At 41.5% G+C, this 119,219-nt stretch overlaps 4 protein-coding genes across 6 annotated transcripts; 1 reads left to right on the forward strand and 3 right to left on the reverse strand.

The window, feature by feature from the left end:
• Window positions 1-4,889: 4,889 nt before the first annotated feature.
• tmem231 (transmembrane protein 231) lies at window positions 4,890-14,036 on the reverse strand. The gene is made up of 8 exons (XM_087844541.1): window positions 13,638-14,036; window positions 12,633-12,799; window positions 11,329-11,457; window positions 8,984-9,127; window positions 8,217-8,298; window positions 8,023-8,128; window positions 5,691-5,855; window positions 4,890-5,316 (listed from the first exon to the last, which is right to left on the reverse strand). The coding sequence occupies exons 1-7, from the start codon at window positions 13,774-13,776 to the stop codon at window positions 5,693-5,695; spliced, it is 930 nt and encodes a 309-aa protein (XP_087700667.1). The 5' UTR covers window positions 13,777-14,036; the 3' UTR covers window positions 4,890-5,316; window positions 5,691-5,692.
• A 1,141-nt stretch (window positions 14,037-15,177) lies between these two features.
• Window positions 15,178-27,299, forward strand: gabarapl2 (GABA(A) receptor-associated protein like 2). Its single transcript, XM_006809096.3, has 4 exons — window positions 15,178-15,402; window positions 16,566-16,621; window positions 17,465-17,637; window positions 24,066-27,299. The coding sequence occupies exons 1-4, from the start codon at window positions 15,369-15,371 to the stop codon at window positions 24,178-24,180; spliced, it is 378 nt and encodes a 125-aa protein (XP_006809159.1). The 5' UTR covers window positions 15,178-15,368; the 3' UTR covers window positions 24,181-27,299.
• Window positions 27,300-30,263: 2,964 nt separating this feature from the next.
• On the reverse strand, window positions 30,264-42,181 carry adat1 (adenosine deaminase tRNA specific 1). The gene is made up of 9 exons (XM_006809097.3): window positions 41,900-42,181; window positions 41,589-41,657; window positions 41,451-41,505; window positions 41,235-41,365; window positions 39,102-39,690; window positions 34,008-34,153; window positions 33,063-33,162; window positions 32,896-32,982; window positions 30,264-31,423 (listed from the first exon to the last, which is right to left on the reverse strand). The coding sequence occupies exons 1-9, from the start codon at window positions 42,081-42,083 to the stop codon at window positions 31,291-31,293; spliced, it is 1,494 nt and encodes a 497-aa protein (XP_006809160.2). The 5' UTR covers window positions 42,084-42,181; the 3' UTR covers window positions 30,264-31,290.
• A 691-nt stretch (window positions 42,182-42,872) lies between these two features.
• On the reverse strand, window positions 42,873-118,818 carry wwp2 (WW domain containing E3 ubiquitin protein ligase 2). 3 transcript variants are annotated; one of them, XM_087844131.1, is made up of 25 exons: window positions 118,760-118,818; window positions 114,988-115,069; window positions 109,510-109,666; window positions 109,073-109,194; window positions 105,717-105,854; window positions 90,744-90,822; window positions 88,801-88,958; window positions 86,399-86,642; window positions 84,523-84,612; window positions 78,183-78,357; window positions 61,451-61,505; window positions 60,059-60,140; window positions 58,137-58,265; window positions 57,015-57,093; window positions 54,959-55,030; window positions 54,578-54,666; window positions 52,687-52,846; window positions 51,115-51,248; window positions 49,588-49,728; window positions 49,364-49,484; window positions 47,436-47,540; window positions 47,263-47,359; window positions 46,838-46,910; window positions 44,505-44,610; window positions 42,873-44,419 (listed from the first exon to the last, which is right to left on the reverse strand). In XM_087844131.1, exons 2-24 carry the CDS (start codon window positions 115,055-115,057, stop codon window positions 44,511-44,513), a joined length of 2,670 nt encoding a protein of 889 aa, XP_087700257.1. In that variant the 5' UTR covers window positions 115,058-115,069; window positions 118,760-118,818; the 3' UTR covers window positions 42,873-44,419; window positions 44,505-44,510. The 3 variants fall into 3 exon arrangements, with proteins under 3 accessions (XP_087700257.1, XP_087700256.1, XP_087700258.1); XM_087844130.1 differs by having other exon boundaries at window positions 42,873-44,610; XM_087844132.1 differs by lacking the exon at window positions 58,137-58,265 and having other exon boundaries at window positions 42,873-44,610.
• Between the last annotated feature and the right edge of the window lie 401 nt (window positions 118,819-119,219).

Here is a 119,219-nt window from a genome sequence, read left to right on the forward strand (position 1 = left end):
TGCTTTTATTTCTTCTCGTTTAGACTATTGTAACGGCCTTTTTACTTGTTTTAACAAATCAGCCTTAAATCGTCTTCAGACTGTGCAGAATGCTGCAGCACGACTCTTAACATTTTAGTTCTAACCTTTAGGGCCCTACATGGTCAGGCTCCTCAATATTTATCTGACCTGCTGAAACCACATACATCTTCTCGGGCTTTAAGGTCATTAGATCAGAGACTGCTGGTGGTACCGCGCACTCGTTTTAAAACTCGTGGTGATCGGGCCTTTCAGACTGTGGCACCACGGTTGTGGTGTCTCTTCGCTGCACGGACTCCATTGATTCTTTTAAGAAACAGCTGAAGACATTTTTATTTAGAAAAGCATTTGATTAATTTCTTCTTATGCTGTTTTTATAGTTTTACATTGTTTTATTTACTGTTATATTGTTTTTATATTCCCATTTCCTGTGTTGTAAAGCACTTTGTGATTTTTATCTGTGAAAAGCGCTATATAAATAAATTTTACTTACTTATGATCTCTATCCTAAACCACCCTAACTCAGTACACACCCTTTCCAGCTCAATCTCTGTGCCGAGTCCTTTCCTTAGTGCCCAGCCTCACTTGCAATGCCCATAAGCCTTTATCCTTTGGCACCCTCTCTCTTTGCCGTACACCTACCCTCTCAGCACTCCTGCCAACTGTCTTCATCTCCTTGACTATCCCACTTTTCTTTGCTAACGTCTTCCTTTAAATATGTTCCTGTACTTTGTCGGTGCATAGAAAGTCACAAATCATCAGCATAATGAATGAAATAATAAAAAGCAAAAATTGTGAGGCTGTGAGGACAGCAGTCCAGTTAAGCTGCCCTCTTCTGGGACCTAAACAGGCATCCTAGTCAGAAAAACGCACCCATTTGATTTTTTTTAAGGCTTTAAGTTAGGAATGTGGCCTCTTTGATCGTCAGGTATAATATTCCAGTCACATATTCTACTTCATGTTTGTGGTGTTGTGGTGATGCAAAAACATCCTTATAATAATGAATCTAATTGACTCTCTACTTTTAAGATTAGGCTTAAAACTTTCCTTTTTGCTAAAGCATATAGTTAGGGCTGGACCAGGTGAAACTGAATCCTCCCTTAGTTATGCTGCAATAGATGTAGGCTGCCGGGGGATTCCCATGATGCATTGAGTTTTTCCTTTCCAGTCACCTTTCTCACTCACTATGTGTTAATAGACCTCTCTGTATTGAATCATATCTGTTATTAATCTCTGTCTCTCTTCCACAGCATGTCTTTATCCTGTCTTCCTTCTCTCACCCCAACCCGTCGCAGCAGATGGCCCCGCCCCTCCCTGAGCCTGGTTCTGCCGGAGGTTTCTTCCTGTTAAAAGGGAGTTTTTCCTTCCCACTGTCGCCAAAGTGCTTGCTCATAGGGGGTCATATGATTGTTGGGTTTTTCTCTGTATCTATGAAGCGCCTTGAGGTGACTTTTGTTGTGATTTGGCGCTATATAAATAAAATTGAATTGAATTGAATTGAACTAATATGAAACATTAACCAAATATAGCAGCAGCGTGTCCTTTCTGTGTCTCTTGGGTAAAGTTTCGTTGATAATAAAACACCTTTTCTTTTCTTGGTTAAGAGCACGCAGCACGTTCATGATAAAGATAATGACATCAACAGGAAGTGAGCCAAGACTTTATATGTTCAGATAATCTGACCTTGAGAACGAATAAAAGGTAGTACCCACTGTTATGATCCAATGTTGTCAGTGTTTGTTTTATGTGTGACTCCTCCCACCAGAGGATGGCTGTGGGTTTTTTCCCTTTTCTCTCTTAGGAGGTGGACACCTGGGCGTGCCTGCTGAGTAGTTGGGTGGAGTCTCTTCCTGTCCTTGGATTGGATAATTGGCTAATCACCTCCAGTACTTAACTACCGGATGAAAGCCACCTGGTTCCCTCTCTCCTAACCGCCACCATCCAACAAAGAGCATGTGTTTGTGATTCGTTGCTGTGTAGAGTGTCTGTGCCCAGTGATTTGCAAGTATAACCCTGTGTGTGTGTCTGGTGTTAGTATCTGAGAAGCCATTTTTGTTGATTAAGTTTTCTCCTGTTTTTCATTTAGAAGGTTAGGTAAGTGAATTGTCTTTTGTTTGGTTTTCATTTTGTGTAGGAAAGCGTAGGGACCATTAGGGAGTTTTGTTTGTTATTTTTGGCACTGCTCACTGCTGAAGAAAATAAATGGCTGCTTAGCACTTTAAAAAGATATTGTTGTTGGTGTTCTTGCTTGGGTGGTGTGTGAGTGGGCCAATGTCTTGTTGCGTTCAATACTCGCCTAGACTAAGAACGACAGAACGGTTAAGACATGATCTTTCTGAGATGACGTTGCTGAGCTGCTTGGGCGTTACTAAATCGTTTTGTCCAGCACAAACTTTGACTGATCGGTTTCAATGAGCTAATGCTCTGGTACAGGCACAGAACCACATGAACACACATGCACACACATTAAAAAACTTCTCCCTGGAGGATGAGTCACAGGGAGGAAGAGAGTGCAGGCTATACGCCCAAAGTCAAAATGAAGTAACTACAGAGCCTGCTAATAGTGTGAAAGATACAGTACTGTGCAAATGTCTCGAGCCGCCCTTTGTTTCTGCGTATTTTCTTTCCAATGGGCCAGATTTTCTTGTAATGTGTAAAAGTGTTCTTAAGCATTCAGGAAATACTTTTTTAAATCCACTGAACACCGATCTGTAAATCATTCAACCATCAAAAGCCTCCTAGCTCAGTCTCTTGATGTGTGGAAACCAGGTGGTTTCCAGTGTGTAGAAATCAGTGTGTGTAGAAACCAGTGTGTGTAGAAACCAGTGTGGTTACTACACATAACAGACAACTTAGCAAAGAACCAATTTTAAATTGTATCTTTAGGAATTTTGTTACTAGCAGTGTATCTCAGAAAACATCATTTGTTGCCTTTTATATGAAAAATACCCAAAATAAAACAGTTTGATGGACATGAAACGGTGTCTCTGCACCTGTATCATTAAAAGTTTTAAGGAACCTGGACAAGTGCACAAGGGTTATCTGAAAATGTTGTCCTTAAAAAAAAATGGGGGTGACAGACATCAGAGACAGAGGTAATCAGAGGTCAATTGATCCAATTCATCTACTGTTTACTGAAGCCTGATCAGGAAGACTTCTCTGCATTGAATCATATCTGTTATTAACCTCTGTCTCTCTTCCACAGCATGTCTTTTATCCTGTCTTCCTTCTCTCACCCCAACCAATCACAGCAGATGGCCCCGCCCCTCCCTGAGCCTGGTTCTGCCGGAGGTTTCTTCCTGTTAAAAGGGAGTTTTTCCTTCCCACTGTCGCCAAAGTGCTGCTCATAGGGGGTCATATGATTGTTGGGTTTTTCTCTGTATCTATGAAGCGCCTTGAGGCGACTTTTGTTGTGATTTGGCGCTATATAAATAAAATTGAATTGAATTCTCTCAATGCTGTCAAGAAGCCAAACTATCTATATAATATGTTTAAAAAGTTGTCATACTAAATATTGATTTTCAAACTTAGATTTATACAGACTCTATTTTTGCCTCATAATCTGTATTTCCATGTATGTTTGCAGATGTATCAATAAATCGCTGCTCCAATTTCCCATTTTCTTATCAACAAATAAAGAAATGCAGGGTGTTTCATGAATTTTGCAATTAACAGTGAGAACTTGGTGACATATTAAAAGGCTTGAAAGTGAAGTTGGCCATTCTAAACCACTCTGCTCACAGCCTGCTGGCTGTCCATGTTGTACGCACACTGAATAAAAACATCTGCTGTTTGTGCAAAGCCCTGAATGGCCAAAAGGGGAAAGACACAGAGGAGCTTGGACTGCTACAAAAACATCGGTCAAGCCAACCAGCAACACACACACTGCTCCTCCTCCTCCTCCTCCAAGCACCAAAGCTTAAAGGACGTGTAATGAAACATGAAATGCTTGTCACCTTTTTATTTCCAAGAGTAAATGTTAATGAGAAACTGGTTTGTGCACCACCAGGAATGCTTCCTAACACACAAAGAAAAATTCTTCTGTCCTAATCTTGAGGATTAGGGCTGTGTCCTGACTGGACAACTCCAAGACAGGGAGAGAATCATCCTTCAGCCAGTTCGAGCTGTGTTGGCTATTTGCTCTGCCTAAATATTCTGATGATAGGATAGGTCAGGGGTCTGCAACCTTTTACACCCAAAGTGCCATTTGGAGCCGGTTTCCACACAAAAGAAAACACTGGGAGCCGCAAATACTTTTTGACATCTAAAATGAAGATAACACTGTATATATTGTTTTTTACTTTTATGCTTTGTGTGAACAACTAAGGTGTGTTACTTATGAAATCCATGAAGTGCTACAGAGAAAATTACATTTTATTTATGTAATCAACACATTTTGAACTCTTAAAGAAATATAACAAAAGGAAAGACACCCAGCTGAACTAAAATGATCCATGTAGCAAACAAAAACTGTTGCCGCAGGTTGCCGACCCCTGGGATAGGTTAACCATTAATTCTTTTGAACCTCATGATTAACATTATCTCATTTTCTCACACTTAGTTCCTTCTGGTATTTCACATGCTAGGATTGCACATTAATGATCTCTGGTTACTGGCAGGCCTCCATTAGCTCGGTTGTTGTGAACTCCTTTGAAGTGCTTTCACAATTAGATCATTGGTTATTAACCCTATGATATAAAGTGTCTTAAGATGAATATTGTTGTGAGTTGGGGTTATGGCTTCGTGAAAAGTCTGAATACTTTAAATAAAAAACAGGTTTTAGTTTTCATTTCTTAGGAAATCATCACACACATGTTATGGTTAAAGCAGACACACATAGTTAAAACTGTAAAAAATATTTATTATCCATTATGTCACAACACAAAAGGCTGATTCTGCCACATACACTCACACGATAGCACAAACTCTTCTCATATCTCCTAAACAGTTGCTAGAAAACAGCAGCAGAAAGAAAAAGATCCACTTTTCAGAGAAACAACTATTCAGCTTTATTAGAGGTTGCTCCATTGCTCCTCAGGTGGTAAAGAAAAAAGAAAAAAAAGTTTAAAATCTTCAAGATTTGCTACATGGGATTTCATTCATACAGAAACTCCTCACAAAAAATATCTCCAAACTCCTAACTACAACAGACAGTTTGTTTTTAACGCTGCCACGCCCATGGATGTTCGAGATAACAGGACATCTGTGAGTCGTACACCTTCAGTGCGCTTTATCGTATAGAGGCAGCTGTTGAGTTGTGCCAGCACAGGTCAATCATCGTTACGTGCACTGTTGTCTCTGCACAAAAGAAGGAACCTTGAATGAGTCTAACCTTTCAGACACTACTTTTTGTGTTTTAAGTTCCTGCGTGCAACAAAAGACAGACTGATTCTGCTTTCTAGCAAATATCAAAGCAGTTTTAAAATGTAATGTGCAGCAGTGTGACAAACATGGATGCTGGCTGTACTGGTGTTGCGAGGATGCTGCCTGGTCCTAATGTGTGAATGTGTTTCAGATCACCAAAGCAGGTTTTCTGGACGATGATGGGGCAGCACTTACTGCTAACTGTAAACCTGAGTTAACACACGCGAGGCAACAGCAGCAGGAAGTTTAAAGAGGAACAAGGAAAAAGAAGATTGTGGGCAGGCTGCATGAGGAGTTCGAAGCATTACCATCACGACATGTGGGGTTTTCCCACTGGGACTGGGACAGTTGTCAGAACCTGGTTCTGGAAAACAAATCTCTGGATGCGTTCAAAGACCCAGAGGAAGATGAGGAGGATGCTGACATATTGAATCCAGGCAAATTTGATGGTTTCCCAGAAGCCGGGGCGATAGGTGGAGTGAGAAGTCAAGGCAGAAACAATGACAAAAATTAGACACCACACCCCAAAATCAGGGGTGTCAAACATTAGAATCAGAATCAGCCCAACAAAGACTCCAGTCTGGGCCTCTGGACTGCTTTGGCAGATGTGAATGCAACGGCACACATTTTTAATTTTTAACTGTATTTTGGCATGGTTTACAGCTTCTGCTACTACTAATGACCTTTTTAAGGTCATTCACACTACACCAAATGCCATCCATCCATCCACTTCCGCTTATCCTTTTCAGGGTCGCGGGGGGCGCTGGAGCCTATCCCAGCTGTCATAGGGCGAGAGGCGGGGTACACCCTGGACAGGTCGCCAGTCTGTCGCAGGGCCAACACACAGGGACAGACAACCATTCGCACTCACATTCACTCGCACATTCACACCTAGTGGCAATTTGGATTATCCAATTAACCTATCCCCACAAGTTGCATGTCTTTGGACAGCATTTGGACATTTAATACACCAAATGAATTAAATAAAATACACAAACAATTAAATGACAGAATTTTTTTTCAGGATAATTACATGTTAGAACAATGAACTACCAGAACTTTTTCTTTTAACTTTTACACATCTGTTTCTCTACTGTGCAGAAAAATGACGTAAATGTAATGTTGTAATTGCACTTCTTATTCTTATATTAAGACATCTCCAGGATTAAATGTGCAGTTAAACCTCTGTACAGTGACAGAAAGGGGAGTCTAACACCTCTGGCCCACTTAACGTTGGAGCGTGGGCTGTATGTGGCCCACTGTATAATGTGACTGTATTATGTTACTATGCTGTTTCTTGTTTTTTTGCTGCTGGCCTCTGTGAGCTACCAAACAAATTTTGTTGTATAACTACAACGACAAAAAAGTTCTTTAAGTCACTTAAGTCACTTTAATGAGTTTAAGTCACTTAAGTCACTTTAATGAGTTTAGGTCACTTAAGTCACTTTAATGAGTTTAACATCCGTGCTCTAAATTTTCTTTACTCGTGTTTTACAAGTTTCTGAATTTTAACTGACTTTTCTTTCACCCAAAGCCTCATAGCAAAGTTTAGCATGTGAATAAGTAAAGCACTGAATGGGACAAAGAAAATTACATCCCAGTCTCCTGACATAAAATGTTAACATCATGCAAACGGAGCTGAATTACCAACTAAATTAAAGCACTTAGTTAATTAAGCTCCTGCATGTTATTCTAACTCACCACATTCATTTTACTTACTTTTTCTGACGCAGTGATTTTGCAGAATTATTTTACAGTGCTTTGAACAACAAAGCTATGTGACGCCTGATTGAGTAAAGAGGAAATAATATTAGATTTTCCAGAGAATAAACATTCAGAGGTTTGCTGCTACAGCCTCCCTTTACCTCGAATGACTAACTTTCATGTCATGATGTTAGTTAATGTTTTCCAGTTTTATGCATGTACAGTACTGCTGTGGAAAACATGTCCAATAAAAGTCTACTTACATGAGATAAAGTTTACTCATAAACCTCTTTTTTATTATGAAATGTTTCTGGGCTTCTGGAGACATGGAGCTAACATATACTGACAGAAAGTTTACTTAAATTATTTATAATCATTTTTTACATTACGAGGTTTCACAAATGTCCAAATGAAGGATCGCCCCCAAATGAGTTCAAGGTTTTTATAGAGGTAGTGTTTGAGATCTCTCTTTATCGCTTCATGAATCAGAAAATACACAATGAAATCCATATTCTAAAGCCAAAAAGACCATGCGAATCATCACGATACAGGCAGGAATAAAACAGGAAACTCTGGTGTATGCAAATGATGAGTATGTCGGAGTGTAAGAAAACAACTGTTAAAGCTTTGTATTGGAAAATGACAGTAATTTACATACATGTGCATCACCAGAGGTGTAAAACAAGCACCTCAGTGTGTGTTCTGGACATTTCCTTTGTATTACCATCTCAAAAGCATGTCAGAGGACTGACAAGACTATATAAAATACCTCGGAAGCTCAAAATTGAGCAGTGCATGAAAAAAAACATGCTTTGCCTGCAGCGTCCCACCTTAAATAAACCTTATCCATAGAAAGTATTCAAAGATATATTTTTTTGAAGGTTACTCTATGTGAAAACAAACATGTCCATTTTAATGTATTTATCAAAAGGATATCTGATGACCTCCACAGGGTAGCGGATTTCAGCTTTAAGCTCAAAGGGAGCAGCAGCAGCTCGTCCTATAGTCCACACGGGGATCGGGCAGGACAGCACTGTGGTCACTGTGGCAGGAAAAAAACATATACACATTTGCAAAATTTGACTAAATTTACATCAAACCGAACAAGAGCAGCGCCTTTGTCAACTCACAGTTTCTGTTCTGGTAGCTCCTGATTATGTTCTCGAGGTCATACGCGCTCGCAAAAGGGCTGGAGCCATCGATCGCCGACACCTTAGCATCAACGCGGAGGAAGAGAAAACATAGCACATTAACATATAATCATCCCCCATAGCGTGTATTAACACTGACACTGCAAAGATACATGGTGTACTGCAAATATATTTTTATACGGGGTTATTTCGATGGCTAAAATCACTAGCTGAATTACTCTGATATTGAAGTAAACTTTAGATAAATACTTCAGGAGTATTTTATGCAGATTTGTTTTGTTTTATGTGGAGTTACATTTGCTGTGGATGTCTAAGTCACACATATTCTAAAAAATGACACCATATGGATACAAATTTGAGCAGGTGCTTCTCTGACACCATGTATACACCCAGTTTAAAAGCGCGTTCAGTCGGCCGTTACAGTGGTAGTGAGTGCTTAACAAACACACGCCTTTACAGAAGACAGAAAAGATAAGAAGCTACTGTTCTGCTGTGAATGACCCTTCTTGTAAAGCACGACACTTGGGATGTGGTTGGTGTGTTTAATTTAACATTAGCAAACATTGTTAGCAAACCAAACACATGCATACGACAATGACACTAACCACTGAAGCACGAACCTTTTGGATATCAGATCTTAAAGGTGCCTTTCTGCTCCGCTCCAGGCTCAGAATGTGGTAGCAAAGCACTCATCTACTCTAAAGGGTGTAGCGAGAGAAAAAGGTGGTGATCCCGTGTCCTCTTACATTATAAATATTGTAGAGCCCCCTGTGAGGCAAAGGCGTTCTCTGCTGCAGCCTCAGGTCTCCGCTGATGAACAGCTTCGCTCCGGGGACAGAAGAGGAGTGCTGCATGTATGCCAGACTCTGCATCACCACGGTGGACATCCGCTGGGAAAACAACAACAACAACAAATATTACGCTCTGCTTTAGCTGAACCACCAGCCATAGACGGTCCTGAAGGCCCTGCTTTGGTGCTGTCACACTGAAGGCCACATTTGATTATTTACAGCACTTTGAAATACCTGTTATTAAACAGGTAACATTTATTACCTGTCTGGAAAAATGTGTTTACACATGTAATAATTGGGGCCCGAGCACTAAAAGTATGAAGTTATTGTATCTGCTCTGTTGTTTATCAATATTCAGGCAAATGAATCGCCTATTTGAGGCTCAAAAACTCGTGAAATTGTGCATACGCCTCAGATCTGCTGAAAATTTACATAAAATTTACATATTTTACAGATTTAGCGTTTCAAAATGGCTCTAGAGCGCCACCGATGCTGGCTATTAAGAAGTACTACAGACACATAGCTGAGCTACATGAGTCAAATTTGGTAAACATGTATAAGATGAAAAAAACAAAAAGTCCAGGTGCCCATTGACCTAAACCTAACAGGAAGTCAGCCATTTTTAATTTAAAGTGGAATTTTGCAGCAATTTCGTCCATTTTCAGGCCTCGTATGTTAGCTAACTCCTCCCAGGGTTTTTGTCATATCTACATGAGCTTTGGTGAGTACAATCTAAAGGCTTCAGTGATGTTAAATTGCGAAGCTTTTGAATTTTCATGAAAAGGCGTGGTCCTGGCGGCACGCTAATTTTCACTCATTCGCCACAGGACGTGACATTGTCAAATCTCAGCTAAACATCGCCCAGTATGTCCCAAACTTCACAGCCTCGATCCGAGTCTAGAGACATCTGTGTGCCAATATTAGGTCACACTTATGGCGCCACCTAGTGGAGACAGGAAATACACAGTAGGTTATTTCCTGTCTTCACTTGTGGTTCAACGGCTGTATCCCAAATCAGGGTGTACAGCCATAAAGGCCGCATTTTAAGGCCGATTACGTCACCGCGACGCGACGAAGGCTGTCCCAATTCGAAGGCTGCTCGAAATGCGGCCCTCAAATGCGTCCTTCATTTCCCTGAAGTTTAAGGATGTGGCGGTGTAGACTTCGTGGCCCAACATATCCCAGAATGCATAGCGCGGCGGTGGGTGTGGATAATTTTGCCGAAAAAAAAAACGGCAGATGAGGGGCGGCCGAAGAGTAAACTTTAAGTAAGTACTGAATATGATGTCACTTATTTATGTGCAAATGTTTAATAACGAAGAACATTAAAACATTCCTGTTGGCCACATGTCGGCAAAGTTATGTGACATTAGTGACGTTTGTACTAACTTGGTTTTAAAGCCTTTACTTTAAAATGTACGCCGTTCAATAGCTGAGCTTAATCTTACAGATAATGATCAAAGCTCATGTAGAAACAAACAAACAAATGAACAAAAGATTTTCTCCTTCATTTCTGTCAAACAAAGCTGTATGAAACATTTCCAGCTGTTAGTATCATGGTTGCTAGGCAACCTGGGCAGCGCGACGGAGGCTAGACCGTCCCATTTCACAAGCCTCGCACTTCCGGCCTTAGCGGTCTTTAAGTACGCGGCCCTTGAAGATTGTTGAGGCTGCGTACTTTAAGGCTACAGACCCTGAATTGGGATACAGCTAACGTCTGATATGCTTCAGAGATCATTAGATGGTATTCTCCATCGCCACCTAGTGGGCATAGGTGTCCAGCATGGCTCAACCGCAGCGCACCTGGATATATGCCAGGGTGCGGGGGCCCTCTCATCGCTGCTTGCAGCTTTAATTCTATTTTTAGCAGGCAGAGTGAGAGAAATATTGACATTTAAAACTGCTTAAAAGGCTTTTAAAAAATCCCCAAAGCTACTAAAACTGATAAAAATCACGTGGTGATCCGTGCGTCTTAGCTCCAGCCCCACCATTACCTCACAAGTTTTATCACGTTTCATAACATTAGTTTCGTAAGTGAAAGAAATAAACTTTTTATGGCTCCTTCTCAGGTTTAAAGTTAGTAGAAAGCCTTGTCTGATTAAAAGGTGTGTCCAGAGGAAAGGTCAAACCTAAACTATCTAAACCTCTTGGCCATCTTATTGCTGTTGGTGCCTTTTTGGAGCATCTTTAGTGGTGAACCATGTTATTTATGGCCCAATGTGCAACCTTTAATTTGCACTAACTAGCTTAACAGATTCATGGAGTGTCTGTGCGAGTGGGTAATGCTGTGGGATACATACAAAGAGCTGGTAGCTGAAGGTGAGCAGCAGCTGAATGCTGTACACCTGCTCATTGGGTTTCAGAGGAAGCTGCAGCTGAAAGACCAGGAGGTCCAGTTTCCCATCCTGGTTCTGGTCCTCTTCTCTCACCTGCAAAGTGCAGTCACAGAAGAACAAAGCAGACTCTACTGTTATTAAAAGTAAAAAAAATCATATCTGTCCACTGTTCAGTATAAACAGTAACAAACATGATGTTTATTATGCAGGAACGGACACTTTTTTAAACCAGGGCTTGCTACTTAATACGTTTTCCAGCTTTTCAATGACAGTAAACTCAAACTGCTCACTGAGCAACTGGACTACAAGGAAAAATAACATAATTGACATTTCTAATGTATCACACACAGTGAAATCATTAATTATTGTATGAAATAAGAAAATCAAAGTAATTGCCATGTGAGGCCTTTCAGTACAATGCAGACTTACCTAATGTTTTTGTACATTTATTACAAGTTCGTATTGGAGCTGAAAAATGTTAAACCAATACATAAATGCCAAAATCTGCAGCTATTCTATAGTGACTGATTTTGTGAGGTAGTTTTGTATCAACATGGGGACACCAAATATTGATATTGCATTAAATAAATTTAATAATTACTAAAAACAAGAACAAGAAGCTGCATCTCATGCACCACCATCCTGAGATAAACGAGCAAAATTTACATTTAACTGGCCCACCTGAAAAACATTGCTTCACTGGACACACTCGCCTTAACAAAGCTGCCTCCTAATTCAAAGCAAGCTAACGGCTCAGTCACATAAATGAAATTCAACAACAACCTTGTGACATTGACAAAAACTCCCCACAGCACTAAATGGGAGTCTATGGAGACTCTCTTACTCTTTGAGAAGGCCCCAAAAGGGAATCAGGGGAACTGCATGTTTTGGCCTTAACTTAATTTCTCAGCCCCGTAAGTTGCTACTTGGGTCCTACTGATGAAAAACACTGATGCACTCACTAACAGCCACTTTGGTCACAAGCGCCATTCACAAATACACAGAATGAGCACGAAAATGAAGCTTACACGCCGGCCAAGTTTCTTACTTCTAAATTCTGATTTCAGCATAAACTCTAATCACCTGTCTAATCTCATCTAATCCAATCCAGTCATCTGCTCAAAAAAATCAACTGTGAACACAGTGCTTTAGTTCATTACTTAAATATCATGTCTTCTATTAAAACAGGATCGATTCTGCTGTAGTTTGTTACCAGAGAACTTAAGCATCGTGCTGATTTGAGTGGCGTGTTGTGAACACATTCTTACAGTGACAGCAGGAATCCGGAGGTTGGCTCCTAGCATGTTGTTAAGTTGGGGGAAGGTGCTCCAGGCGACATATTCTCCCCTAGTACTGGTTGCTGCAACAAGCAGAGTCTGATACTGGAATCTCACAACTGGCTGTTCCTCATAAGTGCTCCTTTTTATCCAAAAACCTAAAATTAAAAACAAGTATGAGAACAAGGAGCAATTACAAACATATGCAAAATAAATCAGACTAACACCCATTTGAAATAAATAAATTGCTGGACCACTCCTTGGAGGTCAAGAGACTGGAGCTGAGATATTTGTGTGGGGAAATCCCAGTAAATTCCGGTAAATCAGCAGTTTCTGAAAGACTCAAATCAGCCGGTCTGGCTCCAACAACCATGCTGTATTCAAAGTCAGTGACAATAATACTAAATTTCCTTTCTTAAATGATTCTCATTTAGAAAACAGAAGCAGCTTGATGATGTCACTGAAGGCTTCTGTTTTCAACTCTGTTGTCATTTTACACATGGACACCACCAACCACTCGATTATCAGTTGTAATAATAAACGTGAAAAATAATTACAACCTGTGATGCAATCAAACAACCACGTACAATGCTTTCTACGTGTTTTCTGTTTAAAGCAGACATGAATTAAGCGTTTTAACATGTGTTTCACAGTCATACGAGAGCAATAAGAGAAACAGGGAGCCTGTGATTCCAGACAGAGATAAATGAAGTCTGATAGTGCAAAATGAATCTTAATAGGTGTATAAAAGCTTCAATCGGGAGTTTTGCCATGCTTTGATACCTAGCAGACTTGGGAGAATAGAGGAAGTGCCACTGGATTTTGCTTTACCAGCTAACATTATTATCTATGAAAATTCCATGGCGTGGCGCAACCCGGGTATTTTTCCACGAGTGACGTGCAAACAAATATTTTGCTTCTATTAGCGTGGCATGTGTGGCTGTTAAAGGGTGTAGTTTTTAGAGCGCATGTAGAGTTTCTGGACCGTAAATGTACCTTGGCTCCTGTAAGCAACCAGCAGAGGCGGGATGTAGGTGAGGCACAGAACCACAACCAGGAACAGCGTGGCTTTCGTGCACACGCTCGTTTTGTACCGAATCAAAGCCGGGTGAGAGTACACCTCATAGAAAGCCATAAGTGTGCTGGAGGTATGAACAGCTCAGTCTTCCAGATAGCAAAGATGCTAAACCGACGGAAAGCCCTCGGAGGATCAGCGTGGGCAAACCGACAATAAAATGCTAAGCAAGCACAAATTATCCCTTAGTCATCTAACCGCTTCCGTAATGAAGTGACTCTAGTAGGGCACTGGTCAAAAACACAGTGAATTAACATGCTATTTATGTTAGCACCAAGTACCGCGCCATGTTCCTTCCTAGCTTAGCGTCTGGCGGTTACCATGGCTGCCAGTGTTCGCGTTTGTGCTGCATTCACGCGATACCAGCACGGTGAGGAGCACCTGGGGCAGAGGTTTTTTTTTTCAATCTTTTTGAGGCTACGGGGATCTCTGATTATTTTTTAGTTTCTCTTTGAGGCAGTTTTGTGTCTCTTACTTTGTGCCTTGGTCATTTTGCATCTTGTCAATTTGCACCCGTTTCAGGCCACTTCCTGTATTTGCCTATGTTTTCAGTTGGGTATGTCTGCGAACACATGTCTGTTGGGTTTTTTCTATCACTTTCTGTTCATTTTGCATTTTCCCTTTACATGCCAATCTAAATATACTTTATTTTTCACTATGACGTCACATAATGAAGTTCTGTGTGGTAGTTTTCATCTTAAAATAAGACATTAATTGCTACATAATATATAATTGTACACAATAGAAAATAAATAATCATTAAAGATAATTTTGTGTTTATTATTATTATTATTATTATTATTATTATTATTATTATGGATGGTTGGATGGGTTCATTATGCATTAACACCAATGTCAAATTCATTTTACATTGTGGCCCACATGCAGACCACTTTGATCTTAAGTGGGCCAGATGAGTGAAACTCTGTTTATTGTCATTGACCAGAGGTTTAACTGCACATTTAAAGTCCAAATCGGTTTTTCTACATGATAACGTTTTTTTTTACTGTAGTTAGTAAAAAAGTAACACCAGCCTTAATGATTCTGGGCTTATATTGTAAAAAAAAAAAAATACATGTGTAAAATTAGAGAAGCAATTCTGCTATCTCATTGCCCAGGCTGTTCTATAATTATATAACAGAAAGTTTTAGTTGTTAATTTTTTATTTTATTTTTTGTCTGTGAACTTTTTGCAAATCAATAAATTGCTCTAGTAGAGCATCGTTTAATTGCTTATTTGTTACTTAATTACTTTGTTATGAAGGGCTATGAGGTGGGAAAAGCTGTAAAAGGTATGAAAATACAGTTAAAAGTCCAATATTTGTCATCTTTCACATTTTCCAAAACCCCCCAATGTGCCTGATTACACTCTTTGCCCGGCCGAAGATGGCCCCCGGACCTTATGGTTGACACCCTGCCATTCGTAGCTGGACTGAGAGCACTTGAAGGCAGCACCAAAACCATCAGCACCTCCCCTGTGTCAGACAGTGACGTCACCTCCCTGATAGACGGACAGCTGAAAGCTCCTGGCTCAGCGGGGTTGTTGACGTTTTGTTTTGACCGCTTTTGTCTGGATTTTTGGACATTATCCGCAGATTCAGAAGCCCGCCTTTCGACCCTGCCGTCACGCGTCAGTGCGGGGATCCAGCAAAGATGAAATGGATGTTTAAAGAGGACCATTCCCTCGGTAAAGGGGTTTGGATTGTTATGAAACGAGAGATCTTGTCATGTCACGCACCCTCCGTTCTGTGTCTTTCTCTCCGCATCCATTGTTGCCATCTCATCCCATATAGGTGTAGAAATGTATTGCTTGCCTCAGCATATAAATCCATGATGGCTGATGCTGCATGGCTAGCAACTAATGCTAAGATTATTCTTGCAAGTGTTATGACCGCTGTCAAAATCCGGCTCACCTTTCAATATCCCTGATGCATCCAATCAATCCTACCCTGAAATGTGTTTTTCCACTGCATGCATGTTCTTAACCAAAGTGCATTTAAAAATCCCACAATTTAATGTTGCTTTGCCTATATGTAATCACTACTTAAAACCCTGTGGTAATGACACGATTAAAAGCTGTCAGGGACTGTTGTGGCAAATTCGGCTGTATGCAGTAGGGCTACAACTTTTTGTGTTGCTGCTGCTGGGTAACCCCCTCCAGGGTCTATTTAACTAGGCCTTATAACTTAAATGGGTACTGAAGAGGGCTTCCTCAGTGATTCAGAGCTGGTAACACCTAACACAAACAGTGTAAGTGTTATTATGTTTATTAATAATGTGCCAGAATTTGGAACTGAGTTTGGTGTAAAGTTCTCTCCAAATTTAGATTGCTGGAACGGCTTTGCTCCTCAGCCTCTGTCTCCATACTCTCTTCAGATAACCTCGAGGTTCCTTTTTAAAGAAACGCACAGCAAAAGTAGGCCTCTTAACTGGGCTAATGAAAGTGTGCACCTAAATGAAGCACACATCTTCTCACCCATCACCTCATCCTCTCTGACCTCTGTTCATCGTTTTCCCTGCTGCACGCACTCTTTCCTCCAATAGATGCTCTTTTCTCCTCCTGATATAATAATCACTTAATAAAAGCTGCTGATGTGACTTACTACTGATCTGTGACAGTAATGCCTTTAAGTGTCCACTTTAACACACATGATCACACTGTGAGTTGATGTTAGAAGGCATCCGCCGCTCTGTCTGCGTAAACTGCAGTCAACCTTAATGCTGTGCTTGAATGTGCATTTGAGCCGATAGATCTGACTAGCCTTGGCTTGAAAGGCCAGAGGAATCCCAAGAGGCCTCGCTCAGCCCTTTAATCTCTGACTTCCTGTTTGTTTCCTGTCTCTCCTTCAGAGCACCGATGTGTGGAGTCAGCCAAAATACGCAACAAATATCCTGACAGAGTACCGGTGAGTTGTGGGGGAGGGCAGTTACCCAAATCCTGCTAAAATCACATCAGGATTGGGTAAATGTGCAGTCCTCTGACATTGTTTAAATAAGCAGAACTGTAGGCCCGTCCCTCTCATCTTTAGCCTGGAGGATGCAACATTCATGGTTTCCATAAAGAATTTGAGATTCTGATTGACCAGACCACCATCCATTTTCTTCTGCCTATCCGGGCAGAAAATGACCACAGGACAACTTTCCATTTCTCCTCAGTCTGTCTTAATTAAGTTAGGCCCCAGCAGAGTGCCTATCTGTTCAGTTTGTCTATTTTTTCCATTGACCATGGTTTACTAATGTATTCCTAAGCCCATGCAGTGATTACTAGTCATGTCTGTCTCTAATGCAGTAGAACACGAGGACCCCAGAGATCAAAATTTAAAATTAGTTTTCAGCCTTGTCCCTTGTGCAGTGGGATTTTCCCTCCTTTGTCTGAATCCTTTAAAGATGTTGTGCGTCACAGCCTGGGCACACTCTACCTCTCGGCAGCTGGGATGGGCCACAGTTATGGCTCTGTGATGGTTTAGTGTTGCATTCAGCCAGTGAAAATTGCAAATGCAATAAAAACATGCGTGGATTGTGACACACATTAAAACCTTACAAGTACCTTGCTGCTGAGGGCTTACTGGTGACACATGTTCTTACAACTTCACTCACAGACATTATTGTAAGGCTAAGCTTAATGGTCATCCAGAAGCTTTCTGATAGGGAGTGCAGGTGTTTGCTACAGTATTGGGAGATTTGTGGCCCACACAGAGCATGACCACAGTGTGTAAGAATGCATTTGTCTGTTAATGTGTGCACTCCAGGTGATAGTGGAGAAGGTTTCTGGCTCTCAGATAGTGGACATAGATAAGAGGAAGTACCTGGTGCCCTCTGACATCACTGTGGCCCAGTTCATGTGGATCATCAGGAAACGCATCCAGCTGCCTTCAGAGAAAGCCATCTTCCTCTTCGTTGACAAAACGGTCCCCCAGTCCAGGTGAGAGTGCGCTGCGTTCTATTCAATTCAATTCAATTCAATTCAATTTTATTTATATAGCGCCAAATCACAACAAAAGTCACCTCAAGGCGCTTCATAGATACAGAGAAAAACCCAACAATCATATGACCCCCTATGAGCAGCACTTTGGCGACAGTGGGAAGGAAAAACTCCCTTTTAACAGGAAGAAACCTCCGGCAGAACCAGGCTCAGGGAGGGGCGGGGCCATCTGCTGTGATTGGTTGGGGTGAGAGAAGGAAGACAGGATAAAGACATGCTGTGGAAGAGAAACAGAGGTTAATAACAGATATGATTCAATGCAGAGACGTCTGTTAATACATAGTGAGTGAGAAAGGTGACTGGAAAGGAAAAACAGCAGTAACTTGCTTTAGTAACTTGCTGCAGTTCTGCAGCAAGTTACTAAATTTAAAGGCCAAACTCATGAGCGTGCACCACAGAGACCAAAAAACCTTGTGCCAACACATTCTTCTCAATAATTTTATTGAATGTAAATGTGTTAGATGATTTGAACTTTTTTTGAGTTTAACAATACCTTTGAAATAAATATTTACTTTGAATTGCATGAATTGTGCTCTGTAGTTGTAGCTTAAGAAAGAAATGTGAGTTACGTTGATTTTTTTAGCATTTGTTCTCCTCACTCAGATGTCTCCTGGGAACCAAGAATGAACTGATTCGAGTTTAGTGGTTTTTGGCCGTATTGCCAGAATTCATTACATAGTTACAGCAAAATTTCTGCAATAAATATATAAAAATAAATATGTTTAAAATCTGTTAGTCACATTTTACCCTGGATCAACAGCCTGACGTTATCAAAGCTGTAATGTGCACACTGTGTGTTACCTAAAATTTGTTTAACCGTTCATCTTGTGTAACTGATGAGCAGGATCGTATGTAGAAGTATTTCTTAAGCTTCATGGTTGTTGTAAGGTTAAGTAAACAAAGAAACTGGAAGCACAGCTGAACTTGGTGTATACAGACAAACATGAACAAGAATAAAAGAGTAATATATCATCATAATTAAAAACACCAAGTACATAGAGGTTAATCCTAATGTTAACAGCTTTATCAATGGTATGGGTAAACAGTGGAATAGATGGAAATAATAGAGGTAGGTGAATATTATAGAAGGTTCGGTGGCGTCAAGGGTGGATCGATCCAAATATCGGTAGTATCGATACCAGCGCTGGTATTGGTATTGGAGCGATACTAGTGCGATAGCGTCGATACTTTGTTTCTCTCCTCTAAGTTTTGTGCGTTGCTCCCATTCACCAGAAAGAAGTCATGTCTGTGTAAACACTGCTCCTCTTTGGACACTTTGCTGTCCTGTGTTTAGTTGCCCTTGGGTCACATGTCCTACCGGCGCTAAACAGCTGTAAATACTAAAAACAGTGATACTGTATGTACAGTGTTGGGAAGGTTACTTTTAAAATGTATTCCATTACAGAATACAGAATACATGTCCCAAAATGTATTCTGTAACGTATTCCGTTACGTTACTCAATGAGAGTAACGTATTCTGAATACTTTGGATTACTTAATATATTATCATGCTGTTTACAGCTACATGAATGTACTATTGCTGTGATTTATTACTGTTACTGAAGGTCCGCAGCTCCGAACCGTAGTAAAGGGACCTCTGGCTAATACGGTGGGTTCTGTGTCGGCTCGTAGCCGAAAACTAGCTTTACTTTGTTGTCTGGGTCAACTTTGCTAGCGAGAGACAGAGAGAGGCGTTGAAAGGCTGCTCCAACAGAACTTATTGTTTTTGGAGGAAAACACGAACACGGTGTACAGTCGAGTCTTAATAGCTTACTTACAACTGGGTTCGTCAGGCTCTCTTCTTGGCTGCAGTGGTTATTATTATATTTACATGCTTCCAGCTCCCGTTTTTGCTCGATGACAGCTCGTACTTTTCCTTTTTCTCCCTCCCTCGCTCACAGACACATAACGGGTATGGCAGTCCATTCTCCCTGCAGCACGGACTACACTGCCCATGATGCTACATTCTTTAGAGCTATACCTGTAGCATTCTGCCTATTAGCTTAGCACAACAACAACAAAAAGGCCTCTCTCACCCAGGAAACACGCAGAGAGAGAGAGAGCGTCACCCTGTAACCATGGCAACCGCAACGCTGCCGCCTGGAACAACAGAACGTAGCTGTCAAACAAAACCCAAACAGTCCTGACCCGCCACAATATGAAACAGGGAAGTACCGCCGTGTAATCCATTTATTTCAACAAAGTAACTGTATTCTAAATACCACCTTTTTAAACGGTAACTGTAACGGAATACAGTTACTCATATTTTGTATTTTAAATACGTAACGGCGGTACATGTATTCCGTTACTCCCCAACACTGTGTATGTATTCGAAGAAAATTCTCTTCTGTGGCTACACCATCAACCATAAAAGACCATGAAAAAGCACAAGAAATGAAGAGAGGAGGTAATGTGTATGTAAATTCCTCAAATTGACCCAGACAGACAGAGCTCGCTGTCACAGTCCTTTCAGAGAGGCAACAAATATCCAGGTAGCTCACGTAGTGGTGAAGCTAATGTTAAATAATTCAGTTCATCAGCGCAACTTAACGTGGAAGTGTTATTGTCCACCGTAACTGTTAGTGGTCATTGAATTATGTTCACGATGATTCGTCTTATAAATCATGACACATCACTCTCCACCATATATTATTTTTACTATAGTGCTTTGCACTTAAGGTAGATATTGCACAGGGATCAGCAGTTTTCTGATGGTCGATGGGAAGAAGCTGTTTTAAGCTCTTTATGCTCCTGTACTTTCTTTCATAAGGCAGCGTGAAAGTCTCTCATCTATTCGTAGTTTATTCAATGAAATCCAGTTTTACTTATATAGCACCAATTTCTAACAAAAGTCACTTCATTGTGCTTCATATTGTGAGGTTAAGACCCTGCATTATTAGAAAGAAACCCCAGCAATCACAAAGCCCCCTATCAGGAAGCACTTGACAAAAGTGGGGAGGACAAACTCCCTGTTAACAGGAAGACATATGCCACCTCTTCACTAACAAAGCAATAATGCTGGAGCCAAATCTAGAACCAGTTCCACAAAAAAGACTGGGGCTCTGGGACAACGTTTTTTGGCATCGTCTCTACTGATGTGGTTGCTCCAAGTAGTTGTTTAGCAAGAGGATGTCAAAGATGTTTCAGCAGCACAGCTCCTACAGTCCACAGCTTTGATAAATGGAACCAGAAGGAAGAACCACTAGCGGCTCTTTTTTATTTTTAAAACTCAAACATTTGCAAATAAAAAAAACATTAAGCATTAAATACAAAACACCAAATGTAAGAAAGAGTAGAGGGTCTGGCTTCAGTCTGGCTCAAAGGGATGTATTTCTTACCAAGTGTCCTTGCTTTCTTTGTGAGCCGCCTACAACAGCATGTTGTTGTTGGGTATTTGTGTCACAGCGAGTGCTGACGTGAGGCTGTGGAGCTACACCAGGCACTGATTTTACAACCAGTAAATCAGAAACATTTATTAAGGAATTTAATGTATTCTGGGCCAGTGTTGGTGTGAAATGCTCCTGGAGTTTGATGTACAATCACTGAAGTGGATCTATTTCAGCGCTGACCCCTAACAAATATATGATTCCCTGTTTTGCAACTCATCAGCTGCGTTTAGAATAATTTTTTATGAGGAATTTATTCCACACGTAAATCAGCTGTTGTGAGGAACGTTCATGTTCATGACCTCTCAACCTCACGCTCCCATTGACGCTATTATACAGACGACGTGTAGTTTTTATCAGATTTGACAGCGAGTCTAATGAAATTTAGACACACCGGCACAGTAGGGCTTAACATTGCTCAAGTCTTTGTCATATTTGACATGATATAACCACTGGTTGCTAGGGAAACGTGTAATGCTAGACTGGTTGGCAGATGTCCCAGGTAATTCTCAGTAATTACTAGTTGTTGTTGTTGTAAAATCGACACAGTTCCCACCTTTAAAGCAAACGCTGCAGCTAACTTTTACTTTAAAGGCACACGGTGTGCAGTTCTGCTTTTGCAGTTTTACTTTGAACAGTGTGAAAAGTGCAGGTTTTCTGCAGGCAAACCCATCATTGGTTCCCCACAGAAAACCACGATCTGGGCCTTGAGGGTTAAACTAGGCTAGCCCATAGCAGGTTTGCCCTTTTGGGTGGGCAGTGGGTCTATCCACAGATCTCCCGTATGAACCCTGAGGAGGAACATTTGCTAGAATGATTGTCAAACGCCCAAAACCACAGACAAGTTAACATCACATATCAACTCGTGTCTACAAAAGCTCGGTACATGCAGTTAAATCCTGGTACTTAGATTACAGTTTCAAATTACTTTTATATCTGTTCCTCCATTTAAAGGGTGGAGCTGCCCAAATAACTGCTGGGTGGAATTACCAAGGTCACTATAGAGTGGTGACAGTTGCTTCAAGAAGGATTTTGATATATCTGTGCACTGTATATAAAGAATGCACATATTGGGCCACACCTCAGGCTCAGCTTCTGAATCCGGTTTTCAGTCTCATTGAATTTCAGTCCTGTGGCATCAGCACATTAACTGTGCACCAGGAGCTTAATGATACGGGTTTCCATGGCCGAGGAGTTTCTGTTTGTTGCCAGGCCTTTTTTTATACGGTGTTGGCCTAAAAGTGAATCTATTCCACAATATGCATTTGTTTTAATTGCCAGCAGGGGGCGACTCCTGAGGTTATTTACTCTGCGACTTCACGTTCCTGATTACTTACTGGGCTAACTCAAAGTAGTTTGAAATGATACTGAGTAAAACATAAAGTTGATTTAATAATTATGGTCATGATTAGAGTCAGAAACCAGGATATCCGACAGCCGTCTTCCAGCATGTTATTCAGAAGCTCACACTCATGACCTCTCAAAACAAAAAGATGAAGGTGGCATAAACACTCGGCGCAGTAATGCAATGGTGTCGAATCTGTCTTTAGGTAAAGCCTGTAGACATGACTGACTCTGTTTTGTGTAGAGATGGACCAATCCGATATTACGTATCGGTATCGGTCCGATACTGACCCAAATTACTGGATCGGATATCGGTGAGAAATAAAAAATGTAATCCGATCCATTAAATATCAAAAAAGCACCTCACAAAACTTGCTACAAGGCATAACTCGGCTCGTAACCGTAGCACGTTGCTGCAGTATGCATCATGTGATAGAGTGGCTGTGTGTGTTTGTAGCCTTGCTAGCAAACCAGCATTTCATCTCCGAGGAAGTTTTCCCAGAGAGAAGTAAAGCAAGTGTGTAAGTTCATCTCTGAAAGTCTGTAAAGCATTCCCACGTTGAGCTTAACAACAGATATTAGGAGCGACTGCCTCTCTCTCTCTCTCTCCTGCTGCTACTTCAATCATGAAACTGATCAATGATCAGCTGATCGGCTTTTCTGTTGCAAGTCCGTCTCTCTTCTTAGTTTTTGGCCCACTTCTCACCAGAAAGAGGAAACCAGCGGCTGAACAACAGCAGCACTATTAAGCTTGATAAGCTGTTGTTAGAATTTATTTAATATTATTTCTACACAGGATCTTTTTCTACGCAGCTGACGGCTGGTAACTGTGCAGGGGTGGATCTAGCAAAGTTTAGCCAGGGGGGCCGATAGGGCACGAACAGGGAAAAGGGGGCACAAAGACATACTTTTCTTTCTTATTTTCATTTAAAATGTCGAGCTTTTAATAAATAATTATCTGACTCTTACACCCAAAGTTTTAATCTGATGTAAAATATATAGAAGTCCATTACTGTATATAGTAACTGTTAAGTCTAATATACCCTAGTAAGCTATAGTACTTTTTCCTTTGGGAAGATACCATCTGTGCAGTCTGCAATTCTGTTGAAGAAAGATGTTGAATCTATTTAATTATTCTTGAAAAATAATTTATTTCTGTGCATTTTTCCCCTGCATCAAATTAAATTTGAATACATCGATTAAGCATCATGAGGTGGAGGGTGGTTTGTTTGTTTTTTGCTGGGAGTTTGCAACCCTATTAGTTAGGTTGCTTAATATTTCTGCTAAGTACTCTTTAAAATACCAGAATAGGGAGGATGGAGCAGGTTTAAGTTTATTAGATTGATCAGTTGCTGAACTATGAAATAATTTGGGTGCAGTGTATTTTTTACATACAGGTATAACAGAATAGCTTTAGTGTTGTTATTTATTTAAACTTGAGTATAAACTTATACAAAATGCAGCAAGATATTAAAAAAATGTTTTATTGATTAAAAAACACACTATATCGGATTCATATCGGTATCGGCAGATATCCAAATTTATGATATCGGTATCGGTATCGGACATAAAAAAGTGGTATCGTGCCATCTCTAGTTTTGTGCATTATCTAACTATTCGGTTTTTACTGTGTTTCAGTCTGACGATGGGCCAGCTGTACGACAAGGAGAAGGACGAGGACGGCTTTCTGTACGTGGCCTACAGCGGAGAAAACACCTTTGGTTACAAGGCCTTTTATACAGCACAGGGTTAATGCATAACTGATTACTAGTTTCTCTCTCACACGCTTGCACACACACACACACACACACAAAACTCCAAACACACCGACACATTAGGGCTTAACATATACTGGTGCATAGTGCTTCAGAAATTGGCCTTTACATGTGTTACACAGGTAACGCACCTACACATTTGGCACTCGCATTTCTGATCAGCTTTTGATACAAATCTGCTCATTTATGATGCGAGTTTGCTACAATAAACAAACTTTTTTCCCCAGATGCTTGGATGATGTAAAAAACAAACAAACAAACAAAAAAAACGCTTAACTTTATCATGATCTCCGTTTCAAGGCCATTTACTGAGAGAATTATCTTTAACACTGCCGCGAATCTGAATAACAGTCATGTACATTAAAGCCACTTCAGATACCATTCATCATCCTGGCACTGTTAATAAAAACACACACACACACATGCACAAACCAATCATTATGTGACACAGTTATGCTCCATTTTATTTGTTGTCACGGATATTTATGTTCAGTGGACGTGAGAAAGAGACGCAGTAATCCTGTGACTAGAATACTTACCCGCATTCTTTGTATTGCTCATCATATCATGTATGAAATGTTCACCACAAGTCAAAAGATACGCTGTAGAAGGCCCAGGATAGGCTTGAAGGTTGATCATAAGCACGTGAATGTTAGCCGGCGCCACTCCTCGGGATGTTACCGAGTCCGCCCCACGGTAGTCTCTCTGCACAGGATGTTGTGCTGGATAAACACGAATTCATTGAACTGCTTCAAAAAATCCAACACTTTGCTTGAAGTTTTAAAATACCGTCAGAAAAAACAAACAAAATACAATTAATGACAAAACAACCTTATAATTAATAAAACCTTAATGAATATTTCCTCAATTTAGAGACACAAACAACCAAAGCCTCGTTATTTATTATTATTAATTCACTGAACTTTTAAAAATGTAACATTTCTGTTCAAACCCATTGTTGTGTGCCCACCTTATTACTGAATTAGGCTGAGCACTCTGAATTAAATCAGGACATAAAGCACGGTCTTTATCTTGCTTTATTGAATACTGTCGATCTGACAACTAGTCACTTAACGGGGCCTCCTTCGGACAACAACATCCGGTTCAAAAGTTATCACATTAAGACCGGGGCTGTATCCCAATTCAGAGTCTGCAGCCTTAAAGCAGTGTTGCCAACTCCTCAGTAAGGAAAATCGCTATTGGTTGTCCTAAAAGTCGCTAGAAGTCGCTAAATGACGTCATCACCTAATTTGCATAATTGGTCATGCTAATGTCATTGTAACCTACGCTGCTGGAGAGAGAAATAACATCGTGGACGAGACATAAAGTGAGCAAAAAACGTCCTAAATGCAGTTAGAATTTATTTAGAACTACAAATTAAATTTCTTTTAGCAATTATTGTTTTTTTAATGTCACAATTCCAACTCTGCTCCTTTATCTGGGCTTGGACCGGCAAAAGTGACCCGAAATAGGCACTCTGGTGGAGTTACTTTGTGTGTGTGTGTTTATAAGTAGTTTTAAACCTGATCCACAAAACAGCATAAGAGTAAAAGAAGAACTGACTGCGTTACAGCACCCGCTGCTTGTTGAGAGTAAAAGCGATATGCGCTTTCACGTCTTTTTTTAGCGACTTTTCTTGGAAAAAAAGTCGCTAGGGGGTCTGAAAACTCGCTAAATATAGCGACAAAGTCGCTAAGTTGGCAACACTGCCTTAAAGGCCGCATTTTAAGGCCGATTACGTCACCGCGACGCGACGAAGGCTGTCCCAATTCGAAGGCTGCTCGAAATGCGGCCCTCAAATGCGTCCTTCATTTCCCTGAATTTTAAGGACGTGGCGGTGTAGACTTCGTGGCCCAACATATCCCAGAATGCATAGCGCAGCGGTGGGTGTGGATAATTTTGCCGAAAAAAACGGCGGATGAGGGGCGCCTGAAGAGTAAACTTTAAGTAAGTACTGAATATTATGTCACTTATTTATGTGCAAATGTTTAATAACGAAGAACATTAAAACATTACTGTTGGCCACATGTCGGCAAAGTTATGACATTAGTGACGTTTGTACTAACTTGGTTTTAAAGCCTTTACTTTAAAATATACGCCGTTCAATAGCTGAGCTTAATCTTACGGAGAATGATCAAAGCTCATGTAGAAACAAACAAACAAATGAACAAAAGATTTTCTCCTTCATTTCTGTCAAACAAAGCTGTATGAAACGTTTCCAGCTGTTAGTATCATGGTTGCTAGGCAACCTGGGCAGCGCAACGGAGGCTAGACCGTCCCATTTCACAAGCCTCGCACTTCCGGCCTTAGCGGTCTTTAAGTACGAGGCCCTTGAGGATCGTTGAGGCTGCGTACTTTAAGGCTGCAGACCCTGAATTGGGATACAGTCATAGCCATATATCAATACATGACACCCATTAAGTTCTGAAATGTTCAGTGGGAGTTATTCTATGAATATTACACTGACAGCACTAATAAAATATTCCAACAGTCTTCTGATTCCCCCTGATTCATAAAAACCTGTGAATGAGTTTAGCTAAATATAAATGATGTAATGGTACAAGTCAAACCGCAGTGTGAGCAACTCAGCTATGCGGTGTATATTTAGCACTGAGAGTTTCATGTTCCTGCCAACTTTGTTGTCACTGCACACTCAGATTTGCACATGTGCTGGTCTGTCACCGTGCAGCATGGATGACCGGAGTGTCGGGTTACCGTCTTAGCCAGCGTGCGCAAGCATGAGCGGCCGGGAGGTGACTGCAGTTCACAGCTGTGGGTGAACTTCTCTCCTTTTTCTTTTTCTAATCCAATATTTAAATTTTAGCATTCAGTGTTTTATTTTTGCTACCTGTGTCTTGGGGTGCAGTCGAGTCCTTGTGTGACATTTAATTAAAAAGTAAAGCTATTTGAATTGTATTAAACTCGTGTGAACGTTTATGTTTAAATCCTGTTTAACGTTTAATTATGGGCTCATTAACCACAATAATAAAGAGCTCGCTATTTATTTGCGATTTTTATTTCTGGGAAACCTCATTCCTCATGAAATGTGACTGGGAATTGAATATTCACAGATCTGTAATTAAATTGTTTTGCGCGAGTCCTGCTGTGTCTTTTGTGTTATTAATGAGCTGTGATAACTGGGATTTACACTTCAGTGCACCATTGCACCATTTCACTTTAGGGAGCTCAAAAAAATGGACAGTAAAGAGCCGAAAGGATGAAATCGTCATTAAAACGGAAACTTCTTGGCTACTCAGAAAACACACTTAAAACCAGGGCTGAAGGATGTATTCACTCTTTACTTTACTTAAAAAAAGTAATTAAGTAAGTAAAACTATATTTATAGGGGCAAGGATAAAAAAAAAAAAAAAACAGCATTAAAAACTGAAAAATGTGACAAAAAATCACCATAAAGTGATTGGAAAAACTTACAATTCAACAGAATCTTTTCTGAACGTGTCATGAGATTTAAATATGAATTTTAAAACAATGGGAGAACTATCGGGTCAATAAACACGGAGGTCCCACTCTATTTTTAGCTTTATTTAGGCTCGCAAACATGGCTGGAGCGAAACCTGCGTTTAGAAATAACGCGCCGTGCTTTGTCATTAACTTCAAGTAAAGTGTTGTTTGTCTGCAAATATTCACAGCCTGATCTCTCAGCTCTCACGTTGCATTCAATATGACTTCAAGTTTGTAACTGAGATAATAAACTTGTATTTAAAAAGTTTAACAAATTCAAAGACCAATGGAGCCAAAGGATGATGTTTCTATAGACCTTATACATACAGGCTACGTACAGGGGTATTTTTGAAAACGGAGATTTTCCGTTTAATAAAAAAAATGAAAATAATCCCGTCCACACGTAAAGGCAGAAATGAAGGAAAACGCTGCTAGGAACATGCCAAAGCAGCAGGTGGCGCTATATTCCTAACCGTGCAGAAATGTTGGCCAATCAGAAGTCTAGAAGCCTCGGTGGGAAAAAGTAAACAAAGCTGGGGCATAGAAGCAGAACCGAGTTGTATGTGTGGAGGGACAGTAACTGTGTGTGTATATGTAAGCATTTAAACACTGCAGAGAGAACAATTAACAGTAACAGTATTGTAGAAATTCATTTCACCGAAACAATAACGTGGCGCACAGTGTGACGTCAAAAAAATGCGCACACCTTTGACGCTGCGTTTTCTCCATTTTCTCGTCCACACGTAAATGTAAAAACAGAGTTTTCAAAAATATCCACCCTGGCCGGAGTTTTTAAAAATCTCCGTTTTCAAAAATCTCCGTTTTCAGTGACCAAAAACGCCGTTTACGTGTGGACGTATGGCCGGAGGAGATGCCTCCTGCTGGCAGGTTCAAGACTCGCACTGGCTTCATTTTGCACACCTGAAAGTTATGCCTGTCCGTCCACTGCGGAGCGTCTATGGATAACTCTGAGGCTGAACTTTTAGTTGCACCTGTAGTTTCTGGTGCTGGTTCCCACCCATCATTTGACCTCGTTGCAGTTTTCATGTCTGCGCTCCACAAAGCTGGTTCACTGTCTGATGTTGTGTAATATGCATTGGTAATTCTTATTTCATCAGTGTTGTATGAATATAAAACATATCTTAAAGACATAAATAAATTTTAGATATCTGATAAAGGGAAGGTAGCAGGAAGACCTGACCAATAAAAACTAATGGAAAATTTGCAGTGTGGTCTTTGACTTGGTGGTTGCACTGTAGAGTTTCACAGCTGTGTCCCTATTTTTGATGCATCATACACATAAACACTACATGATCATGTAAGGGGGTCCGAGGAAGAAGCGCACAATTAAAGGCAGAATCGTCCACTTTAATAAAAACCTAGAGATTTAATGATGAGCACTGATCCTGTTGACAGGCTTGTAAAAAGATGTAAAACAAAAATGCTCCATGCAGCAAAAGCTGACATTTCCTAGTTTTTTTTATACTTTATGTCTTATAATGCATCAACATAGATTAACTTCATTAGCTCTCACCTTTCAGACTTTATCTACTGGAAAAGCATGAAGTTTTCAATCCGACGTCTTTACAGCGGAGTTCAAGCTCACTTGTTTTTAAAGGGGACAGTTTTAAATACTGTTGCTCTTGTGAGCCCCTGGTCTTTCTAATAAATCCATAGTCTTTGCTGATAACACGAGTTATTCTCTTGAAATCCTTTGGAGCATCTCTGGAAGTCGAAGCTCCAACTGGGAAACATCACAGTGGAATAGATTCACACATAGATACACAGAAGTGATCATTAATCTACTGAGTCAGAGTTTATAAATAAATTATCCTAATATTTGTCAAATACCATGTGCCACATTATCTGTGACAGATATTCATATGTTCTTCAGGTTCAGTGATATCGAAGTCGACCGTGGCCATGGACCCTTTAAAGTCTAAATACTGCAAAATACATTTACTGGCTTAATCAGCCACTCACGTGGCAGAAACTGTGTATTTAGGGTCAAGATGACCCGTTGAAGTTCAAACTGGGCATCAGAATGGGTGATTCAAGTGACTGTGAGTGGTTTTCTTCAGGAAATGTTTCCAGCACCTTGTCGAATTAATGCCACACAGAATTAAGGCACCTCTGAAGGCAAAAGGGGGTCAAGGTGTGTCTAAAGAAGTGAGTGTTTGCCCCTGGTTCAGTTTTCCTGTAAGGTCTGTTTAATCAGACCTCCTGGGCTGAATCAACACTTCAAATACAAAACTTCTGTATTAATCCAACGCTCACAGACTAAAATTATAAAGCTGTTAAAAGATTCTCTTGAAACTAAAATATAATTGATATTGTTTTCCCTTGACATGTAGTGCTTTTATTCATCTGATTATTGAATTGTGCAGTTCTGGAAACATCAGCTTTCTCTCTAATGGAAAAGAACTACAATGAATCCCCTCATGCCAAGGAAAAAAAACAACTGAAAACTTGCATTAACCTCAGGTTTATTTATGCAACTATCCATATATTTAAAAAAACAATATAAAGAATTTAATTCAATTTTATTAATACAGCACACAAAACACAATGAGGTGCTTTATATTGAAAGGTAAAGACAGAGAAAACACACAGCTTTCTATGAGCAAGCACTTGGTGACAGTGGGAAGGAAAAACTCCCTTTTACCAGGAAGAAACCAGGTGCAGGGAGAGGCAGCCATATGCCACGACCTGTGGTTATTTTTTCCCTGAGCTACAGGCGAGCTTGCACTTGATGTAAGCAGATGTCTGCAGCCCAGTTTTCTACATCTCTACGATGGATGTGAGGAAAACAGCTCAAAATCGCTGAAGAATGAGAATGAGAAAATTGAAGGCATCCTGGACATAAGCCGCCATGTGCTGTTTGTCATTAGCAGAGAGGAAATAGCAGGAATCAGCTGAGCCACATCACCAACTGAACTGATCCTCTGTCCCTGCACCGTGGTCCTGAATGAACGACCAGTTTGTGCAGAAATGTGCAGCTTTACCTTTTTCTCCACAACAATGTGTCCTACACAGGCCGAGTTAACAAACTGGTGCCAAAACGTTTTTGCAGGGTTCAAACCACTGCCAGAAAGTAACTGCTGGTCATTTCCTTACGATGATATTAGAAAGCTTTTCCCAGTTTGCCAGTTCAACCTGATAAACCAACTAATGCAATTCCTTTGATTCCAAATTTCTTCAGGAGTATCTTCATGTTTTTAGTGCAGGACGCATTCAGACTGGAGGCTGTGTTTTCCTGTGCAGGTATACATGGCTGTGCGTTTTTAAGAACAGCTGGAGCCACGACGTGCACTGTGAAAATAAGCCATCGCGCGTGCTGCATTACCAACAGTTTCAAACAGCGTGACAGCGCGGAGCGTCCCGCTGAGGCAAACCTGCGCTGCAGACCAGCTGAGCCAACACGCACACAGGAAGAGAGGAAAAAGACAGCGCAAATTAAAGAAGCCGAGCTTGTCCTTTCATTAAAAGGGTGCCGCGATCCTTTCTGTTCTCTGCAGCATGTTTGAAATCCGAGTTTCACAAGGTCGAACCTTAGGCGACCCCTGACCTCTGAGCTTCTCCTACAACAAAGCTGCTTTGTCATCGAGCCTGTCGAGAGTGAGTTTTCAGTGGAAGAGGAGGAGGTTTCTGTCACTGCGCGGCCACAGAGGGAATGCCTGACTGCGCAGCTGCTGCCAGGCCTGCTGGTACGACTGGGAGGCCTGCTTGTAGTCCCAGTAAGTCTGCAGCTCTGCTTTCCTGGACACATGTAAGAAAAGAAAATCCTCGATGTAACGCAAGAAGCAAAAATCTTGGACTCTTATTACTCTAAGTTACTTTTAAACCACCACAGAAGTACAAAAAAAAAAAACATTGGCTGAAACAACCTGTTAGCACGTAAAATGAGCTGAAGCTTAAGTTCTGTAATAAAGATTCAAGATACATCATTCAAAGGGAGAAAGTGGATTACTGTGTGTTAGATAGGAGAAACAGATTGTTCAAATATCTGCTGGTTACCGTGGTTACTTGAGCCACTGTAGTAAATGATTTCCCTCAGCTGCAACTTCCTCCTTCGTCTGCCGTTTCTCCTCCTCAGACGTACCTTTGTCATTAAGTCCTGTCATTGTGCCGAGCCGAGTGTGAGTGTTTACAATACGTCTGTTGTGCGTGGGCCGTATCAGGTTTTCTGACAAACACAAGGACCTTTGTCCTCCATTGTTAGTCATCAGATTCATTTTCAGGAGATCTACTGTCATCCTGAAGCCAGTCTTCCACATAAATGTAGCACAGCACACTATGTGACAGGATCTCCAAAAACAAAGACGATGCAAACAAAGTAGCCGCGTGACAGACTTAATATAAGTACACAGCCAGGGATTCAACTGCAAGGACCAATTTTCACATAAAAAAACCTTACAGATTCCTGTCGAGTGCAACATGAAACCGCAGCAGCCTTGGACAGTCCTTTATTTGGCAACAGCCTGGCATGATTGAACTGCGGTGGTGGTTTTATCCATAGTTTAACAGGTAACGAAATGAGAGCAGAACAAAGGCGTTCCATACACCAGCCGAGAGAAACAGTACCTCCAGCATGTCCTGGATTGGCCCTTTGATCACCTCACAGCTGGACACCACATCCTCAGCTCATCTCTAAAGGAGAGCCTGCAGAAGTCCAGCCGCTACCCAGAACTCATGGCCAAAAGTGAGGTAAGGAACAGAACACAGCACCCTTCTCCACCTAACCTGGTGCATGTTGGAGAAGGTGCTAACTCTGAGCTCAGTCATTTCAGACTCGATTACAAACTTGCTCCATTTCAAGCTAAAGGTCACTGCTTGATGAAGCCTTAATGCGAAAAATCAAAAATCACCTGATAACTTCATAGAGTGATCAGTAAACATGAAGCCAATCAGCAGCAGCAAAGCACACAAGTCTGAAAAAGTGCACACGCAACATTTTTAACCCACAGCAGGCTGGAAATCTAAGACTGAGGAATTCAACCCAACCCCACCCGTTTAATACGAGCGTAACAGTCAGATTGCATGACATGATTTCCAGTAAAGAACATTTCACAGCGATGTGAACATTTCCTTATTGATTGGTGCGCGTAGTTTTATGTGAATGAGAGTTGCACAAACTGAGAGAAGCTGCACTGTTCTTCAAATATTGCAGCTCTCGTCGGAGCGTTTTCAAGAGCTGCAGTGAGTTTCTGAAAGAGCCGATTGTTTGTTACCTGAGAGAGTCGGGGAGAGCCGAGGGATCGGTGGCCGACACCAAAGACAAGAAGGAATGAAAAAGCTCTGATTTGCACAGAAGAGACCTGAAATCAGAGAAGCACGCCGGGATGTTTGAGAACACAGCAAACTCACATGGTACTCATGTATGATGAATTGGTTCTACCTGGCTTTTGCTGTTCCCAGGGCCTTCTTGGTGACTCCGTGTTTGTAGCCGTTAGCGGTGACATCTAGTGGCTGCTCTGTTACATTACACCAGCTGATGGCTGAAACAGGGAGCAAACCTCAGACACACACCGAGATTGCAGACTGCAGCTCAGTGCTGGAGCAGTTTAAACACAATTCAAACTTTAATTGAAACCATAAAAACTGCTTCACTGAGTGAATGGGTTAAATGCAGAGAAGAATTTTCCCACAGGGATCAATAAAGTTCTCCCCGTGTTTGTTCCCTCCGGGTACTCCGGCTTCCTCCCACCGTCCAAAGACATCCAGCTTGTGCGGATAGGTTAATTGGATAATCCAAATTGCCATTAGGTGTGAATGTGCGAATGAATGTGAGTGTGAATGGTTGTCTGTCCCTGTGTGTTAGCCCTGCGACAGACTGGCGACCTGTCCAGGGTGTACCCCGCCTCTCGCCCTATGACAGCTGGGATAGGCTCCAGCGCCCCCCGCGACCCTGAAAAGGATAAGCAGAAGCGAATGGATGGATGGATGGATGAATAAAGTATATATTATTATTATTATTATTAAAAAACTGAGCAGATACTCTTGATCTGAAATCCTTTCTTATCTCATGCTCAGTTCCTCCACTAAAGCAAGCCGTTTTAGTTCCCTTCCCCCTGTCTTTAAGCCAAATTTCCTGATTGGGTGATCCTCGCAAACAGAAGGTCTAAGCTGCAGGTGGGTGTGGCTTCTTCGAGATGACTATATTAGGGATAGTGGATGGTTGATGTCAAGTGTTGACATCTAGTTTTTTTGGCACTTACAAATAATTTGCAGAATTTTTCTGAAAGCTCTGAATGTGAAAGCTGTAAACAGACAGGAAATGAGTATTCATTCAAAACATTTCTTCTCATTCATAATTATTTTAACTTCATGTGGACAGTCCTACCTGCCCCGCAGGGGGAGATGCGGCCCTGGCCGGCCTGGTGTTGGAGCTCAGTTTGGGCTTGGCTGAAAGGAAACTCCAACGTGGCCTGGAGCAGCTCGGGAGGACGTACGGCAAAACCGGCAGGGAGGTCCGATACACAGGCGCACCTGACAGCACAGAAGCACTGCATTTAATTGAGTGTGGTCTGATTTGATGAAGACTGCAGTGCTGCAGGTATTCCACTAGAAAATTCCCACATGATTAAAGTGATATCAAAGCAGTTCTTTATTGTTGCATACTGAGGCGTCAAAATGCATTATCTTCATGGGTGAAAGAGTTCATTGTCTGTGTGAATAAGTGATAATCACACAAACTGACAGCTACCTTGATGTAACCACTTAGCCCGATTACAGATGTTAGGCTGTCAGGAGGCAGATAAAGGAAAGATATCCTGGTTTACGGCCCAAGGAAGTGGTTTTTAAACCAGCACCAGTTGGCGCCTGTCCAACATACACACTGCAACAAGAACACTATGCTGTCTTAAGTATTTGCTCGTCTGCTTTCACGTGCGTATGAACTTGAGTGACATCCCATTCTTAATCCATGGGGCTTAATATGATGCCGGTCCACCCTTTGCAACTATACCAGCTTCAACATTTCTAGGAACGTAGGAGTGTGTTAATGGGAATTTTTGACCAGGAATCCCAAATACAGGAAGGTCTGGAACTGGCTCTGTTTAAAAGTCCTAATCTCTGAATCCCATGAGCATTACCCAGTAGGCAAACACAGCTTAGATGGAGCCAGGGAGGCGACTCACCCAGCTCAAACTGGTACTCAGCCCTCCGGATGCTGATCCTGAAGGCGTGCTTGCCGGGGTGGCTAAGCCCGCTTCCTCTTCAGCCACACCCATTACCAGCAGCTCTCCTCTAAATCTGTGTACTTGGTAACTGACTGGTTTAAATGCAGTAGCTTGGAAAATTAAGCCCCAAGGATCTGTTCGTTTTTAAGGTTAAAGTAACATGTAAGAACCCACTGAGTGACGTTCTAATTAAATGCAGGTTTTTACCTTTGAGGTTTCACACAAGGTTAAAAAGGAAGTGTCCACTGTTAAAAACGGTTCTTTTGATTCTTAGGGCCAAAAAGACACGGCTCAAAAGTGGTCTTTTACTTTAAAAAATGATCTTTTATCTTACATATCCCGGGATATGGAGACTGAGCACACACAGAAACGCCTGCTCACATCAGCAGAAAACAGGAAGCCAGGTTATTTATGCACCTCTCGACGTCACACACAGTTTCATTACACACAAAACGTCTTCTATTCAGTTCCTCTTTTCTGTGTCTGATTTATTAATATGCCTGTGCACTAAAACTTCCTGTGCAGCTTGCAATGACTTCCCCTTTCTAAGGTCTGTTGCCAGGGCAACCTCGTCTAGACTTAGTCTCACTCTGTCGGTTCCTCATATTCTACAAAAAACATGCAGTTTCTGGTCAGCCTGTAACCTAGTTTTACACTGAAGTCTGGGCCTCTCTTATATAAACCAATAATAATCAGCATATAAGCATTTAAGAATATATATTTATTACCTAACACCACATTTTAGACTTTTTGAATGCAGGATGTTTTACCAAAGCAATTTAGCAGGAGCGAACTAGAGCCAAAAAAATCTCTTGAATAGGGATGGGTATCGTTTAGGTTTTATCCGATACCGGTGCCAAACCGGTACTTTTGAAACGGTGCCGGTGCTTAAAGAATGGAGAACACAAAATTGGTCCAAAAACCTCTCATGTTCAGCTGTTTTTTTTGTAAAAAGATAACAATGTTAGTCTTTTCTGCAGCTATAGGGCATATATGGTATCACTCTTGGCTGGAAGCAGTGCTTAATCAATGGAAAAAACACAAACTTTGTCCAAAAACCTCTCACGTTTAACTATTTTCCACTTTTTCTTTGGTCATTTTAGCCTTTTTGGCCAGGGTGAAGGGAGTATCTGCCATCAAACAAGAAGACAGCTGCATGTAGCTATGATGATGTTTGCTAGTTCACCTTACATGCATTAATGTAATAACGTGGTTAGCCTACTCAACGTAAATTACACACGAACAACATTAAGCTACTCACGCAGAGAAGAACGGCTGCTGCTGCATCATCATCCATCATCATTTCTGCTACACTGGCAGGGCTAGGGGCCAGGACTCTCCTCTTCAGGTTTTTGGGGGATGTTGCTAACTCCGGGTCGATAACAGGCACCACACCCGCAGTAGATGTGCTCGGTGTGAGGTCTCGCAGCAAGCTATCAAATACGGCGCATTTCTCGGCTTTTAAAAAAAACGCTATGCGTCGCCAGGTGTTTCATCGGATTTGAGGAGTTACCTCCTTTGACAGTATCACAGTATCAGCTTAAAGCACTTGTTGCAGGCTGCTGAGTTTGCATCTTTTGCTGTGAAGTACAGCCAGACTTTTGACCGCTTCGCCTTGGGCATTTTTAATCTGTAGCTCTGCTCTAAAAGAACGTACGTACCTGGACCCGCCTACTATCCTCGGAAACGTAAAATGATTGGCTAGAATCTAAAGTCATCACAGCTCAGGAAAAAAAAAGCACCGAAATAAAGCACTGAAATGTGCGCTGCTTTTCGGTCTGGTTACTACCGTTTATGTCAGAACCGGTACCCATCCCTACTCTTGAATCATACGTATCCAATAAAACTCTCTAAGCTAGTGCTGGTTTTGTTTGATTTTGAGAGAGATTGACCAAATAATGAGCACATCCAGGTGAGACGATGCACTTATCTCTTGTGTTGTGTTTTGTGTTGACATAAATAATCCCAGAGGAATACAGGGGGAATCCAAATCTGCTCAAAGTTATCAGCTGCAGGACATCAGTGGAATTCTTTGGAAGCTGTAATCTAGCAGAAAAACAACAGAAATCCAAATCCTCTTCAATTTATAATCAAACATAACAAAATGAGCAGAGAAAAACGCAAAAAATAAAAAAAAATAAAATCAAACAAACTGTAAGTCAACAGTTGATTCCTCTGTGACTCGGTGGGAATTTCCAAATGTGAACTCGTTGATCCAATCTTCTGTAAGGCTCGTCTCCCAGGAGACAAAAGGATGAACAGCTCGTCTCTTCTGCTTAAAACAACAAGGCTTCGCTCACGGTCTCCACTCTAATTCGCTCCAAAGGGGTTCTGTCAGACTGAGGTCAGGATTCTGTGCAGGCCAGTCAAGTTCTTCCACACCAAACTAGCTCATCCATGTCTCTCTGCACGTTGCTTTGTGCACTGGTGCGCAGCCATGTTGGAGAAGGAAGAGGCCATCCCCAAACAGGAACAGTCTTGGTGTGCTGAGGCATTCAGGGGCCGAGCCCAATTCCTCCAGAACAACTCCACACCATAACCGCCGCCCTCCACCAAACTTTACATTTGGCACAATTCAGTCAGACAGGTACCGTTGTCCTGGCAACCGCCAAACCCAGACTTGTCTGCAGAGATGGGCAGTAACGCGTTACTGTAATCCGATTACTTTTTTCAAGTAACGAGTAAAGTAAGGGATTACTATTGCAAAAACGGTAATTAGATTACCGTTACTTTCCCGTAGGAACGCTGCGTTACTGCGTTACTAAAACCGTGATTTTTTGCGAGAATGTCTCATGACAGTGATGTAAGCGAGTGCGACGTTCGTGACAACAGCTGTGTGCAGATCAACAATGGATCATATATCGAGTGCAGAGAGAGTATGAGCGTGCAGCGTTTAAAGCGTGGAAGTACTGACCTTACTTTGAGTTTGATTCCATAAAAAGTGACAAAAACATTAGTGTCCGTTGTGCGTGGGAAGAAAACTTCTTTTTACACTGAAAAAAACCCCTAAACTTCCAAACAAGCACCGAGTAGCTACGACGTAATGGGAAACTCACAGAGAAACTCGCGGATTCTTCCACTGACCGCTGCACACCTGCACCAGGGTAAACCTCCGCCTACCACACTCCTGCTTTACAGGTGAAAATAGAGCAACAGGACCGCTAGTCTTTGACTTTATTTATTTTCTGCTGTGTTTTACTTGCATCTATTTGAAAGACTGAGTGTAAACACAAAAAAAATAATAATTATTTTATGTGCTGGAATGTGCAGAAAATAGGTTTCAATATTAAACAAATTTCTTCCAGTCAGTGAATGTCGCATATAATTAAATTTTTGCTTGATGCATAAAGTTAAAAGATTAAAACTAATAAAACAAGTTTTAAAAAGAGACTTTTCCATTTGATTACATTTTGTATGATGATTATGCAGAAAAAGTAGAATTGGGCTGAAAGATCTATCACTTTATCACCTATTCAGGTTGTAAATTGTGTTTTTAAAAAGTAACTAAGTAACTAAGTAATTAATTACTTTTGAAAATAAGTAATCAGTAAAGTAACAGGATTACTTTTTGGGGGAAGTAATCAGTAATTAGTTACTGATTACTTTTTTCAAGTAACTTGACCAACACTGCTTGTCTGTCGCATTCACAGACAGGGTAGCATGAACATGCAACACTGTTCTAGAGTCCAGTGGCCTCATGCTTTACAGCACCGTTGCTTTGCATTGCACTTGGTGACGTAAGGCTTGGATGCAGCTACTCCACCATAGATACCCACTCCATGAAGCTCTCTACAAACTGTTCTTGAGCTAATCTGAAGGCCACATGTAGTGACTAGAACACCTGAATTCAATGATTTAGATAGTTGGCAAAATAGTGTAGCTGAAGAATTAAGATCACCATTTAGCAGTTTTTTCTCTCAGGAGTTGGTGGAGAGGACGTGTCTTCGTTAACTGAAAGGCAACTGTTTGCAAACAGGTAGAAATCAAACTGAACTGTGAAGTCATTGCACTCGTTTCACTTTCATTAATATCTGCTGCATTTAGCTCTCTCTAATTGAACCTAACGTTGTTTTACATCAAGGAGGATCCTTGACATGCTGGTCATGACTGGAACTGTTTCATAAATCTTCAACATCTCTATTTGGTGTTTATTATTATCACGACTCGTAAGAGTGATTACTGGCTCTGTATCTGTTTAGGTGAAGTTTTCACAGCGCATGACTAATAAAAATATAAAGCAGCCGGTTCAGCATTACCTTGTGACCAAAGCTCTCTGCGTGACTTCTTGGTCATATGGACACTTTCCCACCACCACGGTGCTGAAGTACAGCGCCTCCTGTAGGTAATGGGACAGCAGTGCACCCTGGAAGCCCAGCACCCCCCAGCGGGCCATCTTGTCGCTGCAGGAGAGGGAGAGAGTTGGCTCTCCTCTGCCGGGCTTTACCCGGAGAACGCCCGGACTGTGATACCCCACCCCAGGCTGCAGAGGGTCAGCTGGGCCACCCGGTACACACTTAGCTCCTGTCCTGTGAATGTCTGAGAGCTGATGCAGGCCAGCGCCATCAGTTTGAGCCAAGACTGCAGAGCTGCTGGTTTGTGAGGATGTTTCCGATGTTTTGTTAAAGTTCAGCGATCCACACTGTTCTGTGTCTCCTCTGTCCTCTTCCTTTGTCTCTGCCGTCTCCTCCAGATGAGGCTGCTTAGAGATTCGCTCCTCGCCGGATTCCTCTGCTTTCCTTTTCAGGTCTCCTCCTCCATCAGTCTGTTCAAGGCCCTTTACTGATGTGACAGGAGGGCAGGGCTGAGGCTGGCTGTCAGTCATGGGGATGATGGAGGCGTCGCCACCTGGTTTCAGATCGGACAAACAAATGGCATGAGGGCACACTTCTGCATGATTAAAGCCAAGACAGATAAAGGTATGGTTAAAGGTAGAATGCACATAGTCTGAAAGGCAACAAAAAAGAAAGCGCCTGCAAACGCCTCACAGCTAATAACAAATACTACAGTGTAAGGCTACGTCCACACTAATGCGCTTTAGTTTGAAAATTTTCTCTCCGTTTTGGCCTCCCGTCCACACTGAGACGGCGTTCTCGCTCTCGAAAACGCGTAATTTGAAAATGGTGCTTACCTGTCGCAGCGTGGACAGCGAAAACTGAGACTTTCGAAAACGATGGCGCATGTTAGTCATGTGACCAATTAAACAAAGATAGCGGAGGGCGTTATACAGCAGTTGTTTTGTTTGCTCTCAGTTTTGACGGCCCTATTAAAGATTAATATCAGTTTGTACATGCTGCAGAGAGCTTTTCTTCAAATTCTTTAATTCTCACTCGCTTTTGCAACTTTGTACTTTTGCGTTACTCGCAGCAACAACTCCACCTCATTGTGAGTCCATTTAAAAAACTCGATGCTTTCTCAACGTTTTGCCGCAACGTTTTTCCCATTTTCCTCCATAAACCACTGTGCAATACTAAATTCTATGTGCAATAAACCAAACTGTATATAGAAAAGACACTATTTATTTTATTTTATTTATTTATTTACTTTTGTCTTCTTACACCAGATTGTATATTTGTACTTTTTTTCTGTTAATACTGTTTATATGTATATAGTGCTGCAGTTTTAAAATGATATATATATTGTGAAGTTTTTGATATATAAAGCTGAAATTTCACAGCAATCATTACACGTGTCCAAACTTTGGACCATAAAAGTTTCGTGTAAATCAGAGATGATTAAGCAGGTGAGCGACGATGATTTGAGAATTACTTTCTCTCTTTGTTCCCACAGAACTGCGCCGGTCTCAGTTATAGCGCAATGTGCTTTATCACAAATGATCCCTGTTCTCTGCATGAAAAGGCTGGACTGACTTCCTTCACAAACAAGAATAATCATGTCAAGTCCTCAATTATTCATCATCTCATGGAATTAATTTTTACCATAAAGAGGTTGGAGAGTTAAACATTAACGATCCTTATCAGAAATGCATCTTTATTATTTATCGGCTAACAATGCCGCTGCTGACTAATAATTAGGTTTACTGCTTAATAAGCGGATATTAGTGGTGAATATTTAACTGTTGCCATATCAACTCTGCATCAAAGCTCAAGAGCTGAAAGACTTTTAAGGCTATTTGTTTGCATCTCTGGCACAAACAGAGGTTATTACATGTTATCCTTCATTACAGAATGGGTCATATAATCAAAAAACAGAATAAATCTAAACTGGTTAAGTTACCAAACTACCTCACATTAACTCACAGTAACTACAGCTGATAACCTAGCCACTCTCTGTGTGAGAGCAACACAGATCTGGTTTGATTTCTTTCCATCTACTTTCTGCTGTGTGTATCTGTACTCGTTATTGTCGCTGTCCTGTGTGCTGACACTCACAGGGAGTGTGGCTGGTAAAAAGGAGGAAGGAAACTCTGGGCCGAAGCTTCCACTTTCCTCGCTCATCTGCTGCACAAAACACAGAGCTGCCCCGACCGCTCACAGCCCCGTGCAGCTCCTGGATCAGGTACCTACAAATAAAAACACATACATATACATAAAGCGATGAGCACAGTCAAACAGCCTGCAGTGACACAGGTGGGTTCATACACGCACCGGATACATCCCCTCCTGGCAATGACCTCTGCGTGGCTGTCGTTAAGTACATCACCTGAATTAAAACGGAAAACAAAATTTGGTTTGCACAATCGACACCTTCAGCATCTGAGACACACAACGTCCATCTGCACACACCTGTGGGACTCATGGCGGTCTGTCCAATACATTTGGTCCCAGTTCCCAGGGAAACAACCTCCATAGCAACTGTGATGGAAAAAGAAAAATATCGCATCACTATACCTCACTGTTTTACGCATTTTCATATCAGTGTCTACAGGTCCGCTGAAATATACATTATGGACATAATTTAGAACAATTTAAAGCCTTTTTCCCATCTTCAGAAAACTTTAAATGTCTTTTTTAGCAGTGACGTTTGGTAGAAATGGGGAAAAAATGAATGAAACTGGGGTTTCAGAACAGTGGACTGGTCCATCCTGCCGAACAACCTGAATGAGAGTCAGCTCCGCGGGTGATCTGGAGCACAGCGGCCAGCAGGGTCCACTCTCTGCCCGGCTCAGGCTTCCCTCTGCGGGGAAGCTGACTGAAACGCTCGTAACACAACTTGGCGACTTCATCCGCGCTCACCACATTAAAGCGACGGGGAAGGCGGGTGTGAGCACCAGTAGGCATTTCAGATATGATTAAATTCACCGTTAATGTCCCGGTGCCATCCGAACACTACAAAAGTAGCATTTTCATTTAGAACTGCGACCAAATCCGGTGCACTTCCGGCGAATGAGAACGAGAAGAAGCTACTTCCGGGCCCAGCAAAGGAACAGGTACTTTCACAATAAAAGTCCTCTCTTCAGCACCCTATGTCAATACATCCACCAACCCTCTTCTACACATCACCAAACCACCTCATCCTTACCTCTTGCCTGTGTCCAGTGGGCTGATTAAGTAAACCTCTCCAGCGTACTCACTAAATTTATTGTCTTTCCACCGCTGTAGACATAATCTGTTGTGCCCAGAGCCGCAAACTGGACGGCCAATGGGAGACTGAGAGTGAAGATTCACTCAAAGTTTGTTTGCATGGTTACATCCAAACATGCATTTTCAATTATTGTGACCCAGTCGGCCAAACCTCAAACTGCTTCGGGCTGAGCTCTAACTGGGGGGCCCAGGCAGCGTGTAATCCCACTACAAAAACAGTGAAATAACATATGTCAACATTCCTCAAGTCGTCTCAGGAAACTTGTCAGTAAAAAGGTGACACCGCTAACCTTGATAATCAGTGTAAAACACCTTTAAAATATTATTTTTATTATTCGATTTTTTTAAAAAACAAAAACCACAAACAAAGCTACAGAGATGGTTCGTTTTTTAAATTTTCCCTAAACATTTCAATAATATCGTTGATTTTTTTTTTTTAAACACAGTAATGATGGCAATCACGACAGCAATTGTGACATGGTGAATTTTTCTATGTAAAGCATGTTTTTATAAATATTCTATTTTGGGTAATTAATCATAAACCACACATAAAAATACATTTTGAGTAAGGTTATCATTTCGTCTTTCTTCAACAGTACAGTATTGTTATTGTGAAGTTCAAATCTGACATCTGGACATTGCTAACCTCCATCATCATTTGAATTTTCCTCTGCAAAGCAGTTATATACACTTTAATGATTGTAAGTCATTATGTAATTTCTGTGCAAAAGTCTCGAGCCGCCCCTCATGGGTGCAAACATATTTACAACTGGAAATACAGTATATAAGGCAAAAACAGTACAATTCTAAGGAGCCTGAAAGTCAATATTTGGGATGACCACCTTTACACTTCACCATAGATTGAACTCTGAGGCTGCTTTCATGTTATTTCACTCTTCAGAAGTAGCTCTCTGAGCTCCTTGAAGGACATTTAAAGCTCCTGTTTGAAAGTCGGCTGCCTTTTTGTTCCGTCCTCTGTCAGAATGATCTCACACTGCTTCAATAATATTGAGATCCGAGCTCTGGAGAGGCCACTCCATGACTGATAGTGTGGGAGGTTTGCTTGTGTTTGTCAAACTGTGTTATTGTTGATATTTTTCATAAATTCAACAAAAGAAATGGGAACAAATTATGTGTCTTTGCGACATGCTCCTAGTACCAAAGTGCCTAAAGATACCATTTAAAATGTTTCTTTGCCAAGTTGTCTTGTACTGGTTGAGTTAGCTGCTTTTTTATTCTTGAATGACTCAGAGTTCGGTGTCAAGTAGCTTAACAAACCAAAGAAATGATCAGGTTCAAGTGAAAAAGCCGCCAGTGTCCAAAGAAAAGCTGTGAAAAGCCTGCAGAACGATTGCTCAAGAGCACTTTAAAAAAGACAGTCTGATAATAAAGAAACAAAGTGTGGCTCGAATTGTTTGCACGGCACAGTAAACCAATTAACGCCGAACCTACGTCACTCACACTGGATTAAGCATTTTAAAAAGAGAGCCTCACCCAAACATCTTATGACTGAAATCTCATTTATTTGAGTTATATACAGGAGAAATCGACTGAATTTCACAATTAACAGAAAAAATAAAAAATAAAATCGCATCTCATCTCTCTGACCTCTGTAACAGAGGCGCGCTAGTTCACGATAACAGCTTCCTCTCACACGCTGCCGTCTCGCTGCTTTAATATGCTTAAAATGTACGTCTCTCTGGTAGATATGTTATACTGCATTTGCGGGTAGCTGTGCTGTCGCTGTGAGTCGCTGCTGACATTACAACTATCATGTCGTCTGGGTTTGGTGCGGTTCTAAGCGGTGAGTAAGGGGGGGGGGAGTGGTCATCCTGTTTAATCCACACACATACACACCATTTATATGCAAATACACAATGGCATTAACATGAGCAACCACACACACACCCACACACACGTAAGCATTCACTCGTCTGTGTTTCTGTGCCTCAAGCCTGATCCCATGATTCAGCTCGCTAACATGATCCTCGCCCAGGTGAGGGCTTGTTTAGCTGACAGGTGACTCCTCAGCCCTGTGATGAACAAACAAACGCAAAATAAGACCAATAACAAAAAACGATTCGTCGATTTAAGTGTCGTCCGTCTCTGCCGCCTCGCCTCGCCTCACTCCTGTCCAAATCCCTCCGTCTCCTCGATGGCGAACAGGAGCTTCTCTCTGAGCTGTTCCAGGCTTCGGTAGGGAGGCAGATCCAGACGATTGAAGCTGAGGAGGAGACAGAGTTACACCTCAGCGTGGATTTACAGATGGAACATCAGGGTGACATTTATCTATTTTTTAAACGCTCCCAGGCTGCTCACAGCTCAAACTGAGGAAGTGAAATCCTGATTTTTATTTTCCCCCCTGTCGGGACAGTTTTAATCCGACCTGCCCTGCTCAGTGGCTTTAATTCATTTTAGACCATGTGGATTTTGAGCTGAAATTAGTCCACATCCTTAAATTTCAACTGTCTTTTTCTTTCTCCTTTAAAACAAGAATTCCCTTCGAAATGTAGCAGAAGCGTTACCACTAAGATACAAGCGTCTTCTCCTGATACTAATCCAGGAGGTGAAGGTGACAGAGGGGCGGTGCCGAGATGGTAAAACATGCATAAAAAATGTGACTCTTGTCAGTGAGGTTCTGAATGCTGTGTGACTTTAAAAAAGTGAATTAATCAGGAATAGCTGCTTGTTTCAGACGGACGATGACCTCTCTGCACAGAGACCATCTACAACATGAAGAAGGATTCGAAATTATGCAAAGCTGCTCTAGTAGAGTCCCAGAATAAAAACCTGGAGCTGGAAGTCGAGTGAAATGAGTCCACTTTAAGACGTTTAGTTAAATCTGCTGATCTGTCTATCAGATGTCTTTTTGTACATTCATTTTAGCCTCAGAGCGGCAGCTCTCTGTACTGTGAAAAGACTCTGTAATCTAAGGAAAGTGATTTAACCCTTTAAGACCTACCATAGAACCAAGTCCGCCAGAGCTGATATTATATTTTTACATGCTGTGGAGCCATTTTTGGGAGCATTTCAAGCTGCTATACATCAATACAACCATTATAACCCAGATTTTAATAATATGTCTGCATTAAGTGCATAGTAATTACATAACTTGCAAAAAAGTGCAATAAACTACAAAAAATTTGAAAATCATTTTTGTTTTTTTAACATATATTTCTAGTTAGAGAAATTTAAGAGGCTTATCCCTCAAAACTGTAAATATAAAAAAGTTGCACAAAATAGTTTCCCACCACAGGAAATTTATTTTGAGTGTCTTCATAGTTTTATTTTTGAAATACACCAATTTTTATATACTGCAGGAAAAACAAAAATAAATATTATAATGCAAATTTGCAAAAAAAGCAGCATATGCATCAAAATAAACTATTTCCAGCAGTGCAATATGAGTCCTAAGCATCCCAGAAACAACACAGAAAGTCATAAAGTCAAAGATAACTTCTAAAAACACCAGTATAGGCTCATGAGGCCCTGATGGTAAAAAACTACATTTCCGCAAAAATGACATCACTTCCGGTTTCGGGCAGGTCATGGCGGACATGCGAAAGTTCACGCTGACGTCTATTCTAACGTAGGAAGTGTTACAAACAGCTGATCGGATCGGCAAAGCGTGTTTCTGGAATATTATGTTTGTGTTGCTGCAAGTGCTTTTTATGCAGTTTTTGCAAAGCTATATGTGGAAGGAAACTGTGACCGAGGACAAGCTGATGGCATAAGATGTAAGTACAACTCCTCTGGTTTCATATGCAAAAAAAATTATTGCGCTAGCTCACGTGGTTGCAGAGCTACCAGGATTTAAAAATAGTTACGCAAAAAAGAGCGTGCCCGCTCCGACCGGCTTTAAAGGGTTAAGTAGAGAGAAAGTGCAGGCAGGGTGGAGATGGGTGTTGGGTGATTTATGACAGAAGGATAGGTTCATAAGATCGTTGTGAGAGCTGCTATGATGACAAAATAACAGGAGGCCGAGCTGAATATGTTCAGAATTTCATTGGGAGTGAGCTAAGTGGACGGGATTAGAAACGAGTACATCAGAGGAAAAGCTCAGGCTGAGACAAAGTTAGAGAGACGAGTGCAGAGGATGGATAGTGGATATACTGAAGACAGGATGTGGAAGAGGAAGCTGCCAGGCGGGAGGGAAAGAGGACATGCAGGGGCTGATGTGACAGACGTTGGGATAGGGTGATGGAGGCAGGTGATCCGCTGTGAGGGTTGTAAAGCTGCACCTTTTCTCACATCTGCCAGTCCTTCTCGTTTGTAACCTTGCTAGTCTTAGGCTATTTTTAAGTTTTTCAGAGGAGCGCTTCAATAAACACCTTGCTTTTTACCCTATAACAGCTTGAACAGGCTCCGCCCCCTTGACCCTAAATAAGATCAGCAGGAGACGATGAATAAATGGATGATTTGGAGAAGCAGAACATGAAGCAGCATCTTACCATGTGTGGCTTCTTGGAAGCCAAGTCTCCTTCCCCACTTTGTCTATGCAGAACTTCTGGGGACCATTACTTCCTGCAGGACACACACACACACAAACAAAAGTCAAACCCTGAACAGGAAGCTGAATGCTGCCGACTCACATAGCAGAAACTCAAACCGAAGATGATTAAGAAAGTGAGTCATTTTATTATATCTTATGAAAATGCTCTGGGATTTCCAGGTCCCAGAGCAGCATTGAAAAGCTTTTGTTTTCAGCACTTTGGTTTGGAGCTAAATGTCTGCTCAATCCCTCCATGCAACAAAGATACCAGCTTTACTAACATCTTTGAGGCCGTGCAGAGGCAGAGATCTATTTACAACAGTATTAAAACCAGGAGAATCCTCATAACCAGGACGCTCCTGTCCCTGTAAACGCAGTCGGTACCTATGAGCTCGGAGAAGCCTCCGACGGGCAGCCGACAGGTTCCTGTTACAAACTGAAGCAGACGGATTCTCTTCTCATTGTCCATCTCTTTCACCACCTGCAGAAAAAACGCTCAGGTCAGCGCTTTCCTAGGAGCATCAGCGTGGCAGGTGTGTGTGTTTACCGGCCCATACCTGCCAGAACCAGTGGATCTGCTTGCTGTTCTTGGTGTAATGTCTGTAGATGGTGTTCTTCTGCCAGTCGGCCAAATCGATCTCCTGCATCCCACAAAGCATCAGCTGCAAAAAGGACAAAGACGGGGGGGGGTTACTTTAAAATTTAGAGTTTCAACTACTCACATGTGACTTCACTCTGTGCTCAGAGACATTTTTGCATGTGGTGGTACAGAACCCTGACGTCCTTTATAAGACTTTACTGATTACAGCCCAAATTCTCAAATTTCCTCCTGATAAACGGGGATCCTGCAGCTCAAGTCGGATGAGATTTCAGACTTTTCCAAAAAAAAAAAAAAAAAAAAAAAAGTCCAAGCTTACCCCCCACCAGCTTGTTTTGGGGTTTTTTCTCTTGGCTCATGAACTCTTTCCCTTCTGTTCCTCTTTTCTGAGTTCTGTCGTTTTAGGTCCAGAACAAAATGTTTGCATATGAAGTCAGTGAGGGTCTGTGCCTATACAGCTCACTAGTAGGGATGCAACGATACCAATTTTTACAAACCGATACGATACCGATACTTGGATCTGAGTACTTGCCGATACAGAGTACAAAAACCGATACTTCTACCACACACACACAAATGCAATGAATTGGAAGACAGGTTTTATTTTATTCTCTGCCGATAAAAAATAAAATCTTAATAAAAATGACCACAAAAAATTTTCAAGTGAAAAATAAGCACTTCTGTTAAATTATTGCAGAGTCTCCACATTGTAATTTAACAAAATATCACTGAACTATTGGCACTGTCTCGAGCTTTCAGAATAATAAATAAACACTTCTGTTTGGAATAAAATAAACTTTTAAATTATTGCAGTGTCCATATTGTAAACAAACAAACAAAATAACGAAAGTATTCGGCATTGATGAACTTCCCATCTGCCCGTGGATCATCAGTCCACTTAAACCAAGGACTGACATCGCGCACACACTGCTTGTCTTTACCTCTTCAGAAAGTTTTGGCACCATTATCTCCCTGATGTGTGGGCGGTTGGGAATTTCATATCGCAGCTCGAGTATGCTGAGAAGACGGTGCAATCCTATGTTTTCCACGACCGGCATTGGCTGGTCATCCAGAGCAATAAAATGAGTCAGAGCCTCTGTTATTTTAACTGCCTGTGGATTTTCTCTTGACATTTTTCATCGCTTTTCCAAAACCTGAGTTAAAGTTGGCTGTTCCGGTCCACACTGCTGACATTTTGTTTAGCCTAGCTACAGCAGCCTCCAGTTTCTCTTTTTTATCTGGAGCTGCCAGTCTGACTCGTCTAACCCTGTGCCTGTTTAGCGCGGGATGTCCCCCTAGTGGCCAATCTAAAAAACTACAATAGAAATGACAAGCCACCCTCTGATTAATGAAATAAGTTAGTATCGGTTCATGGTATCGGTTAACTTTTACGAGTATGAGTACGCACACATTTTACAGTATCGGTGCATCCCTACTCACTAGAGCTATGATTGGGGAAAACCCAGGAAACTATTCTGATGGTCGTCACACCACGTCTTTACTGATCTCTACTGAGGTGTCAAAACAGCTCAATAAGGGTGCAGGGAGGTCCATCCCTCAAAGAAAAGCAAACGGGGTAAAAGGTTGAGACATTTACACTCAAATAACTTTATTTGAGTACATGGTGTGAGATTAAACTGCCTCAGGCTTTCACTGAATTCACAAAAACATGAGTGTCACTGGGATCCTGATCCGTGTGACTTTAAATCCTCAGAGGAACCCTGGGGCGCAAATCAGTGGCACTATGGTGCGATCAGGCAAAACACGAAGCATCGTTTTCACGTGGTGTGATTTTTGCTGGGAGACACACACAAGTAAAACAAGCTGCTAACAGCTGGATTCATGACATTTTAAGCCTAAATACCAATAAATACAAGTCTTCCTCACCTCCAGCTCCTTCTCGTCAAAGTAGCGAAGCCACTCCAGAGGCACCACCTCGTTGAAGCCGTCCAGGAAGGCTTTGGTTTGCTCCTCCACCCCGCGGGTGAACCTCCAGTCTGTCAGCAGGCTGCATGAACAAAGAGAGGCAGCTTTTTATGGTTTGCTCTCCACCGCAGACCTTGTTTCTCCTACGCTCATCAGCCCAACTGTCCCCATTTCTGCTTACTGACCTGATGTACTCCTCCTTGTTCTCCTCGGTGACCAGCTCGTTCTCCCCGTCGTCCTTCAGCTGGTGAGTGGAAACCTTCCCGAGGATCTCCATGTCCTGTGCAAAATAGAGCTCCACACCGCACTCCTCCAGGTTGTTCTCTCTGAAAACACAGACGCACACGTAATGAAACTAAAAACATTGGCACCTCGTCCTCTCTGTGCCGCCTGCGAGACTGACCTAAACCCAGCAGCCTTCTTGGAACAAACTGCGACACCAACTCCTTTATGTGACAGTTCATATATAAAATATCAGAAATATTAAAAAATGTTTATGTATTTACTAATACTGTTAATTTAGAGAAGGGGTGTCAAACATAAGGCCCGGAGGCCAAAATTGGCCTGGCAAAAACTGCAATTTGGCCCACTGGATACCTTTGGAAAATGTAAAGGCGGGCATAAATGTTGCTGATAGTCATTATCACTCAAAGTAGCAACAGATAAACATGCTTCTGTTCACCATGTTTAGAAATGTATAGAATAGAATAGAATAGAATAGAATAGAATAGAATAGAATTCAACTTTATTGTCATTGCACATGCGCAGGTACAGGGCAACGAATTGCAGTTTGCATCCATCCAGAAGTGCTTTAGCCATGATATAGATATATTACAATATATATTAGCAATAATATAGATATGTAAGTATATTACAGAAATGGGTCTATTATGGTATGTTATAATGTACACGGTATGAAGTATGTTATGAATAGTCTATAACTAAAAGTATGTACAGGCTGTAGTGAGTACAAGCTATGAACAGGATATAAATATGAAATAAAAAACGATACAGAAATCTGAGATATACAGTTAGGGTTATCTTAATAAAATGAAATAAAAGTGGCTGTGAATCAACAAAAACTTCATGTTTTACAGATACGGGACAGGCTGGGCAGCTGCCAGAACCTTTTCTGTAACTTTACACATTTATCGTGTAGAGAAACTGAGGCGTATTGTTGAAATTGCACTTCCTAATCTTATATTAAGACATCTCAGGGACACTGACAGAGTTTCACTTGTTCAGTCAACTTCAGATCAAAGTGGGCTGTATGTGGCCCTCGATGTAAAATGACCTCGACATCCCTAATTTAGAGTAAAACCTCACATTAGGCGGTGGTCTGATAAATTTTATAGTCTGTCCAGCTGAGGGCGCTCCAGCTCCACTGTTTGTGATCAGCACTGTCAGCAGCACATGCAACAGAGCAGCATCTCAGAGTCTTATCAGCTAAGCTTTTAGCTGCTTTGTCAACTAAAAGTCATTTAACAATTACTTGATATATCAATATGGTTTGGGAGGCAGACTTTCAGACTTCCTGCATCCAGGTTTCTGTTGTTTGGATATAACTAGCTTAGTATGACCTATTCACCTGGACTCCTATTGTTCATTTCTTTTATTAGTTAAAACACTACCTCACATGCCAACCTCTACCCTTGTGAGCATAAGGTGGCCAGAGCGCACAGATTCAGAGGAATCATAACTGCATTACTTACTTGACCCACATGATGGAGTTATAAAACTCCGGGTCTATGGACTCCAGGTCTTTGAGAGTGGGTTTCTTGTCCAGCATTCGCTTGTAGAAAGGCAGCGTGAAGCCGGTGTCGATGAACTTTCCATGATACAAAGCCTGCAGGAAGGATTTATTACATTAGAAACCACAATAAGAGACGCCACCTGGTGTTCACCGCTCACATTTCATAAAATGTAATTGGGTTAGGCTGATGATAAAGCAAGTTTGAGTTCCTGGATGTAATAAAGCAGAGACGGAGGGAGGTTATTTTTGGCCTGCTGTAATTCTGCGATATTAGTGTTTTTTTATGGACTCTGGTTGCACATGTTTCAAATTAACGGCCGACAAATTGCACATATTTTCATTTCAGACGCGCGCCGTGCTGATGATTCACACGGGGGCCGTTTTGAGCTCATTCAAGTGTTAGAAACACTTTAACGGCCAACCGCGCTTGCAGAAAAAATGAATGGGGCTTTTATTTCTGAAATCACTGCAGCCACAAGAACAATGCAAATCATTAAGGCTCAGACGTGGACGTAAACATGTGCAGCGACCACAAACGGCTCCAAACCACATCTTAATCTTTCCTTTGTGTGTGTTCAGAGAGAGCACACTCAGTCAGACGGAGCTGTTTAATGTTAAAAACCCTGTGAGAGTTCAGAGCTACGATGAGCCAAGAACAACACAGACGCTCACTGACTCAGTCACAGACTATCCTGTCCTGCTGACCCACCGCATCTGTGGAGGCAGAGCAGAGGGTGGCCGACGTGAGAGCAAAGCAGGTAAGGAAAAGACACGAGAAATAAAGTCAGAGAGGCTTTGGGAGCTGCGAGTGGGTAGAGACAACGATCTTTGCGAGGAAAGTCAGCAATGTGCAGTTTAGCTAAATATAGGCAGCTGCCGGGTGTGGGCTGGGTGCGGCAGTGAAGTCATAGTGTGGGTGAGGGGTGGGGTAGCAGATGAGGGGAAGGTGGAGGCTGTCGGCTTTGGGACCTACAAATTTTTTTGAGTTGACGCCAGAATGCCGTGCATGAATGCTTCAAACTACTTCAAAACGAAACCTGCTCTGAGCGAGAGCTTTCCCAACTTCCTCGGTCGCGGCTGACGGCCCGTGGAATGACTTTTACATGACGCACTTTCAGGAAAAATCCAAAATATGTGATATCTGTTTAAACAGTGAGCAAAACTAGCTAACCAAAGATTAGAAACGCAGCCCTCTAATCACAAAGGTTAGTTAAACACACAAAGCCTACATACGTGCGGTGAAATCCATTTTCTAATTATTTTTGCTGCTAAAGTAACAATATTACGATCTATCGTGTTGTAATATTGCAACATGATGTATAGATAGATAGAAGAATGTCTCGACTGCATCACATCTGCATTTTGGCTTTTCCAACGTGAGCGTCGCTTCAGTTTATTAAACTGAGGTTTCACTTTAAAAGAAACACATCTGGATACAATGTTGCCGTTTGTGGCGATCAAGAGAAAAAAATGGCTCAGATGTAACAAAAGAACTGTTTTGTTTTTTTTGTGCGATTTCAATACAGCTCACCATAGCGATGAAGCGACCGATGAAGCGAAAGTACGTGAGGTGGTCGGGGTTTATGGAGGACGCTGGGTTGATCTGCAGACAGTAGTTGTTCTTGCCAGCATACTCAAACAGGCAGTACATGGGATTCAGGACTTCATGGGACAGCAGGAAGAACCACTCCCTGTGGAAGAAGAGAAGAGGACGTGAATGCACGAGAGGAAGACACGAGGCTGTCATCCTGCAGGGACCTAACAGCAACATACAACACTGAAATTGAACACCTCAAAACTATAATTTTATTTAAAAAAAAAAACCCAAACACATTCTATACTAGCTGTACGGTCAACAGAAGAGCACATGATCACAGGGAGTTTATAAGAAAAGCAGGAAAATGAAAAAGCATTTCTCCCACACGAGAACGAGGTGCTTTTTTCCATTGGCAGCATATAATTACGACATTTATCATCCTAAACTTCCAGCGTCTTCATTTTTCACTCATTTGCTGCTTTTAATCTTCTTGTCAGAAAGACAGGAACCAATTACAAGGTGTTGCCGAGCTCAACTCGAAAATTACTGCCAAACATAAAGTCCACTGGCTTAATATTGATGTCCTGTAGACACGATGATTTCTTTAAGCTCATCGATGCCTCTTGTAAATCAAATAGAAGACCAAATAAGGTTTAATTCTGTTTATTCTGCTGATCCTTAACATGATGTTCATTTCTGATAATGGATCTCGCTGACCACTTATTAATCGAAATCAATTCTTTTAGCTGAAAAAGATTTTTCTTATGACTGAAGTGGTTTAGATGGGAATAGAAAGAACATTTATAGTTATAAACACATCCTACAAGCCAAATCTGACACATGAATTACATGGAGACAAAACATAGAACATTTAGGATAAATACAGCCAGGTAGAACTAAATAAAAAGACACAAACAGACTGTGGAAGGATGCACGTTAGAGAGAATGAGGGCCCCCTCCACCAGCTGCAGCACCAGAACCAAGCACTCCCAAGGCCCCTGCCCTCTCCCCTTTGGGAATATTAGGGAGGAGGGTGTATGGACTGACGGACGCAGACACCTCCCAACATCCCGTCCGTGGTTCTACCCTGTGGTAGAACAGCATGATGTCACCTACCATAGGGTAAAACCACTGACGTGACACCGGAGACAGAGACACAATGCAAAACCAAAGAGAACAAAATGAGGAAAAATAACAACATGTACAGAGAGGAAGACCTGAGTGACAGCAGACGCAGCGGGCAGCATGGACACGTGTGATGGACGGATGGAGAGATGGAGGAGGACAGCAATGTTGTGAGAGGGTGAGAGAGAGAGCAACATGTAACCCAACACTATCACACACGTCTGCACTTCTAAAGGGCAGAAAAGGCAGTTTTATATCAAAATGATGTTGCTGTAACAGTTTCAGACAAAAACAACAGATTAAAATCTGCGACCATTGTGTTACTGCATCTACAGGCTGGAAAGACACACATCGGTATCACTGTGTCTAGGTTTAGGCATCATAACGGTGACAACGCTACCACCATCAGGTCGGGATGGAAACTGTAACGATGCTCAAAAACAATTTTTTTCTCACTTTACTTACAAAAAGATTGTAGAGGACAATTTTTAAAATAAAACAACAAAGCTGGGGGAAGAACAATGCAGAAAACAAAGATTTTCAGAGAATCGCAAGTTTTGAAAACACTGGTTTTTCCGTTGGTTTTTTACCCAACAGGAAGCTGGTGCAAAGATTGAGAAGCAGCAGGAACAGATGAAATACGCCATCACCAACGTTAAAAACCCCTGGATTACATAACAAGCTTAACAAACCCATATAAAATGACAGAATTTGAAGATGTAAAGAGAAGCTGCGGGAAAGAGTTTTAGGCTGCTCTCACCTGGCGATGCCACCGTAGTCCAGCCCCTCCTCCCCTCTCATAATGATGTAGAGCCGGCGACGAAGATCGTATGGCTTCACGTTCATGATCTGATGACAAAGCGCGTCATTTAGACGTTGACGGTGTCCAAGAAGTGGCCTCACTTTCAGCCATTCCTAGACTCGCTTCTAAAGTAACTAAATGATTCTCCTGAACAAGAAACTCTTTCAAATTAAAAGCCCTCAAAAAATTACTATTTATTATTCCTTATCACAGTGTTTTCCTATATAACATAAAGCACCAATGCAAAGCAGAGATAAGATAAGTTGAGTTGTAAATGTTACCATTATGTAAACTAGAAGAACAAAGGAAAATAACAAGTGTGTTTCATCCGTCTCTGACCTGCTGAAACGAGTCTTCAAACAGCGTCTGTCTGGACACGGAGATCTTCACGTGGCTGGGTAAGGCATTAGACTGCACATTACAAAAAGAAAGACAGAACACCACCATCAAGGCGAGAAGAAAACCTCGGGACATTTCTGTAATCCCAATCCTAATCCCTTTCTACAACTCACACGTGTCAGCATTTAAAACAGGTACAGAGTTTACAGAGCACGACACTGCTTCATCTGAACCATCTCATTACTGATGTTTCTCTTTTTAGTCTCAGGCTGCTGGGTGTGAAGTATACGGAGGATAAAAAGCGGCAAAAAGTGAAGAACACTATGGCTCACAGACACACATAGTTCAACTTTTAAAGATTTTTAACAAAATGGCAAATACATTTAAAATAAAGCTATGGCATCTTCATCAAATCTTCTTGAGTATGAATCAGAACACTGGGATTAAATGAAGACTGACAGGACAGATGGGAAGAGCTTGATGCTGGAGGATATCAACTAACTCCAGTTCATCCAGAGGGCTTAAATAGAAGCTAGTAATAAGATTTTTCCAGACACCATAAGTATAAACAAACTGGTAACGATGCCTACATATGCAACCTGAGATTTTCTATTTTTTCGAGACGGAAGCTCTCTGTGGATCCATGGATGTCTCCCCCTCTAAGACCTCCCCGTAACCACAATGACATCATGTGGCTTAGCTTAGCCTGAGTTCAGTCACAGTGGAAATGTCACTTGACAGATATAAAGCGCTTGCCAATCAGTTTGGTTTGGTTCACATGCCGCTAACATGTGAATGCTCCTAAAGTCGTGTCTACTACAAAATAAAAGCCTCCTGAAAGTCCAACGTTGCGTTGTGAACGTCAAAGACTCGAAGATTTCATATGAGGCTAAAACCAAAAAAATCTTTTTTGAAATACTCTCTAATTCTGAACGTGCACTCTGTTCTCCTGTTTAAAGGCTTACAGCTGCGCTTCTATGACGGTAATGACTGAATGTGGCAGCACTCTAACGGCACAAACTGACATTTTTCTCTTATTATCAGGATCTCACAGGTTTTCTTTCTACAGTTTTAGAATGTGCACAAGCGGATGTAGCCTTCAACTCCCAATTAGTCTAATCGGTCTATGCAATAATGCTTGTGATGTGTAAAACGATAGAGTTTCTCTCTAGTTTGGCCCTATACTGCTTAGGGGTGGGGGAAAAAATCGATACTGTGTAGTATCGTGATATTTTGTTTGCTAATAACGTATCGATACAGGGACAGCAGAAATCGATATTTTGTTACAAAAAAGGTTTTTGTGCTCTGACTTCAGAGCATGTTGATCCTTTTTCTGAGCAAGAATCCTGACATTCCTTCACTGTCCAAATGTGTTTAACTTTTTTTATGGCAGCAATAAACATGACAGTTTACTTATTTTAATTTAAGACATGTTTTATTTTAATTAAGTTTAAAACTTTTTTATTTAATGTAAAATTATATTTTGTTTTAATTTACTTTCAAATTCTTCAGTTGCTGAAGGGGCTGCATAGTTTTCATAAACTGCATAGTTCAGAATAGCTATAATTGTACCAGATGGTTGCGTTCAGTTAAGTTGGACTAGACTGTAATACAAACCGTTCAGTTTATCAACAATAAAACTGAAATGAGAGAAAGACTGAGTGTGAGACTTTGATATTAGATAAAATGAATATTGATAAAGTTTACCTTTATGTACAGAATCTGAATATCACAAAATATTTATAAAAATTGCAATAATATCGTATCGTGGGATGTATGGTGATTCCCACCTCTAATACTGCTGTAGCTCTTGAGGAAAGGTGTGCAGTTTTAATAAAGAAAATGTTTTGTCTTGAGTTTATGTAGAGAGGAAATAACTGCCTGAAAACCAAGTCGTCCAGAAAACTGAAAATATATTTTTTGGCCACACTTTTCCAGTCTTAAAGTGAATTATGCTTTTTTTTTCCTTCTCTGGGTGAACAGATCCAGACTGCAATAATCAAGGTGAGCAAAGTGGGGAGTTTTATTGTGGCTACAGACTCTATTTAACACTTACATGGCACAGGAAACGGAACTGGTGGTATTTCCACCTGAAGCTGCGGTCGTAAGCGCCTGGTGAACCGCCCTGCCGTGACCTGCACGCGCACACACACAGAAAACAGAGAAAGTTGGTCAATTTTACAAGTTTCAACAGAACTCTAAAGGTCAGCTGACCAACAGAAACTTGGCGTCCTCTTTTGAGGAATACTTCATTTGCATCAGCTCTACAGCCCTCGAGTGTCTGAGTCGCAAAGACAGAGGTGAGCCTGGCCCCGCAGCTGTGTTAGTATAAGCTCCACCAACCCACTGTATGCGCACGCACACACACACACACACTGGATATCTGCCTTGTCAGCAGCACAGAGGCTGAGAAGCAGAAGTAGAGTTAGACAGATGATTTGGGGGGGAGTGAAGAAGAAGGAGGCCTCTAATGCGTCGGGTCTGTGCTTGCCGAGCTGCCAGGCACATCTCGGTTTGGGTTAGGAAATGGCGACCGCAGCAGCAGAGCGCCGGCCGTGGACGCACACTCCTGCAGGATCCAGTGTAAGAAAACAGTGAAGGAGGCCTCTGTGAAATAGCAGCCTAAAAATACGTGCAAATATCTGCATGAAAAGCAGCTCGCCGATGCACACACACACACGTCTTCAGCACTGACCACACAAGCAAATACACACTTGCATGCAGAAACACAGAAAAGCACAAACACCCACACAGATGCCAGCGCAGTCTGCAGTGGATGTGTTGTCGCACATCTGCACATTCGGGGATTTGAGACTGCTTCAAGGCAAAGCAAACACTCACAGGCTGAGGGGAAGAGCAGTGTGTGTGTGTGTGTTTTCTGAGATCATCTGTGACACTGATTCTCTCTGACTCAAAGAAATATTCAAAACAGGAGAGAAAGGAAAGGTAATGGATCAAAAGGAACAGCAAAGATGATGGGAGTTTAGAAAAAAAGATTATTTTCAGGTTTTCACCAAACGAGCGGCTTGTGTGACTTAATATTTTCAATGCACTTATGTCAGGCCGAGGCAAAAATCACTTAAATGTTTTGGAGAAAGTGTCGAATGATCCTTTAATTAGGAAGTCTTTGCCTCGGCCTGTGACAGCTTTGGGAGGAAAGGGCTGAGAGAATATTTACCCTGACTCAAACCCAGGTCGAGGGTCTTTAAAGGTGGTGGTGCGCGAGTTGTGGTCCACGAAATATCGGACTCCCTCGGCGGTGTACTTCATCTCCCAGCCCGGGGGCAGGGGGTGCTCCTTGATCATCCTGCAACAGGGGAGAGGGCAGTGAGCGCGGTCCCGGCTCGAGGGGCCCCGTCTCGGGGGATGAAACTGACATACCTTCCCCTGCCAACTCGTGCTAAAACCAGAAAGCCTGCGCCGGTGTGCCACAGTGGAGTTTACCTCCTGTGAGCGTGGCAATGGTAGGTTTGATTATTCAGGTGGCTTCAAACCACAAGAACGCTTAGAGGACACAGAAGCAGCATGTTTGGCTTGAAGGTGAAAAGCAGTTTTCTTTCCCTGATGCTTTAGACCATAGGTGTCAAACTCTGGCCCGCGGACCAAATTTGGCCCGCGGCCTAATTACATTTGGCCCACGAAGCCATACCAAATTACTATTAGAGCTGGCCTACTGGTATTATACAGCTAATATATATATTGTTTAGTTTTCCAGCAAAACTTATTTGAGTCCATAAGAAAAGATTCATTCTTAAATCTGGAGGAAGATTTTTTTTTTTCAATAAATATTAACGTTAGCCCGCGACTTTGTTCCAGTTTTGAATTTTGGCCCACTGTGTGTTTGAGTTTGACACCCCTGCTTTAGACTCTCTATTTAAACCTACTGAGCAACTCTGTGTTGATCCGAGGTCTAAAACTCGAAACTTTTGTCACGGTCAAGGTTGTGTTTAAGTTAAAGTTTAGCACCCCGTGTTTAAAAAATACAAAGTGTATTTTTATATTTGTTCAATACGATATTTGATTGATCTTTTATTTAGTTGTGAAATGGTTTCAACTTTACAGACACACACACACACACACTTATTAAGGAGTGCAACATTACTGACAGAAAACATGATAATTTAAAATTAAATATGGATGTATAAATGGTGCACTGCATGTGATGTGCACTCCAGCGCATTATCGCCACTTTTTTTTCTTACATGCTCTATATTTTTTATCACAATAAATTTCATAGCAGTCGCCCTGATCTACGTGTGAATCTGTTTCCTTTCTATCGTGCTCCCGGATGCTAGGCTAACACAGTGGCATCACCACCTCACAGTAAGAGGTGACGATGCTAATACAGCTTTGTAATAGTCTTAAAAAGTGCTATATAAATAAACTTTGCTTACTTACTAGGAAGTGCCTGCTTTTAAATCTGTCTGATGTCCGAGGAATTTGCAGAAATGCAGAGGAGGAACAGCATTTTCACTTTTCAAACCAATTTGGATGAAAATTAAGAAGAAGAACGCAACTTTTCACCTTTTCGTAAACGTCAGAGGGTCTTTTTAACATGTTTTTGCTGAGCGTGTATTGGCTAGCCTGAAAATTTGAATCAAAGACTCTATAAAAGGGTAAGGGGAAAATAATCAGTTGGCTGCATGCTAAAAAAATGAATCATTTACAAGAAGAAAATCATGCTTTTAGGATTCTAGAAAAGATCTAGAAAACAACAAAGGTTTATCTAACACACTGAGGAGAGCAACTGCATCTCCAGAAGAAGATGCAAAGAAGGCTCGAACTCTGAAATGTCAGCGGGTCAACTAGCGTGGGTGAGACGAGAGGAAAATCAGGAAAGTGAGCGAGATGACCGACGGCGCATCAGACCTGTGTCCAACATAATGTGAGGCTTATGTCAGGCTGTGAAATAAATGTTCCTCTCGGGGATAATACTCTACTCGTGTTTATATCATAATGTAGATGAGTCACTGTGTTGTCATACTAAACTGTGCATGACTACCACGTCTTGAGTATGAGCAAACACCCAAAGCGGCACGCCACCTAACAAGCAGGCCAACACATGCACGCACACAGATATTTTCCAGCTCGCTGTCTCACCCTTGGGTCCGAGGATCATCCCACTGCGTCGTCCGTGTGTTGTGGTTGACGAAATACACCCTGCCATTGTCCTGACGCTTCTCTGTGGAGACAAACGGGGCAGAAGGAGCATGCTCAGTGGGCTCGGAGGTTCTTGGAAAACTCCACGCTCGACGGGATCAGAGGGATCACCTGACCGAGAGGAGAAGAAGAAAAAAATCTCGCCGCTATGAGAGAAAAGCAGCGAGTCTTTGTGGCATTTCGCTGTGGCGTGATCCAAATACCTCACCGGGGTAAAGCAAAATATGTGTGTGTGTGTGTGTGTGTGTCAGAGTGACCACAGACATACAGCAGAGAGTGTACACTGGTGCCCCATCCTCCTCCTCCTCCCGCCGCTGGTCTGACATCTTTTTCTCATTAACAGGAGTGTGTGGAGGGTTCAGAAACAGTAGTGCTCGCATTGCAACTCCTACTCACTCCACCCCCCACTTTACTATAACCACCCCACTTGCCACTTTCCCTTCTTTTCTCCTCCATCTCCCATCTTTCTCTTTTTCAAATCAGAGAAACCGCAGATGAGAGAAAAAAACAAAAAAGCGCACCCGAGAAGCAAATCAGAGCCAGCGATGTAATTGAGGTTTTGAGGTACCGCAACATGTTGAAAAGGCATCACGGGCAGAAAGCGGGGGATTTTTTATTTTTTATTTTTGGAGAGACTTCATCACGGCTGTGATGAAGTCTGAAAATGTTGGCGGACCGGGAGCCGCCAGCAGCGTTCGTTTATGAATGAATGTGCGGGAAACGATTCGCCGTGGCTCCGGTTACATTGCTCTTTTGGGGCAGCGGTGGATGATGAAGAGCCCCATCAATAACGCAGCCCTCTGTAATTTGTGGATTTCAGAGCAAAAGGAAAGCGTACAGTGATAAATGAGTAGAGCGCTGAAAAGAAACCATGAGACACTTTATCCAGCTTTTCTACACTTGAATGAAAATCACCATCAGTGGAGGGATTTATCAATCAATTAACAGTTGGCTGGCTCACAGCTCAGTGTTTCAGGACAAATGTAATAGCCACAGAACCAGAAGAAAGGTTTAAAATCTCCAAAAATGTGCTTTGAGATCTGTAAAAGGGAGGGAAAATTTCACCGTGCAGCAACTGTTTTCCAACACCTCCACCTAACAGCTGCAAGCACATAAGGAAAGCGCATTTTGAACCGTTAAATCACGGTTCACGTCAGGTAGTTTGAGTGTCGCCAAACCTACCTGCAGGACCGGTGAGGGAGGCAGAATCGATCTTTTCAAACAGGCTGTAAATCTAGCACACCTGGAGACGATTTTAGAATATTCTCGTCTTTGCCTGGAGTTTGTTAACAGTCGCAGAAGTGTGTGCATGTGTGCGTGCGATAAACTCACCCCATCCAGGAGGCAGCGGGCCCAGAGGGTCATTTTCCACCGGAGCACCGGATGGCTGAGGGGGGGGGAACACAGAGAGAAAACAAATCCGGTTAGGACACCTTTAAGTGTCTCCTCTCATAGCTTGCTTTTGCTCCGGTTTTCTCTCGATCCTCGTCGGCACCATCGCAAAAAAGTCGTGGAAAACAAAAACACACAACATGTCGTGAATAAACCAATCAGAGCTCAGGTGGGTGAAGAAAAACGGAGAAAAACTCATACAGGTGCTCCTAACCGCCGCGACCGAGTCTCTGCTCGACCTCCCTCCCTCAGCGATATCTGTGGCTAAGTGAGGGTGTATGTGGGGAGAACGATGAGGACGGGGTAGTGGGGTAGCTCCTCTCTGCCTCAGCACTGAGGGGCGACTGAGAGAGCTGGCCGGCCGGCGGCTCGTATGCCTTCCAAAAACTACACGCTCGGTAGGAGGATAAAACAACAACGCTGTTCCAATGAGCTCACTGGCTGGATGCAAGCCCCACCCCCCCACCAGCTTCCCGCTCACCTCCTCCCTACCCCACCCAGAGGTCCTCCTCCTCCACCACCACCGCCTCCTTTCTCTCGCTCTCTTCTAGCGCTGCTGTGAAAGTAGGCAGGGAAGTGCGATGTCTGAGGGAACTGAGGGAACATTCATGCTTGTTCCAGACTGGACACCACCCACCTCCCTGGCCCCCACCCACCCCACGCCTGACAAAAGGCACCTTTATTCACCCTGGGCCTGGAAACCACTGTGGGGTTTACTCAGCCTGTACTCACACACACACATACACACTGAAAATGAGAAAAAAAAAACATGTGTGCGCCATGGTGTGGAAAGTTTGTCCATGGCAAACAGTCAGTCAGTGTATGTTCTTATGGGGGAACACACACACACACACACACACACAAACATACAGGAATATATTAGCATGAGTGGAAAAGCAGCTGAAAAGATGCTTGTTAGGAGTTAGCAGAAGATTTTTATCAAAAGGGACGATTTAGGTGTGTCGCAAGCAGCTTCAACAACATTCCCTGCACCACCAAGCAGAGTGCTCCTCATTCTCATGACAACATGTTGTGGTGCTGCTGTAAATAAAAATGCTGCTATTTAGCCATAAAAAGCTCCGCTTGGGAGAAACCCCCGAAATCAATTAGAAAAACTTTTAGGCGGATTCACGACCTTTCTGATTGGACAGCTGATCGACACTCTGCCAAACTTGCTGGGTGTGTTGCTGAGGACATGAGTATGTGCAGTGCAGAGGTCCACTGTCATATTTTGGGTAAAAACACTTTGTGTTTCTGCTCCAACATGTGTGGAGAGATGACACACAAACCAGGGACTGTATATAAAAGATGGACGCGGCGACTTTATACAGGTTGAAGCCTTAACCCTTTAAGACCTACCATAGAACCAAGTCCGCCAGAGCTTATATTATATTTTTACATGCTGTGGAGCCATTTTTGGGAGCATTTCAAGTTGCTATACATCAATACAACCATTACAGCCTAGGTTTTAATAATATGTATGAATTAAGTGCATAGTGATTACATACACTGCAAAAAAGTGCAATAAACTACAAAAAAATTGAAAATCTTTTTTTTTTTTAACATATATTTCTAGTTAGAGAAATTTAAGAGGCTTATCCCTCAAAACTGTAAATACAAAAAAGTTGCACAAAATAGTTTCCCACCACAGGAAATTTATTTTGAGTGTCTTCATAGTTTTATTTTTGAAATACACCAATTTTTATACACTGCAGGAAAAACGAAAATAAATATTATAGTGCAAATATGCAAAAAAGCAGATTATGCATCAAAACAAACTATTTCCAGCAGTGCAATATGAGTCCTAAGCATCCCAGAAACGACACAGAAAGTCATAAAGTCAAAGATAACTTTAAAAAACACCAGTATAGGCTCATTGAGGCCCGGACGGTAAAAAACTACATTTCTGCGAAAATGACGTCACTTCCGGTTTCGGGCAGGTCATGGCGGACATGCGATAGTTCGCGCTGACGTCTAATCCAATGTAGGAAGTGTTATGAACAGCTGATCGGATCGGCAAAGCGTGTTTCTGGAATATTATGTTTTTGTTGCTGCAAGTGCTTTTTATGCAGTTTTTGCAAAGCTATATGTGGAAGGAAACTGTGACCGAGGACAAGCTGATGGCATAAGATGTAAGTACAACTCCTCCGGTTTCATATGCAAAAAAAATTATTGCGCTAGCTCACGTGGTTGCAGAGCTACCGGGATTTAAAAATAGTTACGCAAAACGGAGCGTGCCCGCTCCGACCAGTTTTAAAGGGTTAATGTTAGCATTTTGTTTGCTCCTTTGGAGCCAGAAGTTGTTGCATTTGGATGATTCTAAGTTAACTGTGTGGGTGCTAATAAATGAACTACCACAAAAACAGAAGCACAAACCTCTTTAAGGTCTGTGCCAACTAGCAAGCCACCTAAACAAATGCTCCAGTTCCAATTATTGCAGTTGGGCAGCCCACCAGTTAATTACAGCCGCCACACCACTAACTTTACATCATCCCAGCACACAATAGTTATGAAGGGGACAAACTATCAATGATTTGGATTGTTTGGATTCAACCTCTTACCCCTAAGTTTAGTGATTATAATAGTGTGTCTTTTCTCTCAGTTCCCTGAACTTCAACTGGTCGCAGCAGATGGCCCCGCCCCTCCCTGAGTCTGCTCCTGTCAGAGGTTCTTCCTGTTAAAAGGGAGTTTTTTATTCCTGCTGCCGCCAACTGCAAATCAAACCGAATTAAATGTGGAGCCCGAGCCTACACGAACACGAAACCTCTCAACTCAAACATGATATTGCATTATGTCTTTGGTTTCCTGTGTCAAATGATTCAAATCACTCATTCATGTTTGGATGAGCAGTACCTTGTCTTCCTTCTCTCACCCCAACCGGTCGCAGCAGATGGCCCCGCCCCTCCCTGAGCCTGGTTCTGCTGGAGGTTTCTTCCTGTTAAAAGGGAGTTTTTCCTTCCCACTGTCACCAAAGTGCTTGCTCATAGGGGGTCGTATGATTGTTGGGTTTTTCTCTGTATCTATGAAGCGCCTTGAAGCAACTTTTGTTGTGATTTGGCGCTATATAAATAAAATTGAATTGAATTCCTCAAAAACCTGCAACTGGACAGTTGTAGCTGCAATAAATAACCTAATTTACACTCTTACAAAACAGGCTGAGCACTGGTTTATTAAGGGGCGGGTTTAGACAGCACAGGTAGTCTTTGTTGTCTTCTGTTGGCTATGAAGGGAAGGTGGCAAACCAGCATTTTCCGAAATGAAAGCTGGTGAACCTTCAAAGATTTTTTTCCACATAGACATACTGCACCACACAAGCAATGATTATTTCCTGAGTAACCATAAAGTGGAGTACTATCCACCGAATGTCAGCATCACCTAAACACCATCCCGTCCCCCTCCCTCCAAAAAATGTGACTGTGCCCATTTAAAGAAGCTCTGTCATGGAAACAGTGAGGGAACTGGGATGGAAAGGACTGGGCCTGCTGGAGGAGCAAGAGTGGGCACATAGCAGGGTTAAAGGGTGTGTGTGTGTGTGTGTGTTGTTCCCATCGACAGCCAATCTGTGCCCCGGCGCCCCACCCTTATGGGTTTTCTGTGACTAAAAAAGGTAAAAGGAGAATATAATGATATAAAGACATGATGACTTCATCTTGGCTCTGACCATTCAGCTCTTCAGCAGCTTCCAGACGCAGTGAGGCTGGAGGGAAGAAAAGAAAAGGAGGCTGAGAAAACAAGGGAGGGGAGAGGAAGCGAGGGAAAAGCGGCGTGCTGGCACAAACGTGTGAAATAAAGGTTGGGTATTATGGACCTGGAAGAAATACGCCACAAAGGCCTCGTTCAAGGCCAGGCACCACAGGTGAAAATGGCAATTTCAGCTGGTTGCTTTTAACACTTCAGAGGCAAGTTTAAAAAAACAAAAAACAAAACAAAACTGAAATGCTTTTGCACTGTGAAATCCTTCGTCACATTTTGGTTGCAAAGAGGACTTGTTGGTGGCTTTCCACATCTGCAGAGAGCAGAGAGGATGGTGTGTGCACAGCTGGAGACGGGAAAATCTGAGGTCAGGGAGTTCATGAGCCAGTCAACACTTTATCTGTGTGGGTCTTTGAAACTAACACATTCAAACATATTAATGGCTCATAATTGTCCATAATTGTGCTGTGTGACTTTACAGCTGCACACCTATATGAGATTTTTAAAGATACTTTTACAACCTTAAACTAAAAGTGATGATTAACCACTCTTTTTCTTGATGTACTGAAAGACTTTCGGATTGATTATAATGTCATTTTCTGTGTTATGTGATGTATTAACAATATGCTAAAGAACATCTGACAGTGAAGTTAAAATGCTTAAAAAGAACTACAACATTTGAAGAACTACAACTGAACTTGACTGACTTGGTTAGGTGTAATAATGGGGCCAAACTGCCATGTTATCAATAACCTACTGCTGGATATTGATATTTTTCAGACTCTATGACTCTGACCACACTCACTCCTCCATCACTCTTGGTATTTATCAAATGAACAGAACCGTATTGAAACAGGAAAAGACTCACTGGGAGACAGCGAGGGAAAGCTTATCAGGAAACCTTAATAACTGAATTATAAACAAAATGGAATTATAAACAAACAAATAAACAAAGACATGTGAAACATGTCCCAGGAGACGGTTTTAAGCCCTCCTTTCACTACCTCCTGATCCACACTGCAGCTGAACAATCCATGGGAGGGCTGGCCTATGTGGCTCATTCAGGCTGAGGGCCGGAGAGGCTCGCCAACCAGCACCTGCCCCACGCATGGATCCAGGGTAGGCCTCTGATAAACATGGTCCATTGCTTCAGAGGTCACTTTGACTCTAAATCAACCTTAGGCCAGCCCCTCACCCGGGACCAATCTGCCTTGGGAGACGCTACCAGGGGCAAAGTGACACCTTCTGGCATCACCAAAGCTCCTTTAACACGATAAAGGCGTGATTCTTGGAGGGATTCTCAGAGGTTCACAGTAGAGGGTTCTACTCCTCCACATGGAAAAGAGCAAATTAAGCTGTTTTGGGTATGACCAAATAGAAGACCTCAAAGTAGAGCCAGGACCCAGGCTTGGGAGAGTGGTGCTCCTGAAGAAGAGCTGAAGAAGGTGGCTAGGGACAGGGAGGTCTGGTAGTTTAGGTAGCTTAAACTGCTACTGCCCCGTGAAGCAGCCAAAAATGGACAAACATTTATATTTACTTGCTGCTTTTTTCCTTCTAAAGGGCAGTCTTCGGTTCAATTCAGCTCGATTCTTATCGCACCAAATCACAGCACCAGTTGTCTCAAGGCACTTTATATTGTATGGTAAAGACGCTACAATAATAAACTGATACTGTGATGTATGGCAGACATGTAGGGCTGACTTGAGGTGTTGTCGTTATTATAGGTAACACGTTGTTGTCACTCTGTGATTTTAAATGGTGTGCATAGTGTGGAAACTAATTATTTTCAATTTTCCCAAAAATATTTGAATGATTTTCTCAATTAATTGACTTTTAACTTGACTTAAATTCCCAAAATTATGAAGCACATTACACACTAACCTACTATAATGTCACATCTATTTGTGTTGTCTAGTCAAGTCTACAACCACACGTTAACTTCACAAATGATGAAGGAAAGCAGCAAAACAAGAAAGTTTCTGCTTGAAAGTGAAACACTGTTGCTGATGAACAAGTGATGTGAATAAGTGAAGAAGTGAATTACTTTATTACTTTTTATTAGGGGTGCAACGATACTCGTATTGACATTGAACCGTTCGATACAGTGCTTTCGGTTCGGTACGCATATGTATCAAACAATACAAAATTTTGAATTTATTTTATCAACTTTCCTTCTGACGATGCTGTCTGTGTTGAGCGCTCAGTGGATCTGCGCTCGACAGTGCAGCCTAGGCGGAGTAGTCGAACGCAGATTCACTGAGCGCAGCGCAAGCTAGCGAGACAGAAGTTAAGCTCTCCTTGCAACATGGCAAATTGAACCTCCCCCACCCTCATTCAGATCTGGCGTTTGGAACTATTTTGGTTTTCATGTGAAGTATGACCCTGAAGGTAAGCGCGTCATGGACAAAAGTAAAACAGTATGTTGGATGTGCCACGCAATGCTCAATTACATTGGTGGGAACTAGTGTGTTAGCGCAGTTAGCTCGTTAACGTGTTGGCCGTCCAGCCCCACACACGGGGCAATCCGCGGTAGCCCGTTAACGGAGATTTGCCGTGTTGTGGCGTTAACGTCATTTCTACGAGATTAACGCTGACAGCACTAGTGGGAACACGACGAATATGACTGCACATTTACTCCGACATCATCCTAGTGCAAAGACAAGTGGAAGCAGACAAAAACAACAAGCACGCATGCTACAAACTTTACCCGAGTCATTTAGACAGCCGTTAGCACATGATTCTCCTTATGGGGACCTGATATGTTTAATATGCTGCTGAGAATATAGCCCAGAAGAAGCGTATAGTATAGCTTTTATTTTGGAAAGAGACATTTCTCTGTAATAAACTCTCTTTTCCAAAGATGAGGGATTTCTCAATCAGATAGATTTTTTTTATTACTTTGTTGTTTCAGCAACATTAAATTTAAAAACTGCATTTTTGAGTTAAAATATATATTTATAAATGACAAATTAAAAAAGCATGAACATTTTCTTGTATCAAAAAAGTATCGAACCGAACCGAGAATTTTGTGTATCGTTGCACCCCTACTTTTTATTACTAGTTCTAAACAATGTTGTCAAGCTGAGAAGACTTCTTTTTCTGAACGAGATTATTGGCCAAAATGTCTTTGGAAATTGAAAGGATACAGCACTAGCTCTTATGAAAACTGCCATGAGGGCTTAAAGACTCGATTTGACAGCACACAGTAAGTTCCTAATTGGTTTAAATCTTCTAATTTCCATGAATAAATTCACAATGATATAAAGACCAGCATGAGTGCAGTTTTATAGGCTCTGTTCATTGTTCCTTTCCTGTTATAAAAGTGCTCTATGACGAACTGAGTGTAAACAGAAGTCGACGTCACATCCAGCCATGTGGACTGTGTGAGTTTTCTGTTCAAGTGATAAAACACAGGGCTGATTCAGGTGAAGCTGTTAAAGAGTCCTTGTTGCAGCCAGAAAGGGCCAAAAGTTAGAGGGCAAGGGGGAAACGAGGGAGGGAGGAAGGCCTCTGAGGGAAGGTGAGGGGGAGCGAGTGAATGAGTGATGTGAGAGCTGAGAATGAAGAGGGTAAGAAAGGGGGAGGTTATCTGAAACGAGTCGAGATAAAACTACAGATATTTTTGAGGCGAAGCAGAAAACGGGGATTTTGGAGAGGGAAACGGGAGATTGGGGGGGATTCTGGAGAGGCGACAGAAAGATCGGGGAGGGGTTAAAGGAAAGGGTAGAGGTAAATAAAAAGGAAAGGCAGAAATGGGGGAGGGCCGGAAAACAGCAGTTAATGACTGCGAGCCTACTCTCACTGGGGCTTCTAACGAGCAGCAATTACTCGCCAAACACACATTTGGAACTTCTATCGCTGCGAGGACTGCAGCTGCAATCATTATTTTCATTCCACATTAATGTGACAGTTATTTTCCCTCCTAACTGCTTTGTGGCTAAAATATAACGAAGGTAAAATCTGCTCGAAGAGATATACAATCTTTTTTTTAACAGTCATGCGATAACAAAAAGTGCACAAAATATTCACATTCGAGTTAAAAAACTGACAAAGCTATTTTTTAAAATATCTTTTTGCATTTGTAGCAGACTCTTGGGGCAAAGTTGGTTGGGATGAATCCTCTTGTACCACCGAGTCAAAACTTTTTGCCGTTTGAACGATGTTAAGATCTCACTGAAAACTGAAAGTTTAAAAGCTGTTGAACCGCTTCCTCGTCAACTCTTCTACTACAGAACTGCGCTGCCCTGGCATGTGGGGACAGTGACATCTGATTTCTTCCGTGTGTTCAAAAACATCTGTAAAGATCAGTGTCATGGATTGGGGCTGCGTTGAACCCAGCGGTGTTGGAGATGTTGTGAAAATTGGTGGAATTGTGAACACAGAAAGGTACAGTCAGATTTTGACCCGCCATGCTATATCATTTAGAAAAGCTTCAGATTAATATCACCTTCATTTTATAGCATGAAAATAATCCCAAACACACTGTCAATGCTGTTAAAGCAAACCTCGGTAGAAAGACACACAGTGGCACACTCAGTCATGGGCTGGCCTCCCCAGAGCCCGGACCTCAATGTTACTGAAGCAGTGTGGGATCATGCTCACAGAGAATTTAAGAAAAAAAGTCAGCCAACATCCAAATAAGAAATTTCAATGTCCTTCAAGAACCTTGGAGCACTATTCCTGAAGACTACTTTAAGAAATTAGAAGAAAGATGCCTCAGAGAGGTCAGACTGTTCAAGGATAAAGAGGGTCACACCTAGGGATGGGTACCAGTGTCCGGTGCCATAATGGCACCGGTTCTGACATAAACGGTAGTAACCAGACCGAAAAGCAGCGGACATTTCGGTGCTTTATTTCGGTGCTTTTTTTTTTTTCCTAAGCTGTGATACACTTTAGATTCTAGCCAATCATTTTACGTTTCCGAGGATAGTAGGCGGGTCCAGGTACGTACGTTCTTTTAGAGCAGAGCTACAGATTAAAATGCCCAAGGTGAAGCTGTCAAAGTCTGGCTGTACTTCACAGCAAAATATGCAAACTCAGCAGCCTGCAACAAGTGCTTTAAGCTGATACTGTGACACCCAAAGGAGGTAACACCTCAAATCCGATGAAACACCTGGCGACGCATAGCGTTTTTTTTAAAGCCGAGAAATGCGCCGTATTTGATAGCTCGCTGCGAGACCTCACACCGAGCACATCTACTGCAGGTGTGGTGCCTGTTATCGGACCCGGAGCCCTGCGTGAGTAGCTTCATGTTGTTCGTGTGTAATTTACGTTGAGTAGGCTAACCACATTATTAAATTAATGCATGTAAGGTGAACTAGCAAACATCATCATAGCTACATGCGGCTGTCTTCTTGTTTGATGGCAGATACTCCCTTCACCCTGGCCAAAAAGGCTAAAATGACCAAAGAAAAAGTGGAAAACAGTTAAACATGAGAAGTTTTTGGATAAAGTTTGTGTTTTTTCCATTGTTTAAGCACTGCTTCCAGCCAAGAGTGATACCATATATGCCCCATAGCTGCAGAAAAGGCTAACATTGTTATCTTTTTACAAAAAAAAAACAGCTGAACATGAGAGGTTTTTGGACCAATTTTGTGTTCTCCATTCTTTAAGCACCGGTTTGAGCACCGTTTAAGCACCGGCACCGTTTCAAAAGTACCGGTTTGGCACCGGGATCGGATAAAACCTAAACGATACCCATCCCTAGTCACACCAAATATTGACTTTGAAACTTGTTACAGTTGTACAGGCTTTATTTTTCACACATATATATTGTAGCTCCATGTATGTTTGCAGCGGTGAGAAGTCGAAGATTATGTGAGTTGGTTACGCCACACCATCAAACACAGCGGTTACTGTGAAGCAGCAGCTAGAAGAGGTGGACAGGTTCATGTACCTGGGTTGCACTTTTAGCAGTGACGGGGACGCGGAGCATGACGTTAAGTGCAGAATTGGGAAAGCATGGGCGGCCTTTCAACGATTACGACCTATATGGATGACCACCGTACTGCCTTTATCAACCAAGTTGCGGCTCCTGAAGACCATCGTTATACCGACGGCACTGTATGCAGCGGAGACTTGGAAATCAACTGCAAAGATCAACGCCGATCGGCGCGGGAGGGTCTAAGTCTAAGTCTGTATGTTTGCAGATGTTAAATCGTTGTACCTATTTTCCATGTTCTCAACACTTTTGCACAATACTGTGCAGTAATGTGATGTTAAAAAGTGCCCAAGTGGCAGATACCACAAAAGCAGCTAACCTTCAAATCTCAAGCATTCTGTTCAAAGTGTGTCCTATAGTCACTGCCAACAAAATCGTCTCCCTTCCCACTCTAAAAACAAAAACAAAAAAAGGCAGACACACAAAACCATCAGTAAGCAGCTGAAAAGTTTCAGTACTCGAGTGTCCAACTCCTTTACAACACTCAGCGCATGATTGCTTTGGTGCCTGTGTTTATGGAGCTTTAGACAGTCCATGTTTTTGAGTGTGCGTGCACAGCCTCATTGCAGCGGCATGGTCCATTTACGAGGGCGACTGGCCCCTTGGCTCTCTTTAGTTGTCATGTGCTTCAGAGGAGAAATGTGGCACCTGACCTCAACATTACAGCCCTGTGAACACATCTGCACCAACACACAGAGGAGGAGCACATGACTGCATGGCAAGGTCATATAGCTCCATATCACAATATCATCACCAATATTGCAAACTTGACTAATGGGACTTTACAGGTTTACCAGTAAAGTTCCACCACAAACAAAAAATGTAATTTGGGGGAAAAAATGGAAGAAACCTTTGGAGGAGTCATGGTGAGAGTGTGAGCCAGGCAGCAGAACATGTGGCTGTGTTCACAGGAAAACTATGAAGAGTTTGTGTGTGTGTTCCTTGTTCACACACAGTGGGACCATAAATAGTCGCTGCTATCAGCAGTGTGGGCATTCCAAGACAGAGCGGTGTACTATCAACACGGAGGGCAGACCTGACTCTTGGGTTTTCTCACACACTCGGAAGGAGAGAGGGAGGAAGGGAGGGGCGAGGAAAGAAAAAGTTTCCAGCTCGAACTGAACCTTTCTGTGCGGACGTTAAAAACCTGAATGAATAGTGACGCCGCTTATAACGTTGTTTTTGTTTGTTCAACTATTTTTTACGTTACTTATACAATCTGACATCACTGGAAATGTTTACATATGGGCTAAGTTGGCCGTTAGTCAGCCTCTGCTTAGTCTGCTCAAGGACCCGATTGAAAATATTCTTCACATCATCGAGTATCGGGGCCAAGCTCGGGCGAAGAAGTGGCGTCTGTTCTCAGACGATGCCTCGTTGAAGATGCTGATTGTGTTGACACAGACATACGCTTTGCTGGGAAATTCAAATGTCACAACAAGACAAAGGTCAGGGAGAAAAAGTGAATTTGAGGTTTATTAGGAAAATTAAATAAAATAAATTAAAAAGCCAAAACACTGCACTGTTGCACTGATTAGCTAAGACGAAGAGGACGTCTGTGCTGAAGATAACAGGTGACGCAGACGCCATCAAATAATCAGCAGACCACAAATCCACCTTTAAATTCACTAGTTTGCGTGAACAACACTGCTCATTTCCTCCTTTATATATTTATTCTTGAACTCTACCTGGGCAGATAATAATCTTTGATAATGTTCATTTATCGTACACTGGAGCTTCAAACTATTCTAGCTGCATTTCCCCCTCCCTTTAACCCTTTCTTCTGATTGGCCGTCCCTCGCAATTGAAAAGTATGAAGAGCAGGTGGGTGGGGCTTCTGTCCCCATAGCTACAACTGATACAGATGACAAAACTATTACCCCCTGTATGAAAATTTGATTTCCCAAGTACTGCTAAACAGAGCAAGGATTTTTAATGTAGCTTTTCCAAACACTGCTTTCATTATTTTACTTTATTTTACATAAAAATAAAATTATTTCACAAAATCAAAAAAACTAAATTAATCAAATTAAACTAAATTATTAGCCTCCCTGATGCTAAATAGTCAGATGTGTATCCTCTTTGCTGGATAACAGCTTGAAGTCGTTTGTTGTAGTCTTACACACGCCCCCTGTTTTGTTTATGGCAGGATGTGCTCGAGTGACAGCTCAAAGGTTTTTATACTGTGTGTAAAATAGGTGTCAGGCTTTAACTTGAACAGCAGTGATTTGTGCTGTGGTTCAATAAAAATGTAGTTGTGTAGTTGTAGTTGTGGTTGCTCGTTTTCCTTTTGTTTTGCTTTGTTCATTTGTCTCTTTTAATTCTATGTTGTTGTACTTTTTCAACATGTTCAAAATAAAGATTCAATCAATCAAAAAAATGTCTAATAATCCTGGTCATTTTTGTTTTCTCCCAAAATAATTCTGTTGTTGTGTGCAAATTTAAATAATGTATGGTTATTTTTAATTTTTTTTTAATTAATTTATTTATTTTTTAATTGTATTTATTTGTATGGTTTGCTATCTTAATTTATTTAACTATGCATTTATTTGGAATCTTTTAGGATTAACACTTCAATTATCGTTATTACTATTAATATTATTATTATTATTATTATTATTATTATTATTATTATTAGTGTTGTTATTATTATTATTTTAATGACTGCCATACGTTCATTTTATGTTGGTGTTGATACTGTTGAAAAACAAATAAACATACGTTTAAAAAAAAATAAAATTAATAATGTATGGTTTCTAAAGAAAAATAAGATATTTAGAAACAGTATGTTAAAATCCACTGCTCTGTTTAAAAAAAAATAATTAAAAAATTTGGTCCTCATCTGTCTTAGGGATATCCTCTTTCTAAAGTCACGGCTTTCAGACAAAGGGATTACTTTCACATAGACTTTGATCATGCATAATACAGCCATCCACCATTGTAACAGGATTGTGGAGAATAAATCTGACAGCATTCAGTATCAGATCGAGATAACAAACACTGATATAGCTTTCATCTTATATGAGAATGTGAAAAAAAGTCAAATAAAAGGAAAGACTGGTGATGTAATCAAAAGAGGACTGTTTCCATTTGATACGGACACCCTGTCTATGCATGTCTGCTGATAGAGAACATCAATCCAATATCAGTGTTAAATGAATTAAATTAAAATTAAATTAGCACCTGAGAACAGGACCAAATAAACAATAATTTGCCTTCTTTATAAGCACTTCTCTCATTTCAGCTCAGTGTTACTACACAGGCTGTAATGTATGATCATGCTAATTTCTCCTCTCTCTGCTCTCATTCCGAGTGCACACCTGATAACAACATTATGCTATGTAATCGTAAGAAGCCGACAGATGAAGGATCAATTTTGAGATGATCAATCGTGCAGGTTCACTTGGCTGCTGTTTTCAGTTTAGTTGAAAACCTTTGCAAACATAGAAACAAAGAAAAACTGCTGACGCAGCAGCTAGAAAGTATCTCCAACCTACCTACTGTTTGCTGTTGCTTCGTCTATGCCAGGAGTGGGCGACTCCAGGCCTCGAGGGCCGGTGTCCCTGCAGGTTTTAGATGTGTCCTTGAACCAACACAGCTGATTTAAATGGCTAAATTAGCTCCTCAACATGTCCTGCAGTTCTCCAGAGGCCTGGTAACGAACTAATCATGTGATTCAGGTGTGTTGACCCAAGGTGAGATCTAAAACCTGCAGGACACCGGCCCTCGGGGCCTGGAATTGCCCACCCCTGGTCTATGCTATGTATAAAAGTCAAATGAGGAGATCGTGCCATTCTTTTTGGAGATTTCAGAGTGATCTGATCAACATAAAACATCAATGCATCCCTAACAACTGCAGCAGTCCAAAGTAATTAATGTGTGTAGACAACAAGTCAGGAAAAATACAAGCCACAATGAAGACCAAAGCTAACTTTGACAGTGTTTTCCATTAAATGTTTTGCCTTCAAGTTCAAACTCAGATCATGTCAAACAGATACTGTCCATCGTGAAATCAACAATGAGTGAAACAAGTATAAAAAGGGAGGGATTCACTGATGGATAAAAGAGCTGAAAGATGATGAGAACATTTTAAAAATGACTGGAGCAAAAGGACAAGCTGATAAAAACACAAGTGAAGGTTGTTTCAAAGACGACAAACATGACAAAGGAATCAGGCAGCTGGAAGCATATAAAATAAGCCGCCACAAGCAGACAGAGTAAAACAGAAAGACTGAGACGAACACAGATTTCATAAAAACTGAAACACCAGCACGGGGAGTGCAGGGCGGGGTGTTTTTATAGAAGCCTATAAGAGTTTTAAGGCGTTTTTTTTACTAATGGTCCATTGAGAAGGCTCTGTTGTTTTAGCCCCATAAGTTTTTACTGTCTGGCTGCAATCTGACCTTGGCTGCTTCATGGAGAAGATTGTGATTGTCAGAAGCGCGGCCAAACATCAACTGGCTGCGCTGGAAAAATACTATAAACAAGTCTCAAATATCATCTCTAACCCCCCGCAGACGACGCCTTCGGACTGCTCGACTTACTCAAATCATACAGACATTAGTCTCGTGGTGGCTGCGTGACAGTGATGTCCAAATCTAAACAAAGCAAACGTTTTGTGCCAAATTCAAGAATTTCACCGTCTTCTCAGTCTAAATGAAGGACGGCTTTTCCAAAACATGGAATCTTCAGCCTCAAAAGTCTGGTGTTTTTAACCAACTTTATTTTCCTCTATTTCAAACCCGCCAGAATGGGGGAGGATAGCTGTGTCTAAATGACACAAAGAGACAGCTTTACTGAGACTAGGTGGCTATTACATTAATGTTCCTTATAGCTTTATTCAGACATACCAAGATACAGTACCGCGTTCCCTCTCGTCTCAGCACTTGACCGATTTATAGCCACTTTCCAATTCATTTCAGTTGTATTTATATAATGCAAATTTACAACAGCATTTGCCTCAAGGTGGTTTATGCTGTAAAGTAAAGGCCCTACAATGAAACAGAGAAAACTCTAATAACCAAATGACCTCCTTGGATTTTGCACTCAGCAACAGCGGGAAGGAAAAACTCCCTTTTAACAGGAAGAATCGGGCTCAGCGAGGTGCAAAACACACTGTGGAAGAGACCCAGAGATTTTTGCAACCTCACTAGTGTAGTGCATAAATAAAGAATTTAACCTGCTGAGGCGGCTGAGGTCATTTGGAGTCCAGGGAGTGCTTTTAAAGACCTTCTATGACTCTGTGGTGGCATCTGTCATTTTTTACAGTGTTGTATGTTGGAGCAGCAGTTTATCGGCAGCTGAGAGGAAGAGGTTGGATAAACTCATCAGGAAGGCCAGCTCTGTTCTGGGATGCACCCTGGACCCAGTGCAGGTGGTGGGAGACAGAAGGACTCTGGCCAAAATAACATCTCTGATGGACAGAGTCTCCCACCCCATGCATGTAGATGTTGCTGAACTGCAGAGCTCCTTCAGTGACAGACTGCTGCATCCTCGATGCATGAAGGAGCGTTTCTGCAGGTCCTTCCTCCCTGCAGCTGTCAGACAGATCTGAACTGCTCCCAACAAACATAGATGTTTACATCAATGCTGTAACTGCAATAAGTTAGTTAATTAACCAATTCGCACTACAACCTGGTTTGCCTCTTACCTGTAATTATTTTTATTTAATTTAATAACTGTACAGTACTCTCTGTTTATAGTAACCATTGTCCTTAATGTAAATATGTAAGAAAAATTGTGTATGTTTCTGTTCCGTGTCCTGTGTACTGTTTGTAGTATATTTGTCTTTTTGGCTGCTGTTACAACCAAATTTCCCCTTGTGGGACAATTAAAGGATTATTCTAACCCTGGGTATCTTTAGTTGCAACAATTCACATAATAAGAAATAATAAAGTTCCAGGTTTAAAAAGGGGATATGTATTTACACATGCCTGCAAAGCCCTAAATACTGTGTAAATTTAGGGTTATGAAATCTGGGAATACGGTAAACTGTGTGCGTGTGGACCCTGTCCCGCGGACACTCATAGCAGGAAAAAAACTTTTAGCCAAAACATGAGAACTGCTCACCACTGCACTTCGTTTAAGTCCTAAACAGTTTAACCAGCAAGTTTAAAGGCAGATGATCAGCTGTTGAGATAGATTCATGAGGAGTTGGATGGACAGACACACGTTTATGGTTTGGCTCAAAGCATTGACCAACACTGCCAGAAAAATAACCCAGAATATGTAAGTAGATGCTTGGCGTTATCTGGAAATGCTGTCACCACATAGGTTTATGCATCAGAGAGATAACAAGAGTCTGTTGTAAACATTTAAGGGCTTTAACCACCAAGGTTATTTGTCCTCAACTGCAACACTGTAGCTTAAATGGATATATGCTACCAGTGGGGTTATTTTCCAATTGTTCCAACTAGGAACAATTTTTTCAAACCGATACGATACCGATACTTGGATCTGAGTACTTGCCGATACAGAGTACAAAAACCGATACTTCTACCACACACAAATGTAATGAATTGGAAGACAGGTTTTATTTTATTCGCTGCCGATAAAAAATAAAATCTTAATAAAAATGACCACAAAAAATTTTCAAGTGAAAAATAAGCACTTCTGTTAAATTATTGCAGAGTCTCCACATTGTAATTTAACAAAATATCACTGAACTATTGGCACTGTCCCGAGCTTTCGGAATAATAAATAAACACTTTTTTATCTGGAGCCGCCAGTCTGACTCGTCTAACCCTGTGCCTGTTTAGCGCGGGATGTCCCCCTAGTGGCCAATCTAAAAAACTACAACAGAAATGACAATCCACCCTCTGATTAATGAAATAAGTTGGTATCGGTTCATGGTATCGGTTAACTTTTACGAGTATGAGTACACACACATTTTACAGTATCGGCCCCGATACCCGATACCAGTATCGGTATCGGTGCATCCCTAGTTCCAACATTTTTAAAGTATTCAAAAACATCTTTGACCGAACTCTTTAAAGGCCAGTGTACTGCATGCTGGAAACCACTAAAACCCTGTGGTACCTGGTAGAGGAAGCGCTGGCTGAACTGGTGCATGGCGCCCTGCAGCTGGCTGCGCTGGCTCTGCCACTGCTGGTAGTTTCGCACAGACTCGGCTGTAGGCCTCTGCCACGTGGTGGTTCTGGTGTTGTGGTCCACATAGTAGAACCTGCCCCGCTGGTCCACTCGTTTCTCCCAGCTGCAAGGGGGAGACGCAGAAAGGGTTAGTCGGGGCAGCGACGGGCGCTGTGCCTTTCAACAAGATTTTATTAATCGCTTCAAGAGTGGGTGGTTGCATCGAAAAGCTGCTGATAGCAACGGTACTTATTTATGGAGACGAGGAAAGAGAAACAGACGAGAAAAGGAAGGAAAACACAGCGAGGAGGCAGATAGAGAGTAGGATTCAGGAAAGGAGAAGAGGGAGGCATAAGGAATGTTTCCGATGGAAAACTGTTTAATGCTTCCTTTTTAAGGAAGTCTCAATCTTGTTTTGGATTAGTGCTCCAGTAAATCACCTAAAAATCAGCTGTAAGAGACAGAGACTGAAGCTAGCTGAATTTTGTTTCAGTACGTTATCACTTTAGCTTAGCCTGAAATATCAAGTCGTTTATTCTCCTTAAGCCGACGCCTGGCGTTACGCATGATGAGTAAAAACAATGGAGTATGTCAGGTTTCTGACTGAGACTAACCATGTCCTTCATGCGAAGGCTCAGTTGTTTATGTACATGCTATTCTTTCCCTGAGACAGGAGGTCTGGACTTGGACTGAGATAGTGACAGTCTACTTAAAGACAAACACACAAAGAATAGACCCACAGAGGACAAACACACGAACAAAGCCCCCCTCCCCAACACACCAGGACCGACTGCTGCTCTGCTGCTATTCTTGTATCTCTGACTTAAGTTCAACAGAATTTGGTAAAGAGAAAACAGCATCGACTTCCGAAGGCTAAAAACACTCACTGCAGATACAGACTAGCTTTAAAAAATCCAAATGCACACAGACAGCCTCAGATAGAAAATAAATAGTCGTGCACAGCAGCACCACACCTCCACTCTTGTCTTGCTACATTTTTTCTTTTTACCTTTCATATATTTGGAGAACAGCACAACTGCTACTTAACGACTGATTGAAATCAGCATAATACAAGCAGTGTACTCACACAGAATCAGTATGACTGGAGCCGCTGCCTTTCAGTTTGTCTAAAGTCCAGGACCACTCGCTCCAAACTCTCTAAACAGGCTCAGTTTTGTTGCACTGAAGCATATATGCAAACTCACATTCAGGCTGCAGGAGAAGAACTGCGTGGAAGATTTAGTTTACCAACCGAGGCTAAGAGTTTACTTGCTGCATCATGTTTTATTGGATGCCTGCATATTTATATAACACAAAACGGTAATAATTTTCATCTGTTGGGTATTTAAGCCTTTAGTGCCCAGCAGAACAAGCTCACAGTGAGATGGAAGAAAATAAAAGATATGCAACAGAAGATGCTGGACTTGGTTGCATCTTAGGACAAAGACACACATTACACATTTCTCAGGACAAACAATCTTCTTGAAAAGTAACATGCATAGTTAGATCAAGGTAAGTGGAAATAATTCGTTTTAATGCCAGAAATAATAATTTTTTATCTACTTGTTAAATTGTTAATGATGGGGGAAAAAGTACAGTTCAAATTATTTTTTAAGTCGGGCTTTTTGGTTCTAATAACCAGACAGCAGCCCTATGTTCAAAAGTTAGTAACTAAAAAATGGTAACAAATACAATGAAAGTAAGCGATCCAATAATTTAATTAGATAAATTACTATTACATATATAATATTTAATAACACTCCCAACACTGCTGAGCTCTCTAAGAACTTGATATGATATTTTATATGATACTAATGGGTGACGCAGAGCATGAATGTAAACACAGACAAACCAGGAGGATCATGTGACAGCCCTGGCAGAAAAGTCTCTTTCTCAAGGACACTTCAGTAACACGGATGACTGCAAACACAGCGAGTTATTTGGTGGAGGGACAGTCTGTCTGACCACGATGCCTCTGAGCTTTCTTTAAAATGCACAAGAAAACTCTGCCCCCTCTCTGATATTAGCGCTGGCTTGTTATTTACTGGAGCCGAGGAAAATCCCAGAGCCCACAGAGGCCCGTCTGAGTCTCTCTTCTGTTGGGCTATCTGTCTCTGACGCTCTGTACCAGTTATGGTACCATGTCATTAACCATCTACTCCGTGTATTTCTTGGAATTTGTAGACTACAGTCCCATCACCATGTTCAGATCATACAGTACAGTGTTGAGCTTCGTTTGAACAGTTCAATCATTATTTAGAACTGTGTCGATCAAAAGCAACACTTATTAGCTCTGAAAAAAAGGTAATAATGTCGATTCCATTTTGGGTTATACTCCAAGCAGAAAGAGTTAGTTGCATCTTCAAGCGGCTGAGATGATTTGTTCTGTAGAGTGGACTCAGAGTTAGTGTGAGGAGTGCAGACAGCTTGGAGCCGCTGCTCCTTATATCAAAAGGCCAAAGCTGGTGGTTCAGGCATTGGGATGGGACTGGGATGCCACCTTGATTTCAATTCAATTCAATTCAATTTTATTTATATAGCGCCAAATCACAACAAAAGTCGCCTCAAGGCGCTTCATAGATACAGAGAAAAACCCAACAATCATATGACCCCCTATGAGCAAGCACTTTGGCGACAGTGGGAAGGAAAAACTCCCTTTTAACAGGAAGAAACCTCCAGCAGAACCAGGCTCAGGGAGGGGCGGGGCCATCTGCAGCGACCGGTTGGGGTGAGAGAAGGAAGACAGGATAAAGACATGCTGTGGAAGAGAGACAGAGGTTAATAACAGATATGATTCAATGCAGAGAGGTCTATTAACACATAGTGAGTGAGAAAGGTGACTGGAAAGGAAAAACTCAATGCATCATGGGAATCCCCTGGCAGCCTACATCTATTGCAGCATAACTAAGGGAGGATTCAGGGTCACCTGGTCCAGCCCTAACTATATGCTTTAGCAAAAAGGAAAGTTTGAAGCCTAATCTTAAAAGTAGAGATAGTGTCTGTCTCCCGAATCCAAACTGGAAGCTGGTTCCACAGAAGAGGGGCCTGAAAACTGAAGGCTCTGCCTCCCATTCTACTTTTAAATACTCTAGGAACAACAAGTAGGCCTGCAGAGCGAGAGCGAAGTGCTCTAATAGGGTGATATGGTACTACAAGGTCATTAAGATAAGATGGGGCCTGATTATTTAAGACCTTGTATGTGAGGAGCAGGATTTTGAATTCAATTCTGGATTTAACAGGAAGCCAATGAAGGGAAGCCAAAACTCTTGCTGCAGCATTTTGGATTAGCTGAAGGTTTTTCAGTGAGTTTTTTGGACATCCTGATAATAATGAATTGCAGTCGTCCAGCCTGGAAGTAATAAATGCATGAACTAGTTTTGATGCATCCTCTTTTGGAAGTTTTTTTGTGAACACACTGCAGAGATTATGTAGCTCATCTGGCCTTTAAAGCAAGTCTAGAATATCCTCTTTAGTCATAATTTCTCCAGAATATCTTAATAGTTTTCAGTTTTAAAACTTAAAGTTAAGAGAGACCTTATTTCTCCCATATTCGATTCTCTTCATTGGCTCCCTGTTAAATCCAGAACCAAATTGAGGTGATGACTAATCAGGCTGTGTCATATCTCAAAGACCTTATAGTACCGTATCAATCAATTAGAGCACTTTGCTCTCAGACTGCAGGCTTACTTGTGATTTTTAGGATATTTAAAAACAAACATCTGGAGAACCAGCTTCCAGTATAGATCTGGAAGACAGACATCCTCTCTACTTTTAAGATTAGGCTTCAAAGTTTACATTTTGCTAAAGCATATAGTTAGGGCTGGACCAGGTGACCCCTGAATCCTCCCTTAGTTATGCCAAAATACGTCTAAGCTACTGGGGGCTTCCCATGATGCACTGTGTTTCTTCTTCACTCACAATGTGTTTATATACCTCTTTGTATTGAATCATTAGTTATTATTAATCATCTGTCTCTCGTCCACAGCGTGGCTTCGTTCCTTCTTCCTCACCTCACCCCCAAACGGTCACAACAGACGGCCGCCCCTCCCTGCTGGAGGTTTCTTCTAAAAGAGAGTTTTTCTTTCCCATTGTCGCCAAGCGCTTGCTTATAGGGGGATGTAGCACTTTAAGATGACTGTTGTTGTGATTTTGTACATTATAAATACAATTTAATTCAAAAGAAGTAAACTGAACAGAATTAAAATGCAGGAATTTATACCTTTAGGTGTATCGTTAAGTCATAAAAACAGGACAGAAAAGGTAATCTCACACAGGTTTCCCGTGGAGGGCAGAATGAGATTAAAGCTTCAGGCCGGGCTCGGTCATGATAGCTTCAATCTGAACTCTGGTTTGTTTAGCATCAAAGAAAAAATACTGTTGCTCAGTAACTCAGCCACAGATCTGACTACTGCTTAAGGCTTTGTTAAGTTTTTCAGACTGACTTTTTAAAGTGGAAATCACGGCTACACTTTGGTCTGGCATGCTGTACTTCTTCTCAACTCTAACCATTTTAGTCAAGATGTAATCATTTGATGTTTTGAAATGCTATACTGGATATAAACAAAAGCTTTTCAGTTTAGTCTGTTTGGTCTAAAGAAATCTTTGAGCTTGTGACGTGTTACCGCTCACAAACCCTGCAAATGATATGATGAAGAACGATGTGAGAAGCTCTCCTCAGTCTGGCTTTGGATTGCTTTCTTTAAAAAACACTATTGCCTAACTACCCCACCCCCTTCATCCTCTAAACAGCTCCTGATGTGTACATCTGGAGCGTTAGCGCGGTATTAGCTTGCTAATTGATCCTCTGAAGGGCCACAACGGCCATCTGCCAGCACAGTGGTGGATGGAAGTACATGTGGCATGAAGAAAGGACTTTTGTTCTCTGGGCCCCCACGCTCTCGTTCCTTGTATGGAAAATCTGAGATGGAGGTGGAGGTTTGGGGGGGCAACCTTTTCCTAAAAACAGCCTCTCTTTCTCTCTGTCACCCAGTCAAACGCTCTGAAAATCAATCAATACTCACTCCAAGTAAAAATGTCGTAAATGGGCTGAACTCTGGCAGAACGCTGTACTCCAGAAGAGGGAGAAACAGCGTTCGTTACGATGCCTCAGCACACAAACGCTACGATCAAGCTGCAGCGTTAAGCACAGTTACAGTGCAATGTGTGTGTTTATGCCAGAGAACATATAACGTGCTCTTAATAAAACACGAAGCTTTGATGGGGCAGAAACCAAGACTGCGAGGGAACTTTATATGTTCAGCTTTAATTTTAAAGTCACAGTCCACCCAGAACTGAAATTCTTGTGGCAAGTTCACTTCAATGGAATTGCTCCAATCAGAGCTCACAGGGGTCAGATGCCCCTCCCACCAACTCAGAGGCTGTTTTGGCTCGTTTCAACAGAACGCTGTCAACTTTAGCGGCCAGTCAGCTGATGTGCTTCACAAGGGCCTCAGAACAATAAAGCGTCTCTCATTTCCTTCTGTCCCACGACACCTCTGCTTGCTTTTCCATCGTCGACACTGCTGACTCACACACTCCACTGCTGTTTAGTCATAATAAACTCCATTCTCTTTTGGCCAGTTTTGCTTTTTTCTTTGATAAAACATTCTCTTTTTTTGTCATTTTGACTTTGATGTTTCAGGAATGATTTAGGCATCGGCCTAAATCGTTGTGGCATTTCAACCAAGTCCAGTTTGAACCTAATGTCCTCAACCGTTCGGTGCCGGGGAAAGAGATCAAACTGCGCCTTTATTGTCTACCTATGCTGACGTGCGAGCCTGGAACAGAAACAGTACGGCGTGATTTCAACCTGGAACAGAACTCCACTTGTTTATCTTCGGCGGGGGTTTTTTTGTCTACATGCTGAACTCCGCTGTTGTTCCTTTTCCCGAACAAGCCAACTTTTTACACAATCAGCTCTCAACCTACGCAAAGTGTCATTACCACTGGGCAAGGACGGCACACAAGTGAGCCTCTGTATCTTCTGTAATTACCATAATCCTCCTCTCTATGTAGCCAAATAGACACAAATGTCAGACCATTAATCTGGCATAAATGGTTATTTAAGGACAGATCCTGCTTTTCCCAGTTACGTTACTGTCAGATGGTGAAGCTAAAAAAAAGTGGCCACAGATATCAGAGGAAAACGGTTATTTTCAGACAGGTGATGAGTGAATGCCCTTTAGTTTACAGAAAGGAATGTTGACACATGCATTAGCCTAACTTTACGTAACCCTAAACAACCAGTGCACTGATGGAGAAAACACATTTAAAAGTGCTACGGGCGCACCCCGGTGGCAGTGGTCTCTCCCACGTTGTGGTTTTGGTGTTGTGGTCAACGTAGTACACTCTGCCATGAGGCAACACCCTCTGCTCCCAGCTGCACAAAGAGAGAAGAGACAAGCACGCACAAATATTCATTTACTATCACACCGAATACATTCCAGCAACGAGATATCCAAGATTTTCTTAGACTGCAAAATACATCTTAGGTTTTTTTGTTTTGTTTTTAAAGTAGTCAGGGAGTGTCCCTTAATGTAATAAACCTCTAAATGCATCTCGCTCACCTGCGGCCATCCACACACTTAACCCTTTAAGTCCGCCAGAGCTTATATTATATTTTTACATGCTGTGGAGCCATTTTTGGGAGCATTTCAAGTTGCTATACATCAATACAACCATTACAGCCCAGATTTTAATAATATGTATGCATTAAGTGCATAGTAATTACATAAATTGCAAAAAAGTGCAATAAACTACAAAAAAATTGAAAATCGTTTTGGTTTTTTTAACATATATTTCTAGTTAGAGAAATTTAAGAGGCTTATCCCTCAAAACTGTAAATACAAAAAAGTTGCACAAAATAGTTTCCCACCACAGGAAATTTATTTTGAGTGTCTTCATAGTTTTATTTTTGAAATACACCAATTTTTATACACTGCAGGAAAAACGAAAATAAATATTATAGTGCAAATTTGCAAAAAAGCAGCATATGCATCAAAATAAACTATTTCCAGCAGTGCAATATGAGTCCTAAGCATCCCAGAAACCACACAGAAAGTCATAAAGTCAAAGATAACTTTTAAAAACACCAGTATAGTCTCATGAGGCTCTGATGGTAAAACAACTACATTTCCGCGAAAATGACGTCACTTCCGGTTTCGGGCAGGTCATGGCGGACATGCGATGGTTCGCGCTGACGTCTAATCCAATGTAGGAAGTGTTATGAACAGCTGATCGGATCGGCAAAGCGTGTTTCTGGAATATTATGTTTTTGTTCCTGCAAGTGCTTTTTATGCAGTTTTTGCAAAGCTATATGTGGAAGGAAACTGTGACCGAGGACAAGCTGATGGCATAAGATGTAAGTACAACTCCTCTGGTTTCATATGCAAAAAAAGTTATTGCGCTAGCTCACGTGGTTGCAGATCTACCGGGATTTAAAAATAGTTACGGAAAACAGAGCGTGCCCGCTCCGACCGGTTTTAAAGGGTTAAGCTTTTTAGGGGCACTGACTCAACAAGTGTTGCTGAAGTTTTATCCTCTCTAAAAAAAAATCATTCACCTCTACCTCTGTAAACACACGACTCACCCTGGAAACACCGTTTTAGTCTATCAGTAAAATATTCTTTTCTGACATATTGGTGGAAGTCATCTTATTCATCTGATAACTATCAATGAATCCCCACTTTTAGGTTGAAACTGCAAATATACACGCACTACGCAGATTCTTACAAAACTATTGGAAGATTTGACTGGGCTCAGAGTTTCAGAGGCAAATATGATGCTGGTAATAAAACTAATAAAACTGAAAAAGGTGAAGTAAGCTACAAGAAGCAAATATATATATATAGAAGGCAGACTTCATTTTATTACAGGATGAGGAATGAAAAGGAAATTAAATGTTTTAGTATGGGAGGACTCAACTTTCTCATAATTAAATACTTATGACGCATTCACAGTTCACACAAAAGATCCGGGCCTACTCCAGCATCCATACAGAGCTTATCTATATACAATAACAGATTATTAATCACTGCTTACTTTTAAGATTTTCTTAAACAATAAATATTCCACTCATTGTTTCTGTGGCAGTCTTTCGTATAGTTTATAGTTTGCTGCTCAAACTACAGGCTGACTATGAGATGCTGGGACACACTGGCTCTTACCCTGCTGGGAGTGAGTCTGTGGTGGGCTCTGTGGTGCTGTTGCTGGCCTGCTCTGTGCTAGAGGTGGTGTTGGAGCTGGGCTCCACCGAGGCAGCCGGACCCAGGGCTTCCTGCTGACCAGGAGAGGGGCTACTGCTGCTGCTGCTGGCAGCCGGAGACCTGCCCGAAGGAGAAGATGGAGGAGGCGTGTGTAGGGACACGCCGCGATTGTTCTCCAGTCCATTAGACGTCAGCTCAACCTTATCTGAGAGAAGACACGGGCAGCAAGAAGCATAAGAAAAGCTGGGAAGATGATGTGATGCGTTCTTACAGTCAATTAAGAAATTACGGTTTAAGAGTGAGTGGACTGATGGTTGCATGAGAGCTGATTTGGGACCAAGAAAGACAAACAAACGTTTTTTGTTGATTGGTCGATTACAAGTAGCTGAAGCATCTGCTGTATATTACTCAGCTACTCTCTTTTCCCACATTTCCTTTCTCTCCACCAGTGCTGTCAAATAAAGGCATTAAACGCTTCCAATGACCTTTAAATTAAATGTTAAGTTTGGCAATCTTTAGACGGTAACACAATTTCAAGCTTCAAGTTTGGCATTTGCACCTGGAAGGTGTTTCTAATTCCCAATAATGAGTGGGCGATCCTTAGGCTGCAAAATAAAAACAAATCTATCTGCCTGTGAGAGAATCACCGAAGGATGCACACATACAATGTTTTTATTGACCGAAGCCCCTGCAGTAGCCTTTCAGCATATTTTTCAGCCTGTTCATCTCGATAAGTTGCTTAATTTAATCATTTTGTTTAGTGTGTTGAACGTCTTTCAAAACTGTGACACTACGCATATCTAAAACTGTCATGTGACATATTTAGGAGTGGATAAAAACTTTTTGGATGTGTACAGATTATTTTCACTACAGCTCATCTCCTCATAATTGTTTTTATTTTTTTTTTTAAACTTCTATTTAAATTTATTTTTTTTTCACAAATCATGGTCACAACACATAATGGAAACGTTGCCATTATACACAAAAAAACCAAAACAAACAAAAATAAAACCCAAAACAAACAAACAAACAAACAAAAAAAAAAGGAAAAAAAAAAGAAAAAAAGAAACCCCTCCCTCCCTCCCCACCCGAGGCTCATGTAAAGAGAAACAAAACAAAACAAACAAAAAAATGTATGTCACACATCTGGAAAATACGTTTTTATATAGTCAATAAATGGGTTCCAAGTCGCAGAGAATTTTTGTTGTGATGGGAGAACTCTGTATCTAAGTTTTTCCAGTGGTAAAAAGAAAAGCACCTCCTTTAACCATTGTATGTATGAAGGAGCCTTATCAGACTTCCAGTGGAATAGATTAAGTCTACGGGCAAGCAATGTAGCAAATGCTATGGCATTTTCCTGAGATTTACTCATTTTGTATTGAGATGGCATAACTCCAAAAATGCCAATGCGGAAATCAAGCACTAAGTTCTGCGCACTGATATGAGATAATGCTTTAAATATATTTCCCCAGTAATTATCCAGGTTCGGACAAGACCACATCATGTGACCCTCATTTGCTGGATTATGTCCACACCTGGGACAGGCAGGATCGACTTCTGGGAAAAATTTTGAAAGCCTCTCTCTTGTATAATGAAGACGATGAAGAATTTTAAACTGAATTAAACCGTGGCGAATGCAAAGGGAGGAAGTATGTATACGATTTAAACAAGATCTCCACTCATCATCAGATAAATCCACCCCAATGTCTTTTTCCCAATTATTTTTAGTTTTTTCCCAAGTAACAGGCCTTAAGCTCTGTATCAGTTTGTATATGACGGAGATTCTCCTTTTGCCAAAAGGATCTATTTCCAAAATGGTATCCACTTGATTTTTAGGAGGTAGGTACGGGAAAGAAGGAAACAATGTTTTTGCAAAACTTTTTTACAATTTAGTTTCAGGAAAAACTTTTAACACCTTTGACGCTCTGATGAGAGATTACAATATACCAACCTCACATATGTTTAGATACTCATAATTTTTTTTTTATCAAATGTATTATCTAGAAAATGGTCGAAAGTGTGAAAAATTCCTGTTATCTCCTTTATGTTTCTACTTTTTCTGACCTAAAGTCCAAAATTTCTCTCATTTGTGACAAAGTAAAACTTAAAATCCATTAACAAAGCAGGAAACTGTAATTTAACATTTTCCATACGAAGCATATATGCTGATTAAATTTCTGTAAATAAACAGCTGAAATATTATTTTAGCCACATCTACCATTCGCTGTAGCGTGGTGTAACGTGGTTATTTTCTTGGATGCTCCCTTTTAAAAGCTTCCTCAGCAGTGTAACCACATAAATGTAAAAACCCCGCGTTCTTAAACTGTGCGTGACACCGTGGCGAGGCGAGCAGACTTTGCTACCTGCGCTGTTTCCGGGGCTGCCGTGACTCTTAGAGGACTGCCGGCGAGCAACGGGTCCGGGGATCTGCTCCTCACTCAGATCCCCATTTGTCAGAGAGCTCCCTCTGGAGTCCCCCGGGGACTCACCCTGCGAACCCCCCACTGAGTGCCTGTTGCTCCTGAAAACAGAGAAAGAAAAGAAGAAGACATATCAACATCTGCACTTACTTTATTCACCTCGTCCTTTTATATCCTTTGTTTTGACGACTCACAATTCAACCACACACGCAGAGGTGTCAGCTGCTTTTCCTCTCTGAACACTATCATATTTTCCCCAACGCTAAATATAACTTTGCTTTTCTGACAAGAAAGAGAAAAGCACGATGGCTTGCCCCCCCCAGGACCGAGGAATGCTGGGGCCGAGCTTGGACGGCGATCTCTAGATTCAGTTGTTTACGCAGCTCAATAAGGAGAAGAACTAACAGTGCAGTGTGCACGTCTGCATGTTTTTATGACCATGTTCGTGCAATGGGAACACTTGAGAACAGCATAAGAAGCCTCTCATCTTGTCTGTTGGTGGCATCTCTTCACATGCAGTATAGAGATGTTGACTGCCTCGCCATGACAGCAGCGGTTTAGGCTCTTGGCTGAACTGTGCTTAATGCCCCCCACAGTGTTTAGAGGGAAATACCATCTGACCCCATGCACTCCCGCAGCAAAGCTTGGAAATAAATGCAGCCTGCTCCACTATTTATTATCTCGCTACCATTCTAGCCAGTGAGAGCTGCGTCTGAAACCACACTTTGGGGGGGGTAACATGCTGGCACTCTGCATAAGTTCTTCAGTCGACTGTGCTGGCAATGGCTTCCTCCACTCGACCCTTTTCTTCTCTTTTCTGCATTTATTTTGATCACAATTATGCCTGTTCTTACTGCACCACAACGTCTGCAGACTTTCTAAAGCAGTGGGATTAAAGAAGCCTTTTTTTTAAGGCATTTTTGGTTTGTTAGGCTATAAAGAATCACAAAGTCTTTTAAAAATATGACTTCTGGAAATAAACATTAAGACAGAATAATGCTGAAATTATAGCTTTTATAAATACACTATTATTCTGGTGTTCAGCTATTCAACAGGAGATAATCATGACTTGTGTTTGATGTTTTGCTCGCCTGATCTGCCAGAAAAGTGAATCTCTTTGGAGTTTTATTGCCTATTAGAAAAATTGAGCTGATTTTTATTTTTTTTATTTAATTTTTTAGACATAAGCTATAACTTTAGCTTATCTAATGCAATATATCCCTCAGGAGATGCCAGTACAGTCTACAGTATTCCCCACATAACTCATAAAGAAGCTCTAATGAAAGCTGGCTACAGTGTATGCACCTCCTTTTGTATATCTTGTTATATTTCATGTTATAATTTAGAGATTTTATGAGCCTAAATGTCACTGTTCATTATGACAGTCATGGAGTTATGACAATTAAGAAATCCCAGACTTTTGGGCCGACTGCCCTGCTGTGTCACCCCAAGCTCTTCAGGAGCTGGAGAGCAAAACAACAATATCCCACGACGTGCCCTAATAAAATAATAAAATAAAATATCAAATTTCCCCTAGATGACAGCAAGCTGTGCAGATCCAGGAGCCCAAAGTCCGTTTTATGCAGACGCCAGATGGTGGGAATTATTACACCGTGACGCAAACGCAAAAATTTGGGAAGGGGATAAATGATCCCCCTTCTTGTGTGGAGAAAACCACAACTAACCACCACATATGTTGGTAGAAAAAGATTCAGTCTTGAACTGAGCGATTTCCCAGAATCCCCCGTTACATGTGTAACGGCACAATGAGTTGCATGTTAACCATAGTTTTACACCATTCTTAAAATATTGTTGAAGCACTGTTGAGGACTGTAGCCAAATCCTAAACAGTCACAGTGTGTGCGTCTTTGTGTGCGTTTTCTGACCTGGCCTGTGATCCCGCTGTACTGGGAGTCTCCTCGCTCTGTGTCCTCCTCAGGTTGGGTCTATCCGACTGAAGTATCTCTGCAACAAAGACCGATTACATCATTAGTGGACAGACATACACACTGACACATCCACATCACGCTCCTACCAGCACATTAACCGTTCAGCAGTGAATCCTTGACTAGATAAAAATTAGTCAAGTCTCCTTTAGCTTGTGACAAAACAGCGACAGTTCGGGCTGTTTCTGTCTCCTGCAGTAGACAGCCCTGTTACTATAGCAACCCAATGCAGTCCAATAAAGAAATAAAAGAGAAGGATGTAGAGTCAGGTTTGGTTTTATTCGCTAAACAGTCACAGGGCCAAACAAGTGCACGTGCAAGGTTTCTGAAACTAAAAATGAGGATGTGTGAAATTAATTTAGTGTATTATTTAATTCACGCAATATTTCTGCGAGGTAAAACAGAAGGTTTAACCTCAGACACCACTGTTTATCTGCAGGAAATGTCACACTTGGTTTTAGGGGAAACAAAAAATTCCCAAAATGTGTAAAATGTCCATCTGCATCTAAAGGTCAGAGATCACTCTTTCACTGATGCAATGTTCACATTTTGGACAGAGAAGACAGATGGTTTGAACGAGGAGTAAAAGAAGCCATCTATGTCCACTGTGAACGAACATCTCGGATGAGAGGGGAAACATCTTCAAGGAAACTTAAAGAAGTCCAGATGCTTTTCTTTCCAAGCTTCTCAGACTATGATGACCTGGATGACTGAGAACCTTCACAGACATAAAATGTCAAATATACAGTTAGAAATGTATCCATTTGGGCCGGGCCCAAATGAAGCAAACACACTGTCATGAACTGGCTGTGTGGAGGCAGATGAGGACCCAAACGCAAAACTCACGGAGACAGGAACTGAACTCAAAATCACTGCTTTATTGCAGGCCTTACAAAGAAACAGAACTAAACTGGGAATACTAACAGAAGACCGAGGGAACACAGAAAGACACACGGGTTCGGGGAGGAGACATTGACGACGCGACACTGAACTGAGGGAGACATGCACATAAATACACAGAGGGTTAACGAGAGAAGTGGGAGCACACGGGGAACACAGCTGACACAGATAATCGTAACGAGACAGGGCAGGAGTGAACACAACATGACACATACTGACGAGAGACTGTCAAAGTAAAACAGGAAGTACACCGAGGTTCAGACAGGAGGAGAGAGAGCACGGACATAACGGGCTGGGGAAAACATTAAATGAAACACAAGGAGGGGAAACGAGGGCTCACAGATACACAGAGGGGGTAATCAAATAAGGAACATCTTTAACAGAACCTAGGAACCACGGCATAAGGAACAAAATACAAAAATACAAGAAAACTAAGAATGCTGGGCCAACATGGCCCAGGACCATGACACACATACTATAATCATCAAAACCTGCAGTTCCTCCGATGGCCACTGGAGGCTGGCTCTAAATTTGAGACAATCCCCATGGACTCGTATGAGAAAATGTCCATTTTCAGCAATTAAATAAAGAGGTTTACAACCTGGTACTAAAACATTGTTTTTCTTCTTTATAACAGCTGTACAGGGACAGGAGTTTATGACTGACAGTTGTGCTAACAGGCAGCAAATCACTCAACTGAACCTCTGAATGGTTCAGATGTTTGATCTGGACAAAAAAAAAAAAAAAAAAAAAAAAAGATGGATGGATTTTGGATGACATTATCTAAATAATCATAAAACTATACAAATACAACATACACAACTGATTTGCTGCACAAAAAAAACTTCAGTTGCTAGTAAACTATATATATTTAGCGAATGATTCCACGTGGTGATTCTCCTTTATGAGCAAAGTTTGCAGAATAAACATCATGTTGCATTCAATAAAAACTTAAACTAGTGAATAAGACCGTAAACCCATCAGGATGTGTTCACTTACACCACACAGTAAGAGAGCCAAGCACTGTTCACAAATGAAAGACTTTGAGTCGCCCCCTGCTGGCCATTATCAAGAATGCAAGATCAAGGCACTTCACATTAGCTTTGCTTTATTGACTCTGAAGATACATCTTGCGAATACAATCCATGTTTCCTATCACTTCGTTACCATCGCTAATAACAGGCGAAAAAGTTTCAGACAAATTAACTTTTTAAAATCACACTTTGAAGCAAGTATTGACAATCCTGGCTAAAAAAACTCGAAGCAAACTCACTAAGCAATAAGTTCAGCTTCCCTAACATCATCATTATCAGTCCCAGTGTCTTCTATCGTCTCACTATGGAATTTGTGGTGGTTACTTGTCCCCACATCTCAGAGCTGCACAGTAAATGAGAAAGTGCTCATACTGAGGCTTTGTGTGCACAAATAAAACAATATTGAGATCCATATAGACCTGACACATGTGGTGGTGGAAGCACAGTTGGCGGTTTAATAGAGACCATTCATGCTTGTATGTATTGAGTAGTCTGTGCTGTGCGGTCCTGGCGGTGTGAGGGAATGTGTGACTATACAGTCCCAACTGTGACTGAAAGCCACAGGCCTGTAACGCGCTTTTCATTAACACTCACTTTCTCCTTTACACACCACCTTCCTTTGTGCCGTGGGCACGAAAGCCTCAAATGGCATCCATGTTTACACATTTACATATCCCGCTATCTAAGGTAAAGAAAACAGGTAATGTCTCACTGACTCACATACTTGCACACACACACACAGAGCACTGTTTTAGAGCTATGAAAGAGCTTCTTGTGAGCAGACCTGGTGGACATACAGAAAAATAAACAGTGGTCTTGAGGAGAAACCATTGTGTCATAGCCCGCTCACTGAGTTCATCATCCCCCATCCCGCGTAATGGTCCAATTACTGCTCTGGTGTGTGTCTGTCTGAGGTGTGCCTTCTCAACATCTAAACTTCAGTGAAAATAACAGAAGGCACACATTTCAGTCACACAGCTGCTATGGAGAGACTGGAAGCTTAGGCTTACTTGTTTAACCTCAGTGTCCACTCGGATTAGCCCCTGTGAAAGAGAACACCTTTGATTTAAGACGGCAATAAAGGAGGTCGATTAGGCCAAGCCCAGAGGTGTTCACTGATGTTAACAACAACACAAAATGAACACATTCACACAACTTGCGGCCAGGGCGACAAATGAACTGATTATGACAACACTTAGATGAGGGTCTACACCAGAGGTATTAAAGATAAGGTTCGGGGCCAAGAATCAGCCCAGCAAAGAATCGAATTTCGCCCACTGGACAGCTTTAAAAATATGAAGGAGTGGAACTTAAACACAGTTAAACCTTTGACTGTATTTGTGGTCTTTTACAGCTTTTCCTATTGATAGAGACACCAACCCTAATATCCTCATTTGCCACACATCCTACTCCAAGGCAATTAAATAATAGATAAACAATAAAATTACAGAAAAGCTGCAGTTTTTCCACAATTTACTACAGAAATGTATGTTTGTTTAATTATATAATTAAAGGACGTTTTTAGCAAAGGACTACAGGGACCTTTTCTATAATTTTACACATTTATCATGTAGTTTCATGCTTCAAGGCCCAATTATCAAAGTTTGATGTCCCTGGTCTACATGAAGCACCAGGGAGACGGTCATCAACTGGCCATTTGTTATTTGTAATGATGATCGTAACAGGTCTTCATTGCATAAAATTTAATTGCAAATGGAGCTTATTTTTAACCTGTATCGTGATATTAGGATTTATAAGTAACTACAAAAACTAGGGATGCAACGATACCAATTTTTACAAACCGATACGATACCGATACTTGGATTTGAGTACTTGCCGATACAGAGTACAAAAACCGATACTTCTACCACACACACACACACACACACACAAATGCAATGAATTGGAAGACAGGTTTTATTTTATTCTCTGCCGATAAAAAATAAAATCTTAATAAAAATGACCACAAAAAAATTTCAAGTGAAAAATAAGCACTTCTGTTAAATTATTGCAGAGTCTCCTCATTGTAATTTTACAAAATATCACTGAACTATTGGCACTGTCTCGAGCTTTCAGAATAATAAATAAACACTTCTGTTTGGAATAAAATAAATACAAATTAGGTTTGAGAATGAAATAAACTTTTAAATTGTTGCAGAGTGTCCATATTGTAAACAAACAAACAAAATAACAAAAGTATTTGCCATTGACGAACTCCTCATCTGCCCGTGGATCATCAGTCCACTTAAACCAAGGACTGACATCGCGCACACACTGCTTGTCTTTACCTCTTCAGAAAGTTTTGGCACCATTATCTCCCTGATGTGTGGGCGGTTGGTCATATCGCGGCTCGAGTATGCTGAGAAGACGGTGCAATCCTATGTTTTCCACGGCCGGCATTGGCTGGTCATCCAGAGCGATAAAATGAGTCAGAGCCTCTGTTATTTTAACTGCCCGTGGATTTTCTCTTGACATTTTTCTTCGCTTTTCCAAAACCTGAGTTAAAGTTGGCTGTTCCACACTGCTGACTTTTTGTTTAGCCTAGCTACAGCAGCCTCCAGTTTCTCTTTTTTATCTGGAGCCGCCAGTCTCACTCGCCTAACCCTGTGCCTGTTTAGCGCGGGATGTCCCCCTAGTGGCCAATCTAAAACACTACAACAAATGACAAGCCACCCTCTGATTAATGAAATAAGTTAGTATCGGTTCATGGTATCGGTTAACTTTTACGAGTATGAGTACACACACATTTTACAGTATCGGCCCCGATACCCGATACCAGTATCGGTATCGGTGCATCCCTAACAAAAACAAATGTTTGGGAAATCTGGTTTGTGTACATGAGCAAAATATTGGCTTTTTAAAACCATGAAATATCGGTACTGGTATCGGTCTTAAAATCCCTACACTGCCTAAACTCTACATAACAAGGAACAGGGCTCGCAAAATCGCTAGCCCGACGTCCCGGGGCTAGCGATATCTCTGGTCGGGCGACCAAAATCTATCTCAGCCCAAAATGCGCAGTTTGTGTTTAACTAAGCATTTATGAAATCACTATAGCCACACCACCCTTTAATATCAGTCCCTATATATAGACATCATTGGGCAGTGACTGGGATTTTCACATCACATAGTTTTGCATCTTCTTGTGGATACATGCTATACCACAATATATACATCTTCCAGTGACACTTTTGGCTGAATTTCTGTCTCACGCTCTTAATGAGTTCCACAACTCTGGCACATTTAACCAGTTAATTAACACAGTCTAGCGTGACGTCCCAGTGTTGACCAGTGTTAGTCAGTGGATCGGATAATCTGAGGGTGTCTGTGCTGCGGTTTACATGTGGCTCCTGCTTCTGTGGGATAGGAAGCTGTGAGTATGTGGAGTGTGTATGTACGAATCTGACAGTTACAAAGTTTGCCAAAAGTTGAAATATAAGGGTTTGTTTATGAAGCCCACCACATGCGTGCGTGTGTGTGTGTGTGTCAGAAAAGCTGCCAGGGGAAGTGAGCAAACCCCCAAACTAACAGAGCTGCGTTCAGACTGAGAACACAGAGCCCCTTGACATCACCAGAAGTAACACACTCCCACCTTTATGCACTTTGTATATTCAAGCAGCTCACATACGGCTGAGCGCACACACTCTGCAGAATGTAAAACACATGTGCGCTCACACACAAGTGCAAAAAACCCAAAACAAAACAACAAAACCCCCACACATCTGCATCGACACTCAGGAGAACATAAAAAACACACACAGAGTCAAGTGCCTCGGCTTGAAACCCAGGATCTGGAGGGCACACTTCAGGCCTCTCCTCCCCCTGAAACACACACACACACACACACACACACACACACACACACTGATTTGCATTCAACTTTGTCATCGCTGCCCCTGCAAGCTTGAAGAGGAAACCCCCCCCAACTCTCGCTACCATGCACACTGCTCCAGGATCACAGAAGGCGATTGTACTACTGAGCTGCAAGCAATGAGACTCAATTACGCAATTCTCTGCAACAAATTAGACAAAAGCGCTCCTGATGTTGGTGATTATGTGTGTGGAGAGGCTGCAGATAACAGAAAACTGGGGGGTGGAGGGCTCTTTTCGTTGTACGTCAACCTTTGACCTGCACACACGCTCAAATTACAGATGCACGCTTGTTTAACTGCATTATGAGGGCCTCGTTTTCACTGCATTCATTCGTTTCTATCCAGAAAATGGTCTTACTTTAAAGCATGGTTCCACATTTTTCCATAAACGCGCTCACTCGCTTCCACGCCAAGACTTTGGTGAGAAGATCAAAGTCAAAAGAGCAGCATGCAAGCTTGGCTTTGTATCACGACTACTCAATCCTGAGATGTTCCCACTAACCTTTCTGCAGCCCGCTCTAGCTGCTGGATGAAAGGATTATCCAAAAAGTCAAAGTACTCTGTTAAAGATCTGGATATTCGATTTCTTTTTCTGTCTATTTTGAATATGACAACACTGTGTTTAGGTTGTGCCGTTGTTAAATCTTTTGCACCCAAATATCACACAGACTGCCTGGACTTATTTTGTATTTTGGGCTGTAAAATTACATAATTCTCACCTTTCAGGAACCATTTGAACTTTCTCTGCAGGTCAAAATGGTTAAGGAGTTACAGTCATGTGAAGCACGCATGATAAAATCTAGGCCGAGCTGATTCTTGTGCCTGTGTGCAGCCAACAGTACCTTGTGAAGCTTTTGTGCTGTCGTGACAAACAACATATCTCTGTAAAGCCCGTCTTTTCTTCTTTTGGAAACAATCTGAATTTTGTCTGTAGCACAAACGGGAACGGACGGACGCTTGTAGCATGGGCTTGCCACCAGGCTGATAGTTTAAAAAGGCATTATGGGATAGTTTACAGACTCCTTGTTCTTTATGCACAAAGTGTTTTCAATCGACGACGGGTCTGCAGAGCAGTTTAGTAAAACTGTTTTATTAGAGTTATGTGCCGAATATGTTTAAGTGTGACTTTGCAGAAAAAAGCAAGACCTTCTTTTAGCTTTAGATAGCAGCTCCATAACTTGTCATAATTTTTATGGACAGGATTTCTAGGCGCAGCCAAGTGGCGGAGGGCTTTCACTTTGGTGGCCTCAGAATCTCACCTCTTCTTTTTGCGGATGATGTGGTTCTGTTGGCTTCATTGGGTGGGGGCCTCCAGCTCGCACTGGAACGGTTCGCAGCCGAGTGTGAAGCAGCGGGAATGAGGATCAGCACCTCCAAATCTGAGGCCATGGTTCTCAGCCGGAAAAGGGTGGAGTGCCCACTCCGGGTCGGGGATGAGTTCCTGCCCCAAGTGGAGGAGTTCAAGTATCTCGGGGTCTTGTTCGCAAGTGATGGGAGAAGGGAGCCGGAGATCGACAGACGGATTGGGGCTGCGGCTGCAGTAATGCGGACGCTGCACCGGTCCATCGTGGTGAAGAGGGAGCTGAGTGTAAAAGCGAAGCTCTCAATTTACCGGTCGATCTACGTCCCTACCCTCACCTATGGTCACGAGCTGTGGGTAGTGACCGAAAGAACGAGATTGCGGATACAAGCGGCGGAAATGAGCTTCCTCCGAAGAGTGGCTGGCCTCTCCCTTAGAGATAGGGTGAGAAGTTCGGCCATCCGGGAGGGCCTCAGAGTAGAGCCGCTGCTGCTCCACATTGAAAGGAGCCAGCTGAGGTGGTTCAGGCATCTGACAAGGATGCCTCCTGGGCGCCTCCTGGGTGAGGTGTTCCAGGCATGTCCCACCGGGAGGAGGCCCCGGGGCAGACCCAGGACACGCTGGAGAGATTATATCTCTCGGCTGGCCTGGGAACGCCTTGGTGTTCCCCCGGATAAGCTGGAGGAGGTGGCTGGGGAGAGGGAGGTCTGGGCCTCTCTGCTTAGGCTGCTGCCCTCGCGACCCGGCCTCGGATAAAGCGGATGAAGATGGATGGATGGATGGATGGATAGCAGCTCCATAACTTACATATACACATGTAGTATCAAAAGTGCCAACAAGCTATAATAAACTTTGCAGTGAAACTTCAGCTCCCTTTGAAGGCCTCAAATCCACATGGGGAAAAGAGTTGGGTGTCAGATGAAGTTTGGGATTCAGTCCTCACTCTGGTAAATTCCACATCACTCTGCGCTCCCTATTACAATTTAAAGTATTTCGTAGGTCCACTTACCTAAACCCAAATTAGCTAAGATTTATCCTGGCTTAGGCCCCCGCTGTAATAGGTCTGATGATGCCAATCTCACCCACATTTTTTGGATCTGTCCTGCCTTGCCAAATTTTTGGTGAGGTGGAAGGCTGCTGCCCCGCTCACCTATGTTCAGTGACTTGCTGATCTCATGTCATGTCTAAGGCTACGTTCACACTGCAGGCAAAAGCGCATCAAATCCAATATTTTTGACCCTATGCGACCCATATCCGATCATGGTGTGACAGTGTGAACGGCACAAATCCGATATTTTCAAATCCGATCTGGGTCACTTTCGTATGTGGTACTGAATCCGATACATATCCGATGTTTTAGAAAGCGACTGCTGTGTGAACGGTCAAGTCGCATTAAATCCGTCTTTTACGTCACTGACACAAGACAGACGCCAATTATCAGCTCCAGAGAAGTGCCCGAGAAGACATCGTGAACGCTTCCTGGCCATCCCGTGTAGATGTCAGTGAAACTGTTGGGAAGACAACGTTGGAGAAACGTGAACATTTTATTTGTTCTGTATAATCTGCAGATTCAGACAGAAATCTGCAACTATCCTTTGAAGCACCGCTCCTCTAAAACAGCAATAAGGATCATTATTAGGTTATTTACATTATTATGTAAATAACAAAATAACTTAAAGCAAAAATTGGGAAACGTGAAGTCCGAAGTCTTTATATTAACGGTCATCAGTCAAACAATATTGTTTGCTCTGGGTCTAAACAGAGCGCGTTGTGTGTGACGTCTTCTTTTGCGCATGCGGGCCGCTTTGAGGGTTCACACTAGAGCGCGTTTGCTGTCACATTTTATTCATAGTGTGAACGAGCAGACAAAGAAATCGGATTTGATCAAAAAATCGGAATTGAGCATTAAGACCTGCAGTGTGAACGCAGCCTTAGTCTTGAAGTCTTTGGAAGGAAAGGTTTTTGTCAACATTAATCGGCCCTCCGAGTTTTGATGTTCTGTTAACTTTCTTTACCTATGAGGAGTTCTGCTCTGTCTTCGATGCAACCAGTGTTTATGTTTCCATTTTTTTGTATGTATATCTTAATAAAAATATTTCGAGTTTAAAAAAAAAAAAAGTGCCAACAAGCAATGCGGTCTGATAATGATTTTCAGTTTCCAGAGCCCTGAGCAGTGAATTTCACTTCCACGCGAGGACACCAAAGATGACCATCGTTCAGGATTCTCTGCATCTCTTTGATTTTTTAGTTTTATTTTTTGTTCAATTTGTTGCAACACATATCGCTGCATCTATTTTTCTGTGCTGAAAAACCCCCCACACTGTTTGCATTTTGAGCGAATCAATGCCGGGAGAACCTCCAGCCCACCCCACGACCCTGAACTGGAGAGGCAGTTAGAAAACAAAAAAAGGATGGATGAATTGTTTCATTGCTGTTTTTGTACCATCTTCAATTAAACTCAGGGTTTATAGAATTTGCAGATGATTGCATTCTGCTTTGATCCACATTTTACACAGAGCACCAACCTTTTTGGAAACTGGGTTGATGTTGTATCCAGAACAAATAATACACCAGAAATTGATTCTAATTATCTTTTAAAAGTCAGAAAATTACAGATAAGTCCACAAAATATTAGCGGACAATGTTTTCCCTTTTTCGTGAACTATTAGATTCATTGTGTCCACACTAATTTAGTGGAATTATTCATCTGATGCTAACTGTGATGAAGTCCTGGCATGCAAATATGGAAAAAGTTGCCGCAGAAACAGCAGTGACTTTGGCGACTGTGTCCTTACAACTTAAAAACGCTCTGTATGATTCTTATGTGCATTTAAATCCAAACAATTATCTAATTATCAAAAAAAAGCCTGATTTACAGGATTTGTTTTTCCATCTTGTCCCTCTCGGGGAGATATATGTTACAACAGCATGCACACACTCGCACACCTCCTCTTAACCTCTCTTCACATCTGAACAGTCACAAAGAGACACATTTACGCAGCCCATGCTGTGGCAGGCCTCAGGCCTCACTGCTGGCTGTGTTCATTCAGCAGGATACACTGCAGGCTCTGTGTGGCGCTCTATGAAGCCCTGTGTGTGTGCTGCACAGAGAGAGGAGATGGATGCATGGAACCTCGCTATGGCTTTAAGAGCAGATTAAGAACAGCGTATTTGTTTAAAAAAAACATAGACCCAGTCTTTGCTTCCAAACCATAAAGGAAGGCAAAATGTTAGTGTAGTGCTTGGGAGCGGAAAATTCTGTTGACTGAGAGTCAATAAGTGTGTGAAGTGTTTGAAATCCTTCCTGGCAAACTATGGAATCATTTTATATTGGTTTGGGAATAGCAATACATGAATGTGAAGATAAAATATTAACCGAGGCCACAGTTACACAGTGTCATATATTCTTTTAATATCATGATTTAAGTGTAACGGTCTTCTTGTTTTGTTATTCTTGGCCGGACAGACAGACTACTGGGACACTATTTAAACATCACCTAAACTCTCTACTAAAAACAACAACCGGCTTTGGTGAAATGAATAAATACTCTCTAGTCTAACTTTACAGTAACTGTCATCAGGTATGACACAATACAGCTGAAGCTAGCCACTGCATAACAAATACTTTATCCAAATTCTTCAAAACTGTTATCTTTATACAGTTAAAGCAGATAAAAGCAATACAGAGAATATTTTCTGCTGATCCAGCGCTTTCTAAAACTCAAAGTGCACTCAGTGAAAAATAACAGCTTCTAATGAGAAGACGCCTGAGTCACCGGGAATGTGACGGCAGAAGGCGGACAGAGCGTGCAGATGTTTTTGGCAGAAGCGAGCTGGCACAAGGGCAATAAAAGGAAATTTGTTGAGACTAACAAGAGCGTAGCCGCTGCTGCCGCTGCTTTTTCAGACACTTTCATTTGTCAGATATACGGCCTGGAGGCCGGGCCCTCTGCTTGTCTTTGGAAAGTGCGAAAATGGCAGAGGTGGTGGTCAATTTTTAGACTTTTTACTGTGTTTTGCACCAGGAAGCATTGTGTTCCAAGACATTAAGACAGCAGCTGTCAAAATCCGGTGCAGAGGTGTGATACAACATCAATTTAACAGCCTTCATGACATTACCCATGGCCTGCTGTGCCACTGGAAGGATGTTAAAACATGTCAAAGTCACGGAGGCATGTCAGTGCTTCTCTGACTTTCAACAGCAGCTCTTTTTCTAAGTCGAAAAAAACGACTTTGCACACTAAGACACCTCCAGCTGTTCATCGTATGTGTTGTGAGGATGAATCCTGAAAAGCTATGCTGTTTACACTGCAAAAACTCAAAATCTTACCAAGTATATTTGTCTAATTTCTATTGAAAATATCTCATCACACTGGAAAAAAGACACAATCAGCTACAGAGTAACATTTCAGTGAGATATGGGAACTTGTTTTTAGTGCATCTTGGATCTGGAGAAATTTCACTTGTTCCATCGGCAGATTTTTTTCACTTATTTCAAGCAAAAATATCTTGTATACGTGAAAAAAAAAAGATTAATTAAATTCTATTATCTAAATATTTAGAAATATCTGAAGCAGCACTGAGATGAGAGGTAGATCAGAGGTAAAATCCTGACCTTACTTTGACTGCTGCAAAGGAGACCAGGTCAGGTCACATCACTGCATGTAAAGGAGGCAGGAGGAGGCCAAACACGATTACGTCGACTATCAAAATCGTCGACGACTGATTTAATAGTCGAGGCGTCGTTTGAAGCTTTGTAAGATCCCAAAAGACGCGGGAATAAGTAGTAGGATTTAAGAGTGTAATAACGGACTGAAACAGAAGATGGCAGCACTGCGTGTACAAGGATGACAGCTGCCTCCGAAGAAGAAGAATCAGTGTCCCAGAATTCATAGCGCGGCCCTGCTCAGTTTCCAACAATGGCGGCAGCTAGTTAGTTTTAATATTACTCTTATTACTCTTTCTGGGTCACAAAATAAACGTTTAACATATTTTCAGGCGAGAATGTAACTGTGTAAACCTCAAATATCTGCTCAGTTTATCAAGACACCACATATTTTAAAAAGCGCTCCGACGTTTTCGGAGACGTCTGTTACCCACTAGCTCGATAGCTAGCCGGGGGCTAGGCTAACTAGAGCCCGTGAGAGCACACACCTAATAACAGTTATATAAGAGCAGATGCATGCTGGTACAATAAGCTGTACGTTTTACATCCAATGGATGCATGATCTGATTAGTCAACTAATCGCAAAAATAATCGGTGACTAGTCGACTATCAAAATAATCGTTTGTGGCAGCCCTACTTGTCAAGCTAATGAAATCTTCCTTCATATAAATGTACATGAAATTACCATCAAATCTGACTTTTTCTCCATAATTTACGCCAAAGCCGAATATGGCCGCTTTTGACAACGCACTTTAGATTTAAAGACTAAAGAACATGAGCAAACGTGTGTGTTGCCTGTTAGATAAAATAAGTGTAACACCTCTGGTCAACACATTAAAGGGTTATCAAAATGATCCTGGTTCTATGATAGACGTTACTTGGAATTACAGCTTGAATGACTGATGGTGATTATACTATAAACAATATAATCAATATAAACATTAAAAAAAACAAAAACATTATAGCATTCCAGACATGACAAACACAAGCGGTTAAATACTTTACATGGAAATAACAGGACATGGAAAGGTACAGTGCTATTACTGCTAACATTAATATAATTAATAAAACTGCAAAGATGTGAAGAGGGAGCAAACACCTTCACTGTCACTACAAAACAAACATCAATTTAATGCACGCTGGTATTTCCTAATGAAATAAGTGAAAAATGTCACAGTATAGGATGTTCAAAACATCAGTAACAACTAGTTATTGATTACTCACACCTACTCCAATCCAATCCAATTTTATTTATAAAGCACTTTAAAATACCCAGCACAGGAACAAAGTGCTGTACAGAAAATAAGTTAAAACAATAGAATAACAGAAAACAGCTAAATAAATAAATAAAACACATAAAACATAAAATTAAAACAGCCCTATATTAAAACAAAAACAAGATAAAACAGCATCGAATCACCTAAAAACAACTAAAATTAAAAAAAAATAAAAAACCAACATCTCACGTGGTGTCAAAGGTCAGGGTAAAGAGGTGGGTTTTCAAGAGTGACTTAAAAACAGATAAAGAACTGGCCTGTCTGATCTCTAAAGGAAGCTCGTTCCACAGTTTTGGAGCTGCTACAGCAAAAGCACGATCTCCTCTAAGTTTACGCCCAGTCCTGGGTATCTACTGACAAAGGATGGAGTCTGCTGGTTAAAGTCTACAATACTTAAACAATTCCGATAAAAAAAAGCAACAATAATTTAAAAACAATTCGATAATTTAAAGCAATTCAGTTATTGAAGCATTTATTTTCAGGTTATTCACAACATTCATGCTTCAAACCTGCAGTAAAGGTTTACTCGGTTTTTTGTGTAAGTGTTGCTACATAGCAGAACACCATCACACCACAGTCTGCTGAATCTTAAAGCTTCAAGCTGAATCTTTTTGCAGTTAAACTGTTTCTAGGATTAAAAAGACAAATCAAATGCAAAGTTGCATCAGTCTACCAAACCTTAAGGTTCACCTTCACTATTCCTGACATTGTTAATTGCACTATGAAATGAGGTTACGGCTCCCTGGAAACGTTTGTTATCGTCCTAAGGCCTTCTCCTGCGTGGGAACCAACAAATATTTTAATTTCCAAAGGTTTAGGCAGCTGCGTAGAGAACTCAGTGACTGTGGGTTGCTGGGACAAGGTTTCGGGAAACAGAGTATTTATGAAGCTTTGAAATTTGAATCACCTCCCTAAAAATAATTAGAGTTAAATTAACTGCACTTCAATTTTTAAAAAGAGAGAGGGAGAGAGAATAAAAAAATAATCTCGCTTAAATGCTGAAAACAATGTCAGCTTTTACTTGGCTGTCTTTAGTAAGACTAAACACAGTAAAATGTTAAGGCATGCTACTGTACAGCCACAGCATAGAGCAGGAGGCAAAGTAGGCCAGCAAAACATAGAAGGCTTCCAGTCCCACTGTTTTTAATAAACAGTGGTTAAAGTACTTTTAATAAAGTAAGACTGTTAAGCAACGTTTCATCTGATTCCTGTCGACACCCACATCTGTAAAGTTATCCAGATGTGGGTATCTTTAGACTTATTTGTTGATTCTCAGTAGACCATCTAAAAACTAATACAAATGAAAGAGAACAATCGACATTAGATTAAAACAGCATTCGGCTGTTACATGTCAACAGCAACTGTATTTAACCTGAGAGCAAAGAGGGCAAGAAGAAGCGATTTAGACTATTTTGAACCCTTTGGCTTTTTCCAGCACTCATTACCAGACACACAAGCATCTCACTGTGCAGATATATCTGTGTGTGTGTTTGCTTTCTGGCAGTGCTACAAAATATTAAAGAGAAAGAGCAAGGGGAAAGAGGGAGAGGAGGAGAAAAAGTTTAATACTGCGGTGTATTCTGTACTAATAAGCTGTCTGGGCTTCTGTGGGAAACTGTCTGACGGGTGTAAGCTTTGCCATGCACTTCTGTGTGCTTCTCCAAGGCTACATGTTTGACTGAGAGCTTTCTTTGAATGTGCTGCATGTTATTTCATTTTTATATCGTGCACGGTGCAGCTGTGAGACAAATCTTCACATCTGTGGTGCGACTGCTTTGCGATGTGCTTTTCAGGTCATTTCTGTGCGATTACCTTTACCCTTGTGCATGTGTGCGCGTGTTTGAGAGATAAAGGCAGGACTCACTGTCTGCTGCCGTGCTGCCGTTGGGCAGCGAGCCCAGATCAACAACCATGCCGTCCAGACAGACGTTGAGCTCGCCTCCTGCTACAACCGAGCCTTTGTTCTCCGTCTGCAGCACCAGACTCAGCTGGACGTTCTCCACTAGAGGGTGGAAGAATGACAGACACACAGAGAAAGAGGGGATGAGTGACTGAGAAGGCAGAGGGACAAAGGAAAATGGACATCCTCTGTTATTGCTCTAACAGAGGAAAACAGCGTGAAGTCACCGAATACCAAAAGCATTGTTTTCCAAAGATGTCGTCCCCATTTCACTTGGAAAATATTCTGCATGTTAACAGATATACAGAAGGTGTGACTGATCCCCTCACACGTCCAGTGTGTAAAGTTGTTTTTAATTGCAGTATTTACATGAGGTAAGTCGTCTAGCTGCCAGATTAAGTTCCACACTGCACATATGCACTGAATCTGCCCACAGCTTCCTGCTTGGCTCAGAGGCTTTGTCTTCACATCCACTTTGTTTTTGGTTTTGGTTTTTTTTTTTAAATGGTTTAAATGCTCAAACCATTTCACAGTTAGAGAGGTAAGACTAACATGGTTTGGACATGAGGAGAAAAAGAGAAAGATCTCAGAGGAGGTTCATGGATGTATGAAAGGAGGACATGCAGGGTGGTTGGTGTGACAGCGGAGGATGCTAGAGGTGAAGGAAAAAAACATCCTGCTTTAAATGTTTCTCTAAGATATTTAAGTTAAAGTAACATATTGCAGCTTTATTTCATTTTAAATTAGATGAAGGGTTCAGGCTTTAAGAATTAAAGCTCTTTAGCATGTACCGCTCCCTTTTTTAAAGGACAGGTGTGGCATTTCTTCATCACTGAGCTTCCATCGTATCTGGAAGCCGTCGCTGTGAATCCAAAACACAGCTGCAGTTCAAGTATAACTCCTCAGACTTTAAAAATAAAACCATCAGATATAACAGGAACACTAGTTTAACAGGAACATCGGTGGACACAATAAGGAGCTTGGCAACATGAAGACCCTGACGTCCAAAGAAAAGAGAAAAGTGGTGCATAATCACAGGATCCTTTTTACGGTAAAAGGTCTTCAGAACACGTAGCCAAGCACACAACGCTCTCCAGGAGGAAGGCTTAATACCATCTACACTTAAGATAAAGACCGGGATGGGAAATAGGCAGTAAACAAGGCGCTCAAACACAAATGCCAAATTAGACTTTGCCTAAAAATTGTTTACAAAGTTATCTGTACAGATGAAAGCACGACAAAGCATTTCATTTGTTCAATTACATCTAAGAAGACCATGCATAAGATATAAAATGTCTGTAATAATGTGTCCTTTGATATTTTTATATTTATATATTATATTATATTATATTATATTATATTATATTATATATTTATTTATATTATATTATATTAAATATTTTTTTTATTTATATTATATTATATTATATATTTATTTATTTATATTATATTATGATATTTATATTTTTGTTAGAGAGTGGGTACATCTTTTAAGATGAGTAGCAAAGGGAAGTTCACTCTCTGCAGCTTGAATGCGCAGGCTCAAGCAGGAGACGCCTAAGGCCATTGCATCCTAGTGCTCAACCTACCCCAATACAGGATAAGAGATCAAGATAAGCAAGATCCATCACGTATGGCACCATCTCAGACATACTTACATTACAGTCTTATAACTCTAGACTTGTCTGACTCAGTCAAATATGTAAGGGTAAAGAATATTAAACGCTTACAGAGGAGTTATTTAGCAGTAACTATCAAGCCAAAAGTTACAGAGCACCGAAATCTTTTCCGAGGAGTTCATAACAAAGTTAAGTTAAGCTTAGCTGGCAATGTGCCACCATCACTGAGGCTACTGAAGAGGTCTGAGACATCCAATCAGTGTTACTGTTCAGTTTAAGTGTGAATATCAAATAAAACTCTCAGTCTCAGCACTGTTAACAACAGTTATGCACATTTTTACTTTGAAAGTAAAAAGAAAATCCAGGTGTTGTGCCAGTTATACATCTGCATGTCTTACTTCACTAAGTGCCTCTGAGTGGATGAAAACCACAAGCATGTGAACAAGGCTCTGGCACCCTTGGTGTTAGTTAGCACATCGTTCGTTAAAAGAAACAACTTATTCTGTAAGCTTGAGTCAAATCTGCTGGTGATAAAGATTTTTTATTAGTATAGTGAGCTTCTGTCAAAGTGGGTTAAGATAAGCTGCAACAGTCTGATTAAAATAACTGACAAGTAACTATCAGAACTTCCAATGCTACAAAGAAAAGTAAGAAAAATTTAAATTCTATATATTCCTTGCAAGGCCTCGGCCACTGCGTGTAATTTTTAAGGTTACTTTATCTAATCTAACTACTGCACATGGATTTGGAGTCGGCATTTTAGTCTCAGAGTCTCAGCAGCCTCTCTCTGACCGTGTCTGTCGTGTATTTACAGCAATATTTTTGAATTTCCTTTATAGCGGTTGGTCGTGGCTTACATGATGATGTAATGAAGTCTCTGGAAGACACAGAACCTTTCTGTATATGAATGTATGTGTCCTGTATACAGACTTTAAATTTGTTATACTGCTAATAATTTTCGGGCAGCACGGTGGCACGGTGGTTAGCACTGTTGCCGCACAGCAAGAAGGTCCTGAGTTCAATTCCAACATCAGGCCGGGGTCTTTCTGTGTGGAGTTTGCATGTTCTCCCCGTGTTTGTGTGGGTTCCCTCCGGGTACTCCGGCTTCCTCCCACCGTCCAAAGACATGCAGCTTGTGGGGATAGGTTAATTGGAAAATCCAAATTGTCACTAGGTGTGAATGTGCGAATGAATTTGAGTGTGAATGGTTGTCTGTCCCTGTGTGTTGGCCCTGCGACAGACTGGCGACCTGTCCAGGGTGTACCCCGCCTCTCGCCCTATGACAGCTGGGATAGGCTCCAGCGCCCCCCGCAACCCTGAAAAGGAGAAGCGGAAGCGAATGGATGGATGGATGGATGGATGCTAATAATTTTGGTTACACGAAAGCAAACACTGTTTGGGTACGCTGCATATCATCAGAGTAACTCTGACAGTTCCAAAGAGGCTTTGGACTTTGCATCCAATGAAATTCACCAGGGCTGTAATAAAAATGCCCAAGTGCAATTTTTAGGTAATTTTATTTACTCAAAGCAATATAGAGAAAATTTATTAAAAAAAATTAAATAGTCAGGAAAAAAACAACGAGGAAAAATGCACAAACCTCTGTTAAGTAAGGTAGAGAAACACGTACAGCGAAATTGTGCTCGACATGCATGGTCACTCCAAACTGTGTGTGGGTGTTTGTGTGCGTTTTTTTCTTACTCTTGCCATCGTGCGAGCGCAGCGTGTCCAGCAGGTCTATGGTTGCGCTGCCCAGTAGCTCCTTTCTCAGGGTGTGGCAGCTCCACAGCTTCAGATCCAGACGACTCTGTGGCGTCACATTACTGCAAAACGGCATGAAAAATACATCAGCTACAAATGCTTCTGCTTACAGCAGCTGCATTTTATTATTGCATCCTGCTCCTCATCGTCTTTAGCGACGGTACGCAAGTTCTACCTCAGAAGAAATGTTTTTAAATAAGCTGACGGGAAACACCTACAAAATCTCGATTAAATTTTATCTGTTAGAGCACTACCACGACAGCAATACAGTCCAAACACTGTCAGATGCATGCAGTTTATTTAATGTTCTATTGAATTGTTTTAACAATAAAACCCCGGCTCTCATGAGAGCCCGAGTGTGTGTGGTGCTCACTCACAGGGTGAGGTCTTCGTTCCACTGCAGCTCAAGGTGCCCGCTACGTTTGCCTGTTTTTTTGGTTTCACTGGTGAGGCCGTCTGCAGTCACCTCAACGAAGGAGCTCAGCCGAGAGTGCCGGTTCGGCAGCTTTGGGGACTGGGGCTTCGCCGACACCACTGCAAACACACACGCATAAAGCATGTAACGCAGTGGAAGAACACATCTGTGGTTGTGACAAAACCTCTGCCAGCAGTGCAGCAGTGCTGTCATTTATGGCAACAAAGGACAATAAATGTTAACAAAAGAGAAGCATTTCTTTTTTTTCATTGACGTTTAACTGACTGCAGCTCTGATAAGAAAGAGAGTCGGAGCTGATCAGATCCTCATGTGGAAAACGACCGTCTAATCACACTAAAGAATTTTAGTTCAGAATCAGAATACTTTATCAATCCCTGCAGAAATTATGTGGTCACAGTTACTCCAAGACAGCAAGAACAGCAACTACCTGAATTATATTAAATAATAAAATATATTGCAAAGTTACAAGATGTAACAAAAATACCTTACAAATAGTTCTAATATTATAATAATAGTTCTAATAAACAAATATTCCAGTACTAAATATGACACTGAGACGACCTTCTTATTATACCGACATCCTCTGTAAAGGATGTTCAGATCGTTAGTGTGTGTGCACTGTATTACGATGGAGGAACTGAACAGCAGGAATGACTTCCTGTGTCGTTCGGTGATGCATCTGCCTCACTGAACAGCTCCTGCGACTCGCCAACAGTGGGTGAGCGGGATCGTCCAGCACTGTCCTTTTCTTGGACAACATCCGCCTCTCCGACAACACCTTAAGGGAGTCCAGCTCCATCTCCACAATGTTACTGCCCTCGTGGATCAGTTCATTGAGCCCGTTAGCATCCGTGACCCTCAGCCTGCTGTCCCAGCATGCAACAGCATAGAGGATGGCACTAGCCACAACAGACTCGTGTAAAATCCCGAGCGTGTCCAACAGATGAGAAAAGGCCCCAGAAAATACAGACGCCTCTGACCCTTCCTGTAGAGTGCAGTGGCGTTTTTATTGTCAAGGCAACACCCTTCTTTTTAAATCAGACTGACTGGTGATTGTATATATGCAGTTTCTTCATCCAGGTGACCATGGTAACTAACGCTAATGCAGCAATGCTTCCAAAATAACTGGCCAAATAAGTCTTTGTAGGAGTGTTAAGATGGCTGCCAAGAGGCGATGTGTACGTATAGGATTCTGGAACAATCCTGATTTTTATGAGATTATTACATAATGAATAGAAAACAATGTGAAGCAGCGCGCTGTACACTACCGTTCTGGTTCTCAGCGGTGCTGGAGTTAAAAGTTAAATAAGTGGTTCAGTAAATTGGACAAATGTTACAGCGTACTGCAACACCCTAACAGAAACTCCTTGGACTGTGTGTACTCCTGCATGTATACTGGCTGTTGTGAGTATTTTGTTACACGCTGTGTGTCACGGCCTGTTCAGGATGGATTTGAAGTACACGGAGTGTATCAGACAAATACAAACTTTGCCCCCTAGTGGAAGATAGGAAAACACCTTCAGTGTCATTTTCATTTATTTAATTTTTATTTATTAAATAAAATGTATTTAATTTATTTAATTTTGGGGGGAAAAGAATTGACTGACCACAATAAAGCCTTCATGCTAAAAAAAAAAATGCAAACAAAAAATCCAGCCAAGGAACCAGTGCAATGTTCACTGGGGGAACACTGTACTGGTTACTTATGCTCCATTTAAGGTGGAATGAGTATTTGAAAGTAAAGAAACTTTTTGCATTCACTGATTTCAAGCGTTTTTTTCCCCCTCTTTTTTAAAATTTTTTATTTGGAGTGAGGTAAAAGTGTACATCCGGACATTGGCGAGCTCAGAGGCTTGGAATTCTTGCAGGCCTGCTGAGACTCTTGCTATCGCATGTATCGGTCCTCAGAGGAGCTGATTTCTTCACACTGAATCACAAAATCACAAGATTGCAAACTGAAGAACATGCTGACTAGCAGCGTCTCGCAGAGTGCCTCTGATCAGGACTACCGACTGAAAGAACGAATGTGACAGATTAAGGTCTTGATGCATGCTCAATCATCCAGGAAAATAAATCTCCAAAAGTTGATTCTGTTCATCTGGACGTAGCGTTTTATGGGAGAAACGTTTCGTCACTCATCCAAGTGACTTCTTCAGTCTCAGCTGACTGCAGGTTTCCCCAATCTTATAAACATTTGATCATTGGTCATGAGAATTTGCATAATTATGATTAAGGAACTGACCTCACAGCCCATTGTTCCTTCAGTGGGCTGGTTTCAGTCATTATGCAAATGTGCTGTTTATAAGATTGAAACCTGCAGTCAGCTGAGACTGAAGAAGTCACTTGGATGACGAAATGTTTCTCCCAGAAAACGCTACGTCCAGATGAACAGAATCAACTTTTGGAGTGACAGATTAAGATAAAAAAAAAAAAAACAGACAGACAGAGGGGTTTCCATCTGTCCTTTTTCCTTTGCAGTGAGACCTTAGCAGATCCACACTGGCAGCAGCATGTTGATGACCTCAGATCTTCTGAACATCTGGCATAACAGATCGTGACTCATGTGAAGTTCTCTAGAAACAGGGAGGAAGTGACACGGGGAGGTGGGAGGTGTGCCAGAAATGGAAGAACTGAAGTAAGTTTCAACAGAGTGGGAGGATGTGGGAGGATGTGGGAGAGGTGGAGGAGTGGTAGACAGCCTTTGAGAGCAGATCGGTAAATAAAAAGGTGAGTCAGTGTTCATACGATCAAACCTGTGGTTATGACTCTGGTGCAGTTCAAAGACATCTAATTAAGGAAAAAAGTTCTGATTAACTTGTTTTTGTCTCTTTAAAGATAAGGTGCAAGAAAATTCATTTTATTCCCAGCAGACTCAAGTGATTCATGCAAAAACAAAAAGTGAGTCAATCACCTTATAGCTTCATGTTAAAATATTACAGCATAGTACAAAGAAAGATTTATACAGGTGGAGTTATTTGATGCGTGGACGCTAGTTTCAATCAGTAAAAAAAAGAAACAGAAGATGCTATGCCCGACTTGAAATTTTGATTCAGATCTGCCAATCAGGAAGCTCTACAGAGGTACGTCATTTCTTTATTATCCAGAAGGCAGAAGGCGTCGGCTATCCAGCAGTTCAACATGAACACAGTGACTCCACATCCATGCAGTTATCACTGAAGGCATTCAAAGCTCACACACCTGGCGCCAGTTCGTTCATACTGACGCTGTCACTGCCTACGTTTGCATTTGCACCATCTGTTTACAGGTAACGACAAAACAACATCTCTCGTTAGCAAAGCTAACTCGAAAGTTCGAGTTACGGATGGGTTTTCTTTTTCTCAGTGGTGGAGACACGGTCTTTTGTTCAATATTTATTAACAGGCACAACAGGCACGTGTGTTTGTGCATTACACAGTTTATGAATGCATGCCTGAACTCCACACACTTGTTAAATTTGCTAACGACAGGCTCTAAAACAAACTAACCTAAACATGCAGACTTCAAAACGCTCAGGTGATATATCCTTATATCAGGTCTATGATACAAACTCATATTAAAAGTTAAGAAATACTGTTACTGTGATGTTTTCATCCTTTTGACCATTTCAAGTGTTGGATGATTAAACCAAGCAGGACTCTCAGGCTTGGATTAGACTCACTGTACGACACTGTTCTCAACTAAATCGATTTTTGGAACGACATTGAATGACGTCTCAAACACATGAACTAAACCTTTTGAAAATTAACACAGAAAAAAAAATGTTTAAAAAAAAAAATCTCTGCATTGACAGTTACTATGGTAACTTATGCTGGACACATGACCAATGAAATCTCTCAACACCGAGACTGAAACAGAAAGTCTGGAGTCGTAAACAAGGTTGTGTTGCAGGTAGCACGCTCATCTGGTCACCTTAACCTCCAGTGAAAAACCACCAAAACCTCAAATCAAAATCTTTTATGTGCAATTTGAAAGTCATAGACAATGTTGCATTAAAACCCCTGCAGCTCTGCTGAAGCTGCCTCAGTCGTTAGAGATAAGAACATAAAAAGTCTATCACAGCCATCTATAGTGAATCTTTTTTGTTTCCTGACTCCTCCATTAATTAATAAAATTCGCTCAAGTGAACATGATCTATAAGCAAAAGGCTTTCTCTATTCTCCAAGCTAGTGTCAGGTCATCATTTGGCTCTGTTTCTCCTGGGTTAATGCATAAAACGAACAAAACATCACCATCTGTGGCAGATCACTGTCATTCTGCAGGTTAAAGTGCACCGTATCTATATTATTCTTGATTATCGCAAGTACAGATCAGGATTTTAAATATGCGATATTTTCAATTGCAAATCGGATCTGTGAAAATGAAAATCCATCAGTAGATGTGCATTTACATTGATGCACGCGCCAGCTGCGATGTAGGTGTTCAGCTGATGAGCTGAGAGGTGTTAGACTGCATAACTGCCTGGATGGGTCGAAATTATTATCCATTTATTTAAACCACGGAGGGAAAATGCTGCAGTGCAAGGTAAATTCATCCGACGAACCAAGGTGTGAGCTAAGTGAACTGTAAACTTTGCGGATCCTGGTCTTTACATTTTATCAAACAGTCAAACAAACTAAAAAGGAGAGAAACCTGAGGGTGTCTGGATTGTTCCCCTCATTTCCTGTTTTATTTTCTAACAGCTGTTTGTCTTCACCTTTAGTTATTTCTATTCCGCCTCTTCTCCAACAGCGAATTACACACCCACACACCTACAGGTAAAACCCCCAGTTTCCCTTTCTTTCTTGCCAGGTCACCTTTGTACTTCTGGCAGTTAACACCTCTGGGCATATCTCCGGTTTTCCAGGTAACGTTTTTCCTCTTTGTGGTTTTATTTGAGTGTTTCTCCGTTTAAATTTTTGCCTTTTGTGTTTACATTGTGCTGAACCCTGGACTGACATGAAGTTGGGGATTTTTTGGACCTAACTTTGCCATCTTGCAGTTGGATCTTCGTCTCTGTACTGAATCCTGGCAAGATGATAATACTGCATTACATTAAGAATGAAAATCCTCCCTTATCTCGCTTTATAAGTCACCGTTTATGTCAGGTAGCGACCAACGCTGCTTTTCTCAAGTCAGCAAGCTAGAAAAAAATATTTGTTTGCACAACAACAAGTACAGCCCCGCGTCACTAAACTGGCCCCTCCAAAGCTGGTCGCAGCTCATCATTCATGTTTTCACAACCAAAACAGCACTACTTCAAACAGAAAGGACATAGTCACATTATGAAATATGTTTATGGGTGATAATATATTGTCTTATGCTTGGAGAAGGGATAGCCAGATAAAGAGATAAAAAAAACAGAAGTACCTGTACCACACTTCTTCTGTTTGCGGTATCAACATTTTGTCTGTGTGAGCAATAAAGCAGAAAAGAAAATTACCTTTCAAGGTCAACTGAGACTTCTCAGTGGTCTGGGCACTGCCAGGTCTGCTCACGCTGGCAGCTGCCATGACATCACAGCTCTGTAACACAATCACAAACACACAAAATATTACAATATACTGTCACTGCCTTCCAATCAGGTGTGTGTTGGGTGATACAGCTCTTCTATGCAAAAAAATATTATGGTGGAGGTGTAACAGGGTCATAAATCACATTGTTATAATTACACAAAATGTGTCCTAAACCCCCAAACTGTTCCTTTTATACCTGACTTTTAGGACCTCCAAGCCTGTAGTTATGTTCATTATCAGTTAGAGCCCCTCCTCATTCTTTTCTTCTTCTTCTTTGGTGCAACCCTATAAATACAGTGTACCCCTTTTGCCTCTCCCCTTTTCTACAATTCCCCTGTGGGAGAGGTGGGTGTCATTTCTTTCCATCACCTTAAAACACACATATAATGCATATTTAGCCACCCTGATGTTTCTGATTGCGATTTTAGTTCAATTATTGTCATTATTAAGCCTGTTTTTGTTAGATGTTATAAGTGTGTAGTATGTGTGTATTATAAATGTGTTTTAGGCGCCATAAATGCTAGCATGAATGTATACTCCTTGCTAGCTTGGAAGTTGTGGTGGGTTGAGCTAACCCTCTTCCCCAGTGGGCAAATTATTTATTTGGAGGTCTTTCTTTCTTTTACCTTTTTTATCAGGTATGTCGGATTTCATGTTGTTGTTTTTGTTTTATCTTATGTCAAATATGTTACGTGTAAATCCATACTTTATGTTTAATGTAAAAATAAATGCCAGCCCTTTTCTACAATTCCCCTGTGGGAGAGGAGCTGGAGTGGGCAAATTATTTACTTGGAGGTCTTTCTTTCTTTTACCTTTTTTATCAGACACAACGCAGAATCACACTGGTTACAGAGGCAGAATTTTACTGCATTCGATGGTAAATCTGGAGCAAGAGGTGGATGACATAGCTTGATTTATGTGCAGTGTCTTGAACGACAATCTTGAAAGCAACGCAAGTTGTCTCGTATTATTTTAACGTCACCAGCAGAACATAACCCCTCCTTCAGACAGAAAAGCATAAAACTCCCACCACACTGCACCTCCAGTCCTTAAACACTCACTCCAGGGGAGTGATAAGTGACGTTGCCTAAGCACATTTCGCAGCATTAGAGAGCTGGGCTAACCTAATTCAACGGGGCAAAACATCATGACATGCAATCACGCATCACTTATAACTGCACAGTTACAAAACTCCCACAAGCAGAAGGGAATTCTGAGACTTTTAAATGACTGGAGAGGTCGTATCACTACATTCACCAGCAGCAGAGAGAGACGCGGGATGAACAGGACAAAGAAGCAGCAGAATACAGGTGGCGCTCCCCCACCCACAGCAACAGGTACCAGGTGGTGATAGTAACGGGTGTTTTTCCTCAAGACATGACAATTTATGCCAAAACATCTGGAAGAAAACATCCAAATGGAGTTTGTTTCAAAGCAGCTGTGCAAACATTAAGGCCAATGAGCCCGACTGATGTTTACTTTAAAAACTGTGGCGTTAGATTCAAGTCAAAAGCAGAACTCAATGATTTCCACAAATATCCACCTTCTCTTAACACAGCAAAAAGCTTATTATTGCTTTAGTTATTTTATTATTATTATTATTTTATTTTTATGGTCACATTAAAACACTTAAAAACAGACGTCACACATACTTAACTCAGCAGTCAGCTCAGATATGTTAATGACCGCCCAAGCATACACACCGACTTGTTTCAGTATTTTCTAATATAACGCTTCCCCCATTAACTGGCTCAGACTTCACTGCCATTCAGCTGTTCCCACAAAAAGGATCTCTCACTGCAGTTCTGCTGCTCTCTCCTGAACTCCACCTGGCAAAGGTAGATCTGCTGAAGGGCCACTTTAACCACAAGCTACACCCTACAGCTCACCAAGCCTACAGAGCAAACAGGGCCTGCCGTCTCCAGCTCCAGTCCAAGATAGTGGAGGTGAATCTCAATTGAGGCAGCCCATTTTATCACTTTGTTATTTATTTCTGACAAGGTACTGAAAAAATTTGAATTAGGGAAACTGCTTTTTGTAAGCACATGTACACACACACAGATTCCCCTCCATGCCACAAACAGAAATCAGTAGGACACTATATTCTGGCAGAAGCCGCGAGACACTTTAAAACTATACAAAAGGCCCACTCATGCAAAAATAATATAGAGTGAGACATCTAGACTCTTGCTGGTTAAGAGTGTGCATACTTGTTCTCCGCTCTCATCACACTGCCAGAAACACTAAATCAGAGCGCATTCACTGGGAATTCAGCTGTATTTAAACAGTATATATGAACTCAGACGTCAGGAGGGAAGATCCACAGACCCAGGCTACAGGAAGGAGTCCTCTCATATCATCATCATGAATGAACAGCTTATACAGGCACATGTTTGCACAGTTCACGGATGCTGTAATAATGTTCACTTACCCTGGTGTGATTACAAACCGTGTTCCACTATTGCAACTAAACCGGATTGTTTTCATGTACATGCAGATTGCAGGGGCTTTAACAACACTCAGGAAATTAAAGGGTGAATCACTATATTATTTATAGGCGAGATTACCTACCCCAAGTTGGAGCTTGTCTGAACTATTTTGTACACTCTCTGGCAGTGTGATTTGTAAGACACTAACTACTTATCACAACATCACCTTGAGCAAAGTCAGAGCACCCTGCTGAATTTAAAGCACCGCAAATACAATGCAGATTAAGGCTGGACTCTGCTCTGAAGGTGTGCTTATACTGATCTGTACTATATGCATCAAGGAATTAAAATTAAAAACAAAACCCCGATTCTAACACTGCTCTGCGAAGGGGACCCTCATTTTGAAGGTGACATGCTGCAGGCACTGCAACCGAAACCAAGACAAAACCCAGCCAGAGGTGACCTGGTCCGAGTCACAGTGACTAACCGGGTGTTGGATTGCCAGAATATCCACCTGAGGTCTGTCTCAAGGCTGCAGATAAACAGAGAGCTACCAAAACAAAAAGCGCACAGCATCCTCCGTCAACCTTGTGAAAGAAGCTGGAGGCTGCGCAGCGTTTCTTGGCCGCTGTGAGCTGTCTGAACTTCTCAAGAACCAAGAGAGGTTTAAATGATCCTGACAAACTATTTTATCGCTGCCGTATAAAATACCTTTGGCCGCTGCGCACATAATACAAACGCGGAAGGTGATCAAGGTTTGTATGCATCAGCGTCAACGAGAACCGGCCAAAACGCTAACGCTTCTGGTCACGTTTGCAAAATAAAATCTCCTGTTTCGTTTTGTTTGGGTTTGTTTGCGTTGAGAGTGCGGAGACAAAAAACAGCAAATTAATCATTTTATCAGCAAATAGAAACTGTCGAAGGTGAGCTTCTTCTATTGAAAAACACAAATGTATTAGAGACTCACAATTTATACATTGATCTTTAAGAATCTGAATATTTCAGTCGAACTCTGGTCACATTTATTTCGAAAGGAAAGCCAACACACTTCCGCTTTGACTCAACGAAATTCAGCTAGCTTCCCTAAAAGAAGCTAATAGCTAGCCAGCGAGCTTCTTGGTGGGATTTTATAAAAGGACATGCGGATAAAACCCGTTCTAATCACCTGACAGCAAGTAAAGCCTCACCCACAGCCTCACGGCTCTCCTCATGCCATGGTACACGTATTGACACGATAACAGTTTAGGCTTATGTGTGATCCTGGACGTACCTTTTTCAGCTGTGCTCCGCCGCTGTCGCTAGTGAACTTTCATTTCCGCCTCAGTGACAGTATCACGTGACCTAGCGTTCTCATTGCACAAAGGATTGTGGGTCGTAAACAATAATAAACAGCCCACACAATTACCTTAAATCACCTTTAAATCACCTTTTATATATATATATATATATATATATATATATATATATATATATATATATATATATATATATATATATATTTTTTTTTTTTTTTTTTTTTTTTTTTTTAATTTATTTATTTTTTTCTAATTAAAATAAATTTTAATAAAATATTAAAATATGGAATGAGGAAAGCATGCTCCTACTTTTTAATAAATCTGTGTATCTCTATGTAGTTTACATCTTTATCTAAGCTCTGAATGATCCCTGGTTTAATCCCAGGAGGAGACACAAAACCCTAATCCTACTGCAAAAATATGAAGTTTGTTCGA

Source organism: Neolamprologus brichardi, chromosome 7 (genome assembly GCF_056152115.1).
Source record: "Neolamprologus brichardi isolate AB-2024 chromosome 7, ASM5615211v1, whole genome shotgun sequence".
NCBI classification, from domain to species: Eukaryota; Metazoa; Chordata; class Actinopteri; order Cichliformes; family Cichlidae; genus Neolamprologus; species Neolamprologus brichardi.

Coding starts and splice junctions, on each gene's coding strand:
- gabarapl2 (XM_006809096.3), top strand. CDS start 15,369: ATGAAATGGATGTTTAAAGAGGACCATTCCCTCG. Junction 15,403..16,565: donor TAAAGAGGACCATTCCCTCG/GTAAAGGGGTTT, acceptor TCTCTCCTTCAG/AGCACCGATGTGTGGAGTCA. Junction 16,622..17,464: donor AATATCCTGACAGAGTACCG/GTGAGTTGTGGG, acceptor TGTGCACTCCAG/GTGATAGTGGAGAAGGTTTC.
- wwp2 (XM_087844131.1), bottom strand. CDS start 115,057: ATGGCAGCTGCCAGCGTGAGCAGACCTGGCAGTGCCCAGACCACTGAG. Junction 52,847..54,577: donor GACTACGGTGGCATCGCCAG/GTGAGAGCAGCC, acceptor CTTCTTCCACAG/GGAGTGGTTCTTCCTGCTGT. Junction 44,611..46,837: donor CTTCCAAGAAGCCACACATG/GTAAGATGCTGC, acceptor TCTCCTCCTCAG/CTTCAATCGTCTGGATCTGC.
- adat1 (XM_006809097.3), bottom strand. CDS start 42,083: ATGCCTACTGGTGCTCACACCCGCCTTCCCCGTCGCTTTAATGTGGTG. Junction 41,366..41,450: donor GCCAGGAGGGGATGTATCCG/GTGCGTGTATGA, acceptor TTTTATTTGTAG/GTACCTGATCCAGGAGCTGC. Junction 39,691..41,234: donor TTTTACCAGCCACACTCCCT/GTGAGTGTCAGC, acceptor ATCTGAAACCAG/GTGGCGACGCCTCCATCATC.
- tmem231 (XM_087844541.1), bottom strand. CDS start 13,776: ATGGCTTTCTATGAGGTGTACTCTCACCCGGCTTTGATTCGGTACAAA. Junction 11,458..12,632: donor TCCGGATTCCTGCTGTCACT/GTAAGAATGTGT, acceptor TGCACTTTGCAG/GTGAGAGAAGAGGACCAGAA. Junction 5,856..8,022: donor TACCCTGTGGAGGTCATCAG/ATATCCTTTTGA, acceptor TTCTCACTCCAC/CTATCGCCCCGGCTTCTGGG.